Here is a 113,826-nt window from a genome sequence, read left to right as displayed (position 1 = left end):
GAGGGAATGGGGCAGGAGAGAGAGAGAGAGGGAATGGGGCAGGAGAGAGAGAGAGGGAATGGGGCAGGAGAGAGAGAGAGAGAGAGAGTGGGAATGGGGCAGGAGAGAGAGAGAATGTACCAGTCCTGGGAGTGTTTGATGGGGGGACAGTGTAGAGGGAGCTTTACTCTGTATCTAACCCTGTGCTGTACCTGCCCTAGGAGTGTTTGATGGGGGACAGTGCAGAGGGAACTTTGCTCTGGATCTAACCCCGTGCTGTACCTGTCCTGGGAGTGTTTGATGGGGGACAGTGCAGAGGGAGTTTTACTCTGGATCTAACCCCGTGCTGTCCCTGTCCTGGGAGTGTTTGATGGGGGACAGTGCAGAGGGAGTTTTACTCTGGATCTAACCCCGTGCTGTCCCTGTCCTGGGAGTGTTTGATGGGGGACAGTGTAGAGGGAGCTTTACTCTGTATCTAACCCCGTGCTGTACCTGTCCTGGGAGTGTTTGATGGGGGACAGTGCAGAGGGAGTTTTACTCTGGATCTAACCCCGTGCTGTACCTGTCCTGGGAGTGTTTGATGGGGGACAGTGCAGAGGGAGCTTTACTCTGTATCTAACCCCGTGCTGTACCTGTCCTGGGAGTGTTTGATGGGGGGACAGTGTAGAGGGAGCTTTACTCTGTATCTAACCCCGTGCTGTACCTGTCCTGGGAGTGTTTGATTGGGGGACAGTGTAGAGGGAGCTTTACTCTATATCTAACCCCGTGCTGTACCTGTCCTGGGAGTGTTTGATGGGGGGACAGTGTAGAGGGAGCTTTACTCTGTATCTAACCCTGTGCTGTACCTGCCCTGGGAGTGTTTGATGGGGGACAGTGTAGAGGGAGCTTTACTCTGGATCTAACCCCGTGCTGTACCTGTCCTGGGAGTGTTTGATGGGGGACAGTGCAGAGGGAGCTTTACTCTGTATCTAACCCTGTGCTGTACCTGTCCTGGGAGTGTTTGATGGGGGACAGTGTAGAGGGAGCTTTACTCTGTATCTAACCCCGTGCTGTACCTGTCCTGGGAGTGTTTGATGGGGGGGACAGTGTAGAGGGAGCTTTACTCTGTATCTAACCCCGTGCTGTACCTGTCCTGGGAGTGTTTGATGGGGGACAGTGTCATGGGATCTTTGCTCTGTATCGAACCTCTGCATCCTAATACATGTGACAATAATAAATCAAATCAAAAGGTTGTCTCCATGTGCTGTTGGGTGGCGGTTTGATCCGTGTGGCTTTGACAGACCATCCCTTCGTGGTGAGATTGCACTATGGGATCTCCCTGTGCGCCGCAGTCATGACCACCCTTGGTCAAGTACTTCACTGACCGCGGAGTGCCTTGGGACCTCTCCATCCATCTCCCTGTGGTTGGGAAAGGATCCCACCCTTAGCAACATGGGGATTAGGAGCAGAAATGGGCAAATTCAACCCTTCGATCCGCTCCACCATTCAATCAGATCACGGTTCATCTTTTCCTGTTCCCCGCATTTACCCCGCCTCCTGTTCCCCGCGTCCACCCCCCACTCCTGTTCCCCGCGTCCACCCCCCCTCCTGTTCCCCGTGTCCACCCCCCCCCCGTTCCCCGCGTCCACCCCCCCTCCTGTTCCCCGCGTCCACCCCCCCCTCCTGTTCCCCGTGTCCACCCCCCCCTCCTGTTCCCCGCGTCCACCCCCCTCCTGTTCCCCACGTCCACCCCCCCGCACTGTTCCCCACGTCCACCCCCCCCACTGTTCCCCGCGTCCACCCCCCACTCCTGTTCCCCGCGTCCACCCCCCCTCCTGTTCCCCGTGTCCACCCCCGCTCCTGTTCCCCGCATTGACCCCCTCCTGTTCCCCGCGTCCACCCCCCCCTCCTGTTCCCCGCGTCCACCCCCCCCTCCTGTTCCCCGCGTCCACCCCCCCCCCCCCCCCGTTCCCCGCGTCCACCCCCCTCTCCTGTTCCCCGTGTGCCCTTAACAATATTTCCTTAAGTATATCCGACGATGACGTGTAGTGGACAGACCACATCACACGGGGAGCGTTCCCACATCTGGTTAAATATGAATAATTCATTTAAATTTCCAACACTGGTCCTTAAAATCAGATACAAACATAAACCTGAAAACAAGCTTGCGAGAGCCGAGGGGGTAGGGGGGTAGGGTCCTTTAAGTGTGCACAAAAGTCAGTTGGTTGAGATATTGAATTAATCATCCCGAGATGATACAATGCAAAGGTACAGGCCCGAGACGCCAATGGCGACTTCCTTTTTTGCGAGCGCTTATTGGAGAGATTAGAAATGGGATCAGATCTAGGCCCCTGAGTCCAGTTCCACCATTTTCATACGGTGTCCTTCCCACAAGGGCCCCGATATTTGCCAGTGCTGACCCTTTATGTTCAGTCCACAACCTGAGCCCCCCTATTCCCGACGATCGAATTCCTCAGGAATCCCGGCAAAGGAATCGCTCTCCATCTTGGTTGGGGATGGGAGTGGGGAAAGGGAATGTGGGACTCGCTCCCACGGGGAGTGGAGGAGAATGTGGGGCTTGCTCCCACGGGAAGTGGGGGAGAATATGGGAATGTGGGGAAAATGTGGGACTTGCTCCCACGGGAAGTGGGGGAGAATGTGGGGAAAATGTGGGACTCGCTCCCACGGGGAGTGGGGAAAATGTGGGACTCGCTCCCACGGGAAGTGGGGGAGAATGTGGGAATGTGGGGAGAGTGCGGAACTTGCTCCCACGGGGAACGGGAAGAATATGGGATTTTTTTCTTTATTCATTTGTGGGATGTGGGCATCGCTGGCTGGGCCAGCATTTATTGCCCGTCCCTAGTTGCCCCTTTGAGGGGCAGTTGAGAGTCAACCCCATTGCTGTGGCTCTGGGAGTCACATGTAGGCCAGACCGGGGTAAGGACGGCAGATTTCCTTCCCTAAAGGGAACCAGATGGGTTCTTCCGACAATGGGTCATCAGTAGATTCTTAATCCCAGATATTTTTTACTGAATTCAAATTCCACCATCTGCCGAGGCGGGATTCGAACCCCCAGGACGTTAGCTGAGTCTCTGGATTAATAATCTAGCGATATTATCACTGGGTCACATGGAGAGAAACCAGGGACTAAGGAAAGTGGTGGAACCTGCTGAACTGTGCTGACCAAGAGCCAGCAGGGGCTTTGATGGGCTGAAGGGCCTCCTTCTACATTGTAACCTTTCCACTGGGGTTGAATAGTGTTGATACGAGAGAGGTGGTTGGGGGCGGGGGGAGCTGAATGAACAGGCAAGGGAGATGGGGAGATGGAAAGGAGGAGGAGGGACGTCAGCTGATGGGCCGAATGGCCTATCTCTGCACAATAATTGCGTGGTGGATCAGAGCGTGAGCTCTACGCGCTCTGAGCAGTAGTAGAGTTGTGCTAATTCTAACAGTAGAAAAAAAACACGCGCGCACAGTGTCGAGGCAAAACAAGACGGCCAGAGTGTCTGCACTGGCTGGTCGCTGCTAGAGTTTTCCCTTCTGGGAGCGGATGACTTGCTCCCACAAGGCTGGTAGGTGTTAATTGTCCTCCCTGATGTTAAATTCGGGCATGCTTCGAACTCTGCGGGCAGACAGAAGTCCCGACATCCCGCCCTGGTAACTCTCCTCCTGCCAGAAGGGGTAGATCTTCAGCCGTGAACGCAGAGTGAGGACCGAGAGGCTGTTCCCCCGCTTGCCGTCCACCTGTCTCCGGAGGATCTGCCTGGCCTCCTCCTCCTCTTCCTGCTCGATGAAGTCCAGCAGGGTGAGCCGGAATATCCGGGGAACCTCGTGCAGCTCGCACTCAAATTCCCGCAACAGCTTCCGGAACCTGGAACCCAGAAACACAACAGGAATATAATCTCCCTCAATGTCAGCGGAACCAAGGAAATAGTCACCGACTTCACAAAGTGAAGTGAAGGACATCTCCCTGTCTACATCAACAGGGATGAAGTGGAAATTGTCCAGAGTTTCAAATTTCTGGGTGTCCAGACCACCAACAACCTGTCCTGTCCCCTCCATGCCAATCCATCTGACCTGCACGTCTTTAGACAGGAAGTTTTTGCCACGTTGTTAAGGGAGTCCAGAACCAGAGGGCATGGATTTCCTCCGGGTGCTCCGATTTCCTCCCACTGTCCAAAGGCTTGCAGGTTAGGTCGATTGGGCATGCTAAATTGCCCCTTAATGTCAGGGGGATTAGGAGGGTAAATATGTGGTGTTACGGGGATAGGACTGGGGTGGGATTGTTGTCAGTGCAGGCTCGATGGGCCAAATGACCTCTTTCTGCACTGTAGGAATTCTTTGAGAACGTACAGACGCCGGAACTCAACCGCCGCACCCGCCATGGGATCGGAGCGGGCGAGGGGCGGACAACGGAAATATCCTTTGACCTCGGGCAGGAATTTCCGGTCTGGCGAGGCCATGTGATCTCGTCCAGACTGTCAGCCAAGCTGGGAATCGAAGCTTTCAGGGTAGGGGTGAGGAGAATTCTACTTATCTCAGAGGATTGGGCGACTTTGGAACCCTCGGCCTCAGGAAGGCAGGTGGGGGTGGGGTGTGAGGGTCGCTGAATATTTTGTAAGGCACTGGGGCAGATCGCGTCTCAATAGGCAAAGGAATTGAAGGTTATCGAGCGAGGGGAGGCAGGGGTAGTGGGACAATGTAGCTCTCTCTCTGCTTCTCTGTCTCTGTGGTGGGGGGAGTCCAGGACTAGGGGGCCTCAGTTTGAGGATAAGGGGTAAACCTTTTTGGACTGAGCTGAGGGGAAATTTCTTCACCCAGAGAGCGGTGGGATTCACTCTCACAGAAAGTAGTTGAGGCCAAAACGTTGTGTGATTTCAGGAAGGAATTAGATATCGCTCTTGGGGCAAAAGGGATCGAGGGATATGGGGGGGGGTGGTGGTGGGGGAGAATCAGGATATTGAATTGGATGATCAGCCATGATCAAAATGAATGGCAGAGCAGGCTAGAATGGCCGAATGGCCTCCTCCTGCTTCTTGGTTCTATGTTCTTCCAGTAAATGGAATGGTGCACAACACACCAGCTGGGGCCTCACCAACCTTTTGTATTCAATGCTCTGATCGTGAGGGGGAAGGCCGCTCAGCCCATCTATACTTTCCAAAAGTAAAAGTAGCAGGTGTCACAGTAGTTAGCACTGTGCCTCACAGCGCCAGGGACCTGGGTTCGATTCCCGGCTCGGGTCACTGTCTGTGCGGAGTCTGCACATTCTCCTCGTGTCTGCATGGGTTTCCTCCGGGTGCTCTGGTTTTCTCCCACAGTCTAAAGACGTACTGGTTAGGTGGATTGGCCATGCTAAATTCTTCTTCAATGTACCCGAACAGGCACCGGAGTGTGACTATTGTGAAGTTGTGAGTTTGTAAAATTATAAAAGAAGGGATTTTTTTGCTATAATTAGAGCGTTAAAAGAGACACGGGTGCAGAATGCAGTACACAGAGAGCACAGAGTGAAACATTTTATCGGGAGCCGAGGCAGTGGTGTTGCCAAGACAATGGGCCGCTTTTGAATTTTAACCAATCAGTTTAAACCGGGCGTTGGAATAGCAGCAGCCTATCAGATTTGTATTTGATGTCTTGATAATCTGTAAACCAATCCTATTGTGGGGATTTTGGTATGTCATCAGTGGTGTAAGAACTAGCTCCCAGCTCCAGAAAGCCAGACAGCCACTGCCTCTGCCACAGCTTCAGAGAGAGAGTGAGAGAGAGAGAGAGAAAGAGAGATAATCAGTAACTGTCTCTAACAACAACAAAGAACAGTATAACAGCCACATTTATATCTTAAAAGAAAGCCTCATCTTAATAGTGAAAACAGAAGAAATCAGCAAAGATGACCAAAGATTCTGGAAGATAAAATCTGGTTATAAATTAGAGAGAGACTAGTAATTCTATTTTTTTGTTATTAAGTGGGAATTATATTTATCTAAACAGCATTCCATTTGAATTATGTTTTATTGGGTTTGTTAATAGTTTAGTTAGCCTCTTCCACTGTTAATTAGATAAATAAAAGTTACTTGTTGCTTTTCCAGAGAGAGTCTCAGGTGGTAGTTTTGATTTAACCCCTTCTCATACACACTTTAACAGATTATGAGGGGAAGTACTCCTCACTGAGTGTTTACATTTAGTTTTCAGAGAGAGAGGATCAACCTCTGCTTCGTAACAGTGGCGACGAGGGGATTTTCACAGTAACTTCATTGTAGTATTAATGTAAGCCGACCGCTTTTTATTCATTCATGGGACATGGCGCGTCGCTGGCTGGGCCAGCATTTATTGCCCATCCCTGCTGCCTTTGGAGGGGCAGTTGAGAGTCAGCCACATTGCTGTGTCTCTGGAGTCACACACAGGCCAGACCAGGGTAAGGGCGGCAGATTTCCTTCCCTAAAGGGAACCAGGGTTTTTCCGACAATGGGTCATCAGTAGATTATTAATCCCAGTTTTTTTTTATTGATTTCAAGCTCCCCCTTTGCCGTGTTGGGATTTGAACCCGGGTCCCCCAGAACATCAGGAGTTTCTGGATTAATAGTCTAGCAATAACAGCACTGGGCCACCGCCTTCCCTAGGTTGCTATAACTTAGCAACAGAGGGACAAGATTGCGGCTCTCCATGTAGTTGGGGAAGAGAATGGCATTGGCCTCTGAGCACCAGACACACATCGATGGGGGACAGTCACGGTGTCTGGTGAATTTGGCAGAGAGAATGCCACAGGCGTGGTTGTGCCGGCGTGAAGTTAGTGTTTGCAAAATTATAAAAAAGGGTTTTTATTTGCTTTATCTAGAGAGTTAAAAGAGACACAAGTGCATGATGCAGTACACAGAGAGCACAGAATGAAACATTTTATCGCGAGCCGGTGGGAAGTTGTGGTCTTGCCACAGTTGAGGGAGCTCTGAAGGGCAGTGACAGGGCCGTCAAATTCTGCCTGCTTGGTTGTCAGCCAAGACTCGCCCTGTTGAGTCTACTGGGTCCCCGATCGCCTCCCCCCTTGTGACACTGATAAATAACTTTAAACCTAAAGAAAAAACCAAAGTGGGGTGGCCAGGGTGTGAGTGAAGGACGCTTGCGTACCTGAGGATAAGGGGCCCACACTGGGAGGGCTTGATCTTGGAGCACAGCTCTTCCAACTCGAGTTGCTCTCTCTGGGAGATCTGGTAGTCGTGTTTGGGCTGGGCCATCAGCCAGCTGTAGTCCACTCCATGCTTCAGCCGTTTGTCCTCGGCCTGCCGCTCGCGGTGCATCCTCTCGGCCCGCTTCATCTGTGCCGTTAGCTCCAGGGTCAGTGTGTGGGTGACCAGCTCCTCCTCAGTGCGGGGCCGGAGGACCGAGCAGCGGTCGGTCCAGTCAAAAATGGCTGAGAGAAACATGCTGAAGGGAAGGTTGTCCGGGGACTGGGAACAGGAAGAGAAAGAGAGTGTCAGTCACAGACAGGAAGAAGCAAAGTGGGGGGTGCGGGGATGGGGAGGGGGGGGGATGGTGGGGAAGTGAAGAGAGGCCCATAAATTGAGTCTATAGCGCGGCACAGTGGTTAGCACGCCTGCCTCACGGTGTCAGGGACCCAGGTTTGATTCCGCCTTGGGTCGCTATCTGTGTGGACACATTCTCCCCATTTCTGCGTGGGTTTCCTCCGGGTCATCCGGTTTCCTCCCGCAGTCCAAAGATGTGCAGTTAGGTGGATTGGCTGTGCTAAATTGTCCCTTAGTGCTCAAAGATGTGCAGATTAGGTGGATTGGCCATGCTAAATTGCCCCTTAATGTCCAAAGATGTGTAGGTTAGGTGGATTGGCCGTGATAAATACATAGGGTTAATGGGGTTATGAGGGAGGCAGGGGGTAGGTCTGGATAAGGGGCTCTTTTGGAGAATTGGTGCAGACTCAATGGGCCAAGTGACTTCTTTCTGCACTGAAGGGATTCTATGGAACCTGTGGATAAGCTGTCGTGTCCAATACAATTTGTCTGACAGCTTCTGGGGGAAGTGGAGATCAGACCAGTTCTGAATTTTTGACCCAATTTCCCTGAAAAATTCAGATCAACAATTCATTTGGTCTACATTTCAAAATTTATAATATTTAAATTTGATAACTTAGAATATTTTAAAATCTACATTTTTCCTGAGCTACTTGTAAGTGTCTGACTGACAAATTCTAAGGATAGTTTCACTCGTGTCAAAAGAGGCAGGTGCCACTTATAGAGTGTTGTGAGTTGGTGCCAGAGTGTTGGAGTGGTATGGTTGTATTAGCTACAGAGTTGAATTATTTTGTAAATCTTATCATAACCTAACATCAGTTAATTGCTGTGCGATTAATGATGCTTTGAGATTTGGGCCTCCAATTTCACCATCGCTTATAGTAACTCTGCCTATAGTCTGTGGGTATAATGAAAGAAAGGCAAAATCTACATGTATTTATTTTACTCATTCATGGGACACAGGCGTCGCTGGCTGGGCCAGCATTTATTGCCCACCCCTAGTTGCCCTTGGAGGGCAGTTGAAAGTCAACCACATTGCTGTGGCTCTGGAGTCACATGTAGTTCAAACCAGGGTAAGGATGGCAGATTTCCTTTCCTAAAAGGCATTAGTGAATCAGATGGGTTTTTCCGACAACCGGCAATGGTGAACTGGTGCGACCACAATAATCTCGCTCACAATTTCAACAAAACGAAGGAGATTGTCATCGACTTCAGGAAGCGTAGTGGAGACCATGCCCCTATCTACATCAATGGGGATGAAGTAGAAATGGTCAAAAGCCTCAAATTTTTAGGTGTCCAGATCACCAACAATCTATCCTGGTCCCCCCATGCCGACACTATAGTTAAAAAATCCCACCAATGTCTATACTTTCTCAGAAGACTAAGGAAATTTGGCATGTCTGCTACAACTCTCACCAACTTTTACAGATGCACCATAGAAAGCATTCTTTCTGGTTGTATCACAGCTTGGTACGGGCTCCTGCTCTGCCCAAGACTGCTAGAAATTATAAAAGGTTGTGAATGTAGCCCAATCCATCATGCAAACCAGCCTCCCATCCATTCACTCTGTCTACACTCTCCACTGCCTTGGGAAAAGCAACCAGCACAATTAAGGATCCCATGTACCCCAGACATCTCTCTTCCACCTTCTTCCGTGGGGAAAAAGATACAAAAGTCTGAGGTCATGTGCCAACCGGCTTCTTCCCTGCTGCCATCACACTTTTGAATAGACTTACCTTGCATTAAGTTGATCTTTCTCCACACCCTAGCTATGACTGTAACACCTACATTCTGCATTCTCTCGTTTCCTTGTCTATGAACGGTATGCTTTGACTGTATAGAGTGCAAGAAACAATACCTTCATTGTATATGAATACATGACGCAGTAATAAATCAAATCAAATTGGTTTCATGGTCATCAGTAGATTCTTATCTTCAGATTTTTTTATTGAATTGAAGTTCCACCACCTGCCATGGCGGGATTCGAACCCAAGTCCCCAGAACATTAGCTGAGCTTCTGGATTAATAATCGAGTGATGGTAGCACTAGGCAATTGCCTCCCCATTAATACAACACCTTTCACAATGTTCCAAATCACTTTACGGCCAATTAAATACTCCTGAGTTGTAGCCACTGGTATAACATAGGCAATGCTATCAAATGGTACAGCAGGCTCGAGGGCCGAATGGCCTACTCCTAATACATGTTTGTGTATCATTCTGGATGGATGGGATGATCTGGACTCAGATTATCCCGAATTATCTTGTCAACAGAGAGTGACGTCATGGCTGGAGTTCTGTTTGTTTTGTTGCTATTAGAGATTTAGTGTAAGGTGAAATTGCCAGGACAGGATTGTGTGACGGACGTGTAGTGAACCAGTCATCTGTTATACACAGCACATGTTCCTCAAGAGTCACTTCCATTCATTTCAACCGTGTCCTTTTGTCTAACTACCCATTATCTAATTCTACTTTGGTGCTTGTATGCATTTTTGAAGGCATTGAAATATCACAAAGTTATATTGCACAATAGATAATAAAATAAATATTGTAGTGAGGAGCAGCAGTCTTTAGACCTGTGATTAGGAAAATATAGATACGGTTGTGTACCATTCAGTCATTGTCTTCGGACCTCTTAAAAACTATATTGCACAAAGACACCTGAGGGCTCCGCCACTTCTCACTCACAGTGATGACCCATATTGTCCAAGCAGTTCACTTTAACACAGGAATTAGGAGCAGAAGGAAGCAAATTCAAACCTTTGAGCCTGCTCTGCCATTCAATCAGATCAGGGCTGATTTCTCTCTGGTCTTAATCTACCCCCCCACCTGTTCCCCATATCTCCTTATCCTTTTCTTATTAGAAATATATCTACTTCTCAAAACCATTCAATGATTCAGACTCCACCGTGCTATGGGGCAGCGAGTTCCCCACATTCACTCCCCTCTGTGATAAGTAGTTCCCCCTCATCTCAGTTTTAAATCTATTGCCTCTCAACCTATACCCTGTGACCTCTTGTTCTAGATTGCCCCACAAGGGGAATCATTTGGTCTGTGTCTACTCTATCAATCCCTTTTATACCCCGCGATCAGATTCCCCACTCATCCTTCTAAACTCCAGTCAGTATAAGCCCAAAATGTTTATCTCCCCTTGTACGACAACTCAGAGGATAGTCAGTCTGTGGAATTCTGCCTCCTGCCCCCCCCATACCACACCCTCCCCCCGAGAATCCCCTTGACCCCTCTATTTAGTTTAAAATCTATTTACTACTGTCACAAGTCGGCTTACATTAACACTGCAATGAAGTGACTGTGAAAATCCCCTAGTTGCCATGCTCTGGCACCTGTTTGGATACTCTGAGGGAGAATTTAGCACGGCCAATGCACCAGTCTTTCAGACAGTGGAAAGAAACCCACACAGACATGGGGAGAATGTGCAGACTCAGCACAGACAGTGACCCAAGCCAGGAATTGAACCCGGGTCCTGGCGCTGTGAGACAGCAGTGCTAACCGTTTATGAAGCCCAATGTCCCATCTGCTTTGCTAAGTCCTCCCTGAAATGTGTTCCGCCAGCCTTCAGCGATCAATACCTGGAGTTACAATCAGAAGAGAGATCAGAACATTGGCTGATGAGGGAACTCTGGGTCTCCAGCCTTTCATGGGGTTAACACAGAATCTGTACAGTACAGAAGGAGGACATTTGGCCCATCGAGTCTGCACTGACCACAATCTCACCCAGACCCTATAGCAGTACCCCCACGTATTTATCCGGCTAATTCCCCCCCATCTCCTCCCCCGCAAAACTAAATTCAACTAAGTATAGCCAATCAACCTAACCCATACATCTTTGGACACTAAGGAGCAATTTAGCATGGCCAATCTACCTAAACAGCACATCTTTGGACAGTAAGGGGCAATATAGCATGGCCAATCCACCTAACCAGCACATCTTTGGACTCTAAGGGGCAATTTAGCACGGCCAATCCACCTAACCTTCATATCTTTGGACACTAAGGGGCAATTTACCATGGCCAATCCACCTAACCAGCACATCTTTGGACACTAAGGGGCAATTTAGCACGGCCAATCCACCTAACCAGCACATCTTTGGACTCTAAGGGGCAATTTAGCATGGCCAATCCACCTAACCAGCACATCTTTGGACACTAAGGGGCAATTTAGCATGGCCAATCCACCTAACCTGCACATCTTTGGACTCTAAGGGGCAATTTAGCATGGCCAATCCACCTAACCTGCATATCTTTGGACACTAAGGGGCAATTTACCATAGCTAATCCACCTAACCAGCACATCTTTGGACACTAAGGGGCAATTTAGCACGGCCAATCCAACTAACCAGCACATCTTTGGACTCTAAGGGGCAATTTAGCATGACCAATCCACGTAACCAGCACATCTTTGGACTGTGGGACGAAATTGGAGCACCTGGAGGAAACCCATGCAGATACGGGGAGAACATGAAGATTCCACATATACAGGGACTCGAGGCTGGAATTGAACCCGGGTCCCTGGCGCTGTGAGGTGGTAGTGCTAACCACTGAGCCACCGTGCCGCCCAGCTTGGCTGCGACAAATCAAAACGGAACCACACCGTGAGATATGGCCCAGCGCCACCCTCTCCCTCACCCAATCCATATCTTCCCACGCCAAGGGTTCCAACCCAAGGGTTCCAACCCCCATGCTTCACAAAGATGGTAAAGCGGGCCTCACCTTGGCTGTGATGCTGGAACAGAAGGGAGGGAAGTTCTCTCGTCTGTCTCCTGTGTCCTCTGCCTCTGTTTTCACTCTGTCTACCACTATTGCCTCGCTGGCCGGCAGATAATCCGGTATTAAGTTGCTAATCCCAACCTGTGTCAGCATAAAGTGTCTTGTGGGAGCTGTGTGGGATGGACGGGGAGTCAGAGAGGTGGATGTTATGCACCTCGATCTATTGTCAACATGCAGGAGGTCACGTAGTTCACGAATTGTCGCAGAAGGGGGGATCACAGCCCACATTGGTGAGGCCTCTTTAACGTCCCCAGAGCACTCCACATGCACGTTGTAGGCAAAACATGACCCTGGGCCGCGTAACGCAATATTAGGGAACTGACTGATGCTGGGCTGAAGAGGTTTGGTTTTGAGGAATGTCTGAGAGGGAGAGGGGCGGAGAGGTTCAGGAAGGGATTTCTAGACCGTAATCTGCCCCCAACTCCCCCCCCCCACCCCCAAACCCCCCACCACCCCCAAGACTGCCAATGGCAGAATCATAGAATCGTAGAATCACTACAGTGTGAAGGAGGCCCATCGAGTCTGCGCCAACAGTTATCTCACCCAGCCCCTATTCCCATAACCCAACATATTTACCCTGCTAATCGCCCTGATACTAGGGTCAATTTACCATGGACAATCCACCTAACCTGCACATCTTTGGACACTAAGGGGCAATTTAGCATGGCCAGTCCACCTAACCTGCACATCTTTGGACACTAAGGGGCAATTTAGCATGGCCAGTCCACCTAACCTGCACATCTTTGGACACTAAGGGGCAATTTAACATGGCCAATCCACCTAACCTGCACATCTTCAGTCACTAAGGGACAATTTATCATGGCCAATCCCCCTAACTTGCACATCTTTGGACACTAAGGGGCAATTGAGCATGGCCAATCCACCTAATCTGTACGTCTATGGGAGGAAACCAGAGCACCTGGATGAAAACAATGCAGACACGGGGAGAATGTGCAAACTCCACACAGGCAGTGACCCAACCCAGGAATCGAACCTGGGTCCCTGGAGCAGTGAGGCGGCAGTGCTAATCCACTGTGCCGCCCGTGCTGGTTTTGAGTGGAATGTATAGTCCAAAAGGACACCCAGTGTTTTTCCACCAACCATCAATAAGATGTTCCTACATTGTGACTCCCCACACCCCGCCACCGTCTCCCCTCAGAGTTCCTAGACGTGACTGACCTGAGAAAGATGGTTTAACCGCACTGCCGCGTGATGTGTACAGAGCGACTGCAGGTAGAGACAGGATCACCCTATCACAGATCTACCCGCAGTTCCCTTCAATCCGAATGACCTCCCTTCCCCTCACCGACACCTTCTCCGAGAGCATTACTTAACAGCTAAAAATAGTCGAGGTTAATAGGTTCGTAAAAATTAATATTCAGCAGATCTATTCAGACAAGCATGCTCCGCGGACAACAGGATTGTTTGATAAGCAGCTGTACTTCCGGACGTCAGGGGGAAGAGAGAAACAGGGAACAACAAGACTAATCTTTCAGAGCGGTGGTATATATTGGGGGCCAGTTTAGCTCAGTCAGCTGGATGGCTGATTAGCGATGCAGAGCGATGCCAACAGCCCGGGTTTGACTCCCGAAATGACTGAGGTTATTCATGCATCAAAGTGCAGAAAGAGGCCATTCGGCCCATTGAGTCTGTGTCAACTCTCCAATAGAGCATCTTACCCAGACCCACCCATCACATATTTAGCCCGTTAATGCACTTAACGTGCACATCTTTGGACACTAAGGGGCAATTTAGCATGGCCAATCCACCTAACCTACACATCTTTGGACACTAAGGGGCAACTTACCATGGCCAATCTACCTAACATGCACATTTTTGGACACTAAGGGGCAATTTAGCATGGCCAATCCACCTAACCTGCACATCTTTGGACACTAAGGGGCAACTTAACTTAGGTGGACCTGCACATCTTTGAACACTAAGGGACAACTTAACATGGCCAATCCACCTAACCTGCACATCTTGGGCACTAAGGGACAATTTAGCATGGCCAATCCACCTAACCTGCACATCTTTGGACACTAAGGGGCAATTTAGCATGGCCAATCCACCTAACCTGCACATCTTTGAACACTAAGGGGCAATTTAGCATGGCCAATCCACCTAACCTGCACATCTTTGAACACTATGGGGCAATTTAGCATGGTCTGTCCACCTAACCTGCAATCTTTGGACTGTGGGAGGAAACCGGAGCACCTGGAGGAAATGCAGACTCCGGGGAGAACGTGCAGATTCTGCACAGATAGGGACCCAAGCCTGGAATCGATCCTGGGTCCTGGAGCTGTGAGGCGGCAGTGCTAACCCACTGTGCTAGCGTGCCACAGGTGTGATGATCCTCAGGTTAAATCACCACCAGTCAGCTCTTCCCCCACCTCCTCCACCCCCTCAAATGGTCATCTGGGACTATGGTAACTTTGCCTATATTGAGAGAGTACTGGGGACTGGGGCTTTATGGAGAGAGGGATTGAATACAAAACAAGGGAGGTCATGCTGGACCTTTCTAAGCTCTGGTTAAGCCACCATCTTGAACCACCGCAGCCCCATGTGGTGTAGGTACACCCACAGTGCTGTTAGGGAGGGAGTTCCAGGATTGTGATTGGACATCAGTCAGTCCCCATGTGATGTAGGTACACCCACAGCGCTGTTAGGAAGGGCGTTCCAGGATTGTGATTGGACAGAGAGAGAGAGAGGGAGGGACAAAGAGGGAGAGAGAGATAGAGAGAGAAAGACAGAGATAGGGTGAGACAGAGAGAGAGGGACAGAGGGAGGGAGAGAGAGAAAGAGGGAGAAAGAGAGGGACAGAGAAAGAGAGAGAGAAAGATAGGGATAGATAGAGAGAGATAGGGACAGAGAGAGAGAAAGATAGGGGCAGAGAGAGTGAGAGAGAGGGACAGAGAGAGAGGGGGGGGGAAACAGACAGAGCGAGACAGAGAGAGGGACAGACAGAGAGAGAAAGGGACAGAGAGAGAGAGGGACAGAGACAGGGTGAGAGAGGGACAGAGAGAGAGAGAGAGAGGAACGTTCCCTATATCCCTCACTCACCTACACCACATGTAAAATTGCCAGCTCCAATGCACCCCTCCCTGATGAGCTCAATGCATTCTATGCCCGTTTTGAGCAAGAGGTCAGTGAGAACATGCCCTCCACCCTGGGAGCCACCATTGCAGATGTCAGGGCAGCTTTCTCGAAGGTCAGCCCACGGAAAGTGGCTGGCCCGGATGGGGTAGCGGACGAGCACTCAGATCCAGCGCGGATCAGCTGGCGGGAGTATTCGCAGACATCTTCAACCTCTCTTTATAACAATCTGAGGTCCCTATCTGCTTCAAGAAGACGACCATCATCCCAGTACCAAAGAGAAACCAAGCAGCGTGCCTTAACAACTACTGGCCGCTGGCTCTGACATCCATCATTATGTAGTGCTTCGAAAGGTTAGTCATGGCACGAATCAATTCCAGTCTCCTGGACTACCTGGATCCACTGCAATTTGCCTACCACTGCAACAGGTCCACAGCAGATGCCTTTTCCCTGGCCCTGCACTCAACCCTGGAACACCAAGATAACAAGGACACCTAGGCCAGACTTTATTGACTACAGCTCAGCCTTCAACACTATTATTCCCACAAAAATCATCTCCAAATTCCATGGCCTGGGCCTCGGTACCTCCGTCTGTGACTGGATCCTGAACTTTTGATTTGATTTGATTTATTACTGTCACGTGCATTAATATCCAGTGAAAAGTCTTCTTTCTTGGGCACTATACATTCAAAACATACTGTTTATAGAGAAGGAAAAGAGAGAGTGCAGAATGTAGTGTTACAGTCGCAGTGAGGGTGTAGAGAAAGATCAACTTAATGCGAGGTAGGTCCATTCAAAAGTCTGACAGCAGCAGGGAAGAAGCTGTTCTTGAGTCGGTTGGTGTGCGGGCTTGGACTTTTGCATCTTTTTCCTGACGGAAGGTGGAAGAGAGAATGTCAACAAAACGAAGGAGATTGTCATCAACTTCAGGAAGCGTAAAGGAGAACATGCCCCTGTCTACATTTGATGGCACGGTAACACAGTGGTTAGCACTGCTGCTTCACAGCTCCAAGGACCTGGGTTCAATTTCCGGCTCAGGTCGCTGTCTGTGTGGAGTCTGCACGTTCTCCCCATGTCTGCATGGGTTTCCTCTGGGTATTCTGGTTTCCTCCCACAGTCCAAAGATGTGTGGGTTAGATGGATTGACCATGCTAAAAAATTGCCCCTTAGTGTCCTGAGATGTGTAGGTTAGAGGGATTAGTGGGTAAAATATGTCAGGATATGAGGGGTAGGGCCTGGGTGGGATTGTGGTTGGTGCAGACTCTTTCTGCACTGTAGGGTTCTATGATTTTACATCAATGGGGATGAAGTAGAAAGGGTTGAGAGCTTCAAGTTTCCAGGTGTCCAGATCACCAACAACCTGTCCTGGTTCCCCCCCCAGGACACTATAGTTAAGAAAGCCCACAATGCCTCTACTTTCTCAGAAGACTATGGAAATTTGGCATGTCCACTACAACTCTCACCAACGTTTACAGATGCACCACAGAAAGCATCCTTTCTGGTTGTATCACAGCTTGGTATGCGCTCCTGCTCTGCCCAAGACCACAAGGAACTACAAAAGGTTGTGAACGTAGCCCAATCCGTCACGCAAACCAACCTCCCATCCATTGACTCTGTCTATATTCCCTGATGCCTTAGCAAAGCAGCCAGCATAATCAAGGACCCCACACACCCCGGACATTCTCTCTTCCACCTTCCGACTCAAGAACAGCATCTTCCCTGCTGCCATCAGACTTTTGAATGGTCTTACTTTGAGTTAAGTTGATCTTTCTCTAGAGCCTAGCTATGACTGTAACACTACATTCTACAGTCTCTCATTTCCATCTCTATAAACGGGTATACTTTGTCTGTATAACACACAAAAAACAATACTTTTCACTATCACAATACATGTGACATAATAAAATCAAATTCAAAACAAATCATATTCATCACTAATCCACTCCTAATACTCCTCGCTCACCCACTCCCCATATCCCTCGCTCACCCATTCCCCTTATTCCTCACTGACCCGCTCCCCATATCCGTCACTGGCCCACTCTTCATATGCCTGGTTCACCCACTCCCCATATTCCTCACTGATCCCCACCCCAAAAATGGGCCGGATTGTGGGCGGCATATTCGCATTGGCGGCACGGGAGCACAATGGTTAGCACTGTTGCTTCACAGCTTCAGGGACCTGGGTTCGATTCATGGCTTGGGTCACTGTATGTGTGGAGTTTACACATTCTCCTTATGTCTGCGTGGGTTTCCTCTGGGTGTTCCAGTTTCCTCCCACAGTCCAAAGGTCAGGTGGATTGGCCATGCTAAAATTGCCCCTTGGAGTCCTGGGATGCATAGGTTAGAGGGATTAGCAGGTAAGTGCGTGGGGATATAGAATCATAGCAACCCTACAGCACAGAAAGAGGCCATTTGGTCCATTGAGTCTGCACTGACCACAATTCCACTCAGGCCCTACCCCTATATCCCTACATATTTACCCACTAATCCCTCTAATATTCGGGGATAGGGCCTGGGTGGGATTGTGGTCAGTGCAGACTCGGTGGGCCTCTTTCTGCACTGTAGGGTTTCTACGATTTTCCAGCTGCGCTTATCCCGAAACCGGTAAATCCCGCCCAAAGTCAACGGACCATTTCTCGAGCACTTCCCGTGGCCTACTGAACAGGAAATATTGTCTCTATGTGTCCCTTATAGTTGAGATAATTTAAGAATTTGGGTTGAGACTCGCATGGGCCACCCAGTCATCTTGCAATGTAATGTGGTTAAGCTCGACAGAAACTACCCAGCGTTCTTTGGGGCACCAGGAGCAAGGGCTGATGGGAAACGGTGTGTTATTCGCAAACCCGTGGTAAAATTAAAAGTGGATGTTGAGAAGAAGTGTACCTAGCGTGTTCAGAATGCTAACTCACTCTACGGACATATTTGGGTTTGCTGAGTTTTCTTCTTCCAGTAATTTCTGTTGGTTTCCATCCCGGAACTCTCCCGTGGCGTCTCGCTTCTGCTTGCGCCGCTCTACCAACCATGGGATGGTGTTTACCGTGAAGTAATTCGTTTTCCTGTGAAGTCATTTTCTGCGGAAAGTTCGATGGATGAGTTTGAAAGACAGGTCTTCATGACGAAGGCTGCGGGCCCTCAATAGAGGCTCAATTTAATCGCTCACAAGCCAAAGGCCTCAGGCTTCATAGCTGGAGGATGGCCAACATAATGGAGGAACATTGACAACTGAGAGAATCATAGAATCCTACAGTGCAGAAGGAGGCCATTTAGCCCATCGGGTCTGCACAATCCCACCTATACTCTATCCCCATAACCCCACGTATCTACCCTAGCTAGTCCCCCGACACTAAGGGGCAATTTAGCATGGCCATACCATCTAACCCACACATCTTTCAGAATGCGGGAGGAAACTGGAGCACCTAGGGGAAACCCACCCAGACACGATCGGGGGGGGGGGGGGGGGGGGAATGGGGAAACATGCAAACTGCACACAGACAGTGACCCAAGCTGGGAATCAAACCCGGGTTCCTGGCGCTGTGATGCAGCAGTGCTAACCCGCTGTGCTGTCATGCCTCCCTCTGTTGGCCATTTTTTTATTATTCATTTGTAGGACACAGGCGTTGCTGGCTGGGCCAGCATTTATTGCCCATCCCTATTTGCCCCTTGGAGGGCAGTTGAGAGTCAACCACATTGCTGTGGCTTTGGAGTCACATGTAGGCCAGAGAAGGACAGCAGATTTCGTTCCCTAAAGGACATTAGAGAACCAGATGCGTTTTTCCGACAATCAACAGTGGACCATCAGAGGATTCTTAATTCCAGATATTTCTTATTGAATTCAAATTCCACCACCTGCTATGGCGGGATTCGAACTCGGGTCCCCCAAAACATTAGCTGAGTTTCTGGATTAATAAACTAGCGATAATACTGCTACGGGGTACCGTCTCCCCTAGATTACAATCAACCGCAAGTTGGCTATTTACAATGATTTTTTAAAAATATATTCCTTCACAGGATTTGATTTGATTTGATTTATTATTGTCACATGTGTTAACATACAATGAAAAGTATTGTTTCTTGCACACTGTACGGAAAATTGTATAGAGAAGGAAAGGAGAGGGTGTAGAACGCAGTGTTACAGTCATATCTAGGGTGGTGGGAAAGATCAATTTAATGCAAGGTAGGTCCATTCAAAAGTCTGACAGCAGCAGGGAAGAAGCTGTTCTTGAGTTGATTGGTATGTGACCTCAGACTTTTGTATCTTTTTCCTGAAGGAAGAAGGTGGAAGAGAGAATGTTCGGGGTGCGTGGGGTCCTTAATTGTGTTGGCTGCTTTTCCGAGGCAGCTGGAAGCGTAGACAGAGTCAATGGATGGGATACTGGTTTGTATATCATTCACAACCTCTTGCAGTTCCTTGCGGTCTTGGGCAGAGCAGGAGCCCATACCAAGCTGTAATACAACCAGAAAGAATGCTTTCTATGGGGCATCTGTAAAGGTTGGTGATAGTCATAGCTGACATGCCAAATTTCCTTAGTCTTCTGAGAAAGTAGAGACGTTGGTGGGGCTTTCTTAACTATAGTGTCGGCATGGAGGGGGGGGAACCAGGATAGGTTGTTAGTGATCTGGACACCTAAAATTTTGAAGCTCTTGATCCTTTTTACTTCATCTCCGTTATGTAGACAGGGGCATGTTCTCCTTTATGCTTCCTGAAGTCGATGGCAATCTCCTTCGTTCTGTTGACATTGAGGGAGAGATTATTGTTGCCGCACCAGTTCACCAGATTCTCTACCTCATTTCTCTACTCCTTCTCGTCATTATTTGAGATCCAACCCACTTATGGTGGTGTTGTCAGCAAACTTGAAAACCGAATTGGAGAGGAATTTGGCCACACAGTCATAGGTGTATAACGAGTATAGTACAGCCTTGTGGGGCAAGGTGTTGAGGATGATCATGGAGGAGGTGTTGTTGCCTATCCTTACTGATAGTGTTCTGTGAGTAAGGGAGGTTGCAGAGGGAGGTGTCAAGGACCAGTCCACAGAGTTTGGAGATGAGTTTTGTGAGAATAATAGTGTTAAAAGCTGAGCTGTAGTCAATAAATAGGAGTCTGACATAGGTATCCTTGTTATCTGGGTGTTCCAGGGTTGAGTGCAGTGCCAGGGAAATGGCATCTGCTGTGGATCTGTTGCGGTGGTAGGCAAACTGTAGTAGATCCAGGATGTATGGGGCATCATGGGCAACGGCCAACACTTGTTGCTCATCCCTAATTGCCCCCTTCAGCTGCACGGTGGCACAATGGTTAGCACTGCTGCCTCACAACATCAGGGACCTGGGTTCAATGCCTGACTTGGGTTACTGTGTGTGTGGAATTTGCATGTTTTCCCTGTGTCTGCATGGGTTCCTCCAGATGCTCCGGTTTCCTCCCACAGACCAAGAGACATGTTGGATAGGTGCATTGGCCGAGTTAAATTCCCCCTCAGTGTAACTCAAGTCAGACGCCGGAGTATGGCGACAAGGGGATTTTCACAGTAACTTCATTGCGGTGTTAATGTGAGTCTATTTGTGACTGTAAAAAGAAAATAAACTGAGTGTCTCACTCGGCCCATTGCGGGCGTGGGGGCAGCTAAGAGGTGCTGGGAGTGTGTGTCTGGAGTCACATGTAGACCAGTTTAGGTTCGGATGGCAGCTTTTCCTCCCCAAAGGGGGCATTAGTGAACCCAGATGAGATTTTTTTCCTGACAATCGATGATGGTTGTCACGGTCACCGTTACTGAGATTTGCTTTATTATTCCAGATATTATTCATTGCATTTGAGTTGCAGCGATGCGATGGCCTGGTGGTATTATTGTTAGACTACTAATCCAAATCTCAGTTAATGTTCTGGGAGACCTGGGTTCGAATCCTGCCATGGCAGATGGTGGAATTTTGAATTCAAAAATCTAGGATTAGGAATTGAAAATGAAACCATTGTCCATTGTCAGAAAAACCCATCTGGTTCCTTTTAGGGGAGGAAATCTGCTGTCCTTACCCTGATCTGGCCTACATGTAACTCCAGATCCACAGCAAAGTGGTTGACTTGCAAATGTCCTCCAAGGGCAAAAAGGGATGACCAATAAATGCTGGCCCAGCCAGTGGTGCCCATGTCTCACAAATGAATAAAAATAAATTCCTCTAGTTGCTGGGATTTGAATCCATGTCCAGCCCCCTTTGGGGGGTGGGTTTACGTGTGTGTGTGTGTGTGTGCGTGCAGAAATTGAACCCGAGTTCCTGCTGTTAAGTGGCAGCAATGAATCACAGAGGTTTACAGCATGGAAACAGGCCCTTTGGCCCAATTTGTCCAGGCCACCCTTTTTTTAAAACCTCTAAGCTAATCCCAATTGCCCACATTTGGCCCATATCCCTCTATACCCATCGTACCCATGTAACTATCTAAATGCCACCATGTCGTCCCACTGATGTTAACATTAGACATAACTTCTTGTTGCTCCAGGTTTCAAAGCATTGGGAAGATTTTTGGTGGTTTGCGGCGGCACAGTGGTTAGCACTGCTATCTCACAGCTCCAGGGTCCCAGGTTCAATTCCAGCCTCGGGTGACTGTCTGTGTGGATTTGCACATTCTCTCCATGTCTGCATGGGTTCCCTCTGGGTGCCCTGGTTTCCTCCCCCACTCCAAGGATGTGCAGGTTAGGTGGATTGGCCATTGTAAATTACCTCTTAGTGTCCAAAGATGTGCAGGTTAGGTGGATTGGCCATGCTAAATTGCCCCTTAGTGTTCAAAGATGTGTAGGTTAGGTGGATTGGCCATGCTAAATTGTCAAGGGAGGTTAGCAGTGATAAATGTGCAGGGTTATAGGATAGGGCCTGGGTAGGATCATGATTGGTACAGACTCGATGAGCCAAATGGCTTCCTTCTGTACTGTAGGGGCTCTCTACGATTCACCTCACCAGCCAACTCACCCTATCCTCACCTGCTTATCTGAGTAGCACCCACCCCAGAGCTCACTGAGCCCTCGACTCCACCTTTGTCCCCGCCAATCTCAACCCTTCCTGTAATCTTGCCAGATCCCTTCAATCGAGCCCGCCCATCATTCCTTGCGCCAATGAGTGTCAAGCAGCCAATCAGTGAAGGAGGTAATCTGTACTCAGTTTGAGGATCTATTGACTGCAGATGGATGGCTTCAAATTCCAGAAGCCACTAGAAATGTCCAAGTGTCTCTTTATGGCCGTATCAGTATTCAATGAGTGGTCTGCCCACTCCCCTCTCCTACCAACTTGTAGGCACGTAACTGTGATTTATACATTTAACCAAAAGGTACCTGGAACTGGACGGAATACCCCAACTGGATTCCAACTGTATCTCACACAGACACAATACAAATGATTTAGAATGGCCCTCCCACCCTGCAGGATTTCCCAATGATTGTCAGCAACTCCCCACCCCCTGCTGGTGTAACACACTAACACACACACACGCGTTAACATGCCCACTGTTCCCCATATTAAACTGCATCTGTCTCTCCTCACCCCAGTCTGTCCATGCCATCCAGAAGATGGGGCAAACCCACCTTTTAAATGTTGCATTTTTTTGCCCTTTGGAGATTTTACATTTCTGCTTTGATGATCTCAGATTTTATATTTTTTCCCGAAGGAAGAAGGTGGAAGAGAGAATCTCCGCGGTGTGTGGGGTTCTTGATCATTCTGGCTGGTTTTCACGAGGTAGCGGAAAGTGTGGTTCTCCATGGCTTGTCCCACCACACTCCCCCAGCGCCCTCGTCAGGGGCAAATTCAGGCAGATGTTGAGCGGCAGTGACATAGCATGGGGGGAAAGCAGCTTCAGAGGTTTAATTCAGCCTTCAGAGTGAGGGACTGATTTAATACACAGTGTGCACACACTCACATGTACACCAATATATACATTCACATATCCCACCCACTGACACACCCATACACACACTCACACCAATTCACTCACCGTCACACACTCACCCTACAAAGGGTTGTGAATGTAGCCCAGTCCATTACGCAACCCTGACTCCCATCCCATTGACTCTGTCTACACTTCCCACTGCCTCAGGAAAAGCAGCCGGCATAATCAAGGACCCCACACACCCAGACATTCTCTCTTCCACCTTCTTCCTTCAGAAAAAAGATACAAAAGTCTCAGGTGACATACCAACCGACTCAAGAACAGCTTCTTCCCTGCAGCATCAGACTTTTGACTGGACCTACCTCATATTAAAGATCTTTAGATCTATCTCTACACCCTCGCTGTGACTGTAACACTACATTCTGCACCCTCTCCTTTCCTACCTCATATTACCTACCTACCTCATATTACTCTCCTACCTACCTCATATTAAAGATCTTTAGATCTATCTCTACACCCTCGCTGTGACTGTAACACTACATTCTGCACCCTCTCCTTTCCTTCTCTATGAATGGTATGCTTTCTCTGTATAGTGCACAAGAAACAATACTCTTCACGGTCTCCAAAAGATGTGCATGTTAGGTTGGTTTGCTACCAAAATTGCCTCTTAGTGTCAGGGGGATTAACAGGGTAAACATGTGGGGTTACGGGAATAGGGCCTGGTGGTACGGTTGTTGGTGCAGTATTGATGGGCTGAATGGCTTCTTCCTGCACTGCAGGGATTTTTTGATTCTATGATCTCAAAACATATGACGATAATAAATCAAATCAAAACACAGACCCACTCCCACTCCCAAACCCCATCCACACTCACGCACACACTCTGGGGATGGCACAGTGGGTTAGCACTGCTGCCTCTCAGCGCCAGGGATCCGGGTTCGATTCTCGCTTGGGTCGCTGTCTACAGACTCTGCACGTTCTCCCCGTGTCTGCGTGGGTTTCCTCCAAGTGCTTCGGTTTCCCCCCACAGGCTGAAAGACATACTGGTTAAATTCTCCCTCACTGTACATGAACAGGCGCCGGAGTGTGGCAACCAGGGGAATTTCACAGTAACTTCATTGCAGTGTTAACGTAAGCCGACTTGTGACACTAATAAACTAAAAAACGCACACACACACCCAGTCACATTCCTACACACCTACCCACCCACATACTCACACACGCACATCTACCAACAAACTAGCACACTCACCGACCTAAACCCCTGCCCCCTCTATGCTCATTAATGTGACCTGATGTGATGAAGAGGGGAGGGGAGCGGCTGAGAGTTGGAGAGGGAGAGGGAGAGGGAGGGGCTGAGATTTGGAGGTGGAGATGGAGGGGGAGGGGCTGAGATTTGGAAGGCGGGTGGGTTACTGTGGTGCATGTACTCTGATCCCCCCCGTGGGTCTGCAGGAGAAACACCCCCGTGGAGTGGGAAGGGGAGGGAAAGATGCCCGTTGTGGGGGTCCACAGTCTCCCCCCTCCCCACGTTTTGGGATTTGGAAGCCCCCTCTCCCCCCTGCCCAATGCTGCTCAGACAGGGATGGCGCACGGGGCAGTCTGGCTGCCTTCCTGGATGAGGCTGAAGGCGCAGCGGTGCTCCCTGTCCCCGGGTGGACAGCCGGGGCTGGCCTGCCTCTTCGGAGCGCTCCTCCTGCCTTCCTCCGTCTGTTCGGTGAGCCGGGGGTTGTGAAAAGCCCAGAAGATGGCACAGAAGTAGATGAAGAAAGCGCTCAGTACCACGAACATCAGGGCGAAAGACTGCACCGTGGCTTCGGTGACTATAGCTGGCAGAGTCATTGCCCCCGTCTCTCTTCAATCGCTCTAGCTCCTTGCAACACAGAGAGAGGAGAGGGGGCAAATCTTGCTGTGGATTCTCCCTCCGGAATAATGCTGCTGTCCTGGGCTTCCCCCTCCAGTCCTGGGCTCTGCTGTCTCTGTCCTTGATTTCCTCCTCCTCTGTCTCTGTCCTTGGCTATCTCTGTCTCTGCTGTGCATCTGCAGAGCCTCACTGTCTCTGTGGTCACATTGCCTGTGGATGGTACCCATCCCTCCCCTCACTCAGGATCTGGGAGACAAATCACGGCAAACCAGCCTCTGGGATTCACAGCATTGCAAACCCCTCTGCCCCCACAATCTCTCTCTCACACCCCCCCCCCACCTCACCAAGTCCCCCACTCACCCCCCCCCGACACCTCCCCCACTCACACCTCACCCACTCCCCCACTCTCCCTCCACTCCCTCTCCCTCCACTCCCCCACTCCCTCTCCCACTCCCCCTCTCACTCCCCCCATTCACCCACTCCCCTTCCACTCACCCACTCCCCCACTCACCCACCTCCACTCACCTACTCCCTCCCTCACCCACCCACTCCCCCACTCCCTCACCCAGTCTCACTCCACTCACCCCCTCCACTCACCCACTCCCTCCCCTTTCCACTCACCCACTCAGCCCCCCACCCCCACCACTCAGCCACCCCCCACCCCCACCACTCAGCCACCCCCCACCCCCACCACTCAGCCCCCCCACCCCCCACCACCCAGCCCCCCCACCCCCCACCACCCAGCCCCCCCCACCCCCACCACTCAGCCCCCCCCACCCCCACCACTCAGACCCCCCCACCACTCAGCCCCCCCACCCCCCAGCCCCCCCCACCCCCACCCCCACCACTCAGCCCCCTCCCACCCCCCAGCCCCACCCCCACCACTCAGACCCCCCCACCACTCAGCCCCCCCACCCCCACCACTCAGCCCCCCCCCACCCCCACCATGCAGCCCCCCCCCACCCCCACCATGCAGCCCCCCCCCACCCCCACCACTCAGCCCCCTCCCACCCCTCAGCCCCACCCCCACCACTCAGCGCCCCCCACCCCCACCACTCAGCCCCCCCCACCCCCACCACTCAGCCCCCCCCCCCACCCCCACCACTCAGCCCCCCCCCCACCCCCACCCCCCACCACTCAGCCCCCCCGACCCCCCACCACTCAGCCCCCCCCGACCCCCCCACCACTCAGCCCCCCCCGACCCCCCCACCACTCAGCCCCCCCCCGACCCCCCCACCACTCAGCCCCCCCCGACCCCCACCCCCCCACCACTCAGCCCCCCCCGACCCCCACCCCCCCACCACTCAGCCCCCCCCCCCGACCCCCACCCCCCCACCACTCAGCCCCCCCCCCCGACCCCCACCCCCCCACCACTCAGCCCCCCCCCGACCCCCACCCCCCCACCACTCAGCCCCCCCCCGACCCCCACCCCCCCACCACTCAGCCCCCCCCCGACCCCCACCCCCCCACCACTCAGCCCCCCCCGACCCCCACCCCCCCAACCACTCAGCCCCCCCACCCCCACCCCCCTCACCCCCACCCCCCTCACCCCTCAGCCCCCCCACCCCCACCACTCAGCCCCCCCACCCTCATCACTCAGCCCCCCCACCCTCATCACTCAGCCCCCCCCCACCCCCACCACTCAGCTCCCCCCCACCCCTCAGCCCCCCCCGCCCCCCCCACCCCCCCCCACCCCTCAGCCCCCCCACCCCCACCCCCACCCCTCAGCCCCCCCCACCCCCCAGCCCCCCCCACCCCCGCCCCCCCACCCCCACCCCCCCCACCCCCCCCACCCCCGCCCCCCCCCACCCCCCCCACCCCCGCCCCCCCCCACCCCCACCACTCAGCCCCCCCCACCCCCACCCCCACCACTCAGCCCCCCCCACCCCCACCCCCACCACTCAGCCCCCCCCACCCCCACCCCCACCACTCAGCCCCCCCCACCCCCACCACTCAGCCCCCCCCACCCCCACCCCCACCCCCACCCCACCACTCAGCCCCCCCCACCCCCACCACTCAGCCCCCCCACCCCCACCCCCACCACTCAGCCCCCCCACCCCCACCCCCACCACTCAGCCCCCCCCACCCCCACCCCCACCACTCAGCCCCCCCCACCCCCACCCCCACCACCACCACCACCACTCAGCCCCCCCACCCCCACCACCACCACCACTCAGCCCCCCCCACCCCCACCACCCCCACCACTCAGCCCCCCCCACCCCCACCACTCAGCCCCCCCCACCCCCACCACTCAGCCCCCCCCACCAACTCACACATACACACTCACCCACTCCCCCACTCACTCACACACTCACCCACTCACTCACTTCCCCCACTCACTACCCCCCCAAACACACACACACTCATCCACTCCCCCATTCATTCACACACTCACTCACTCCCCCCCTTTTACACAGCAACTCTCCCCTTTAATAGTGACCCCCTCCCCCTTTAATACAGTGAGCCCCTCCCTCTTTAATACAGTCACCCCCTTCCCTGTTTAATAGTGACCCCCTCCCCCTTTAATATAGTGACTCTCCCCTTTAATAGTGACCCTCCTCCCCCTTTAATAGTGACCCCCTCCCTCTTTAATGCAGTGACCCCTCCACCTTTAATAGTGACCCCTCTTTAATAGTGACTCTCCCCTTTAATAGTGACCCTCTCCCACTTTAATACAGTGACCCCCCTCATTAATTCAGCGACCCCCACCCCCTTTAATAGTGACCCCCTCCCCCTTTAATACAGTGACCCTCTCCCACTTTAATAGTGACCCCCCCTTTTAATACAGTGACCCCCCTCCCCCTTTAATAGTGATCCCCTCCCCTTTAATAGTGAACCCCTCCCTATACAGTGGCCCCTCCCCCCCGCCCTCTCCTCCCTTTAACACATTGACCCCTCCTCACGCACACAATGGGGTTGGGTCCGGAGAGGGACGCGCACGTTCGGCACGTACTCCCTCGCCGTGTGCGCCATTGAGGCACCGGGACGCGCACGTGCGTGACGTCGCCCGACAGGGACGTCACGTGGGGTGAAATTGATGCACGGGGGCCGCGCGCGTGAGTGACGTTGACTCATCGAATGCGCCCGTCAGGGGATGGTTGACGCGCACGCGGCCGACGTGAACGCGCACGTGACCGACGTGGTGACGTTTTGGGGCCCGCGGCGGTGGCGGGCGACGATTGTCCGTCAGCGCCAGACAAGGAGGAAGGCTCGAGTGGATTTACCTCAGACCGGCTCCTGAAGGAGGGGGAATAAACCCGTTAAATACCCTCCGGAATAGAGAGATAATTCCTGGAATATACCAACGCCCCGCCCGGGAGAGTGAGAAGGAGCGGGAGATACTCACCGCGCACCCAGAGAGAGAGAGAGGCAAGAGGCCGGGCCCAGCCGCCCGACATGTCGGAGGACGGACGGCATTACAGCGGTGAGAGGGATGGAGCGGGAATATGAGGGAGAGACAAAGAGAGTGAGGGAGGGATAGGCAGACTGAGGGGAGGAGAATGCGGGGGAGGGGCTAAGGGTGTGTGAGGGATTGAGGGAAGGGAAAGTGAGTGAGTGAAAGGGGGGAGGGGAGAGTGACAGAGGGCGGGACGGAGGAGGGAGGGGGCGGGGCCGAGGGTCAGCAGCGGTTTAACGGCCGCGCGAGGCGGAGATTTGAATCCAGGCTCCTCCCACAGAGGAGGATAAACCCCGCCCACACAGCCCCGCCCCCCCACGCGCCACCCCCCCACTACGTCCCTGCCCCACCCCCACGCGCCCCGCCTCCGTCCCTGCACCCCCCACGCGCCCCCTCTCCATCCCTGCCCCCCCCCCGCCGCGCCCCCTCTCCGTCCCTGCCCCCCCCCCCGCCGCGCCCCCTCTCCATCCCTGCCCCCCCCCCCCGCCGCGCCCCCTCTCCATCCCTGCCCCCCCCCGCCGCGCCCCCTCTCCATCCCTGCCCCCCCCCCGCCGCGCCCCCTCTCCGTCCCTGCCCCCCCCCGCCGCGCCCCCTCTCCGTCCCTGCCCCCCCCCGCCGCGCCCCCTCTCCGTCCCTGCCCCCCCCCGCCGCGCCCCCTCTCCGTCCCTGCCCCCCCCCGCCGCGCCCCCTCTCCGTCCCTGCCCCCCCCCGCCGCGCCCCCTCTCCGTCCCTGCCCCCCCCCGCCGCGCCCCCTCTCCGTCCCTGCCCCCCCCCGCCGCGCCCCCTCTCCGTCCCTGCCCCCCCCCGCCGCGCCCCCTCTCCGTCCCTGCCCCCCCCCGCCGCGCCCCCTCTCCGTCCCTGCCCCCCCCCGCCGCGCCCCCTCTCCGTCCCTGCCCCCCCCCGCCGCGCCCCCTCTCCGTCCCGGCCCCCCCCCCCCCGCCGCATTTGCCCCTCTTGGGGGCTATCATGGTGGCATTGTGGTTGGCACTGCTGCCTCACAGCGCTAGGGGACCCTGGTTCAATTCCCGGCTTGGAGGCTGCACTTTCTCCCTCGTGTCTGCGTGGGTTTCCTTCAGGTGCTACGGTTTCCTCCCACGGTCCAAAAGATGTGCGGGTTGGGTGGATTGGCCATGCTAAGTTGACCGTAGTGTCAGGAGGATTAGCAGGATTAAATGTGTGGGATTGCGGGAGTAGGGCCTGGGTGGGATTCTGTTTGGTGCAGACTCGATGGGTTGAATGGCCTCTTTCTGTACTGTATTGATTTTATGGGTGGGATTGAGATTTACAGTCGAATCAGCCATGATTTTATTGTATGGTGGAGTGGGGCCAAGTTGTATGTTTCCTCATTGCTTACTCTGTGTCTGCATGCTAAGTTGGAGTACTCTCTCAGTTCCCCCAGACATCAGCATTTACAAGTTTTGTGCCTTTTTATATTAAAGAAAAATCTTCAGAAGAAAAACCAAAGTCACTTTGGTGCTTCTTCTGAATGATCTCTCATTTTCCTATTCTATCCTCAATCTGTCACCCTGCTGTCAACTCACATAACCTCTCTGCATCTCTGTGTATCTTCCTCACAACTTGCATTCTTGCTTAGCTTTGGGTTGTCAGCAAACCTAGATTTATTATGTTCTGTCTTTTCATCTAAGTCATTGATGTAGAGTATAAATAGCTGGGAACCCAGCACTGGTCCTCTCAACTCTCCACTAATTACAGCCTGCCAACTCAAAAGTGACTTATTTATCCCAGCTCTTTTCTTCCTATCTGTTAATGAATCCCATATCCTCACTTGTACGTGTAACTATCCACAACTCCACGAGTTCTTATCTGATCCTTTGACCTTGAGTGATGCTGTTTCAAATAGGCTTTTGGAAAAATACTATACTGATTCTCTTTACCGATCCTACTAGTTATATCTACTCTGCTGGTTACGTCCTCAAAAAAGCTCAAATACATTGGTCAGATATGATTTTCCTTTTGTATAGCCATGTTGCAGAAATCCAGTGACAGAGGTGCTTGCTGATTGAGCAGACTGTCTTGAATTAAATGGTTTGCTTTTTGAATGTTGGACTTTGACCCGTTGCTAGCTCTGGAGTACTTTTTTTAAGCTGGCCTCTTCCTTATCCCTAATTTCCATTGCTCCACCATTGGCAGCCATGTCGTTTTTTTTATTATTCATCTGTGAGACATGGATGTTGCTGGCTGTCTAGCATTGATTGCCCACCCCTAGTTGTCCCTTGAGAAGGTGGTGGTGAGCTGCCGCCTTGAATCACTGCAGCCCACGTGTTGTGGGTTGACCCACAGTGCCGTTCAGGAGGGAATTACAAGATTTTGACCCAGCGAAGGAATGGCTGATATATTTCCAAGTCAGGGTGGTAAGTGGCTCGGAGGAGAATTTGCAGATGATGGTTTTCCCATGTATTTACTGCTGTTGTCCTTCTGTGTGGAAGTGATCGTGGGTTTGGAAGGTGCTGTCTTAAGGATCTTTGGTGAATTGTTACAGTGCATTTGTAGATAGTACACATTGCTGCTACTGAACCTCAGTGGTGGAGGGAATGAATGTTTGTAGATGTACCAATCAAGTGGCCTGCTTTGTCCTGGAGATGTCGAGCTTCTTAAGTGTTGTTGGCAGCTGCACACATCCAGGCAAGTGGAGAGTATTCCATCACACTCCTGATTTGTATGCTTGTAGATGGAGAGTCAGGAGGTGAGTTGCTCACTGCGGTATTCCTAGCCTCTGATCTGCTCTTGTAGCCACTGTGTTTATGAGGCGAGCTCAGTTGAGTTTCTGGTCAGTGGTTTAAAACCACCGCCGCTGCCACCCCTGTACGCTGACAGTGGGAGATTCAGTGAAGGTAACACCATCAAATGTCAGGAGGTGGTGGTTAGTGAGTGCCTCTTATGGGCGATGACCATTGACTGGCGTGAATGTTGCTTTCTACTTGTCAGTCCAAGCCTGGATGTCGCATTTGTCTTCAGCTCGCTGGAGCAATGGAATTACCTCCCTGAATCTCTTGCTGCCTTGTCCTCTCTCCTCTGAAATGCCACTTATTTTTTAGGCCAGGGTTTGGTTGCCTACTCTGATACCTCATGCAGCTTAGTCTCAGATCTTATTCGATAACACTCCTATGCAATGGCCTGGTGAGGTTTTTATTGTGTGAAAGGTATTCTATACATACCTGTTGTTACTGTCTAGTACTTAAGGTGGGATAGAAAATGATTCCAAGGCTAGTAGGTTAAGTACTTCCTGATGCTAGCTTTGATCGCATATGTTGGTGCAAGATGTGAAGAAACAAACTGAGGATGGAGAGAAAGCGCTTCATTCTAAAATTGGCGGGGATAGCCTGTATTTTTCTGGCTGTGTGGAAGTTAAGAACATAAGAACATAAGAAATAGGAGCAGGAGTAGGCCATCTGGCCCTTCGAGCCTGCCCCGCCATTCAATAAGATCATGGCTGATCTGTCGTGGCTCAGTTCCACTTTCCCGCCCTCTCCCCATAACCCTTAATCCCCTCTCTTATCAAAAACCCATCAACCCGCTTCTTAAAAATATTTAGCGAGGCAGCCTCCACCACTTCAACGGGCAGAGAATTCCAGAGATTCACCACCCTTTGAGTGAAGAAGTTCCTCCTCAACTCCGTTCTGAACCGCCCCCCCTTTATCTTGAGGCTGTGCCCCCTAGTCCTACTGTCTTTTTTGAGCGGGAAGAGTCTTTCCACCTCTATCCTATCCATCCCATTCATCATCTTATACGTCTCAATGAGATCTCCCCTCATTCTTCTAAACTCTAACGAGTACAAGCCTAGTTTATTCAGCCTCTCCTCATAGCTCAACCCCCTCAACTCCGGTATCAGCCTAGTAAACCTCCTCTGCACTCCCTCCAAGGCCAAAATATCCTTGCGCAGGTGCGGCGCCCAAAACTGCACACAGTACTCCAGCTGCGGCCTCACCAATGCCCTATACAGCTGCAGCAAGACCTCCCTACTTTTATATTCAATCCCCCTCGCTATGAAGGCCAGCATCCCATTCGCCTTCCTGACCACCTGCTGCACCTGCAGGCTGGGTTTTTGCGACTCATGCACAAGGACCCCGAGGTCCCTCTGCACCGTCGCCTGCTGCAGTTTTTCGCCCCGTAAGTAATAGTCCTTCCTACCATTCTTCCTACCAAAGTGGACCACCTCACACTTGCCAACATTAAATTCCATTTGCCATTTCCTGGCCCATTCGCCCAGCCTATCTAGATCCTTCTGCAGACTCTCCACACCCTCCGCACAATTTGCCTTTCCCCCAATCTTGGTGTCATCAGCAAATTTCGACACCCTACACTCGGTTCCCTCCTCCAGATCATCTATATAAATGGTAAATAGCTGATTCTATGCAAAGTTCTATGCAATGTGTTAATAATAAGTCATTTTGCCTGAGATGTTCACACTCCAGTAAATGGCCAGTGTTGCCAATACCCTTCCTGTATTAAAAATGTATGGGGCACTGGAAAACTGTTCACTGCACTACAGTGCTTTCTACAGTTGATTTCAACATGAGAGCTTGGCAACGCTTCAGAATTCCTGCGCAGAGTGCAGCACAATCTTCATGTTTTGCGAGCCTGTGCAGGTTCTTGCACCCAGGTTCAGTAGGATTTTATAAGTATTTTGCTACGCTTCAACTCTAAATTTTCACCTTGATTGCTTCCACTACGGAACATTTCGTCTCATCTCTTGCTTTTCCCTCTCTTTTTATATAATAATTCATGGTCCGATCCTTGCACCACAGCATGAGGTGTTGAAGCTTCCTGTTAACTCCAAGGTAAATAATTTATGAAAGCTGCAGGGTATAGTAGCCTAAAGGTTATGTCATCAATTGAATAACCATGAATTGGAGATGCCTGTGTTGGATTGGGTGGGGTAAGCACAGTAAGAAATCTCTCAACACCAGGTTAAAGTCCAACAGGTCTGTTTGGCAGCACTAGCTTTTGGAATGTCAGTCCTTCTTTGGGTGAGTGAAGAGCTGCCGAAAGCTTGTCCTGCAAATAGACCTGTTGGGCTTTAATCTGGTGTTGTGAGACTTCTTACCAGGTGAATAATCTAGAGGCCTGGGTGAATGACCCAGATGTGGGTATGCCGGCGTTGGACTGGCGTAAACACGGTAAAAAGTCTGACAACACCAGGTTTTAGTCCAACCGATTTATTTGATAATAGACTCTCAAGCTTTCGGGGTTAGCCCCTTCGTCAGGTGAATGGAGAGTTCTGGCCTCAGACAGAGCATATAAAGCACAGACAGTTTAGAGATTACTGATTAGAATGCGAATCTTTACACCTAACCTGCTGTTCAAGACCTGAAGTGGCTGACAATGTGAGTGGAAGGAGCACTGATCACAGGTTAGAGATGTGTATTGTCTCCAGACAGTACAGTTAGTGATGTTTTGCAAACCCAGGTAAGTCACGGGGGTTACAGATAGTGCGACTTGCCAACCCAAAACTTTGACCACTGAAAATTCTTAGAAGTTTATGGAACAAAAGGAGTCCATTTAGCTCATAATGCCCATTCCAGCTGAAGAAGACTTATCCCACTTTATAGTATAGTTACAACACTTCAACTGCATATATCCAAGTACTATGTACCGTTCTTTCAGCAACAAGTTGAAGACCTCAAAAAGACACTAGAATTAAGAAAGCCCACTAAAACCTCAGAAGACTGAGGAAATTTGGCATGTCAGCTACAACTCTCTCCAACTTTTACAGAAAGCATTTTGTCTGGTTGTATCACAACTCTGCCCAAGACTGCAAGGAACTACAAAAGGTCGTGAATGTAGCCCAGTCCATCACACAAACCAGCTTCCCATCCATTGACTTTGTCCACACTTCCTGCTGCCTCAGCAAAGCAGCCAGTATAATCAAGGACCCCACGCACCGTGGACATTCTCTTTTCCACCTTCTTCCGTCAGGACTAAGATATAAAAGCCTGAGGTTACGTACCAACCAACTCGAGAACAGCTTCTTCCCTGCTGCTGTCAGACTTTTGAATGGACCTATGTCGCATTAAGTTGATCTTTCTCCACACCCTAGCTGTGACTGTAACACTACATTCTGCACCCTCTTGTTTCCTTCTCTATAAATGGTATGTTTTGTCTGTACAGTGTGCAAGAAACAATGCTTTTCACTATGTTAATACATGTGACAATAATCAATCAAATCAAAAAAAATCCTCAACTCCCCTATAATCCATTTGTCTATTATTTTTATTCTATTACCTTAGTTATTTACCTGTCTTCTGAGAGTGATAAGGCCATCTAATGTACTCTACCCAAGACCCTTAAATTTACATGCCTCAATGAAGTGTTCCCTCAGCCCCCTCTGTTCCAAGAAAACAATCCCAATCTAATATTTCCCTCAGCACCTCTGTTTCAAGAAAACAATCCCAATCTATCTAATATTTCCTCATGGCTAAATGTCTGGCAGTCCTGACAACATTCTCGTCAGTCTCTTCTGTCTCTGTCACTGTCTCTAGCATGAAGATATCCTTCCTGTAATATGATGACCAGAACTGCGCACAGTACTCTAACTATGGTCTACCTAATGTTTTATAAAGCCTGTTCTTGTATTCCAAGCCTTGGCCAATAAAGTTCGGTATCTTGTATGGCTTCATAACCACCTTAATGATCTGTAACCACGTGCATCTGGACCCTCCCGTTCATCTATATATTTCAACACTCTACCTCTTATTGTGTATTCCCTTGTCCTGTTTGCCTTCCCCCAATCTATTACTTTGCACTTGTGCAGAATGAACTCCATTTGTCACTTTTCTGCCCACCTGACCAGTCCAGTTGGTAACTTCCAGCATTCCATCAGCTTTCTTCTTCATTGTCAATCACACGACTAGTTTTTATTTAGTCTTTAAGTTCTTATTCGTGCCCCCTACTTTTAAACCTAAATCACTGATAGCCACAAAAGCAAAGGACCTTGTACCGAGCTCTGTGAAATTCTACTCGAAACAGCCGCCAGTCACAGAAGCACCTTTGCCTCCTGATATTGATCCAATATTGGTTCCAAGCCAATATCCTTTGGATCCCATGGACTTTTAAACTTTATGACCAGCCTGTTGTGTGGGACCTTGTTAATTGCCTTGCCCGAATCCAGGAAGAGTACATCAGACATGTTGTGCTCATCGATTCTCCGTGTTCACCTCAAAGGTTCAAGCCCCTTTGTCAGGCATGACCTTCCTTTAACAAGTCCATGCTGACTGCCCTTGATTAATCAATGCCTTTCCAAGAGACGATTTATATTGTCACTTGGTAATGTTTCCAAAAATATCCCCAGCTTTGAGCTTGGGTTCCCTGACCTGTAGTCATTCATTCTATCCCTTTCTTCCTTGTTAAACAGTACAATGCTGGCAGCACCCTATCTGTAGCCAGAGAAGATTGGGGCATGATGCTTAGAGCTGTTACTCTTTCCTACCTTACTTCTCTTAGCACCCTAGACCCTATTTCATACAGGCCTGGACATTTACCCACTGGTGTGAGAATGCCATTGCCTCCAAGTTCCATGCCATCCTGCCATTCGCATTGGCCTAAAAAGCTGAAATTAGGAATGGGAGCAGGCTCAACGCAAAATACTGCGGATGCTGGAATCTGAAACAAAAACTGACAGATGCTGGTAAATTGCAGCAGGTCTGACAGCATCTGTGGAGAGAGAATAGAGCCAATGTTTCGAGTCTGGCTGACCCTTCAGTCAGAGCTCAAGGAGGAGGCTATTTGGTCCCTCAAGCTTGCTCTGTCATTTAATGAAATCTGCCACCTTACTCCATACCCTTGCCCCTGCTGAGCATCACTGCTCTGATTAACAGTAACCCAGACTTGAAGCGGTAACTCAATTCTCTCTCCACAGATGCTGTCAGACCTGCTGAGATTTTCCAGCTTTTTTGTTTCGATTCCAGCATCCGCAGTAATTTGGTTTTATCCAAACCCCAGCCTCTGCCCCATGCCCTTTGAGACCTTTGAATTAAATCAGTGATTGATAGATTTTTGTTTCTACCTTCCTTTGTATTTGGAACTGTTGTCTAATTTCTTGAAAGGTCTGGCACTAATTTCTCGATTCTGCCCCCTAGACGCCCCAGCCAGCGGAGCTAGCTTTTCTCCATCTCTACCCTATCTCTCCCCCTTAATATCGGGAAAACTTTGACCAACTCATCCCTTAACCTTCTAAATTCCAGGGAATTACCCACCTTAATGTCATTGCCACAAGGACTAGCAGTTTGAGAAAAAGGGTTGCTGTCATTTTGAGGCATATAAGGGAATGGGCAATAAAGGATTCTTATCGGTGTTGGCCATACTCCAACAGCTGATGCTTTTTTAATGAGAAGCTTGAGAATGGTGTCTTGTATATAAGTTAACAGATAATATGAACTGCAGTAATTCCCACATGTCAGTTTGGGGTATAGATTATAAGAGGTGCAAAAAAGGCCCCAAAGGTATCCATTGAGCCTGCATACTGAATTATAATCATGGATTCACTTGGAAAAGGAGAATATTGTACGAGTAGCATTGGGGGGGGTCATGTGAACTTGAAGCAATTGTGGATTTGTGACAGATATGCATGGAATTAAGCTAGTACTTGTAACTTGGAGGAGTATGTCAGGAAAGAGCATTGTATATGTACTCTTTAAAAAAGAAATGTTTTGCTTAGGATCTGCATCTGAGTTCCACGCAGACCGGGGGTGGAATCTGGAACTTTCCCTGACTGCGTGCCTCAGTTTAGCATTAGGTACCAACTTGTGATGTCAGAAATGGACAAAGGGAAATTTGTCGATACAATGGCAAGGTTCAAGAGGCATCTTGATAGATACATGAATAGGCAGAGAACAGAGCGATATGGACTGTGTAGAGGCAAAAGGCCTTTAGTTTAGAAAGGCATCGTGTGTCGGGGCAGGCTTGGTGGGTTGAAGGGCCTGTTCTGTACTGTTCTTTGAAAGTTCCTTTTGTAGAACCCCAGCAAGATGTTGAAGAGTATTTTGAGAAATGTTAGTTGGGCGGTTGCCGGCAGAATCTGCTGACTTTGAGCATGGTTGATCCCTTCGCTGATCTGGTTTCACATGCGGTACGTCATTCCTGAATTTCATGCAAGTTGCTGGGCTGTGAAAACTGCAAATTTCAAAAGATTTGGAAAAGTTACTCTACGTCAAGCTCCATTAGCTTTTCCAAAGAGTAAAAGTGGACCATTGTTTGAGATGTAGTTCTCTTCGTCAGAGATGCTAGTTCGGTTCCCTTCACGTGCACCCCCTTAAGTGCTGGGAAATCTCAGCAGATCCTGCAGCATCTGTGAAGAAAGGAGCAGAGTTAAAATTTTAAGTCAGTATCACTCTTCAAAGCTGGTGTCCCTAGGTTTTGGTGTGAGGCTGGGTCACCTCTTGGGGACGGGGTGTTTAGGTGTGCATGTGGCTGCCACTGAAATCTAGCAAGTTAAATTATAAATAGAGGCTGGTAGTACAAAGCATTGGTCAGCTTCTTCTGTCCTATCAGACAGTATAGAGAAGATGAACAGTTCAGTAATTCACCATCTTAAAGTATCAAGATTCTGTACTGCAGCATCTTGTGAATTGTTTAAGAGATACTGTCAGCCTTGTTTTTTAACTTAATGCTATATTTGTTAAATTGTCAACCCTACTGTATTCAATAGCTGGGTCCCCATATTTGTGTTTTATCTTGGGGGGGGGTGCTTTGCTCCGATTTCTTCAAGTGTTCCGTGTTGCAGTGGAAGATTGGGGGTCGGTTAGCTCAGTGGGCTGGGCAGCTGGTTTGAGATGCAGAGCGACGCCCAACAGCGCAGGTTCAATTCCCATACCGGCTGAGGTTATCCATGAAGGCCCCGCTTTCTCAACCATGCCCCTTGCCCGAGGTATGGCGACCCTCGGGTTAAAATCACCACTTGTCAGCTAGCTCTGTCTCTCTCTCCAAAAATTGTCATGGATAATCAATAGTCTGTAGTTTGATTTAAGGCTACTGATTAGGTGCCTACATGGGATTAATGGCTGTGAAAGTGTCAATAAAACAGCAGCTGCCTTCTGCTGTCCTGCAGAGGAACTTGCTTGCTCAAGGTTGAGGAAATAAAGGTGGGAAGGGGCTGGTCAGGGTGATTATAGTGTGTGTGTGCTGGGCCCATTAACAACAAGACATCGAGATTAAATGTTCCAGCAGTGATAGTGCAAATATTATTAGGCAGCGAGATACTCCCCTATTGATATTTTCACATTCCCAACTTGACTGATTGTATTTGTTTGAAGCAAGATTTTCCACGCTTGATTGAGCAGAGAAAGCTGACAAGGGAAGCTGTTTCTCTTCCTAATTTACAGAGGAAGATATCTCCTGCAGCTTGTTACTAACACTAGGTGATAACATTTGTGGAGAAGTGTTTCATTGCCCAGCACTGACATCCTGCAGTTTATTAAAGAATTATCAAACTTGGGGAATGTGGAACTGAGCCACGACAGATCAGCCATGATCTTATTGAATGGCGGGGCAGGCTCGAAGGGCTGGATGGCCTACTCCTGCTCCTATTTCTTATGTTCGCATTGTGAGAATTGCTTTGCAAGTTGAGAAATTTTGCTTTTATTTCCAAGAATGGCCATTTAATAAATGGATAGTTTTGAATTGTGATTATGGCCATGGGGAAGAATCTTATTAGCACTTTATAAAAAATTGGTTGAGAAGTTTTTACCCTAAATCAAATTTGAGATCAAATTGAAGTATTCGAGATGATAAAAGGTCTGGCTAAAGTAGATGTGGAGCAGATGCTTCCTCTAGTGTGACATTGTACGGTGAGAGGTCTCAAGACAAGGGCCAGCAAATTTAAAACAGAGTTGGAGGGCAAACTACTTTCCCTAAAGGGTTGTGAATCTGTGGAATTTGCTACCCCAAAGTGCGGTGAATGCTGGGACAGTGATTAAGTTTAAGGAGTTAGACAGATTTTTAATTGGTGCTGGGTTCAAAGGTTATGGAGAGAAGGCAGGAAAATGGGGGGAAAACGAGCATATCAACTATGATCGAATGATGAAGCGGACTTGATGGGCTGAATGGCCTAATTTTGCTCCTACATCTTATGAACTTGTGAGCTACCTTGACCTGGTGCGGTGGCACAGTGGTTAGCACTGCTTTATCCCAGTGCCAGGGACCCGGGTTCAATTTTGGTCTGGGGTGGGTGACTGTCTGTGTGGAGTTTGTACATTTTCCCCATCTCCGAGTGCTGTAGTTTCCCCTCTCAGTCCCAAGATGTGCAGGTTAGGTGGATTGACCATGCTAAATTGTCCCTGAGCATCCAAAGATGTGCACGTTAGGTTGATTGGCCGTGCTAAATTCTCCTTCAGTGTAAGGAGGGCTAACAGGATAAATACGTGGGGTTACGGGGATAGGGTCTGGGTGAGATTGTTGTTGTAGTCTTGATGGTCAAATGGTTTCCTGCTGGACAGTAGATTCATTGATCATCAAGGGAACTGTTATGTTTCCACATGTGGAAATCGTACCTCAAGTTGGATTCTATCTTGTCAAAGAGTGGGGTTTGTGGTAATGTATTTGTGCACAGCAGTGGGACTGGAAGGAGCAATGTAATCACTAATAATCCTCCTCATGGCCTGTCAATCTGATGCACTGCACGGTTAAAGGTGGTTATTTCCACACCATTCCCGTTTATCTTAAAATAAATGCGAGGGGTGGGGTTGGGGGGGGCGCAGGCGGAGGGGTGCTGCATTGAAGCCATCCTTTATAAGTAGATTAGAGACCCGTTCAAACCTGAATTATTTGACACTAAATTGCTTCCCTAACTGTGTTCAGCCCTGATGTAGAGGTGCTGGCGTTGGACTGGGGTAAACACAGTAAGAAGTCTCGCAACGCCTGGTTAAAGTCCAACCAATTTATTTGACAGTAATCCCACAAGCTTATGGAAACAGTGTTCCTTCATCAGGTGTGTGGAAGGTTCTGATCAGAGAAGGGCTTATAAAGTCACACGCAGTTTACAGAAAACAGTGTTGTGAGACTTCTTACTCTGTTCAGGGCGCCCCCCCCCCCCCCCCCCCCCCCCGGAGATCAGGGATCATGCATAATGGATTCCAGGGGGAAGGACGAAAGCCAGGAAGATGGAATTTGCGACTAAGAGAAAGAGACTGATGTAGAGATAAGAGGGAGTTTGAGGCAGAACAGCATGGGAAAACAGGTTAGGTGGGGTTGTAAACCCCCTGTACGTTTATGCAGTTTGCCTGCCACCTCCGGCTAATTCTGACTTCATTGCTTTAGGATTGAGCTATGGAGCTGGAGAATTCCTGTGTCTGGCAGGAAGGAGTGATGCAGCTACTTCCTGTGAGCTGGGATAGACGCAAAATAGGTTACACGTCTCTGTCGAACTCCAATCTTCACCTGCCTCTTAACTCTGTTATCCTGGTGCGCCTTCTTCAAAGTCTGTCTAACTGGCTCTCTTCTTGTCTGCGCCAGAAGTCCGTTTTGTTTTGTGTAAGCTTCCTTCGAGAAACTTTGCTTTTATTTTAAAGCAGGCACTTTGCGGCAAGAGCCAAATGGCACGTGACAGAATTTGGCATTCCGATGTGACCAAAACTATCGGTTGCCAGGGAATCCTGCATACTTCTGGGTTCACTCTGAAAATCACTTTGAAACTTGGCCAGGCTCTGCCCTCCATCTTGCTCCTGCTTCCTCTGTTTAGAGCTGTGTTGATGAGCTGTGTCTTCCTGCCCCTCTGGCAAGCACTCCTGGTACCTTGCCAAAGTTGTGTACTTTTGTGTGTACTTTTCCAACCTGCTTCAGCCCAGTGCTACGATTGCTAACTGATGCAGACGGGAGAAAGACTTTTCTGGGTGACATTTCTCTAATTTTTGACCTTAATGTGAAAGGATGAAATTAAATGGTTGGAAGTGGCTTCTTCCAAACCTGGTCTTGGCAAAAGAATTTCCTTCTGTTGCTTGGGTTCTGTTTGACCAGGGTTAGTTTATTATTCCTGCCAGGTTTGTTGGATCCCAACGCCATGATAAGATCTCTAGTCTAAAGGACTAGAGTTCCCTCGGGGTCCTTTAGATATGTTCCTTATGTCCTGCATCTCTTGTAGGTGGGCCCACCTTTCCTTCTAGGATATTAGCTCTCACTCATCCATGCGTGACCGATGTTTAGAAGGATGGAGGAGGGGAATCTCATTGAAACTTACAGAATACTGAAAGGCCCTGGATAGAGTGGACGTGGAGAAGATGTTTCCATTACTGGGAGAGATTGGGATCCGAGAGCACGGCCTCAGAGGAAAAGGACGACCCTTTAGAACTGAGATGAGGAATTTCTTCAGCCAGAGGGTGGGTGAATCTGTGGAATTCGTTGCCACAGAAGAGGCCGGGTCATTGAGTATACTGAAGACACAGATAGATAGCAAAAGAGAAAACGCTGGAAAATCTCAGCAGGTCTGGCAGCATCTGTAAGGAGAGAAAAGAGCTGACGTTTCGAGTCCAGGTGACCCTTTGTCAAAGTTCAGAGGTAGATATGTTCGTGATTGGTGAGAAGATCAAAGGTTACAGGGGAAAAGGCAGGAGAATGGGGTTGAGAAACTTATCAGCCATGGCGGAGCAGACTCAATGGGCCGAACGGTCTAATTCTGCCCCCCCCCCGCCCCATCTTGGTCGTTTTTCCCTATCACCTTTGGATTTGCGAAAACTTCTATCAACTCTTGCATTTTCCATCACCTTAAAAGTTGTGTCTCAGTCCCTGTTCACCAGCATGCACAGTCCACCGCCAGTTTGTTGTCTACTGTTACGCAGCTCCAGCACGTGACAGCAGCACAAACCTCTCCCACACCTTTGACTTGACCCGATGCTAATCTTTCTAAGCGTGACTGTCGTGATGGATTCTCACTTCCACACCTCCATTCTGTTTTTGGAAGTCATCTTATTTGTGAGCGCACACATATTCCCCTGAATCGCCACCTATGTTGCTGTCCATTTACCAGTATGTGTAAGAACCTCTTACGCACACAGCCTTTGTTCCTTTGCTTGGGGGAATGGGGAGCCTCTGTCCCTGTGCTGGGGTGGGTGGGTGGGGAGCCCCTGTTCCTGTGCTGGGGTGCGTGGGTGGGAAGCCTCTGAGTCTGTGCTGGTGAATGCACTGTCTCTGTCCAGGTGGCATTGGGGAGCCTCTGCCTTGGCCCTGGGAGGGTGGGTGGGTGGGAGCCTCTGCCTCTGTCATCAATCTTAATGATGAAAATTCTGGCAGCAGCGATCCAACAGTTGCTGATCCATCATAGAGTATTAAACTAGCTCTCACTGCCATTGGCAGCTTGCAGGAGTCTGTCTTCCCCATGGGCCCAGTTGATGCAGTCAGTGTGCAACCAGGTCATAGACCGCTAAAGCTGTCTGGCTCAATTGTCAGGGCCGAGGTTACAGTGCAACTGCTCTGACTGGTTATAAACTGAGCAAGGAAAGCACTGAACCTGATTCCACGAAGTGATCTCTGCTGGAAAGCTGCATTGCTGGATGCTGTAAGAAGATCAGGACTGGGTTTGAATGTGCTGTAACCAGAGCGCAATGGCATTCGAAACAATAACCTGCATTTATCCAGTGTTTTTCATGTAGTATAGGTAGCACAGAGTTAGCACTGCTGCCTCACAGTGTCAGGGACCTGGCTTCAAATCCCAGCTTGGGTCACTGTCTGCGCAGAGTTCTCATGTTCTCCCCGTGTCTGTGTGGGTTTCCTTCGGGTGCTTCATGCTCCAAAGATGTACGGGTTAGGTGGATTGGCCATGCTAAGTTGTCCCTTAGTGTCCACAGATATGCAGGTTAGGTGGATTGGCCATGCTAAGTTGCCCCTTAGTGTCAGGGGGATTTGCAGGGTAAATACTGACTATAGGGATAGGACCTGGGTGGGATTATTGTCGAGGCAGGCATGATGGGCCAAATGGTCGTCTTCTGCACTGAAGGGATTCTATAGATTCTATGATGTCCCTAGATGGTTCATGAGCAATTATCAAGAGCCAGTGGTGTTCGAGGCAAAGTACTGGCAGGGATAGAAGATTGGCTGACAGACAGAAGACAGAGACTGGGGGATAAGGGGTCCTTTTTCAGGATGGCAGGTGGTGAGCCTCAGGGATCAGTGTTGGGACCACAGCTTTTCACTATATACATTAATGATCTGGAAGATGGAACTGAGGGCATGGTTGCTAAATTTGTGGCTGATGCAAAGATTTGTAGAGGGACAGATAGTATTGAGGAAGTGGGGCGGGGGGGGCAGTGCGGGGGCTGCAGAATGATTTGGACAAGCTACGAGAGTGGGCAAAGTAGTGGCAGATGGAATGCAATGTAGGAAAGTGTGAGGTTATGCACTTTGGTAGGAAGAATGGAGGTATAGACTATTTTCTAAATGGAGAGAGGCTTCGGAAATCTGAAGGGACTTGGGAGTCCTGGTTCAAGACTCTCAAGGTTCAGTTGGCAGTTAGCAAGGCAAATGCAAGATTAGCATTCGTTTCTAGAGGGTTAGAATACAAGAGCAGGGATGTACTGCTGAGGCTGTATAAGGCTCTGGTCAGACCATATTGTAAGCAATTTTGGGCCCCGTACCTAAGAAAGGATGTGCTGGCCTTAGAGGGGGTCCAGAGGAGGTCCACAAGATTGATCCCAGGAATGAAGACTTTGTTGTATGAGGAACGGTTTAGGAGTCTGGGTCTGTACTGGATAGAGTTTAGAAGGATTGGCGGAGGGGGAGGGGGGGTAGTCTAGTTGAAACTTACAGGATACAGAGAGGCCTCAATAGAGTAGACTTGGACAGGATGCTTGCACTAGTGGGAGAGACTCGAACTCGAAGGCACAACCTCAGAGTGAAGGGGCACTCCTTTAAAACTGAGATGAGGAGGAATTTCAGCCAGAGAGTGGTGAATCTGTGGAACTCATTGCCACAGAGGACTGTGGAGGCCAGGTCACTGAGTGTCTTTAAGAATACAGTAAGTAGTCTCACAATGCCATGTTAAAGTCCAACAGGCTTATTTGGTAGCATGAGCTTTTGGAGAGTCGTCTCTTCATCACTCACCTGATGAAAGGGCAATGCTCCAAGAGCTTGTGCTACCAAATAAACCTGTTGGACTTTAACCTGGCGTGTGAGACTACTTTCTGTGCCTACCCCAGTCCAACGCTGGCATCTTCACATCATATTTTTAAGACAGAGATAGATAGGTTCTTGATCAATAAGGGGATCAAGGGTTATGGGGAAAACACAGGAGAATGGAGATGAGATTAATATCAGCCATGATTGAATGGCAGAGCAGACTCAATGGGCCGTGTGGCCTAATTCCGCTCCTATATTTTATGGTCTTATCAAGAATAATTTGACAACCGATCCAGGGAAGATCTTTGGGCAGATGCTCAAAAACCTGGTCAAAGTGGTAGAATGTGATGAGAATTTTAAGGGAAGGACTGGTAGAAAGGCAGAGCGATATGGGGAAGGAATTCCAGAGGTTAGGGCCCCAGGCAGCTGAAGACACAGCTGCCAACGGCTTGGTGATTAACATTAGAGTGTGCAAGAGGCCACAATAGGAGGAGCGCAGAGATCTTGGGTGGATTGTGGGGCTGGAGGAAGGTACAGATCACTGGGAGTGAACAAAGAATCATTGAAATCATAGAAAATCTACAGTGCAGAAGGAGGCCGTTCAGCCCTTTGAGTCTGCACAGACAACAATCCCACCCCAGGCCCTATCACTCACCACACATTTACGCTGCTAATCTCCCTAACCTAAATATCCTGGGGCACTAAGGCACAATTTAGCATGGCCAATCAACCTAACCCACATGTTTTTGGACTATGGGAGCACCTGGAGGAAACCCACACTCCACACAGACAGTCACCCAAGCTGGGAATCGAACCCTGGTCCCTGGAGCTGTGAGGCAGCAGTGCTAACCACTGCCACCATGATGTTGAAGTATGGTCACTTGGGGGAGTGGAAACTGGCTGTGAAACTGTATCCCAACAAAGCAGGAGGGAGAAGAGAATTGGCCAGATTACTAAACCATGCTTAAAGCTCAAACTCTAATCAAACCAGCTGTACATAACCCAGTGTTTTACTATTGGAGGAATATTGTCATATATTTTGGCATGTGGTATTTAAACAAAACCTTAAACAGAATAAACTGCTGGCACAGTAGTTGAAAGATTGTTGCTCTCAAACTGAGGAGCAGGCCTTTTATGTTCAGAGTATTCCAGCTTTCACACTGGGCCAGGCCCAGCTTTAAGGAATGAAATGTTTTTCTTACACTGGTATGTTCACAGACACCCTGGTCCTTTTTATAGGAAACCAGAGTTTGTTTTGCTTCAGTTTTGTCTGTGCTGAGGCATGCTGGAGTGCTTGCTCCTTAAATCCCAGGCAGCCCTTTACTCCATTGTCCACCCTTCCTCTTGAGTCTAGGCAGCAGCTGTTGACAAGTTATTCACCTGTGGGAGGCATCACACAAACATGCCAAACCTTGCCTTGTACCTGTTGACACCCTTCCAATGTGTTTTAGTTTACTTATTGATATCACAAGTGGGCTTACATTCATTAACACTGCAATGAAGCTACTGTGAAAATCCCTTAGTCGCCACACCCTGGCGCCTGTTCGGGTACACTGAGGAAGAATTTAGCACCTAACCAGCATATAGAATATAGAACACTACAGCACAAAAAACCACAAGTTGCACCGATCACATCTATACCTACCAAGCCATAGAACTATCTGTAACTTCCAATGCCATTAGATCCCACATACTCATCCAGAAGCCTTTTAAAAGACCCCAGCGAGTTCGCCTCTACCACTACCGGCAGCCGATTCCACTCACTCACCACCCTCTGAGTGCAAAACTTACTCCTAACATCTCCTCTGTACTTGCTTCCCAGCGCCTTAAACCTGTGTCCTCTCGTAGCGACCATTTCAGCCCTGGGAAATAGCCTCCGAGAATCCACCCTATCTATTCCTCTCAACATTTTATAAACCTCTATCAGGTCGCCTCTCAACCTTCGTCTCTCCAGGGAGAAGAGACCTAGCTCCCTCAACCTGTCTTCATAAGGCATGCCTCCCAATCTAGGCAACATCCTTGTAAATCTCCTCTGCACCCTCTCAGTAGCTTCCACATCCTTCCTGTAGTGAGGCGACCAGAACTGCGCACGGTACTCCAAGTGAGGTCCGACAAGGGTCCTATAAAGTTGCAGCATTACCTCCCGACTCCTAAACTCAATCCCTCGATTAATGAAGGCTAGTATACCATACGCCTTCTTGACCACATCCTCCACCTGCGAGGCCGATTTAAGAGTCCTATGGACCCGGACCCCAAGATCCTTCTGCTCTTCAACCCAGCTAAGACTCCTACCCTTGATATTGTACTCCTGCATCCCGTTGGTCCTGCCAAAATGGACCACTACACATTTATCTACGTTGAAGTCCATCTGCCACTTCTCCGCCCAGTCTTGCATCCTATCTATATCACACTGCAACTTCTGACATCCCTCCAGACTATCCACAACACCACCAACCTTCATATCGTCGGCGAACTTACTAACCCATCCCTCCACTTCCTCATCTAGGTCATTTATGAAAATGACAAACAGCAAGGGTCCTAGAACAGATCCTTGGGGCGCTCCACTGGTGACTGACCTCCATGCAGAAAAAGACCCATCCACAACCACTCTCTGCCTTCTGCAGGCAAGCCAGTTCTGGATCCACAAGGCCAAAGCCCCTTGGATCCCATGCCCTCTCACCTTCTCAAGAAGTCTTGCATGGGGGACCTTATCAAACTCCTTGCTGAAGTCCATGTAAACCACGTCCACCGCTTTTCCTTCGTCAATGTGTTCAGTCACATTTTCAAAGAACTCAACTAGGCTCGTGAGGCATGACCTGCCCTTGACAAAGCCATGCTGACTATTCCTGATCATTCTAAACTTCTCTAAATGCTCATAAATCTTGTCCCTCAGAATCCTCTCCATCAACTTACCAACCACTGACGTCAGACTCATCGGTTGATAATTTTCTGGGCTACCCCTGTTCCCTTTCTTGAAAATAGGAACCACATCCGCAATCCTGCAATCCTCCGGAACCTCTCCCGCCTCCATCGACGACGCAAAGATCATCGCCAGGGGCTCTGCAATCACTTCCCTCACCTCCCACAATAACCTGGGGTACACCCCATCCGGTCCCAGCGACTTATCTATCTTGATAGAATTTAAAAGTTCCAACACATCCTCTCTCTTAATATCCACATATTCAATCTTTTCAGACTGCCGCAAACCTGTAGTACAACCTCCCAGATCACTTTCCACCGTGAATACCGTGGCAAAGTAATCATTAAGCACCTCTGCCGTGTCTGTGTGGAACTGGAAGACTTTTCCCCCTTCACCTTTTATAGGTCCTATCCCTTCTTTTCTCATCCTTTTACTCTTCACATATTTGTAGAACGCCTTGGGATTCTCTGTAATTTTACCTGCCAAGGCCTTCTCATGTCCCCTTCTGGCTCTCCTAATTTCCTTTTTAAGCTCCTTTCTACAAGCCTTATACTCCTCTAGATCCTTAACATCTCTTAGCTCTCTGAACCTTTTATACACCTTTCTTTTCTTCCTGACCAGGTTCACCACAACCTTCGTGCACCACAGCTCCCGTGACCTACCAAAACCTCCTTGTCTTATTGGAACGTTGTCGTGCAGAGCTCCAGTCAAACGTTCCTTGAAAATCCGCCACCTTCCTTCAGTACTTTTCCCCAAGAACACCTCCTTCCAGTTTATTTGTCCAATAATGTCATCATATTTCCCCTTACTCCAGACAAACACCTTCCTAGCCTGCCTGATCCTTTCTAACGCTATCGTGAAAGAGATAGAATTATGATCTCCATCCCCGAGATGCTCTCCCACCGAGAGATCTGTCACCTGTCCTGGTTCATTGGCCAGCACCAGGTCAAGTACAGCCTCTCCTCTCGTAGGCTTATCCATGTGCTGTGTCAGGAAACCCTCCTGAACACACCTAACAAATTCCTCCCCATCCAAACTCCTTACCCTCCTCAAACTGGGAGGAAACCGGAGCACCCGGAGGAAACCCACACAGGCGTTGGCGGGGGGAGTGCAGAGCATGCAGACTCCACATAGACAGTGACTCGAGGCTGGAATTGGACCCGGGTCCCTGGCAGAGTGAGACAGCAGTGCTGACTGCTGTGCCACCCCAGTGTGGTCCTTTAGATGGTAGTGAGGATTGCTGGCCGTTGTGTTCACTTTCTCTGCGTGAAGTTAATGGTTAGTAAGTGTGGCATTATATAGCTGGTAGAATGTTTTCTATGCGGTTGACTGGATAGCAGTGCCTTCCTACGTTGTCCAGCGCTGTTTCTGTTGCAATTCTTCCCCCTCTTTCTTCATTCTTAAGGGGTTGAGGCAACTGTTTTGCAAATTGTAGTTACTTCTCATTGGCCCAATTGATGCAGGCATTGTGTAACTGGGTCACGAGTGCAAAAGTTCCCTGACTGACTTATCAGTCATGTTTACCTGTCTGGGCCAACAAATGATGGTTAGCAGTGAGGAAACTAACTGCTCCTGATTTGGGGCGACACAGTGATACAGTGGGTTAGCACTGCTGCCTCACAGCACCAGGGACATGGGTTTGATCCAGCCTTGGGTCACTGTCTGTGCGGAGTTTGCACATTCTTCCCCCGTGTCTGCTTGGGTTTCCTCAGGGTGCTCCTGTTTCCTCCCACACTCAAAGACGTGCACGTCAGGTGGATTAGCCATGCTATATTGCCCTTAAACGTCGGGGGACTAGTGGGTAAATGTGTGGGATTACGGACTTAGGGCCTGGGTGGGATTGGTGTTGGTTCAGGTTCGATGGACTGAATGGCCTCCTTCTGCAAAGTAGAAATTCTATGATTTCACCTTGCAATCTCTGCTGGAAAGCTGCATTTCTGGATGTTGTGTGAGATCAGGATTGTGTCCACAGCTCAACAGCGGGTATTCGCAGCAGCAACTTGCAGTCGATGAGTTATAAGTTTAATGTAGCAAAACACCAGACCTGAGAAACTTATGCATCAAAGATTCTTCAGTAAAGAAGTTTATGCTTGGTATGGCTCTTTTTATGCCCTCTGTTCGTACCTAGACACTTGCACTTCATGACACATTTTTGAAATGCTGCTACAATTGCATTGTAGGAGAATGCATCAGTCAGTTTGTACACCATAAACTACAATGAGTTGATATGTCAGTGATGTTGTGGAGGGAGGAATATTGACCAGAACGCTAATAGCTAGTGTTATGGGTCTTCTATGCCAACCTGGCAAAGGTAGGACGTGGCTTTGGTCTAACATCTGGCTTGAAGAGCGGCATATTCAGCAGTGCAGCACCCCCTGGGTACCGCCCAGATCATGTGTTTTGGGCCCTCATCCCACAACATTGTGGAATAGACGGATAGCGTGCTCTGACTGACCACATGAAAGGTCGTCTGGCTAGCTAATCTTGTGAATGTGAATCTGAAAGGAGCAAGATGCGTGGTTTTAATTTTGAGGATTGACTTTAATAGAGATAATCGATTGGGGGGGGTAACTCCAAAGTCTACAATTTATACCAATTGAAAAATTTTTCACAACCATCAGTTCAAGCAGCTTTTTTTTTTGCCCCTTTTATTGTGACATCAGGTAGTGGGTGGCACAGTGACTACTGGGTTCGATTCCCGGCTTGGGTCACTGTCTTTGTGGAGTCTGCACGTTCTCACTGTGTCTGCATGAGTTTCCTCCGAGTGCTCCGGTTTCCTCCTGCACTCCAAAGGTGTGTAGGTTAGGTGGATTGGCCATCCTAAATTACCCCTTAGTGTCCAAAAAACGTGCTGGTTAGATGCATTGGCTGTGCTAAATTCTCCCTCAGTGTAACCCGAACAAGTGTGGCGATGAGGGGATTTTCACAGTAATTTCATTCCAGTGTTAATATAAGTCTACTTGTGACACCAATAAATAAACTTTAAAGTTTAATGACATCTTTTGATATCTGAATTGTTAGTTCCCATAAATATCTGGAATTAAGAATCTACCAATGAAACCATTGTCGAAAAACTCATCTGGTTCGCTAATGTCCTTAAATCTGCTGTCCTTACCTGGTCTGACCTCTGTGTGACTCCAGAGCCATAGCAATGTGGTTGACTCTCTGAAACGGCCAAGTGTGACACTCAATCACTACAGCAGCGTTTTCAAGAAGGAATCACCATCACCTTCTCAAGGGCAATTAAGGGTGGGCAATAAATACTGGCCAGCCAGGAACGCCCATGAATAAAAAATAAGTATAAAATACTCACTCTAAATATAAGCTTTTCTTCTTGAAATGTTCCCACATCTTTCTTCTGGCTGAAAGATTCAGGAGACCTTGTGTAGCTGTGTTTATATAATATTTATGAGAACAATGCTAGTGTTTTTGTCAGACTCTTTCCAGCTGCTAGCCTTAACCCCTGAAATGTTTTTCTGTTAAGTCGCGGTCTTCTGCATCAGATCAAGGTGCTGATGTTGCTGATAGTATTTTGGTTCTTTGCTTAGCGTGAAAGCAGTTTTGAACTAGTTGCTGGAATGCATGCAAAGTCCTTGGAGACACTGGCCCCTGCTGGGCCTTTCTGCAAAACTGACCGTGAACCTTAGCTTATGTCTCCCTTCCCCCTCACTGAGATCATTGCAGCTGAGCTCCGCCCTGTTCTCTCCTGATGGCGACGCAACATTTATTTTCCAGCATCCGGATAACAGGCCAAGAGCAGTGACCAGCCTGATTTTATTTTCCATCCCTCAACCCAGCACAATTTCCAGTTGTAGAACCTACAACACTGCCCCACAGCTGAGATTGGCTCTTGAGTAAATTGCTCATCTGGGGAGCCAGCATGGACATGATGGGCTGAATGACCACCTTCTATGCTGTAGTCATTCTGTGATTCTGAGCACAGGTAGAAACCCAGGCCCTGACTTTTGGGACTGTCTGGCCCTAGCCCAATGGGCCATTGTGGGAATTGCAAGTAAACAGATTTTTCATAGAAACCCTAAGGTGCTGTTTGTCTAGCAGGCCTGCACTTGACAACAATCCCACTGAGGCCCTATCCCCATAATCCCACTTATTTACCCTGCAAATTCCACTGACAATAAGGGGCAATTTAGCATGGCCAATCCACCTAAACAGCACATCTTTTGGAGTGTGGAGGAAACTGGAGCACCTGGAAGAAACCTACGCAGACATGGGGAGAACATGCAGCCTCCACACTGGCAATGACTCAAGCCAGGTATCGAACCCAGGTCCCTGGCGCTGTGAAGCAGCAGTGCTAAGCACTGTGCTACTGTGCTGCCCTTAACTGGATTTTAATCAACTATGTTTGAGGGTGTTGAAATTCTGACATTTTCAAGCATTTTAGAAGTTCTATTGATTTTTCAAACATTAAGGTAGCTGCTCCTAAAGTGACTTTAATTTAAAATCAACTTAACCCTTCCTGTGAATAATACTTTTTCATGATCCTCCAGTCTGAGTTGTAATTGTATTTAAAAAAAAAATCGAACTTTTTTTCTTCCAGAGCATGATGACCGAGTTGGGGGTGGTTTTCCCGTTCGGAAAAAGAAAGGGCGCGGCCCTTTCCGGGGGAAAATGTACAGCGAGGCAACTCACAAATCACGTATTCGATGTGGCGGAGGGTCCAATCTGCGTGCACGTTTCGAGGATGAGGATGGCGACGTGACCATGAACGATCACGACTCGCCGAGATCACGATTGTGAGTAGCTGCCTGCAAAGCTGTTAGTGCCACGTAGAGTAAGAGGAACTTTCCCCATTAAGTACGAACACCGGAAATGTTTCGGTTTTCAGAATTAAGATGCACAGAATTTAACGTGCATTCTTTACTGTTTCTCCCCGCATGCAGACTGTGAAGCTGTGTTTTGTTTCTGGTGATTTATCTTTGCAGTCTGATAGAGATATAAAGCTTTACAGCACAGAGAGAGAGGCCCTTTGGCCCATGTTATCAATTTGCTATGAGATTTGCATAACCATTCACAACTTCTAACAAAGCAAAATGGAAGCTAAAATTCCAATTCTGAAAAGAAAATCGATCTGTTATAAATGAATGATGCACTGCTGTTAATCCTGCACTCCCCTCGTTCATTTACTCCGCTGCTCTGCTACCATCATTCTGCGCATGTGTATTACAATTCCATTTACTCCTTTTCCTCAGTTGTCTTCCCGTCTTTCCTGACCATTGGGTGTCACTCTTGCTCGGATATGCAGCACAAGTCGTAGACCATACTAACATAGGAGCAGAATTAGGCCACTCGGCCCATCAGGTCTGCTCCGCTATTCAGTCATGGCTGATATTTTTCTCACCCCCACTCTCTCCTGCCTTTTCCCCATAACCACTGATCCCCTTATTAATCAAGAACCTGTCTATCTCTGTCTTAAAGACACTCAATGACCCGGCCTCCACAGCCTTCTATGGCAAAGAATTCCACAGATTCACTATTCTCTGGCTGAAGAAATACTTCCTCATCTGTTTTAAAGGATCATCCCTTTAGCCTGAGGTTATGCCCTCTGGTTCTAGTTTTTCCTACTAGTGAAAACATCCCCTCTACGTCCACTCTATCCAGGCCTCGCAGTATTCTGTAAGTTTCAATAAGATCCCCCCCCTCATCCTTCTAAACTCCAATGAGTACAGACCCAGAGTCCTCAATCATTCCTCATACAACATGCTCTTCATTCCAGAGATCATTCTTGTGGACCTCCTCTGGGCCCCTCCCAAGGCCAGCACATCCTTCCTTAGATACAGGGCCCAAAACTCTCATAATACTCCAAATGGGTCTGACCAGAGCCTTATACAGCCTCAGAAGTACATCCCTGCTCTTGTATTCTAGCCCTCTCGGCATGAATGCTAACATTGTATTTGCCTTCCTAACTGCCGACTGAACCTACACGTTAACCTGAAGAGAATCTTGAACAAGGACTCCCAAATCCCTTTATGTTTCTAATTTCCTAAGCACTTTCCCATTTAGAAAATAGTCTATGCTGCCATTCTTGGCGGTTCTCCCCTTTCTCACCTAAGATGCTGGGTGGGGGTGTCAAGTCAAGCCCAGCCCAAACCTGTCCTCACCTCTACCTTACCCAGGGCCTCTATCCCACCCTATCCCCGTAACCCCACACATTTGCCATGGCTATTCCATCTTGGGACACTCGGCCTACTGGCTGTTTTCAAAGAGGCACACTGCAGACATCCATACTGATATTGTTCCTTCCGTAGGGATGCGTGTGAATATCCTCTTACTCTTATGTACCTTGGCAGAATCTGGGGAGTAAACTCTGGGACCACCTTTCATTTCAAAATTAAGACCATAAAAAATAGGTACAAGAGCAGACCGCTCAGTCCTTAGCATGAGTTCAGTGGAAATGGGGAGCATTCTTTCACCCGTGAGAATCTGGAACTCCTAAGGGCACTGGGACAATTGAAATTTCCACAATAGTAATAGCAAAATGTATCCTGACATCCAGAGCAACAGCAGCTAAATTAATAGGGGCAGCTCCAGTGACCTGGGTTTGATTCCTGGTTTGGGTCACTGTCTGTATGGAGTCTGCAGGTTCTCTCCCCATGTCTGTGTGTGTTTCCTCCCACACTCCAAAAATGTGCCGATTAGGTTGATTAGGCCGTGCTAATGGCCTTAGTGTCCCGGGATACATCGGTTAGAGGGATTAGCGGGGTAAATATGTGGGGTTACAGGGATAGGGCCTGGTGGCATTGTGCAGACTCGGTGGGCTGAATGACCTCCTTCTGCTCTGTGGTAAATGGAGCCAGTAAGGGGCAACATTCCTGAGGGGCTGCGTGGTGTACTCCTGTTCCTGATCTGTCTGCTTCTGTTCAAACCTTGGGCAGCAGTGCTGTCAGAGCAGTGTCTGTAGGATCGATTTACTCTGGTGGATCTTTGATCAGATGGCGAGAGCTGCCCTGTTTATTTTGCTTACTGTGCTTACCCTGGTCCAACGCCAGCATCACTACATCATATCTAGCTGCCACCAAATGCAGGCTGCTGTTGATGCCAGCTCTTTAATTATTTGACAGCTTTGCCCACATTGCATCTGTAATGGAAGCGCGCACACTGGTATGCAAGGGCAAAGCCATTTCAAAACCTTCCAGACTGTTGTGTTACTAATAATTTGGAATGACGGTTGATTCTGATAGTGTGAGATTGTTGGTAAGGAGGTGCTAATGTGAGCAGATAGCATCTTGGATAAGCTGATAAAGGGAACAATGGAAGATTAGGTGAGTAAGGAGAGAATCACGAGTGACTCATCAGTGCAGCACAACTTTGGAGATTGCTGACTTGGCAGAAAACGTGAACAATTTAACAGCAGCCATAATTCGAAGGATTTTGCCAAATCAGCGACTCCGTTCTGAGATGCTCATGCACAAATGCTGAGGGTTGGCCTCAATTACTGTGCAGCTTCCTCACTAGAAACCTTGTTTTGAGATCATTTAGGAGGAAGTTGGTGAACAGATTGACCTGAGCACTTTCATTTGCCAAAACCCAGATGGGGACACGAGTAGGGAGTTTGTTTTCTTTGTGCCTCTATTAGTTAGAGATTGTCTGAAAATTGTTGAACATTTATAGCTCAAAAAGGAGACCTTTCGGCCCATTTTCTCTGTGCTGACAGGAAAACGGCTATTCTGACAGAATCCCACTTTTCAGTTCGTGAACCATAGCCTGTAGGTCGTACCAGTTCCCTAGTGCAACATCCCAGGGGTTTTTTAATGTGGTGGGGGTTTAATTTGATTTATTGTCACATTTGAAAAATATTGTTTCTTGTGCACTATACAGACAAAACATACCATTTATGGAGTACATAAGGGAGAAGGAATGGAGAGGGTGCAGAATGTAGTGCCACAATCATAGCTAGGGTGTAGAGAAAGATCAGCTTAATATTTGATTTGTTATTGTCACATGTACTGTGATACAGTGAAAAGTACGGTTTCCTGCACACTATGAAGACAAAGCAGCAAGGTTGTGCAGTGGTCAGCAACGCTGCTTCACAACGCGAGGGACCTGGGTTCGATTCCTGGCTCCGGTCACTGTCTGCACGTTTTCCTTGTGTCTGTGTAGGTTTCCTTCGGGTGCTCTGGTTTCCATCCACAGTCTGAAAGACATGCTGGTTAGGGTGCATTTACCTGAACAGTGTGATGACTCAGGGAATTTCACAGTAACTTCATTGTAGTGTTACTGTAAGCCTTGTGACTAATAAATAAACTTTACAAAGCATACATTCAATATCAGGGAGAAGGAAAGGAGAGAGTGCAGAATATAGTGTTACAGTCACAGCTAGGGTGTAGAGAAAGATCAACTTGATATTTAATTTGATTTATTATTGTCATATGTATTGGGATACAGTGAAAAGTATTGTTTCTTATGCACGATACAGACAAAGCATGCTGTTCATAGAGTACGTAGGGGAGAAGGAAAGGAGAGGGAGCAGAATATAGTGTTACTGTCACAGCTAGGGTGTAGAGAAAAATCAAAGTATTATTAGAGAGGTAGAATATAGTTTTAAGAGGATAGAGTTAGAGGAAATGCTACGGAGAGCTCACAAGAGGTTGCCTCTCTCTGGCATAACCTTGAATATTTTGTTTCTGTCTTCGCTACTGTAAGAAACAAATGGGAGAGAAAAGTCAGTCTGACTGCTCAAACTACAGGGTCATAGAATCGCAGAGATTTACAGCATGGAAACAGACCCTTTGACCCAACTTGTCTATGACACCCTTTTTTCTAAACCTCTAAGCTAGTCTGCGTTTGGCCCATATCCCTTATACCCATCTTACCCATGTAACTGACTAAATGCTTTTTAAAAGACAGAATTGTACCCGCCTCTACTACTGCCTCTGGCAGCTTGTTCCAAACACTCACCACCCTCTGTGTGAAAAAATTGCCCCTCTGGATCCTTTTGTATCTCTTCCCTCTCACCTTAAACCTATGCCCTTTAATTTTAGACTCCCCTACCTTTGGGAAAAGATATTGACTATCTTGCTGACCTGTGCCCCTCATTATTTTATAGACCTCTATAAGATCAACCCTCAGCCTCCTACGCTCCAGAGAAAAAAGTCCCAGTCTATCCAGCCTCTCATAACTCAATCCACCAAGTCCTGGTAACATCCTAGTAAATCTTTACTGCACTCTTTCTAGTTTAAGAATATCCTTTCTATAATAGGGTGACCAGAATTGTACATAGTATTCCAAATGTAGCCTTACCAATGTCTTGTACAACTTCAAGACATCCCAACTCCTGTATTCAATGTTCTGACCGATGAAACCAAGCATGCCGAATGCCGCCTTCACCACTCTGTCCACCTGTGTCTCCACTTTCAAGAAACTATGAGCATATACCCCTAGATCTCTTTGTTCTGTAACTCTCACCAACGCCCTACTATTAACTAAGTAAGCCCTACCCTGGTTCAATCTACCAAAATGCATCACCTCACATTTGTTTAAATTAAACTCCATCTGTCATTTGTCAGCCTGCTGGCTCGATTGATCAAGATCCCGTTGCAATCGGAGATAACCTTCATTGTCCACTGTGCCACCAATCTTGGTGTCATCTGCAAACTTACTAACCACCATGCCTCCTATATTGTCATCCAAATCATTAATATAAATGACAAATAACAGTGGACCCAGCACTGATCCTTGAGGCACACTGCTGGTCATAGGTCTCCAGTTTGAAAAACAACTGTCTACAACCACGGAAGCCATTTTTGTCTATTTAGATACCTCACCCTAGATCCCGTGAGAGGAATCCCCTTAGATAAAAGCAAAATACTGTGGATGATGGAATCTGAGACAAAAACAGAAAATGCTGGAAAATCTCAGCAGGTCTGATAGCATCTGTGGGGGACAGAATAGAGCCAACATTGCGAGTCTGGATGACTCCTCGTCAGAGCAGAGGAATCACCTTAATCTGCACTCCAGATAAATCCTTGGCCACGGTGCTTCCATGTCCCAGTACTAGCTGAAGGCAGTGCAGATTCCCTGAAAGCCAATCCAGATTCCAAGCCATCAGGGAGACTAGAGACGTGCTGCAAGTGGCAGTGTGGAGAACAAAGGGATCTGAGTCCCACCTTTGTGCATCAAAGGTGTTTAATTACAGCCAGTCAGATGGGCTTTGAAGATGCTACCTTGCTTGGTTCATCATCATTCTTTGTCATCTACACAAAAGCTAGAAAGGTGAGCTCAAGCAGTCTGGTTTCCTCTCGCACAGATTCCCGACCTCCATTGGCAGTGTGTGTTCTGGTACTAAACCTTCTCCATGTACTCTTCCGTTTGGTACTTCAGAAGGCAAAGGTATATATGTAAGCTCCCAAACAGATGGTAGTCTCCTCAACCCGTGATTACCAGTACATGCTACAGAAAGGCTTATCAAGGAGCTTCTGCCTGCTGACTATTGCATCCATGAAGAAGCAAACAGGGTTTTGATCTGGTAGTGGCTCAATTCCTAAAGTCAGTGCTGAGAACGTGGTGCAAAAAACAGAAAATGCTGGAAAATCTCAGCTGGTCTGACAGCACCCGTGGAGAGAGAGTAGAGCCAACATTGCGAGTCTGGATGACCCTTCATCAGTTCAGACAAAGAGTCATCCAGATTTGCAATGTTGGCTGTATTCACTATCCACAGATACTGTCAAACCTGCTGATTTTCCAGTATATTGTTTCACATCCCATATCCACAGTATTTCAGCTTCAGCCGAGAGCTTGGCTGGACAGGAAGAGCTTGTCAATGAACATGATGGTTTGAGCGTCAAGATGCGACACTTGTAAGATTGTGGCTATCCACAGAACAATGATGGGATTTAGACCGTAGAGATTACCTCCCACGTGCCTCCTGCTCAGTGTTTAAGGAGCTTAAGGAAACTGGACTGAATGAGGAAGACTGTTTTACAATCTGTATTGTGACAGTCTGCTCACAAATTTTAATTCACAGCAAGTTTGTTAACTTGTGCCACCTTATCTACAATGTCCCAGTGACTGGACTCTGTGTGAAGTGTTTTAGGAGACTCTCTACATTCCAGTTGCTTTGCTGGTGTTTAGCATGGTGTGTTATCACGCTTTCAGTGATGTTTGGGTTACTGACATTGTGGGAGCATCTGCTGGATTCAGTGAGGCTCATGCTAGTTTCCAGTCTGTGTGTCATCTGCTTGCTGCACACTGAAGCTGCTCATGTCCAGAGCTACCAAATCATTCGGATGGACGTAGCTGGCTAATGGGAACTGTCATTTTTAGCTTCAAGGGAAAGTAATTGTCTAGAGTGCTGTGGACTGTGATGTTTACCACAAGCCTTTTGTCTATAATTGAACTTAAGATCTCCTCGGTTATAAACATGCAGCTCTTCACTTTACTGATATCACCCAGGTTGAACCCTCACATCCAGGCAGGAGCCCTCACCACATATAAGGAGTGTTTAGATGATTGCTGGAACTGCCACAGCACGCAAGGCTACGGACCGAGTGCTGGAACGTGAGATTAGAATAACAGGTGCTTGATGGTGGGCACAGACACGATGGGCTGAAGGGCCTCTTTTTGTGCTGTAAAACTCTGACTGAGTTGAAGCAAGCCTGGAGTGTGGACGCCTGAAAATATTGTTAGGAGTCTGACTACTCGAGAAATCTTTGGTCTGCTTTTCTCAATATCTAGCCCCCGCACCCGTGTTCCTCAGAAACTACATCTCCCAGTGAGAGACTACAATTCAAAGAGTCCTGACACACGGTCATCCTGAATCGAGACATTAGCTCTGTTCTCTCTCCACAGATGCTGTGGGACCTGCTGAGGTCTACCAGCACTTTGGTACGATTTGTTTCCTGTGCCTAAACTCCATGCAATCTACACTGTCCCTTGCTAACGCTGCTGTTTGCTAGCCCTGCTGACTCACAGTTGGTCTGTTGAACATTAAAGTGGAATTGAGGGGGGGGGTGGTTTTTTGTGTCTGGACTAGCTACTTGATAGATAAATGCAATGAACCATACATGGGGCCAGAATTCCTGATAACTATGCTCTTATGTACTTTGACAGTAAAGTCATCCATCGGTTGTGTGAATGAACTGCTAAGACACATTAAGTAAGTGTGGTTAACTCAGCACTGATTTAGAATCATTGTCACAAACTAAAGAATGTATGGTGACCATGGATTACTGCAGGGTGCATGTAAACACTTAACTGTGTTTGTTTAACTCTTTGTGCTAGCCAGATGTCTGATGTTATTTGGTCTATTTTCTAACCTTTCGCTTTCAAGGCTTGCAGGCAGTGCTCAGAAAATAACTTTAATTTGCCTCATATTTCAATTGCCACATGATTGAACCTGCCTCCCCAATCACCAGGAATTTTATTGAAGTGTTAAAATAATTCCCACTTCATTGTTCGCTTGCCACTCGAGCGAATCATCACTGGGTCATGGCTTTTGTGCATGGTATGATTCCGAGATGTTCTGTGATCCCTCCTGATGTCTTGGCCACCGTATCTCCCTCAACCAGGATCTCATGGGATGGCAGGTCTGTCACTGGAATGGCGGAGGTTGAGGGGCGACCTGATAGAAGTCTACAAGATTATGAGGGGCATGGACAGAGTAGATAGTCAGAAGCTTTTTCCCCAGGGTGGAAGAGTCAATTACTAAGGGGCAATGGTTTAAGGTACGAGGGGCAAGGTTTAAAGGAAATGTATCTTGATCAATTGGGCCAGTGGGCTGATGAATGGCAGATGGAGTTTAATTTAGATAAATGCAAGGTGATGCATTTTGATTGAACCAGGGCAGGACTTACTCAGCTAATGGTAGGGCATTGGGGAGAGTTACAGAACAAAGAGATCTAGGGGTACATGTTCATAGCTCCTTGAAAGTGGAGTCACAGGTGGACAGAGTGGCGAAGAAGGCATTCGGCATGCTTGGTTTCATCAGGCAGAACATTGAATATAGGAGTTGGGATGTCTTGTTGAAGTTGTACAAGATATTGGTAAGGCCACGCTTGGAATACTGTGTACAGTTCTGGTCACCCGATTATAGAAAGGATATTCTTAAACTAGAAAGAGTGCAGAAAAGATTTACTAGGATGCTACCGAGACTTGATGGATTGAGTTATAAGGAGAGGCTGGATAGACTGGGACATTTTTCTCTGGAGTGTAGGAAGCTGAGGGGTGACCTTTTGGATGTTTATAAAATAGAGGAGCACAGATCAGCTCGATAGTCAATATCTTTTCCCAAAGGTAGGGGAGTCTAAAACTAGACGGCATAGGTTTAAGGTGAGAGGGGAGAGATACAAAAATGTCCAGAGAGACAATTTTTTTCACACAGAGGGTGGTGAGTGTCTGGAACAAGCTGTCAAAGGTGGTAGTAGAGGCGGGTACAATTTTTATCTTTTAAAAAGCTTTTGGATAGTTACATGGTATGATGGGTATAGAGGGATATGGCCAAATGTGGGCAATTGGGATTAGCCTAGGAGTTTAAAAAAAGGGGTGGCATGGACAAGTTGAGCTGAAGGGCCTGTTTCCATGTTGTAAACCTCTATGGCAAGTTTTTTTTGGAGAGGGTGGTGGGTGCCTGGAACTCTGTGGGGGAAGTAGTGGAAGCGAATACGATAGTGATTTTAAGGGGCATCTTGATAAGTACATGAATAGGATGGGAATAGAGGGATATGGTTCCCAGAAGGGTAGGGGAGTTTTAGTTCAAACAGACAGCATGGTTGGTGCAAGCTTGGAGGGCCAAAGGCCTTTGTATGTGAGATGAGACTGAGTTGGTTAGGATTATATTCACTGGAGTTTAGAAGAGTGAGAGGAGACCTCATAGAATCTTATAAAATTCTAACAGGGCTAGACAGAGTAGATTCAGAAAGAACGTTCCCCATGGTAGGGGGAGCCCAGAACTAGGTGGTCATAGTTTGAGGATAAGGGTTAAACTTTTTAGGACTGGGGTGAGGAGCAATTTCTTCAACCAGGGTGATGGAATTCACTCCCACAAAGTAATCGAAGCCAATATCGTTCTTGGGGCTAAAGGGATCGTGGGATATGGGGGGGAAGGGGGGATCAGGATATTGAATTGATGATCAGTCATGATCAAAATGTCACAGCAAGTTCGAAGGGCCGAATGGACAACTGCTCCTTCTAGTTTCTGTGTAACTACAGGAATGTTTAACTCGTCGTTCATCCCATTTGTGTTTTTGGAGTCATTCTGAGCAGGATAGATGGTGATTTCTTGCGTAACAGTAATTGCTCTTCAGATATAGCCATTTGTGTTTGGTGTTTTACTATGGGTTTTTCAAATTGATTTGTTCTTGGAATCTGGCCTTTACTGGGGAAACTGTGAGGGAGTGGGACTAACTGACCTGCCTTTGCAAAGAGCTGGCATGGACTCGAATGGCCTCCTTGCTGTACTGTCACCACTCTCTGAAAGATTTGAAGGAGAGAGGTACAGTATTTGAAGGCTGATGATGACACCATGGGAAACAGGAGGCTTGGACATTCAGCAGTTTAGCGCAGAAGAAGAATAAGGTGGAGGAGGTGGGTCTTATTGTTGAGGGGAGATGGGAGGGAAGCTAGAAAGATACGATTCTGAATGCTGGAAGCATATTACTGTCTTTGAGAAGGTGCTGTTGCCACTGCTGGTGTAACTGTCGCTTTTCTTTGTCATCTGTCTTAAACAGCGGACAAAACAGATCAGGAAACAGACAGATCAGCCAATGATTAAAGTCCAAAATTCTTGTAAAGGGGATTTTTATCAAACTTAGTTTGCATACAAAATATAGCCAAATGCAGAACTGATCACTGATATTGGAAAGCCTTTGTGGCATGTTGTTCAGACTTGAGCTATTTGGCTCATAAACCGCACCCTGTACCTCATGAGTTATCTGATGTAAAGCCACAGTGCTTCTCCTTCAAATAGTTCCTCTTTTCTTCAAACACTTCCATTTCTTCGGCTTGCAGTAGAAAATTAATTCCGGATTGTAATCAGTCTTTGGGTGACAGTATTTTACTCTGTTCTTTCCATGATACCATCAGTTTGTGTTCTCCTTGCTATCTTGTCGAACATTAGATTGAACCTGTTATTTATCCGGTAAGCCTCCATGTTCTCTTTACAACCTCTGGCCTCCCCCCCCCGCCTGCCCGCCCCCCCCCCCCCCCTAACCTTTACAATGCCAGAGAGAAAAGCCCCCATTGCTCAAGCTGAGCATCTTTTAAATTATTTTAGTGACCGCACGGTGGTTAGTACTGCTGCCTCACAGCACCAGGGACCCTCGTTCAATTCCAGCCTGGGGTCACTGTCTGTGCAGAGTCTGCACGTTCTCCCCTTGTCTGCGTGGGTTTCCTCCCACAGTCCAAAGATGTGCAGGTTAGGTGGATTGGCCATGCTAAATTGCCCCTTAGTGTCAGGATTATTAACAGGGTAAATAAGTAGGGTCACGTGGATAGGATCTGGGTGGGATTGTTGTTGGTGCAGGCTCAATGGACCGAATGGCCTCCTGCACTGTAGTAATTCTTGTATTCTATTCTGGGTATACTCTGCATTTTGGCCATTTGATGCTCCGCATTTAACAAATAACTGATCTCAAAATACACTCCCTACTACCACCACCACCACACCCCACCCCCACCCCAGCACATGCACGCACGCTATACATATCTATCTATCCTGGTACTTACTCAGAATCTTAACAGCACAGGAGGCCCTCCAGCCCATCAAAGCTGTACCAGCCCTTGAAAGAGCTACCCACCTAGTCCAAATAGACCATCAAATACTCCCCTCAGGAATACTCCCTAGTCGTAATCTGTTTTAAAAAGCAGCTGCCAGACAATTGTCAAAAGCTTTAAATTTGATGATTTTTATTGAGAAAGGAGAGGCAGAGACTTGACATCTTTTACAAACTGAAGAAGTTGATATGTTCTTTGAACAGGAACTGCTGAGTGCCCAGCATTGAGGGGACAGAAAACAAACAACATTAGGGTCGTGTAGAGGAAGCTGCATTAAACAGTAACTAGGTCTTGCTGTTCAAAAATAGCCTTTCCCATTCCTGACGCAGTGCAGTCCACCAGATCTGCTAACAGTGGCAGCAGTGACTGCCAACACTGGATACAGAGCAGCAGATTGTTGCCTGTGAGAACATTCGTTGGTCCATTGTGAAGACAAGTTGATGTATTGCAGAGAACAGAGACGTATTGTCCAAGCTCTTCATCTCTCACTCACTGGGCCAAACACAAGTACCAAACCTCAACAGACGTTTAACAATTGATGCTGCAGGAGAAAAGACTCGGCTCTGGCTGAGGTGTTGCCGTGTGAGGAGCGACAGGGTCCCAGGTATCCCAAAAAGAGGCACAAAAGATGTCTTTTGTTTGCAAAGAACGGGTCCCTGTGTATGAATTGTCCTGATGTGGAGATGCCGGCGTTGGACTGGGGTGGGCACAATAAGAAGTCTCACAACACCAAGTTAAAGTCCAACAAGATTATTTGGTATCATGAGCTTTTGGAGCACTACCCCTTCATCAGGTGAGTCTGTGCTTCATCACTCGCCTGATGAAGGAGCAGCATTCTGAAAGCTTGTGGTACCAAATAAACCTGTTGGACTTTAACCTGATGTTGGGAGACTTCTTGCTGTCCAAACATGTGCAGGTTAAGTGGCTTGGCCATACTAAATTGCCCCTTGGTGTCCAAAGATGTGGAGATGCCTGCATTGGACTGGGGTAGGCAAAATAAAAAGTCGCACAACACCAGGTTAAAATCCAACAGGCTTATTTGGTTGCTCAAGCTTTTGGAGCACTGCCCCTTCAAGTGAGTCCATGCTTCATCGCTCACCTGATGAAGGGGCAGCACTCTGAAAGCTCGAGCTACCAAATAAAGCTGTTGGACTTTAACCTGATGTTGTGTGACTTCATATTAAATGGAGGATTTACAGTAAGGAGTCCAGGGCTGTACATAGTGTTCTAGGTGTAGTCTCACCTAAGCCCTGCACAATTGTAACTAGATTTCTTTATCCTTGTACACTGGTTTGTTTTATTTATTGTTAGTGTCACACTTAATGTTAACAGGCTTGCATTCGCATGGCAATGAAGTCACTGCGAAAATCCCCCAGTCGCCACACTCCAGCACATCTTTCGGACTGTGGGAGGAAACCGGAGCACCCGGAGGAAACCCATGCAGACACGGGGAGAATGTGCAGACTCCACACAGACAGTGACTGAAGTTGAGAATTGAACCCAGGTCCCTGGCACTGAGGCAGCAGTGCTAATCCACTGTGCTGCCCTGTCATCATCTGGCAATAAAAGCAAACATGCTTTCCTAACTGCTTACTGTACCCACCTGCTGACTTTGTGTTCCTTTTACAAGTGCACACAAGTCCCTCTGAACATCAGCATTTGCAAGTTTCATGCCTTTTAAAAAGTATTCGGCTGAAACTGTTAAACCAGAACCCCATCTGTCCTCTCGAGGGCGACATAAAAATCCCATCGGACTGTTGGGAGATGGCCAGGGGAGTCTCTCCCGGGACAAGCCCTCAATCAACACCATACACATTATCACATCGCTGTTTGTTGGAGCTTATTGTGCAAGCTGACTGGCACCTTTCCTGAATACACATCAGAAATATTTAATTAGCTCTCAAACACTCAGGAGCATATAGTGAAAGGCACTATATAGACTTAGATCAATCTTTTTCTTCAACCAATGCCACCACAGACAGTTTGCCTGGTCATTCATATCAATTGAGATAAAAGCAAAATACTACGTATGCTGGAATCTGAAACAAAAACAGAAAATGCTGGAAAATCTCAGCAGGTCTGACAGTATCTGTGGAGAGAGAATTGACAGTAAGAAGTCTCACAACACCAGGTTAAAGTCCAACAGGTTTATTTGGTAGCAAATGCCACTAGCCTTTGGAGCACTCTGAAAGCTAGTGGCGTTTGCTACCAGATAAACCTGTTGGACTTTAACCTGGTGTTGTGAGACTTCTTACTGTATTTACCCCAGTCCAACGCTGGCATCTCCACATCAGAGAGAATAGAGCCAATGTTTTGAGTCTAGGTGACCCTTCGTCAGAGCTTTGTTAGCCAGACTTGAAACGTTGGCTCTATTCTCTGTCCTAAAGGTGCTGTCGGTCCTGCTGCGGTTTTAAGCATATATATCTCCCTCTTGCTGTGCTCGAACCGATTGTCGACTTTGCCACGACAGGTGACAATACTTCAGAAACAGCAATTCACGCCTTCTGAGCTACGTTGGACTGTCTGAGCAATTATAATTGTCCTCTGCTGCCAGCCTGCTATAAACAGGCGAATCCAACTCATTGTAGCTATTTTAAACAGTGGCTGTACGAGCACAGGTCAAGTTAGCAGCTAAGCATAGCTACATGGGGTTAGTCATAATCCAGACCCACTCACTGGTCCACAAGTTTACAGGTAGAAGAGTTGCGTGCAGGTACGCAGCTTTTGAGGAATGTTTTTTCGTTGGCAAGCAGGGAGTATTATATATGCAGTGTCCTCGCTGCTGAACCTGCCCTGCCAGCTATGATCATTGCAAGGACAAAGAGCTAAGGCCCCAGCAAACAATACACCAAGTCCCCTCAGCAATGTAGGAATAAATCCCAACCTTTTTACAAAAGTGTTGTTAGAGGGGAAAACCTGACCCAAAAGGGGAAGTGACTGACTAAAAGCTAGGTTTTAAGAGTCACTACAGATTTACAAGGATGTTACCAGGACTGGGAGGTTTGAATTTTAAGGAAAAACTGGGACTTTCCCCCTGGAGTGTAGGAGGATGAGGGGGTGACCTTACAGTAGTTTATAAAATCAAAAGAGGCATAGATAAGCTGAATAGCCAAGGTCTTTTCCCCAGAATAGGGGAGTCCAAAACTAGAGGGCATAGGTTTAAGGTGAGAGGAGAATGATTTAAAAGGGGCCAAGGGACAACTTTTTCACAGAGGCTGGTGCGTAAATGGAATGAGCTGTCAGAGGAGGTGGTGGAGACGGGTACAGTGACAACATTCAAAAAGCATTTGGAGAAGTACGTGGATGGGAAAAGTTTAGAGGGATTTGGGCCAAACGCAGGCAAATGGGACTAGTTCAGCTTAGAAAATCTGATTGATGTGGAATGTTGGGCCACAGGGCCTGTTTCCATGCTGTATGTCTCTACGACTCTAAAAGGAGGTAGGTGGTTAAGAGCCAGGGAGGAAGTTTGAGTTTAGGGGTATGCCATCAGCAGTGGGACCAAGAGAGTGAGAGATGTACAAGAAGCCAGAGGCTTGCCAGTGGTGGGAAACACCGAATTGTAGACCCTGGGAGCCAGTGTACGTCAAAAGAGCTGGATTTGGCATTTGGGTGAGGGCAATGGGCAGCAGAATTTAGCATGAGTTGAAATCTTTGCAGATTGGAGAATGGAAAGCCTGCCAAAAGTACATTGACAAAGCAGTGATGAGGGTTTTAGCATGACCTTTGACCCAATAAACCGTATAAAATCTGACATTGAGCCATTAGGAGAAATGGAAACAGACTAGTCAACAAAGTTTGTTTCAACAAGCTTCTTGATAGAGGGGTGAGAGGTAGAGAGGGGATGAGGTTTAGGGAATGACTTTCTCGGCTTAGGGCAGCATGGTGGCACAATATTTAGCACTGCAGCACCAGGGACTGGGTTTGATTCCCGGCTTGGATCACTGCTTGTGCGCCGACCGCCACAATGTCTGCTTGGGTGTCCTTTTCAGGTGCTATAGTTTCCTCCCACAGTCTGAAAGACGTGCTGGTTAGGTGTATTAGTCATGCTAAAAATTCTCCCTCAATGTACCTGAACAGGAGCTGGAGTGTGGCGACTTGAGGATTGTCACAGTAACTTCATTGCAATGTTGATGTAAGCCTACTTGTGACACTAATAAATAAACTAAGCTGGTTGGCTGAAGTATGGCCATCAATGGTAGAGCAGTTAAAATTGGGAGTGTGCGAAAGGCCAGCATGGGAAGAGTGCAGAGGGACCGAGACTGGAGGAGATCACAGATAGAGAGGGGAAAGGCTATGGATGGATTTGAGAATGAGGATAAGAATTTCAAAATGGAGGGTTTGTTTGACTGGGGACCCAAGGGAGATCAGTGAACAGAGTGGGTGGATATGCTTTGGTGCGAGTTAGGATGTAAACAATGGGTTTTTGAATAATTTCAAATTTAGGGAGGGTAGAATGTGGGAGGCTGTCCAGGAGCATGTTGAAGTAGAATAAAGGAAAGTACTGCACAGGAACAGGCTCTTCGGCCCTCCAATCCTGTCCTAATCATGATACCCAAACTAAAGTTTAAAAAAAACCCCTTCTGCCCTCACTCAGTCCGTATCCCTCTATTCCCTCCCTATTCATGTACCCATCCAGATGCCTCTTAAATGTTGCTAATGTGCCTGTTTCCACCACCTCCTCTGGCAGAGTGTTCCAGGCACCTACCACACTTTGCAGAGCACTGAGGGAGCTCTGCATTGTCTTTTGACTGAGAAGTTAAAACTGGATTCAAAGGCAATTTACATTGCCCAGGAGTTATACACTGAAACTGTACCAGCAGCACTGTTGCTGCAACATTAATCCAAACTGTTTACAGACATCCGTACCAACTGCAGATTTCATTCGCTCATGGGATGTGAACGTCACTGGTAAGGGCAACATCCATTGCCCATTCTGAGTTGGTGTTAGTAAGCCATATTCTTCAACTGCTCTTTTTCATATGCTAAGCCCACAGCACTGTTAAGAAGGGAGATCCAGGATTTTGATCCATTGATAGTGAAGGAACAGCCAATGTAGTTCCAAGTCAGGGTAGTGTGAAACTTGGAGGTTGCTAGCTTAGAAGGTAGTCTTGAAAGAGCCTTGGTGAGTCACCGCCATGCATCTTATAGATGGTGTACACTGCTGCCACTGTGTGTTGGTGATGGAGGGAGTGAATATTGAAGATTGTGGAAGTGGGTGCTGATCAAGGTGACTCCTTATCTTTGATGATGATGAGCTTCTTGTTGGAGCCACGCACGTCTAAACAAATGGGGAATATTCCATCACACTCCTGACTTGACTTGCTGATGGTGGCCAGGCTTTGTGGAGTCAGGGGGTGAGTTGCTTGCTGCAGAATTCCGAACCTGTGACCTGATCTTGTAGCCAAAGTACTTAAATGGCAATTCTAACTCTATTTGTCAATGAGCTGCATTGCCATCACATTAGCATGGAAAGAATGTCATTGATGAAGCAGCATGACGGTTGGGCTGAGGATACTGCTCTGAGAAACTCTGCAGCGATTCCCTGGGACTGAGATGACCAGGTTCCAACAAGTGTAACCATCTTCCTATGTACGAGGTATAACACCAACCAGTGGAGTCTTTTTCCTCAGACTGCCATTGATTGTTTTGCGAGGGCTCCTTGATGCCGCACTCGGTCAAATGCTGCCTTGATGTCAAGGGCAGTCACTCTCGCCTCACCCTCAGGGATCCAGAATTGCTTTGACAGACAGGAAACAGAGTGTGGCAATAAATGGGTCTTTTTCCAAGTGGCAGACTGTGACTGGTGGGGTGCCGCAGGGATCAGTGCTTGGACCTGGATGAGGGAACCAAAGTGTAATGTTACCAAGTTTGCTGACAACACATAACTGGGCAGAATTGTGAGCTGTCAGGATGATGCAAGGAGCTTCAAGTTAATTTTAGATAAGTTGAGTGAATGGCAGATGAAGTACAGCATGGCTAAGTGTTGATGTACAGAGGGATCTGGGTGTCCTTGTACACCAGTCAGTGAAAGCTGAGAGGCGGGTGCAGTTAGGAAGGCAAACGGGCTGTTGGCCTTCTTTGCAAGAGGATTTGAGTTCAGAAGTAGGGATGTCTTTCTGCAGTTATGCAGGGCCTTGTTGAGACCACAGCTGGATTAGTGCGTGCAGTTTTAACCTCCCTACCTAAAAAGGATAGACTTGCCACTGAGTGAGTACAGCGAACGTTTACTCGGCTGATACTGGGGTTGGGGCACTATCCTGTGAGGAGAGATTAGTTCGACTGGGCCTGTACTCACTGGAGTTTAGAAAGATGAGAGAATCTCTGATTGGAATGTATAGAATTCTAACTGAGCTGGACAGATTAGATGTGGAGAGGATGTTTTTTCCCTGGTCGGGGAATTTCAAACCAGGAGACACAGTCTCGGGATATGGGGGAGATCATTCAGGACCGAGATGAGGAGAAATTTCTTCAGTCAGTGTTTAACCTGTGCAATTCTCTACCACAGAAGGCTTTGAGACCAAGTCGCTGAATGTATTCATAGAATCCCAACAGTGCAGGCCCATCAGAATTGCACCTGACACTTCAACACAGCATCCCAGCCAGGCTTTAGCCCCGTAACATGACATATTTACCCCAATAATCCTCCTAACCCACACATCTTCAGACGCTTAAGGGGAAATTTAGCATGTCCGATCCACCTCACCACATCTTTGGACTGGGAAAGGAAACCCACGCAGACACAGGGAGAACATGCAAACTCCACAGCGACAAGACACCCAAGGCCGGAATTGAACCCAGCTCCCTGGCGCTGTGAGGCAGCAGTGCTAACCCACTGTGCTGTTCGAGAGAGAATTTTTTTAGATTTCAGTGGTGTTGAGGGATATGGAGAGAGCGGGGAATATGGCGATGATCATATTGAAGGGTGAGGCAGGCTCAAAGGACTGAATGGCCTGTTTCTAGTTTGACTTGGGAGGAGACCCCATTAACTGTATTGCTGATATAAAAATAATAAGAACATGAACTAGGAGCAGGCCATAAGGTATATAAAAAATATACCATTTGAGTGTGCAGTTTCAGCAGCTGCCTCTAGTGTTCTGATCCTTACCTGTGTAATTGAAATTTAATCCAAGCAGCTCAGAGCTCTGCTCAAATGTCCCCGTCTTCTGAAGCATTCTGTATTCGTGTCACGGCAGTGTGATACAGTTAGCAATCTCCTGCTAAGTTTATTTGTAATGTTTAATCCTGCTTGTTGTGATTTTTTTTCTCTCTTAAATCCCTCTTCTAATCTTCAGCACACCCTATGGTCCAAGACCACGTCGTCCAGACAGCTGGCACGATCGCGATGGAGGACCTTCGAACATTCAAGTTACTGTCAAACAGAATTCGGAGAGAAATGCGAACACCAACCCACGGCGCTCCTGGTTTAAGATCACAGTAGGTCCTTGTTTTGGAAGTATCCTCTCTTTGTCTGTTGTGCATGTTTGATCATTGACTGCTACGCGTATATGTGAACTAAGGCAGGGTAATAACTTTCATTGTACCTTCCTCTAGCCACCATGCTGCAATAGTTTGCTTCAGACAGCAGCCCGGTCTTCTCTCCCTGCTAGCCCGGTCTTCTCTCCCTGCTGGCCCGTCCTGACAAAGATGGATCCCCCTTCCCCTCCGCCACACTGCCAGCCTCCTTTCTCATGTCGTGTGGTCAGGAAATGGTGCGATTAACTCAGCTCAGGCCAGCAAGGATCAGTCCTTCCCTGAAGGACATGTATTGAGAATTCAGCAATACTGGTGGCACAGTGGTTAGCGCTGCTGTCTCACAGTGCCAGAGACCCAGCTTCAATTCTGGCCTTGGGTACCTATCTGTTAGAGTTTGTACGTTCTGCCGGTGTCTTCATGGGTTTCCTCCAGTGCTCCAGTTTCCACCACGCCAAAGATATGCACATTAGGTGGATTGGCCGTGCTAAATTGCTCCTTAGTGTCCAGACGTGTGTAGGATAGTTGGATTAGCGATGGTAAATGTGCGGGTTATCAGGAGAGCCATTGCAGACTCAATGGGCCTAAGGCCCTTCTTCTGCACTGTAGGGATACTGTGGTTCTATTGACCTACCGAACTGCTTCAAAATTTACCTGAACTGCGTCCCTTCCTTTCCTAAAGGACTTGCTTTTGGGGTGGGGGTTATTGGCAGTGTTGTGATTTTTGATACTGTGGTGTAGTTGTCCAGAGGGCAGCACTAATAATCCAGAGAGCACGAGTCCAAATCCCATCTGGCAGTTTACGAATTTGAATTAGCTTTTTAAAAATCTGGAAGGTATAAAGCTGACGTCAATAAAACTGACCATAAAGCTGTCAGATTTTTCCACCCTGATGCCAATGTTCCCTCACACCAGCGTGGTTCACTGTTGGCTGCTGTTAGATGTGGCTGAGTGTGTTATTTGAGTGGTTGAAACATTCAGGCTAGTGTGGCAATAAATAGTGGTCTTGTCCGTGATGCCCAGATGGTGGTTGTAATAATATGCAAGCCCGGGCAGTCACTGGCTTGATTTGAGCCTGGTCCTGCCCTGGCTTCACACGCGAGCAGTTTGAAATATTTAAAGTTTATTTATTAGTGTCACAAGTCGGCTTGTATTAACACTGCAGTGAAGTTACTGTGAAATTCCCCTAGTCGCCACACTCCAGCGTTTTGTTCGGGTACACTGAGGGACAATTTAGCATGGCCAATGCACCTAGCCAGCACATCTTTGGACACTAAAGGGGCAATTTAGCATGGCCAGTGCATATAATGAGCACGTCTTTTGGACTGTGGGAGGAAACTGGAGAACCTGGAGGAAACCCACACGGACACGGGGAGAACATGCAAACTCCGCACAGACAGTGACCCAAGCTGGGAATTGAACCTGAGCCCCTTTTGCCGTGAGAGAGCAGTGCTCACCACCGTGCCACCCCAGCTGCTGCCTCACTCGCTGATGATCAGGAATGAGGGATCCCACCTCATGTCCCCTCCTCCCACCCCCAAAAGCTTGTGATCCATAGTGCACCCTGTGCTGCATCCAACTATCGCAGCACAGACCAGGACTGAAACTGGGTACCTTTGTGCAAATCATTACGGTGATGCTTGTACCCCACCCTGGCAGCAGAAAACTGCCTCATTGCCTTAATGTATTAATTCTACATTTAATTACAGGAATCGGACCCCATGTCCAGGAAGCTTGGCACCGGGCATGTGTCCGATGTGGGGTTTATCTAGATTTTAGGTCCTGTCCATCTCTGTTCTTATCAGTGAGCTGTGTTTTATTGAGTACTGTTTAAGTAATTTAACATGCTAACTCCCTCTCTCTCATGTTTTCCAAATGTACTAAAATACAAGGCAAGTTATTGTACACATTTTCTAATAGCGGTCGATTTCCAGTGCTGCAGTCTGTGTTTGGATCTTTAGTATGCAGGAGAAGGGGGTCCAACAGCTGTAATTGATGCCTGAAGTAAAGTTTAAACTTTGACATCATTTAACAGTCTGACTTTTTTGTCATTTTACAGTTGTACTCCTGGGAGTAAATGTTGGTATAATGAGATCTTGAAATTGGATATTTTAAAGTGAAGTGCTGGATGTGACTAACGGCAAAGTATTTTTCTCTCTCTCTCTCTCTCTCTCTCTCTCTCTCCAGATTCCCTTTGGGAAGAAATATGATAAGTCTTGGCTTTTCTCAAGCTTACACAACATTTGCAGCGTTCCCTTTACACCTGTTCAGGTAGGTCCAGTGGCATCTGTAAATGTGCAAGTCTAGCTGGAGTCCTGACAAAATACTGCCAGCGGAATTAGATGTTTCTCTCATCAATTTGACATGTTTTAAAAAGTGAATTAAAACTGGGAGGTGTGCACTTTTTGCCCCCAATCACAATGCTCAGGGATTGCAGCTGGATGGCTTGGAATGTGGGACAAAGCACAGCTTGAATAAAGTTTAAAGTTGATTTATTAACTTCACAAGTAAGGCTTGCATTAACAGGGCAGTTAAGTTGCTGTGACAATCCCCTAGTTGCCACGCTCCGGTGCCTGTTCGGATTACAATGAGGGAGAAATTAGCACGGCCAATGCAGCTAACCAGCATGTCTTTTGGACCATGGGAGGAAACTGGAGCACCCAGTATGCGTGGATTTCCTCAAGTCCAGAGATATGCCGGTTAGTTTGACCGTGCTAAATTGCCCCTTAGTGTCGGGGGAACTAGCTAGGGCAAATGCATGGTGTTGTGGGGATAGGACCTGGGTGGGATTGTATTTGGTGCAGACTCAATGGGCTGACTGGCCTCCTCCTGCACGGTGTCGGGGGTGGGGAGGCAGTGACAATCAGTATAGCCTTGAAAAGAGAAATGCAGGGTTTTGGGGTAAGAGCTAGGAGGGAGAGCAGGAGGTGGCACAGTGGGCCAAATGGACTCATTCAATGCTGTATTTACTTTTTATTTCCTCCCTCACTTAAGGAATCAAGCCATAATGGCATTTGTTGATCATTAGCGGATTGTGATGAATCTTTTCTTTCCACAGTTCCACCATGACGGTAATAAGGCCGTTTTCTATGTTGAAGATTCTCAGACTGCAAATGCTTTAAAGCAGCTATCGAAACGAATTATCGATAAAGATTTGTACCGGGTATTTGGCTTTACAATTTTCTTAATGTCAGAAATATATTGTGTGTCGTTACACCTCTGTCCTCAAGGCAATCCCTTCTGACCAAACGTGAACAAGCTTTGCCCTGTTGTCTGAACTGAGCTTCAGAGCTTGACAGATCCCAATCCTTGGTTTGGCACTCAGTTAAGCAGAGTCCCCTCTCGAAGACTATAAGATGTAGGAGCAGAATTACGTCATTTCGCCCATCGAGTCTGCTCAGACATGACTGACCAGTTTCTCAACCCCATTCTCCCGCCTTTTCCCCGTAACCTTTGATCCCCTCACCACTCGAGCACCTAGCTATCTCTGTCTTCAATACACTCAATGACCCGGCCTCCTCTGAGGCAACAAATTCCACAGATTCACCAAACCCTCTGGCTGAAGAAGTTCCTCCTCATCCCCCGAAGTCAGATCATCTCCACAGGGATGTGGCTTCACTTTACCCAGTTCAGACAGTTGCTCCACGGTGGAGACCTCCACAGCCATGTCCCATCCTGCCCTTGAAACCATATCGCTGGATGGCTTCCTCCTCACAACTGGGGGACTTGGTAGGGTGGGGCACCAAGTGATTGTTCCCTGCCGGGTCGGGGAATCTAAAACACTGGGGATGGGGGAGGAGGGGGGAGCAATTATTTAGGACTGAGATGAGGAGAACTGTCTTCACTCAAAGGGTTTGTAAATCTGTAAAACTTCAGAGAGTTATGAATAGATTAAAGGCTGAGAGAGAGATACATTTTTGACATCTCAGGAAATGAAGGCACAGGCGGAAAAATGGAGTTAAAACCTGAGATCAGCTATGATCGTATTGAATGATGGAGCAGGCTCGAATAGTCTTCCTCCTGCTCCTATTTCTTGTGTTGTGTTGAAGACATTTGCAGCCTCTTGCCTGCTGCTGAAATGAACTTACCTAGCACCCTTTCTGGAGATTTAAACTGGCTCTTCCCTGTCTGTCCCAGTGCTGCGTTAAACCACTTGTTTCTTTATCCATGAAGCCATTTGGAGAACTCCTTTACTTTCCATTTACTTTGCCATTTGAGCCTAGCACTGTAGGAGCAGGAGTTGGCAATTCAGCCCCTCGAGCCTACTCCGCCGTTCAATGAGATCGTGGCTGTTCCCACATCACCCTCGACTCCATTTTCCTGCCCTGTCTCCATCGCCCCTCAACGCCTTACTAATTAAAATTCGGTCCATCTCCTCAAATTTACTCAATGGCACAGAACCCTTACAGTACAGAAGGAGGCCATTCAGCCCACCGAGCCGTGTCCTGGCATCCACCCTACTCCTGAGGTAGTGAATTCCACAGATTCGTAACTCTGAGAGAATTTCTCCTCAGCTCTGCTGCTCCTTCTCCTGCTATCCTTAGAAGCCTGCACAGCTCTGAATCTCCTAAAACTAACTGACAAGAGGAATATTTCCTTTCCCTGCAGGTGACAATCAACGTAAACTCCTCGATGCCGCCATCTTCTGGCTCAAATGAGCTCAAGTTAGAGGAAATTGAACAGATAAAGGTAAGGGAATGCTGCGGGGAGGGAACCCATACAGAAATTTGCAGTGTATCATCATGTGACGTTACCCCAAAAAAGATGAGGAAATGCCTAATCGACTAAACTGAGAGAGATCACTGGTGAGGCCTCCACCGGAGTGTTCTGACAAATCTTGGGCGCTGCTATAACTGGAGGGCATAGGTTTAAGGTGAGAGGGGAGAGATACAAAAGGATCCCAGAGGGGCAATTTTTTCACAGAGGGTTGTGAGTGTCTGGAACAAGCTGCCAAAGGTAGCAGTATAGGTGAGTACAGTTTTATCTTTTAAAAAGCATTTAGACAGTTACATGGTTACGATGGGTATAGAGGAATATGGGCCAAACACGGGCAATTGGGACTAGCTTAGGGGGTTGGGAAAGGAAAAAAGGGCTGCATGGACAAGATGGGCCAAAGGACTTAGTTCCATGCTGTAAACCTCGATTCTATGACTTTAGGCAGGGTCTCGCGGCCCTTGGAGAAGGATGCAGTGGCGGTTTGCTGGAATGGTACCAGGAATGTGGGGGAGATGAGTCACAGGGAGATGGGAGGGGATGCAGTTGTTTCCTTAGAACAGTGGAATTTAAGGGGGAAGTGGTGGGTGGGGGAGAGGCTGCAATCGAGATATTCAAAATCATGAGGGGTTTTGATAATTAGAGAAAAACTGTTTCTATTTGCAATGGGGTTGGTAACCAGAGGTGACACATTGAGAATCATAGAATAGAATTCCTTCAGTACACAAGGAGACTGTTCGGCCTTCCGAGTCTACACTGACTCCCTCTGACAGAGCATCTTACACCGGCCTTCTCTCCATACACATTTACCATGGCTAATCCGTCTAATTTACACACGTTAGGACACTAAGGAGCAATTTAACATGGTTAATCCACCTAACCACTGTGCCACTATGCTGCCCAGCGAATCCCTACAATGCGGTAGGATGCCATTCGGCCCATCGAGCCTATACTGACAATCCCACCATGGCTCTATTCCCATAACCCCACATGCTTACCCTGTTAATCCTTCTTACCTACACATTTTTGGACACTAAAGGGCAATTTAGCATGGCCAATCCACCTAACCTGCACATCTTTGGAGTGTGGGTGAAAACCGGAGTACCCGGAGGAAACCCACACGGACACAGGAAGAACGTGCAAACTCCACAAAAACAGCTGGAATTGAACCTGGGTCCCTGGCGCTGCGAGGCAGCAGTGCTAGCTACTGTGCCATCGTGTCGCCCGCTGTACAATTTAAGTTAATTTGCAAAAAAAAAGATGGCAGTGATCTATGAAACATTTGCAAGAAGTCATTGAAAGGTGAAATTCTCTGTCCAAAAATACACTTCAGCTCTTGCCAGGAACTGGTTAGGTTCTTGCTGATCAATACAAATTCAGAAAAACACAACACTTCTCCTGGAAGCATTGCTTTTGTTATAACCTTTCAGAACTTTTATTTTAAGTCCTTTGAGAGGGCGCAGACCTGATGGGCACAGTCGTAACAGTGACACAGCTGTGATAGGTGAAACCAGAAAGAGCTGTAATCGCATCTTGGGGGGCATCGTAGTGAGCAACGACAACTCGCAGCACCATGGACCTGGGTTCGATTCCAGCCTTGGGTCTGTGTGGAGCTTGCATGTTCTCCCCATGTCTGCATGGGTTTCCACCAACAGACCAAAGATGTGCAGGTTAGGGCGATTGGCCATGCTAAATTGCCCCTTAGTGTCCAAAGATGTGCAGATTAGGTGGATTGGCCATGCTAAATTGCCCCTTAGTGTCCAAAGATGTGCAGATTAGGTGGATTGGCCATGCTAAATTACCCCTTAGTATCAGGGGGGCTAGCATGGTAAATACATAGGGTTATGGGGATGGGCCTGGGTGGGATTGTTGTCAGTGTAGGCTGGATGAGCCGAATGGCTGCCTCCTGCACTGTTGGGATTGCATGATTCTGCTGTAGCAGAAAGGATTGCAGATAAAGATGTTGGAGTAGCATCTTCTGCAATTGTCATAAGCGATGCTTAATTTTTGATGCTTTCTGGACAATCTTGGCAGCTAATTTGTACATAAACAACAGTGGCGGAGATTTTTACTGTCTGGACAGGCAGGACAAATTAGTGGTTGAGGAATGCGCAATGGCAAGACTCTACCCTTCCTGCTTTCAAACTATCTGCCAATATCCTTGAGAAGGAAGGTGGGGGAGGGGTGTGTGGTTGGTTGGTAGCGCCTCATCCAGCAGACAACGCTTCACCCCACCATGCTGTAACCTGTGAGGGTGTGGACCAAGTGCTGAAAAATGGGATTGAAATGAGCCACGAGTTTCTTTGCTCCCTATTTCGGCCAGCACAGACGCAGCTGGCTGAATGGCCTCTTTGTGCTGTAACTTCTCTGCGGCTCTCCCACCGCGTTGGAGTGTCACCTTGGATTATAAATTCAGTTGTAACTGTGACTCAGGAGCCCATTCTGATTCCCAGACAGGCAGAGTGTCGCTTAGCCAAGAATGACAGCTTGAAGGGAAGGAAAAACCTGTTGTGTTACTCCCTGACTCAGCCAGGGCTGGGAAGCAGCACCGAGCTAACATGCAGATGCTTCCTGGTGTTACTTCAAACAGGCAAGATTTGAACCAAGAACAAAGCTATCATTGACATTCCTGACAGTTTCTTCATTTCACTTGAACTACCTCTCTTTGTTTTGCAGCAATGTATGAGTAAGCGTTACGATGGATCACAGCAGGCCCTTGACTTAAACAGCATACGCAGTGACCCAGGTATGGATTTACACTTTGTTCTATTTCAGGTTTGGCAGCTTCACACTATCTTGGATCATGATTGATTTATTATTGTCACGTATCGGGATGCAGTGAAAAGTATTGTTTCTTGCACGCTACAGAGACAAAGCATAAGAGATGGGGAGATCCTAAATAAATATTTTTCATCAGTATTCACTGTTGAGAAAAGCACAGATGTTAGGGAACTTGGGGAAATAAATAGTGATGTCTTGAGGAGTGTATAGATTACAGAGAAGGTGGTGCTGGAAGTCTTAAAGTGCATCAAGGTATGTAAATCCCCAGGACCTGATGAAGTGTATCCCAGGACATTGTGGGAAGTTAGGGAGGAAATTGTAGGTCACCTAGCAGAGATATTTGAATCATCGATGGTCACAGGTGAGGTGCCTGAATGTTGGAGGGTGACGAAACGTTATGCCTTTGTTTAAAAAGGGCTGCAGGGAAAAGCCTGGGAAACACAGGCCAGTGAACCTCAAATCTGTGGTGGGTAAGTTGTTGGAAAGTATTTTCAGAGACAGGGCCTACAGGCATTTAGAGATGCAAGGTCTGATTAGGGATAGTCAACATGGCTTTGTGAGTGGAAAATCATGTTTCACGAATTTGATTAACTTTTTTGAAGGGGTAACCAAGAAGGTTGATGAGGGCACTGCAGTTGATGTTGTCTACGTGGACTTTAGCAAGGCCTTTGACAAGGTAATGGATGGTAGGTTGTTGCATAAGGTTAAATCTCAGGGGATCCAGGGTGGGGTATCTAAATGGATACAAAATTGGCTTGATGACAGAAACCAGAGGGTGGTTGTAGAGGATTCAAACTGAAGGCCTGTGACCAGCGGTGTGCCTCAGGGATCAGTGCTGGGCTCACTGTTATTTGTCATTAATTTATTAATTTAGATGAGAATAAAGGAGGCATGGTTAGCAAATGTGCAGATGACACCAAGATTGGTGGCATAGTGGACAGTGAAGAAGGTTATCTTGGATTGCAATGGTATCTTGATCAATTGGACCAGTGAGCTGACGAATGGCAGATGGAGTTTAATTTAGATAAATGCGAAGTGATGCATTTTGGTAAATTGAACCGGGGTGGGACTTAGTTAATGGTAGGGCAGTGTGGGGAGTTACAGAACAAAGAGATCTAGGGGTACAGGTTCATAGCTTCTTGAAAGTGGAGTCACAGGTGGACAGAGTGGTGAAGAAGGCATTTGGCATGCTTGGTTTCATCAGTCAGAACATTGAATACAGGAGTTGGGATGCCTTGTTGAAGTTGTATAAGACATTGGTAAGGCCACACTTGGAATACTGTGTGCAGTTCTGGTCACCCTATTATAGAAAGAATATTATTAAGCTAGAAAGAGTGCAGAAAAGATTTACTAGGATGCTACGGGGACTTGATGGATTGAGTTATAAGGAGAGGCTGGATAGGCTGGGACTTTTTTCTCTGGAGCATAGGAGGCTGAGGGTTGATCTTAGAGGTTTGTAAAATAATAATGAGGGGCACAGATCAGTACACAGTCAAGATCTTTTCCCAAAGGTAGGGGAGTCTAAGACTAGAGGGCGTAGGTTTAAGGTGAAAGGGGAGAAATACAGAAGTGTCCAGAGGGGCAATTTTTTTCACACACAAGGTGGTGAATGTCTGGAAGAAGCAGAGGTACAATTTTGTCTTTTACGAAACATTTAGACAGTTACATGGATAAAGAGGGATGTGGGCAATTGGGACTAGCTTCAGGGTATAAAAAAAAGGCATGGACAAGTTGGGCCGAAGGGCCTGTTTCCATGCTGTAAACTGCTATGACGCTGACTCATACCATTCAGAGAGTATGTAGGGGAGAAGGAAACGAGAGGGTGCAGAATATAGTGTTGCAGTCATAGCTTGCGTGTAGAGAAAGGTCAGCTTAATATAAGGTAGGTCTATTCACAAGTCTGATGGCAGCAGGGAAGAAGCTGTTCTTTTATTTTCATTCGTGGGACATGTGCGTCGCTGGCTGGGCCAGCATTTATTGCCCATCCCTAGTTGCCCTTGGAGGGGAGTTGAGAGTCAACCACGTTGCTATGTCTCTGGAGTCACACATAGGCCAGACCGGGGTAAGGGCGGCAGATTTCCTTCCCTAAAGGGAACCAGATGGGTTTTTTCGACAATGGGTCATCAGTAGATTCTTAATTCCAGATTTTTTATATATAGAATTCAAATTCCACCATCTGCCGTGGTGGGATTCGAATCCGGGTCCCCCAGAACATTAGCTGAGTTTCTGCATTAACAGTCTAGCAATAATACCCTAGACCACCGCCTCCCACAATAAGCAATAAATTTATGTAAATTCCTAAGCATTTTTTCCAGATGTATCACAGCTACATTTACAAAGGGTTGTGAATGTAGCCCAGTCCTATCACACAAACCAGTCCCTCAGTATCCAAAGGGAACTTGAGAGCTTTTCATTGAGTCGCTGTTGCTGTGGTGACTGAGATTGGTTAACGCAGCACAGATCAGGAATTGGGTAGCATTGTATGAGTTTAAGTTTTAAGTTTATTAGTGCCACAAGTAGACTTACATTAATACTGCAGTGAAGCTACTGTGAGAATCCCCTAGTCGCCACACTCTGGTGCCTGTTTGGGTACACAGAGAGAATTTAGCGTGGCCCGTCCACCTAACCAGCACATCTCTCAGACTGTGGGAGAAAACCGGAGCATCTGGAGGCAACCCACGCAGACACAGGGTGAGGGTGGGGAGAACTGCAAACTCCACACAGATAATGACCCAAGGCGGGAATCGAACCTGGGTCCCTAACGCTGTGAGGCCGCAGTGCTACTGTGCCACCATACTGCTCCAGGATGCTGCACGCATTATTCTCCCTGTTAAACAGGAGGCTCGATCTGCTTTATCACACATTGACAGTTGATTAGTGATAATTACTGCTTCTGATTCTAAGCAATCATTCTGGTTTATTCAGACCTGGTCTCCCAGAACATTGAAGTGATGTTAAACAGAAGGACATCCATGAACACCGTCGTCAAAATAATAGAAGAAAACATTCCAGAGGTATGTAAGCCTGCAGAGGTGTGCATTGTGAGATTAGGAGACTCTTTCTCATAGCCAGGTCTGTCATTTACAAATAGGAGCTTAGAAGGGTGGGCGAAGGGGATCTTATTGAAACTTATAGAATACTGCGAGGCCTGGATAGAGTGGGTGTGGAGAAGATGTTTCCATTCATAGGAAAAACTAGAACCAGAGGGCACAACCTCAGGCTAAAGGACGATCCTTTAAAACCGAGATGAGGAGGAATTTCTTCAGCCAGAGAGTGGGGAATCTGTGGAACTCTTTGCCGCAGAGGAGGCCAGGTCTTTAAGACACTCTTGATTAATATGGGGATCAGGGGTATTGGGGAAAACACAGAAGAATGGGGATGAGAAAAATATCAGCCATGGATGAATGGCAAGCAGATTTGATGGGCTGAGTGACCTAATTGAGTTCCTATGTTTTATGGCCTAATGGAGCTCTTTGCAGACTTGTGTGCCTTGGAGGCATAGCAGTCTTCGTAACGTTTTAACAAAGAGGTTTAACTTTTTTGCAGTGTCTTCTGCAGAACCAATAGGCCGCCCGCTGCTGGTTGCTGTCTTAAGGCAGTGTCCTGTGCCAGTGATGCAGGGGCCCGTCAGCCCTCTGGATCATAGTGCCCTTAGCATTCTCACTGCTCGGGCGACTGTCAGAGTTGATGTTATAACTGGTGTTGTGCTTTACAGTTGCTGTCTCTGAACCTGGGCAATAACCGTTTGTACCGGCTGGATGACCTGGCAGACCTGGTTACCAAAGCTCCTGGCTTGAAAATTTTGAATCTTTCCAGAAATGAGGTGAGTGCCAGTTTGCGGTTATGGCCAAGATCTGGGTTGCGTCTCTTATTGTGGGTGATGCCAGTTGTTGTTTGCAGACTACCCAGAGCAGAGGTCCCATTGACCTGTTACATCTCCCCATGCTCCCAACGCCTTTTCATCTTTCATGCTCCTTCCCTCTTTCAAGGAACAAAGTTCAAGTTTATTTATTAGTCTCGAGTAGGCTTACGTTAACACTGCAATGAAGTTACAGTGAAAGTCCCCCCAGTCACTACACTCCGGTGCCTGTTTGGGTAACACTGAGGGAGAATTTAGCACCTAACCAGCACATCTTTCAGACTCTGGAAGGAAATCAGAGCACCTGGAGGAAACCCACGCAGACATGGGGAGGATGTACAGATAGTGACCCAAGCTGGGAATTGAACCTGGGGCAGTAGTGCTAACCACTTCAGGCTGGGATAAGAGGAAAGCTGATGAGCCCACCCAGCATCATGTGCCTCCTCCTAAGACTGTGAGCAGCCCTCAGCCCAACCATCACCAGCTTGTGGCCATTACTGGGCACGCCAAATCAGATTTTAGTTGGTCCTCTGCACGCTACTCAAATCCATAGCAGTAGGACAATAGCGTTAAGCTGTAAAGGAAGTCTTTATAATGTGGTATACCAGCAAATTAAAACAGAAGAACTGGGATGTACTTAAAAGGCCTGGGTTTTTGAACTGATGTATTCAACACTGAATCTTTATGCTGATATTACAGTCATTGTTCTAAAGCCCAGGTATACATTCAGCTTAAAACTTTGAGCTTTTCTCTTATCCCAGCCTCCTAGCACCTCCTCTCCCCACTCCCTGAAGTGGGTAGCCAACCCGGTTTGGACTGGTGAGGTGCATGTAGTGGCTTCACAGACTGCAGTGAAACATGCAGCATAACGCAGTTTGCAACCGACCCACACTGACAACAGAATAGCAGCTTTGTTCTCCTGTCAGTCAATCCCAGCAGTCTCTGGCAGCAGTGGAGACTCTTGCACTTCACCTTACTGCTCCTTGCGATGTGGCATAATCTAATTGTTCTCGATTGATTCAGGCTGGAATGTGCGTGCCTGTGGCTGGCTGGCTGTAATGACTCTTAATTAAAGTCAGTGCTATTCACAGGAGTGGCCACTTAGGCTATGCCAGCTTGATGGGAGCAATGGGTGGGAAGGAGTAAGTGCCGTGTCCAGAGTAGTTTGCCAGCATGATAAACTCATAAACTTAATTGAAGTGAACGCATATATTTTATTTATTAGTCCCAAGCTTACACTAAAGTTTAAGTTTAAAGTTTTATAGAGCATAGAATCCCTACAGTACAAAAGGAGCCATTTCTGCGCTGTAATGTTCTATGTTCTATATATTCGCCCCATTGATTCTGCATCGGCCATAATCCCATCCAGGCCCTACCCCATAACACATTTACCCTAGCTAGTCCCCATGACAGTAAGCGACAATTTAGCATTGTCAATCCTCCTAACCTGTATACCTTTGGGCTTTGAGAGGAAACTGGAGCACCCGGAGGAAAGCGATGCAGAGACAGGGAGGAGCATGCAGACTTCACGCAGACAGTGACCCAAGCAAGGAATTGAACCTGGGTCCCTGGCGCTGTGAGACAGCAGTGCTAACTCACTGTGCCACCGTGCCGTTTATTTACTAGTGTCACAAATCAGCTTACATAAACATCACAATGAAGTAACTGTGAAAATCCCCTCGTTGCGACATTCCAGTGCCTGTTCGGGTACACTGAGGGAGAATTTAGCAGGGCCAGTGCACCCTAACCAGCATGTCTTTCAGACTGTGGGAGGAAACCGGAGCACCCGGAGGAAGCCTTGGACTTGTGCTGCAAAGTTACACTCAATCAGTCTCCCACATCTCAACTTTACCGTCTAAATTCCTGATTCTCAAACATACCCTGGTAGTTTTGTAGTTTGGTGGTTATTGCTGGTATTAAGCATTGCCTTTTATTTGCAATTATTTTAATGACTCAAGTAGCTAAAACTGCAGAGACTGATTTAAAACAAAAAGACAGTGGAACTTTATCTAAATGTGCTCTACAAGACGTACTTACTCCTGGAGCCAGCTGTGCAGCTATCGCAGCATTTACAGGAGCATTTGTCGATGTAACTTATGTCTTTGCTGTCGCTGTGCATTGTGGAATAACGGAGTTGTGTACTTGGAGAAAGGACTTTTGATTATCCGTCCCTTTGGTAGAGCCAGCTCGTTTACCCTCAAAGTCCTGGCGAGATGGCAAGCACGTAGGCAGGACCGGGCATTTGAGTGCTGCGTTTAGGAGGGTAGATAGTGTTTTCTTGTTGGTATAGATTAAATTGTTGTGGTCACCATAAACAACAATGCCAAATAAATCTCTATTTAGCTCAAAGCCGAAAGGGATCTGGACAAAATAAAAGGCTTCAAGCTGGAAGAGCTGTGGTTGGATGGGAATCCCCTTTGCGACAGCTTCCGGGATCAAGCTACATATGTCAGGTCAGTGGTTGCTCTGGCTTCATTCCAGAGGGCCTCACAAATGACGAGCAATATATTTATTCACCCCCAAGTGCATTCTTGAATTTCTATTTTAAAAGTAATTTAGTTTTCTCTCTAACTTCTTTCCATGGGATTTCAGGGAGATTTCAGCACACATGACTGTTGTTAATTTAGCCGTGGCATCGGTGTTTTGTGTGCGAGTGCATGATTTAAGAGGTTACATGCCCCCAAGTGAACATTTTTCCAAGTAGATCTGTATGTTAAAGCTGTTTAAGAATGTCTTTTCCTTTCAGAAATGTTCTTTCCATTTTTCGTAACCTCTCTGTAATCCTGTACCTCAAAAGATTGTGGATTAATCTCAAACAGTTCTCCTTTTGCTGCTCAGAATGCGGGACTGTTGTCCAAAGTCACATAAGAACATAAGAACATAAGAAATAGGAGCAGGAGTAGGCCATCTAGCCCTTCGAGCCTGCCCCGCCATTCAATAAGATCATGGCTGATCTGTCGTGGCTCAGTTCCACTTTCCCGCCCTCTCCCCATAACCCTTAATCCCCTCTCTTATCAAGAACCCATCAACCCGCTTCTTAAAAATATTTAGCGAGGCAGCCTCCACCACTTCAACGGGCAGAGAATTCCAGAGATTCACCACCCTTTGAGTGAAGAAGTTCCTCCTCAACTCCGTTCTAAACCGCCTCCCCTTTATCTTGAGGCTGTGCCCCCTAGTCCTACTGTCTTTTTTGAGCAGGAAGAGTCTCTCCACCTCTATCCTATCCATCCCATTCATCATCTTATACGTCTCAATGAGATCTCCCCTCATTCTTCTAAACTCTAACGAGTACAAGCCTAGTTTATTCAGCCTCTCCTCATAGCTCAATCCCCTCAACTCCGGTATCAGCCTAGTAAACCTCCTCTGCACTCCTTCCAGGGCCAAAATATCCTTGCGCAGGTGCGGCGCCCAAAACTGCACACAGTACTCCAGCTGCGGCCTCACCAATGCCCTATACAGCTGCAGCAAGACCTCCCTACTTTTATATTCAATCCCCCTCGCTATGAAGGCCAGCATCCCATTCGCCTTCCTGACCACCTGCTGCACCTGCAAGCTGGGTTTTTGCGACTCATGCACAAGGACCCCGAGGTCCCTCTGCACCGTTGCCTGCTGCAGTTTTTCGCCACGTAAGTAATAGTCCTTCCTACCATTCTTCCTACCAAAGTGGACCACCTCACACTTGCCAACATTAAATTCCATTTGCCATTTCCTGGCCCATTCGCCCAGCCTATCTAGATCCTTCTGCAGACTCTCCACACCCTCCGCACAATTTGCCTTTCCCCCAATCTTGGTGTCATCAGCAAATTTCGACACCCTGCACTCGGTTCCCTCCTCCAGATCATCTATATAAATGGTAAAAAGCTGAGGCCCCAGCACCGACCCCTGGGGCACCCCACTAGTCACCAACCGCCAATCCGAATAGCACCCATTGACCCCCACTCTCTGCCTCCTATTTGACAACCAACGTGTATTATTTTTCCTGTTCAAATTTGGCAAGGATAAATTAAAGTTTTTTTTTTAAAATGTCATAGATACAGGAGGTTGCGAAATGCAGTGTCACTTGAGAAACTGTTTCCTACCCTAAGGTTCCTCAGCGAATGTTTTGCATTCTCACAAAGCCTCAAATGAGCTCAAAAGCCAGAGATCACGCACCCACGCCAACTCTTCCCTAACTTTGGATAAACGCAATTTACTGCGGATGCTGGAATCTGAAACCAAAGAGAAAATTCTGGAAAATCTCAGCAGGAGGTCTGGCAACATCTGTAAGGAGAGAAAAGAGCTGACGTTTCGAGTCCAGATGACCCTTTGTCGAAGCTGCCAGACCTGCTGGGATTTTCCAGCATTTTCTCTTTTGTTTTCTGCAACTTTGCCTCAAAGAGTGAGTTGCAAGCTGTTGCACGTGGACCAATCTGAAGCAAAAAAGGACTTAAACCATTTCCTGTGTCAGTCCTTGTGTCTGTGAAGTGGGTCCACAATTTTTTCTCTCCCCTCCCTCTTCCTGATCTGTTGGCCAGTGATGAAGTCTGGCTAGCCGGTGACGGGTAAGATTCCTCAGAAGAGGGCCAACCTAAGATGGGCACAGCCAGCCATTAATTGGCTGGCCGCTTAGAATTGTGGTCCAACGCCAAATTGTGGCGTTTTCAATGGCAGATTCCTGGCTTTTCATCGAACCCTACACAGTGCGGAAGGAGGCCATTCGGCCCATCGAGTCTACATCGAGTACAATCCCTCGCAGGCCCTGTTCCTGTGACCGCACATGTTTACCCTACTCATCCCCCTGATAGTATGGGGCAATTTAGCATGGCCAATCCACCTAACCTGCACATCTTTGGAAACCGGAGCACCCAGAGGAAACCCACGCAGACACAAGGAGAACATACAGACTCCACACAGGCAGTGAGCCAAGCTGGGAGCCGAACCTGGCTCCGTGGCGCAGTGAGGCAGCAGTGCTCACCATCGTGCCACCATGCCGCCCTTTGCAAGTATTTGGGAAGCAGGTTGACGGGTTATATCTGGCAACACAACTTGATGGGAGGAAAATTTGTACAGCTTGTACATTGCTTTGAACCTCAGCTTCTTGACAAAGCAGAGTGCCAAGTTTGTGGGCAGGCTTAAACATAGTCTTTTGGAGACAATTTGAAAACAAATCTGCCTCAGGGGATTAAGAAGGGCTCATTGAGACTTGGCACAAATAACTTGGTACAAAACATCAGTTGCTTATCTAATGAAACATTCTTAATACAATTTAACATGCCCAATGTCAAAATGGGTATTGATTTAACTAAATGTCCTTTGAACAACAGTCCTTTTTTCTACCCTCACCCGCTTCAGTATCTTTTCCTCCTCTCAATCTGTCTCTGTTCTTGGCCTTTCATCTGTTTCCCCGTTCTGTGACTCTGTTCTTTATTGAAGCTTTTTTGCCGTGGGTCTTTTTAAAAAAAAAATCTGAAGTCAGAAACCAGGTATTAATTTTTAATTGTTCACTCCTGATGTGCGGTAATAATTTGGGTGAAGTTGGTAACTAATACCTCTGTGATATCACATTGGTGTAACCCTTCTCCCCCTCCCACCCAATCCCAACTAACCAGAGTGTTGGTATCTCTTTCCCCAACATTGATCCTGTTAAATGTCGTAGCCCCCTCCCCATGCAGGTGAGTGATAGCCCGGTAAGTAAACAGAAACCAAATATGCGTGACTTTGAGGGGCAGTCTTGCTTTTAGTTGGCCTAATAAGGCTGTATTTTAACCTTGGTTAAAAAAAAATTAAAAGAAAAATGCCTCCAAAACTTGATTATCATTTACCCCAGGGCCAATCACTCCGGAGATGCGTTTGACCTGCTGTTGTTTCGCGGGTGAATGAATCTCAGGCCCTTCGTTCGTTGCGGCTACTGGAGTGGGGTTTGTGACTGCAGGTGGAATTGCTTCGAGCCGGCGTGAATTTAAAATTGGCTGCTCAATCTGATTTATTCCTTGCAAGTTGTTCATTTATATTTTAAAAGACAAACAGGGAATCTGTTACACTGCATGTCCAGAGCCAAATGAAAATGGTGGGATTCAATGTAGCGGGCAATGCGTTGTGCAGTGAAATGGAAGGTAAATTCCCTGTTCAAGTGTGTGTGTGTGCGCGTGTGTGTAGAGACTTCCCTGCTCCCAGGAGTAGTAAGTGTCAACCAATGCCTAGTGAATTCGTACTTACGGCCTCGTACGACCAACAAAAAGCTTGCTGCTACATTGTGCACTGACTGCTTTTATAGCAATGTTTTCACTACTCCTGATTTTTATGGGTGATGCCTTGCAAGAAAATCCCATATAAATTTACAATGGGCGTCCCAGCCCAAAGCAGCGGCATCATTTCCTAAGTAACACCCCCCGCCCCCAGACCCTGTTGGCTGACTCCTTCCCTGAAGCACAGACCCTGAGCTCCACCGTGTGCCGCGGGAAAATCAGCATCCTGTTTGGGCAGCTTGTGGGAACATGCGGTTTTGTGCATATCCCACGGGTTGCCTATTCCCAAAGGGGAGTTGCACTTTTGCTCCAAAACTTGTTATGGAAAAAACTCCAAAGTGATATTAACAACAAAAGAGAGAGTCCGCCAACTAAACATTGCCTGAGAAAAAACGTACCCCGTCAAATGTGAGCGGATAAGTTAAAAGGGCTGTCTTGGATCTGCTGTTTGGAAGACTCGACAGCCTTGCGATCAAACAGTTAATGGGCGTACAACAAGATGCTGAGGGAGGATAAAGCCTATATACGAAGAAAGGTGGAAACTATTTTGGCTTTTAAATCACAAGAGACTCCCTACAGTTAAAATGACCTTTGATTTACACCTGATGAAGGGGCAGTGCTCCAAAAGCTTGTGATTCCAAATAAACCTGTTGGACTTTAACCTGGTGTTGTGGGACTTCTTCCTGTGCCCACCCCAGTCCAACGCTGGCAACTCCACATCTTAACTGTAATGGGGAACTTCCTGAAAATCAGGTGCCCCTTTCAGCTTTTTTTTAAGGCAAAATTTTTAAACCGTTGGCAGGTCTGCTTCATTCTTTTCTCAACACTTGAATGAGCGCCCGGCATTATCTGGACAGGTGAAGTTAAATTAGTTTGATGCTAGGGGATCTTCTCCAAGTGTTCCCTCCCCACTTTCCTATTTCATATCAGACATAATCAGTGTGACTTGTGAAAAGTCACTATAGCTTCTGTTTGTATTTGAGGAGTTCCCCTCTGCTTGTGGAACTGGTTGAAGAGAAAGCTCTCTCGGCTGTGGAAAGGGACTTTTGTGGTCTGGTAGTTCAGTTCAGCAGGGGTTTGAGTACTGTGCCAGCTTTGTTTCAGTCAGCTATTTGAGCATAATGCGGGGTCGGAGGGGGAGGCGAATTGTTCGACTGGTGGTGGGGGGGGGGGAAGGGCGGGTACACTTATCGGTCACGTGTCGGTCGAAGTTTTCTCACGCTGTTACCTTTTTTGTTTGTTTCACCTCTCCCTCTCCCTCTTTGCAATGTTTGACAGTGCTGTCAGGGAAAAATTTCCAAAGTTACTCAGACTGGTAAGTACATCACTCGAGGGTTACTCAAGACTTGGGCAAGGTTGAAAGCGTTCCTGAGAATTGGGTGCAAGTTAGACTGAAAAGCGAGTGGGCTGATGGGGTGTGTGGGGGAAGGGGGGGTGGTTGTGGTTGTTTGGGGGGAGTTGTGGATGGTGGGTAGCTGGCAAGTCATTCCCTGAAGGATTTCACTATAATATAATGGGCTGATGTTTGCGGCCAAGTTAAGCTTTTAATCTAAATATTTATACTTCGGCCGCGTGCACTGTTGGTTCCAATTTACCAGTGTTGGATTGTAATTATATTCACTGATCACAGATTGTAGAGAGGCCAGTGTATAAAGTTAATTTGTTTTGTTTTGCTTTGGGTGGGTTGGCAATGAAGGGTATTGGCAGTGCAAGCTCCCGGGTTGTGCTGCTGCTGTCGACATTCCCTGACTCTTGCCTGGTTTTCTCCACACAGGACGGCCATGAGCTGCCACCTCCAATTTCCTTTGACGTTGAGACGCCAACCACTCTTCCCTTGTGCAAGGTACAGCTATGAATCGATTGCTTTGATTGAGACACATGGCGCATGTTGCTGGTCATTTTAGAATAGAATAGAATCCCTACATTGCGGACCATTCGGCCCCGTGAGCCTGCACCAACAACAATCCCACCCAGGCCTAAACCCCTTAACCTCACATGTTTACCCCAGCTGTTCCCCTGACACTAAGTGGCAATTTAGCGTGGACAATCTACCTAATCTAAACACCTTTGGACACTAAGGGACAATTAACACAGCCAACCCACCTAACCTGCACATCTCTGGACACTAAGGGGCAATTTAGCATGGCCAACCCACCTAACTTGTACATCTTTGGACACTGAGAGACCATATACCATGGATGATGCACTTAACCTGCTCATTTTTGGACACCAAGGGGCAATTAGCACTGCCAATCCATCTTAACCTGCACATTTTGGAGTGTGGGAGGAAAACGGAGGAAACCCACACAGATATGGGGAGAGCATGCAGACTTGCACAGACAGTCACTCTCCACACAATCACCCAAGCTGGGAATCGAACCCAGGTCCCTGGGTGCTGTGAGGCAGCAGCGCTAACCACTGTGCCGCTGTGGAAGTAGCAGATCGTGTGATACAAATTTGCAGCATTAGCAGAATCATCTCTGTTAGATAATGCCAGATGATAACAGATTTCTATCATGGATAGAGCGCGTAAGGGGCAGTGCCGAGCCTATTTAATAAGGCCTCAGTTATAGTAATGTTCACAGTTCTACATTCCACAATTCGGGAACAATGTTCAATTGTTTGAAAGGGTACTGTGCTGACTCATTAAGATGCTGCTGAGTCTGAGGAAACACAGATATGGATAAAGACTTAAATTGGGGCCTCGTTGGAATAATAAAGATTACACAGCCTTCAAAATTCACAAAGTAATGTCGCAGGGAAGGTAAGACCAGGTTGCTTCTAGCAGTTAAGAGATCATAGCTCACAGAATGGTCACAGCACAATGACAGACATTTGGCCCATTATGCCCATGCTAGTTCTCTGCGAGGGTGCCTTAACTTGTTTTTAATCATTTCTTGGGATGTGTGTGTTGCCCATCCCTAATTGCCCATGAACTGGCTGATTGACTCGCGCGGCAACTTAAGAGGTAATTTAAGAGTCAGCCACATTGAGTCGCATACAAGCCAGAGCAGGTAGGATTTCCTTCCTTAAAGGACACTAGTGAGCAAGAAGGGGTTTTTAACAACAATTAACAATGGTTTCATTGTCAGACTTTTAATCCAGACATTTTTTTATTGAATTCAAATTTCACCATCTGTTTAAATTTATTTATTAGTGTCGCAAGTAGGCTTACATTAACACTGCAACGAAGTTACTGTGGAAATCATCTAATCACCGCACTCCAGCACTTGTTACACCGAGGAAGAATTTAGCACGCCTTTCAGACTGTGGGAGGAAACCGGAGCACCCAGTGGAAACCCACGCAGACATGTAGAAACGAGAAGCAGCTGGAGGCCATTTGGCCCTTCCAGCCTGCTCCGCTGTTCATTTTGATCATGGTTGATCATCAAATTCAATATCCTGATTTCTCCCCCTCCTCCCATATCCCACGATCCCTATAACCCCAAGAGCGATATCTAATTTCTTGGTGAAATCAGACATGGAGAAGAATGTGCTGACTCCACCTTCCTGCCTAAATTTAGCTTTGTCAGCATTTCCCTTTGAGTAAGCAGGTTGCGTGTTTGCGTTCTGATCCAAACTGACACTGCCAGGACAGTACTCAAGCATTGCACCATTTGGGATAGCACTGAGGGACAGCTGCTGGATCAGCAGCCTTTTCAGATAAAAGTTTTCCAAGCGGTCTGGTCAACATTCTTCTCTGAAACAATGCCAGCAGCAGCAAATTCATTGATCATTTGTTTATTGTCTGTGGGATCATACTGTATGCCAGTTGGCAACCCTCATTTGCCTAGACAACTGTGCCCTTCGGGTGTAATTCATGGGTTGTGAAGCATTTCGGAGCATGCTGCAGATAGGAGGTGATATGTTGACGCCGGGTTCTTTCCTCTTGAGCAAGAGTTATTGTAAGAGTGACTATTAATGCTAGACAGAGAGTAAATGTGATCTCTCAGCCGCTGTTTATTCCTCTTTAACAGGCTAGTTACTTTGGTACAGACGAAATCAAGGTGCTGGTATCGCGATTCATTCAACAGTAAGTACCCGTGGACTCAGGTACGCATTTAACAAACGAGAGCCTTTATCGAAACTTCCTGTGTGCCAGATAAGTTTCCAGTTCTAAAACCATAGCAGGAGATGCTGAAAAAGCTCCTCAGGTCTGGCAGCATCTGTGGAGAGAGAAACTGAGTGGACGTCTCAAGCCCACGTGACTATTCTTCTGAGCTGTTTAGAGTTCCATTCTTAGCAGTTTCAGGTTTTAAGCAGTGATCCTCAGATTTGAAGTGGTTGGGTTTGTACATTAAAGGTTGGATTGAAAGGTGTTACACTTTGTTCTGAGGATCAGACTTAAACACAAGCAAGGAACAGTTCTGATTTTTAGATCTGAAATTTAAAGCTACCCAATTAACAAACTGCTTACCCCTGTCTGTACTTTGCAATCCCATATTTTTATCTCTGGTGAAGAGGAATGTTCAAAGAAAGTTAAACACCGTCTCTTTGTAATGCCTCCCGATGATTTTTCTCCAGGTTTGCACACGGCAGTGTCCTGGGAGACTGAGCTTCAATTCCTGGAGACTGCTGTCCAATCCTGGGGAGCTGACAGCCATGCCTTTGTTCCCTGGGCTGTAACCTGCGAATCCCCTCCCCAGAACTCCCAGCCGCCTGACGAAGGGACAGGTTGTCCTGAAAGCTTGAGGCTACAAATAAACCTGCTTGGACTTTAAACTGGTGCTGTGGGATTTCTTTGTGTTTTACCCCAGTCCAATGCCGGCATCTCCACATCAAATCCCCTCCCCACCCAGAGTCATAGTAGTTTACAGCATGGAAACAGGCCTAACTTGTCCATGCTGCCCAGTTTTTGCCACTGAGCTAGTCCCAATTGCCTGTGTTTGGCCCATATCCGTCTATACTCATCTTACCCATGTAACTGTCTAAATGTTTTTTAAAAGACAAAACTGTACCCGCCTCTACTACTGCCTCTGGCAGCTCATTCCAGACACTCACCACCCTAGGTGTGAAAAAATTGCCCGTCTGGACACTTTTATATCTCTCCCCTCTCACCTTAAATCTATGCCCTCTAGTTTCAGACTCTCTGACCTTTGGGAAAAGATATTGACTATCTGGCTGATCGTTATCTTATAGACCTCTATAAGATCACCCCTCAGCCTCCTACACTCTAGAGAAAAAGACTCCCAGTCTATTCAGCCTCTCCTTATAACTCAATCCATCAAGTCCTGGTAGCACCCTAGTCAATCTTTTCTGCACTCTTTCTAGTTTAATAATATCCTGTCAACCTCGCACCTTTCGTTCCTCCTTTAGGAGACTCCTTCAGACTTCCTTCTTTGTCCAAGCCTTTGATCACCTGATCTTAATAGCTCCCCACATGACTCAGTGTCAAATTCTGGTCCCCAGTATGCCTGAGGGATGCTTTGCCAACATCAAAGGCACTGTAAACTGATAAGTTTGTTTTCCAAAACGTGAGGAGTGACGATCCTTTTATTCTTTTAAGAAAAACAAGACGCCATAAATAGTGGTTAAAAAAACAAGGTTTGCAGACTAGAGAGTTACTGAGCAATCATTAAGAACATAAGAAAGCCAAAAAATATGTTCGAAACAGATATCTCCATGATGGAAAAGCATGGTGCCTAGTCCTCCTCTCTCGCGGGAATAAATGTATTGAAGGAGATTAAATGTTCCCAGGAGGAAGGAAGGTTTCTTTTGAACTTAGTTTGTGCATTTCTTTACCTTTCTGATTGATAAAGATGGCTTGGAGTCTACCAGAGATGTTCCCACGCTTCAAGGCTTATTGTGGTTGATTAGCCTTTGTCAATTTAAAAATTGCCTCACTGGGCTCCTGCTGTCTGCAGACAAGACCACCTCAAGTTCCGCATTCACTTAGCACCTCATTTTAGACCAAGCAACGGGGGAGGCAGCAAAATAGTGTGAGCACTTCGCTGTTGCTTCAGGGTAACAGTCGAGGCCCCATAGCCCCATTCCTAACTCAAAAACCTTCAGCCTTCCCAACCCGAGTTGACTGACCAAGGGAAAGATCTCCTGTGCTTCCTGTCCCTAATTTTGTCTTTTCCCCTCTTGCCTTCACAGGTACTATTTAGTTTACGATTCGACAGACAGGCAAGGGTTACTGGATGCCTACCACGATACGGCCTGCTGCTCGTTGAGTATTCCATTTTCTTCACAGAACCCTGCCAGGTTTGTTACCTCCACCCAGTTCCCAATCTCAGTTACACAATCCCAGCCAAGGGTGCAAGCATAGGCCAAAGCACCTCCTGACATGAAGTGAGGTGGTGAAGGAATGATGGAGAGGGAGACCCTACACATTATCATGTTGTGTGTGTGTGTTATTGGTTCTTATCAGAAAGGAGAAGGGGGTCGTTAAACTCCCGGGGGCAGGGTGGGGGGGGAGGCGGGGCATGGGGGAGAGATGGGATTCCGCTGCACATGCTGATCTATTTCCAGTTATGAGACTTGTAATCGCTCTTCCACAACTTCACAAACAAGAGACAAAGGCCTCATCAGGCTCCGTCCTCTGAATCCCTCACATGGGTGAAATGTATGATGTTGGGTGTTCGGGAAGGAGGCTGTTGCTGTTTGCTAAGTTGACAGTCGCTGTCAACTGATGAACCTATCTGGGATCATACATCAGGCCATGAAACCTAAACACATCCTGTAACAACAGTGGGAGCTGCTGTTTCTCTGTCACCCAGGAGCATTGTTGGAACCCTGAATTCATTCTATCACTGAAGGTAGATCAGTAAGCCAGCCTCTCCCAGCCCAGTCCTTTTGCCAGGATGGATGCTTAAAGATGCCCCCGCTCACCCTGCCGCCCCCGGATCCTTCACTCAGTTAGTAAATATTCACAAAATGAGGCAAGCACTACCACAATAAATGGAGCTCAACGGGGAAATGTAGAGAATGAAAGAGTGGCTGTGTTTTTAAGTTAGTGGTCTTTTACCACACATTTCCACGCTGGTGTCATGAAGGCAAGAACAATTGTCTGATCTTGCATGGACTGTGTTTGAGTCTCCTCAAAAAGAATGTATTGTGTCCAAACAGGAGCAGTCTGGGGGAGTATTTCAAGGAGAGCCGAAATGTTCGGAGACTGAAGGACCCAAGTAAGTGAAATGCTTTTTTCCTTTGTGCCCCAAATACACAAATACAAATTCTACCCCGGCTACTGAGAGAGGAGACACCAATCATAGAATCCCTAATGTGTAGAAGAGGCCATTCAGCCTATCAAATACACACTGACTGACTTTCTGACAGAGTATCTTACCTAGACGCTCTCTCCCTCCCTATCTCTGTAACCCCAAATATTTCCCAAGGCCAATCCACCTAACCTGCACATCTTTGAAGTGGGTGGAAACCAGGAGGAAACCCATGCAGACACGGGGAGAACTTGCAAACTCCAGACAGTCAGCCAAGGCTGGAATTGGATTTGGGCCCCGAGAGCTGAGAGGCAGCAGTGCTAACCGCTGTACCGCCGTGCTGCCCTTCCTGTCCATTACTGTCCAAAGGATTTCTCCACTTTGAATCCATTTCAGTTGGATGATTTTAAGTAGTGGAAAGTTCCTCAGCCACAAATATTGTGAGACTATGGAGTTTTTTAAAAAATTTGATTTATTATTGTCACATGTATTGGAATACAGTGAAAAGTATTATTTCTTGCGTGCTATACAGCCTAAGTATACTGTTCTAGAGTACATAGGGGGTACAGAATGTAGTGTTACAGTCACAGCTAGAGTCTAGAGAAAGATCAGCTTAATGCGAGGTAGGTCCATTCAAAAGTCTGACAGCAGCAGGGAAGAAGCTGTTCTTGAGTCGGTCGGTACATGACCTCAGACTTTTGTATCTTTATCCTGACGGAAGAAGGTGGAAGAGAATGTCCGGGGTGTGTGGGGGCCCTTGATTATGCTGGCTGCTTTTCCCCGAGGCACGGGAAGTGTAGACAGAGTCAGAGAGGCTGGTTTGCGTGATGGATTGGGCTACATTCTCAACCTTTTGTAGTTCCTTGTAGTCTTGGGCAGAGCAGAAGCCCGTACCAAGCTGTGATATAACCAGAAAGGATGCTTTCTATGGTGTATCTGTAAAAGCTGGTGAGGGTCGTAAACTTATTTTTTGAATTTGCTTTAGACCGATCATGTGGCCAGTGGATAGAAAATAAATAAGTTAGAAAAAGGGTCAGCTTTGCATCATACCTTCTTCTAGTGTTTGATTTCTTCTCTTGATGAGTCACTCAGCTTCAAAGCACCTAGATTATCAGGGGTAGCAGGTGATAAAGTCTAACACAAGGATGCAAATTACCATTGTATAGCATATCCGTCCACTTGTAGTGTCTGGGTTTCATATTAACTGCTGTATCTCACACCACTTTCCAAGTCCGGTTTCTGCGTATTTTTGAAACATTGCATTGTTTTTGCTGGAATCTCTGCCTTACAGGATATATTTGTACTCCATTAACAGCAATCTTATCTGCCTTTTCTACCCATGATAGAATAATCTACCCTCTGATAAGGGAAAAGTTGAAAAAGTCTCAGGGATTTTATTCCCTCTTTGCTCTGTCTCCCCGGAAAGTGCTGACTCGGACTGCTTCCAACAAACTGGACTCTGGCTGGGGTGCCAGGCTCTCCACGTGTGAATGTTCTCCCACAATTAGGATATCTCGATCCCTTTCCTTATCTAGGATCCACTCTGCACTCAGGGTCTCTGACCATGATGAGGAACAAGCGTGCCAGCGACTTGTTTTCTCTGTCTCCGTATTGTGGAGTCGATGGTCTAGTGGTGTAACGGAGAACTCCTCAAATAGAGGAGGTGATGACCCAGCTAATGCTCTGGGGGACTCGGGTTCTAATCCCGCCATGGCAGATGGTGGAATTTGAATTCAATAAAAAATACCTGGAATTAAGAATCTACTGGTGACCCATTGTCGGAAAAACCCATCCGTTTCCCTTTAGGAAACGAAATCTGCCATCCTTACCCCGGTCTGGCCTACTGGGTCTTAGGCTGAGAAACAGGAGCAGGCTGGGTAGGAAAGTAACAGGACCTGATGGAAGGTGCTGGCCGCAGGGTCTGGGAGCGAGGGATTACTGTGCTGATTGGTGGGGGTGGCGGGGGCTTACTGTGCTAGCAGCAGGGCGCCATGGTGGGGGAAGGGGTTACTGTGCTGGCGGCAGGGCCTGGGAGAGCGGGATCACTGCTGGCAGCAGGGTGTGAGGGGGGGGAGGGGTTACTGCTAGCAGGAGGGCCTGGGAGGGGGCTGGGGCTGGGGGGGGGTGGTGTGGTTACTGGGCTTGCAGCAGGGCCAGGAGACCAGTTGCAGTTTCACTCATCAGTCTCAGCTTCCTCCCACACTCCAGAAGATGTGCTGGCTAGGTGCGTTGGCCATATTAAATTCTCCCTCAGTGTACCCGAACAGGCGCTGGAGTGTGGCAACTGGGGGATTTTCACAGTAACTTCATTGCAGTGTTAATGTAAGCCGACTTGTGATGCTAATAACAAAAAAAAGTTTTTTGATATACCATAGACCAAATGAAGCTTGAATAACTCTTAAGGATTTAGTGTATGTTGTTCTGTCACTCTTAATACAATCCCTCCTTTCTGGGTTCAACTGATTGAGCTTTCACCTAATTTTCTTTCCCTTGCTCCTAGCACTTCGGGCAAAGTTACTAAAGCACACCAGATTAAACGTTGTAGCCTTCCTCAATGAGCTCCCAAAGACGCAACACGACATAGCCTCCTTTGTGGTGGACGTAAGCACGCAGACGGTAAGTGAAGAACTGCTTGCTGTGCGTGGTATCCTGTCAGTTCAGTTCCCTGTGCGACCTTCCTTTGCCCTCCTTCCCAGAGGTGTCCAGTCCTCCTCCGATGCGATTACACAGTGGTGGCTTTCTGTAAGTGAGTGGCCGTTCTTTATAGAGTATTCTAATGAGGTAGTAATTAGCTGGATTGAGTTTGTTGTGTTTTTTGTGAGGACATGCCTGGGCATGTTTCCATGGCAGGCTAATGCCAGCGTTGTGGCTGTACTGGAATAGCTAAGGGCATGACTAGGTCTGGAGCAGGAGTCTGGTGTCGTCAGGATCCAGTGCCTTCAGCCATTTCTTGATATTATGTGGCATGAAAGGAATGGGCTGAAGGCACTGGGTCTTGACGACACCCTGGCGATATTAGTGAAGACTCCTGCTCCAGACCTGGTCATGCCCTTGGCTATTCCAGTACGCTGGTGTCAGCCTGCCATAGAAACATGGAAGGCAGTAGCTCCTGTCACGGGAAGCAGGTAGGTAGTTGACAGCAAGTTTGAGTAGGCTTTTCCTCTTGGTTGGTTCTCTCACCGCCTCTCAAATCTAGTCTGTCAGATGCATCCTTCAGGACTCAGTCACCTTCTTCAGTAATGACGCTCCCAAGCCATTCTTGAGCTGGACGTGGAAGTCCCTCAGTTAGAGTGCATTCTGTACCCTTGATGCCAGGTGTGGTGAGGGGTTTCTGTGAGATTTCCCCCTCTCTCTCTCTCTCCCTCTCTGTACCCTTCACAGCTGTATGTAATATAATGACCTGTTTCCATTTCAGAATACACTTCTCTGTTTTACTGTACATGGAGTTTTCAAAGAAGGTGCGTAAATTTGGGGTTTAAATTTTTCAAAGTGAACTTTTTTTGCTCTGGTTCTTGGAGAGTAACGAGCCTTTATTTTCCCTCAGTCGATAGTAAATCCAGGGAATCGGTGAGAGCCTTCTCAAGAGTGTTTATTGCTGTACCCGCTGGGAATGCAGGGTAAGGTGATTTTCCATTCCACTGTGGTGTCCTCTGGGCTAGCATGCGTTTATGTGATTCTAAGCTCGCAAGAGCTCAAAAGGGCAGGCGTGATACAGGAATACAACCGGCAGTCACTGGAAGGCAGACATGGAAAGATTTCTGGATACGCGTGACATAATGGGGATTTGGGAATAGCGCAGGAAAGTGCCGTCGAGCTGGATGATCAGCCATAATCGGATGGCGGAGTAGGCTTGGTGGGCTGAAATAGCCTTCTACCAGGGCAGCACGCAGAGCCAGGGACCCAGGTTCAATTCCAGCCATGGGTCACTGTGGGGAGTCTACACATTCTCCCCGTGTCTGCAAGAGTTTCCTCCGGATTCTCCGGTTTCTTCTCAGTGTGTAGATTAGATGGATTGGCCATGCTAAATTGCCCTTTAGCGTCCAAAGATGTGCAGGTTAGGTGGATTACTTGTCTAGATATGTGGGGGTATGTGGATAGGGTGTGGGTACAATGCTATATCAGAGAGAGTCAGTGCAGATTCGATGGCCCAAATGGCCTGCATCTGCAATGAGAGATTCTATGATGTTGCTGTAATTCCTAAGGAAGTACATAGCAGTCTGTGTTTCCGCCCCTGGGGCGGGTATCAGGTTTGGGAGAAGCGGTTTCTCCAGCCACAGGACGATCGTCTCCGGTCCTTGCTGCCTGTGTTGGGATTTCCGCTGTTTCCAATGCTGATGCTTTTTAAATCCGGGAGCAGATGTTGAGTGACCGCTCGCTTTCTTGTCCTGATGCTACACTGGGCTGTTCCCCCTCCCTCCCTCCTGTGTCCTTTTTACACAGGCTGTGCATCGTGAATGACCAGCTGTTCATCAGGAACGCCACCACCGAGGAGATCCGCAAGGCCTTTGTGACCCCGGCACCCACGCCATCAAGCAGCCCGGTGCCCACCCTCACTGCGCCACAACAGGAAATGCTGCAGGCCTTCTCTCAACAGTCGGGCATGAACATAGAGTGGTCACAAAAGTGAGTATTACAGATCGCAAGGGAACTCCAGGCTCTAACGTCTACTTTGTTCAACTTCTCACTTCATGTTTTAAAAAGTACATGTATATGATCTGTCCCTTGTGTTCACCAAGAATCGCGATAAACTAGCTGTGTTGACTCCTCTCTTACGGTTAAACCTCAGCTGCAATGTAGTCTGTGGAAAGAGGATAAAGCCAACATTTTGAGTTGGGATTACCCTTCGCCAGATGAAGCTTCATCCAGACTCCAAACATCGGCTCTATTCTGATCTAATTTGGTTTATTATTGTCACGTGTCGGAATACAGTGAAAAGTAATGTTTCTTGCACGTTATACAGACAAAGCATACCGTTCATAGAGAAGGAAAGGAGAGAGTGCAGAATGTACTGTACAGTCACAGCTAGGGTGTAGAGAAAGATCAGCTAAATATATGATAGGTCTGTTTGAAAGTCTGATACAGTAAAAAGTCTGACAACACCAGGTTTTAGTCTGATGGCAGCAGGGAAGAAGCCGTTCTTGAATATGTTGGTACATAACCTTAGACTTTTGCACCTTTTTTCCGATGGAAGAAGGTGGAAGAGCGAACATCTGGGTTACGTGGGGTCCTTTATTGTGCCGGCTGCTTTTTCCGAGGCAGCGGGAAGTGTAGATGGAATCAGTGGATGGAAGGCTGGTTTGCATGAGGGACTGGGCTGCGTTCATGACCTTTTGTAGTTTCTTGCGGTCTTGGTCAGAGCAGGAGCCATACCAAGCTGTGATACATCTGGAAAGGATGCTTTCCGTGGTGCATCTGGAGAACCTGGTGAGTGTTGTAGTGAGGATGCCAAATTTCCTTCGCCTCCTGAGAAAGTAGAGGCATTGGTGGGCTTTCTTAGCTAAAGCAGTAGGTTGAAGCGATCAGGGCAGATTTTTGGTGATCTGGACACCTAGAAACCTGAAGCTCTCGATCATTTCTAGTTCGTCCCCGTTGATGTAGACAGGGGCGTGTACTCCACCATGTTCCTTGAAGTCACTGACAATCTCCTTTGTTTTCCTGACATTGAGGGAGAGGTTATTGTCGTCGCACCAGTTCACCAGATTCTCTATCTCATTCCAGTACTCTGTCTCGTCATTGTTTGTGATCCAACCCACTATGGTGGAATTTGGCTGTACAGCCATTGGTGTATAAGGAGTATAGTAGGAGGCTGAGAACACAGCCTTGTGGGGCACCGGTGTTGAGGATAATCATGGAGGAGGTGTTGTTGCCTATCCTTACTGATTGTGGTCTGTAGATTAGGAAGTCTGGGATCTAGTCACAGAGGGAGGAGCTGAACATTAGGCCACAGAGTCTGGATTCAATAACCGTGGCTGGAAGTTTTAAAAATCAAATTGTTTTAGGGCTCAAAATCTATTTGTATTCAAAGAAAATTACAACGCAGGAACAGGCCCTTCAGCCCTCCCAGCCTGCATTGACCATGCTTAACTAAAACCCCCTTGATTTAACTAAAACCCCCTGAGCCTCCCCAACAAGCACGCACGCACACAATGATCAACTCTCCGGCAAGTATTGAGATAACAATCGAGTGTAGTAACTCTCTTACAGATCCTCCCCGCCAACAACTATTTAACTTGACACAGAGTAGGCTGGGAGCTCAGAAAAAAAGGATTATATTGAGTGAAATTATAACTCCTCCTCTCAGGAGATGCACTTGCTGAGTATTTTCTGTTTTTATTTCCAGCTTTAGTGCTTGATGACTTCTGCCACAATGACAGAGTTAAATTGGGTCTCTAGTTATCATCCTCTGCACTGCTGTCATTTGCACGTCCTGTTTCTGTAGCAGACAGGGACAATCCCTTGGAGTTGCTGCTTTGCAGAGGCGTCAATTGCAGCATTGAGGACAAACTGCACCTTCAGTCACCAGTACACTTAACTGATCCAGGAGGCTGAAATCCTGGATTAATCTTGAGTCTGGAGTCAAGAGCGGCTAGCGCAGGGGTTGCAATGAAGCGGTGCTTTTGTACTGTCCCACGTTGTTCTTTTCAGTCAGACGGGAGGAAAGGGAAGTGTCTTTTAAATGGAAGTATTTCAGCACTCCCTGCCTTTCTGGTTCCCTACCACAGGAGGTTTCTTGCTGCGAACAGCAGAAATAATGCTCATTTGCTCCGATTTAACACCATTGGGTGACATGGTGGTTAGCACTCCTACCTCACAGCGCCGGGGACCCAGTTTCAATTCCTGGCTTGTGTGGAGTCTGCATGGGTTTCCTCTGGGTGCTCCGGCTTCCTCCCACAGTCTGAAAGACGTGCTGGTTAGGCGCTAAATTCTCCCTCAGTGTAACCCGAACAGGCGCCAGAGTGTGGCGACAAGGGGATTTTCACAGTAACTCCATTGCAGTGTTAATGTAAGCCGACTTGTAACTAAAAAACTTCAGTTAACAAATGATGAGGTAACAGTGCTGAACATAAGAACATAAGAAATAGGAGCAGGAGTAGGCCATCTAGCCCTTCGAGCCTGCCCCGCCATTCAATAAGATCATGGCTGATCTGTTGTGGCTCAGTTCCACTTTCCCGCCCTCTCCCCATAACCCTTAATCCCCTCTCTTATCAAGAACCCATCAACCCGCTTCTTAAAAATATTTAGCGAGGCAGCCTCCACCACTTCAACGGGCAGAGAATTCCAGAGATTCACCACCCTTTGAGTGAAGAAGTTCCTCCTCAACTCCGTTCTAAACCGCCTCCCCTTTATCTTGAGGCTGTGCCCCCTAGTCCTACTGTCTTTTTTGAGCAGGAAGAGTCTCTCCACCTCTATCCTATCCATCCCATTCATCATCTTATACGTCTCAATGAGATCTCCCCTCATTCTTCTAAACTCTAACGAGTACAAGCCTAGTTTATTCAGCCTCTCCTCATAGCTCAATCCCCTCAACTCCGGTATCAGCCTAGTAAACCTCCTCTGCACTCCCTCCAGGGCCAAAATATCCTTGCGCAGGTGCGGCGCCCAAAACTGCACACAGTACTCCAGCTGCGGCCTCACCAATGCCCTATACAGCTGCAGCAAGACCTCCCTACTTTTATATTCAATCCCCCTCGCTATGAAGGCCAGCATCCCATTCGCCTTCCTGACCACCTGCTGCACCTGCAAGCTGAACCTCCAGTCCCTTTATAAATTCAAGTGAAGCTAGCCAGTGAGAAAGAAATCCCAGCACCACTGGATGGCCTGAGCTTCACAGTCAGTGCCAGTGAGCTGGGAATTACCCCTTGACCCTAAATTTTCCTTGGCAGTAGATATAAAATCCTCCAGTGCAACAGGAGGCCATTCAGCCCATCAAGTCTGCACCGAGTACAATCCTATCCCCATAACCCCATGTATTTACCCTAGCTAGTCTCCCTGGCATTAAAGCACAAGATCTTTGGACACTAGGGGTCAATTTATCACGGCCAATCCAACTAACCCGCACATCTTTGGAGTGTGGGAAGAAACTGGAGCACCCGGAGGAAACCCATGCAGACACGGGAGAGAAGGTGCAGACTGCACATAGTGTCCCAAGCTGGGAGTTGAACCCGTGTTCCTGGCGCTGTGAGGTAGCAGTGCTAACCCACCATGCTGCCCTAGAAGTAGAGAAAGTGCCCATGTGTGAGTTTAGTGATTGTGCAGATTGGAAGCTGGTTACTTCAGCTCTGGTTTGCTGTGAACAGAGAAAAATGTCCTGCAACCCAACCCTACCCGGCCTGGCGTGGGCCAGTCAACCCCAGAAAGCGAGAAGAAGAAAGAGGCCAATCCTAAACCCTTCTCAGGCGAATTAACTTGTGCTTATCTGGAGCCAGATCCATCAATAGAGATTAAACTGAAACATATGAGACTGAGTGTACCTAATGATTTACAGGCCCTAACATTAGCCTCCGTTTCTCGCTTTGAAGTCTTTGGAGTTCGAGTTCGGAATCGGCACCTCTGTGAATGAAAGCTGGCTCAGTGGTATCTCTGCAGCAGATAGATATGGAGTTTCATGCTTGCTGCTGCGTACTTAAGCTTATCATCCGTGTGATTCTCGTAAGCTTTTGTTTGACAAAGGGAGGGAGCTATTTGAGTGGATCCCCACGCTTGGAGATCGTCAACCCCAACTGACTGAGGTCAGCTAAATGTTGGTACAGACGACTGACTGTCCGGCAGCTAAGCCCTGTTGTAGGTGCAGGGTGGAACTCTGGACTATGGTGTCATGGATTTCGGGCCTGAATATGGCAGAATGGTGTTAAGTAGGATTGAGAGGCTGGAGCAGAGTGGGTGGGGAGGGAGCCCCAGCATACACAAAGTGGCAGGAGGCTTGGGTACTGAGCTAGACAGCTCTACAGGGGCAGCTGAGACTTGAAGGTAGAAATGTCAATTACTAGGGGATGTAGGTTTATGCTAAGTTTAAAGGAGATGAGAGAGGCAAGTGTTTCACACAGAGGTAAGTGCCTGGAATGGGCTGCCAGAGGAGGTGGTAAAAGCAGATACAGCAGCAATGTTTAAGAGGCAGCCTGACAGATACATGAGCAGGCAGGGAATAGAGGGATACGGACTGCACAGAGGCAAAAGATCTTCTGCTTAGAAAGGTGTCGGTGCAGGCTTGGAGGGCCGAAGGGCCTGATGGTGTCGGTGCAGGCTTGGAGGGCCGAAGGGCCTGATCCTGTGCTGTACTGCTCTTTGTCAGAGAAGAGTAGCTGTATTACTATTACTGAAGGAAGGTAGATCCAGCAACCAGTAAAGAGAAGACTGAGAAGGTTGGGTCCAGTAGGGCAGTTTTAAAGAAGGTGTCTGCACTTATGAGGGAGTCTAAAGCCAGAGACCAAAAATGAAAGCCAGCACAAATGAACCCAGCAGAAACTCCTTCACCCAGAGAGGGTGAGAATGTGGAACCCGCTACCACAGGGAGATGGTAATGGTGCAGTTAGAGGGAAGCTGGATAAACACAAGGAAGAGAAGAATAGAAAAACAGACTGATAGCAGAAAGAAGGTTCATGCGGTGCGTTAACACTGGCACAGATCAGTTGGGCCGAATGGCCTGCTCCTGCGCTCTGAAATTGCAGACGGTCCTGCTCTTCTTCCACAGGGTGAAGAAGCAGGAGAGCAACAGGTAAAAGCTCAGTGCTTTGAATGGTGAACAGGGCGGGCTAATGGAACTGCCGGCAGAACAGTTCAAAACCTGGCGTTTGAGGTGTCTGCTCCAATGGCACTGTGGGTTTTGCAGTAGAATTGAAGACCAGTTATTGAGTGAGCTGGGAAATGATTGGGCAGTGGAGATCAGAATAAAGTAATGGTTATATATTCCAGTTGGCAGAATGTGACCAGTGGTGTCCCACACTGATCTGTACTGGGACCTCAACTGTGCACCGTGTGTTAATGACTTGGATAACGCAATTTTACCGGTGACACAAGAGTACATGAAACCTTACAAAGAGTGAATGAAAAACCACCGTGGCATCTGGGTTTTTAGCCTGGGTTAGTGCGTGCTTAAGTCCTAGACTGTGGAAAGCAGAAAGTTTTTGCCACGCTGTAGAGGGAGTCCAAAACTAGAGGGCATGGGTTTAAGGTGAGAGGGGAAAGATTTAAAAGGGACCCAAGGGGCAACCTTTTCATACAAAGGGTGGTGCGTGTATGAAATGAGCTGCCAGAGGGGATGGTAGAGGCGGGTACAATTACAACACTTAAAAGACTTTTGGACAGGTACTTGGATGGGAAAGGTTTAGAAGGGTATGGGGCAAACGCAGGCAAATGGGACTAGCTCAGTTTCGGAAACCTGGTGGGCATGGAGGAGTTGGGCCGAAGGGGGGCCTGTTTCAGTGCTGTATACCTATCTCTATGCCTGTGTACAATTCCAGACAGTGCAGCACCGATTTTTCCCCAGAATGTTCCCAGAGCTCCAAGGGTTACGTTACTAGGAGAGATTATATAGCAGAGATTGTGGAACGCAGGAGGTTAAATGGGGGGTCTAGTTTGTGGTTTCCGAGCCTTTGAAAGGAATGACTAGGGCAGATAGAGGAGCGTGTTCAGCTGGCCTAGAACACAAGGGCGTGACTGAAACTGTTAATATCAGGGACCAGGCCAGTCAGGCAGAGGCTAGTGGAACTGTGGAGCATTCTTTCACAAATAGCAGCAAGTGCTCAATAATTTAAAATCTGAGCTTGATATTTTATCCACGAGTATTAGGGGATATGGAATCAAGGTGGCTGGATGGAGCTGTGACCTTGCTTAATGGCATCTTCCTACTCCCGCAGCCAATTGTCCAGTACGCTTTACCAATACCTGTGTCTTGGAAGTGTTTTCTCCACTACTGCCTCCTCATCTTTTCCCTCACTAGACTCCCAAATCTCTCTCTCTCTCTCTCTCTCTGCCTCCAGGTGTCTGCAAGACAACGACTGGGACTTCAATAAAGCTGCCCAAATCTTCACACAGCTCAAGGTGAGTTTATTCAAATCTTTCAGTGCACAGAATTGGGAGAGACAAATAAAAAAGATTCTCCTGAGCACACCCATGTCCAGTGGGATAATCCTTTGGGGCATCCTGAGGGTAAAATCCAGAGGGCCGGTTTAAAACCCCCGCCCCCGTGATTAAATTTCCTCCTGCGTACAATCATAGAATAGAATCCCTACAGTGCAGGAGGAGGCCATTCAGCCCATCCAGCCTGCACCAACAGCAGTCCCACCCAGGGACTGCTTATCCCTGTAACCCCATGCATTTACCCTGCCATTCCCCCTGACACCAAAGGGCAATTTAACATGGCCAATCCTCCTAACCTGCACATCTTTGGACTGTGGGAGGAAACCCACGCAGATACGGGGAGAGAAGGTGCAGACTCCACACAGACAGTAACGCGAGGCTGGAATTGAAGCCGGGTTTCTGGAACTGAGAGGCAGCAGTGCTAATCCACTGTGCTGCCCTGAAAAACTTGGTTTCGGGGACTGAAAAAAAGCATAATCTTATTCGACAGGTATTTATACAATGTGTGGTAGTCAGTGGGACAGAGGAATACTCACCATAAGACATAAGAGCAGATTCTGCCCATCGAATCTGTTCCACCATTCAACGAGATCGTGACTGATCGAGTGTGATAATGCTCAACTCCCTCTTCCCTGCCGTATCCCCTCGATTCTCTGATTAAAAATCTGTTTGTCTCGGCCTTAAACATACATAGTGACGCAGCCTCTGCAGTAAAGAATCCCACAGATTCACTTCCCTCTGAGAGAAGAAATTCCTCCCTCATCTCTGTCTTCAGTGGGCGGCCCCCTTACTCTGAGAGTGTACGTCTCGGGTCCCAGACTCTCCCACGAGAGAGAGAGAAACAACTTCTCAGCATCTGCTGTGTCAAACCCTCCTTGAGAATCCGATATGTCTCAATAAGGTCACCCCTCCTTCTAAACTTCCAATGAGTGCAGCCCGACTCATCCTCCCCTCAAATCTGAGGGTAAAGAAGGCTTTGGTTTTATCAGTGTCACAAGTAGGCTTACTGCAGTCAAGTTACTGTGAAAATCCCCTAGTTGCCGCACTCTGGGTACACTGAGGGAGAATTTAGCACGGCCAGTCGTCCTAGGGGTGCACAAGAGAGCCATGGTGGGGAGAGGGCTGGGGATGAGATGGTTTTTTTAAGGTGCTGTATGATTTTGACTGTTTCTGAGCTGTGATACCATCAGCAGAACCTCCTCGATTTATTACATTCTCTCCTCTTGTGGTTTTAACTGTGTTTTCTTCCAGGGGGAGGGAAAAATTCCTGAAATAGCGTTTGTGAAGCAGCTATGAAGAAAGGAAGCGTTATACTTTAACCCCCTTCAGACCTGAGGCTTCAAACCCCTTCGGAGCCCGGTCTCTGGATATGTTTTTTTAAGAGAGCGATAGAGCTAAATACCGGTATAAATGATATACGTTAAGTATAATGTGAACTTTTCTTGCTGCCGAGACTCATGATTTTTTTTAAAACTAGTGCACTGCAGTTAGTGTTTCTTAAAGTCAGTCTAGAGATGTTGTTATCAAAATCCACCATAGCTTTTTGATTTGTGTGTACAGTCTGTGTTGTGAAATGGATTTTTTTAATGGGGCGAGGTGGGGGGGCGGGGTGGGGTAAGGGGAGGGGATGGGGTGAGGTGGGGGGGGGAGGGAATGGGGTGAGTGGGTGGGGGGGAGGGCATGGGATGGGGTGAGCAGGGGATGGGGAGGGATGGGGTGAGCGGATGGAGGGAGGGGATGGGGTGAGATGGGGGGGGGAAATGGGGTAAGGTTGGGGGGGGGGGGGAGCGGGAGGAAGGACAAAATGGGGTTAGATTTGTTAAACTTTGTGAATAAAATGGAAAGGATTAATCATCTCTTTCCGCCCGGCTGATAATCGGGCTATAATCGGGCTTTCCCCGAGGTCGGATCGTTCCGTCGTCCCTTTCCCGAGCTCCCAACCTAAAATGGAGCTGTCCCCGCCTCCCCGTCCTGTCCGAGACGACTTTTTTGCACGAAAAGAAAAACGCGATAGAGGCTGGGAGGAAGCGCGCCCGGTTTCCCAGTGTGAAAATGAAGGGGAGGTGAGGGAGGGATACTACGCTGCCTGGCTCCACACTAAACTCCAGCATTGTTTTTAAGAGGCTGAGCTGTTCTCTGGTCAGTTTGAACTGGTGAAAGTGAAAGCAGCCACTTCTGGGGGAGGAATGTAGCCCTCCACGATGTTAAACTAACCAAAGTCTCCTGCCAAATTTCGCAGACGCTTTATGCGTATCTTTAGCCGCCTCAGAACAGCGGTTGATAACCTGCCCGTTTGGCTTTTTTAATTTCATTTAATGAGGTTATTTTCTAAGCTTTCAATCCAGGCTCCTCATCTTCAGTCCTGACCTCCCTTTCCTTCACTGATCGGGATAGCCCTCTATCTTTCTTATTTTAAAACTCCCTTCATTCGCAATGATGTGGAGGTTTTCAGACACGGGCTCCCCTTTGCAAACTAGGTGCTTGTCTCCTCACCTGGCGAGAACTGGTTCAGATCTCCAGCCGTGACCCTTCACTGTTGAGGTGGTGGGGTGACACAGCACCCTGGCCAATGTGAGAGTCCATTAAAACTGCAACTGCAAACAAATACATGCACTTAAGTTGCTGAAAATTGAGTTTTTTTTTCCCTGACTTCTCCTCTTCTCCATTATTTTTCTTGTCCTGGGCCACCCTTGCTTGTCTGAGCTATTCCGAGGTGATACCTGACAGTGTCTTACAACACCAAGTAGTTATGTCTCTCCAGTGCACATTCTTGCACCCAGAGATGCATTGTTCTCCCCCGCCCCCTTGTTCACTGATTTGGTGAATTTTTTTATAAAGTTCTAAGAAGTGTGTCGAGTCCAGAGTGAGAGTGGTGAAATTAGTGGAATATGTGCCAACCAGGCTGGTGTGGGTTTGCAGATCTGCCTACTGCAGTGAACCTTATGGGGGTCGGGTGTCATTTTGTCCAGCGTTGGAGGCCAACAAGATTTCCAAGCCCTTGGATTTGGGCTGAATTCCTGCCCTATCGAGCAGAGCCATGGGCTTCTCCTGCTATGGGAATCTGCTAATGTGTTACTGCTTTCCCCCTGTAGCCTCAGTGCTAGAAACAGCTCCTGATGTCGTGCAGACCAGGAGGATGTGTCCCCGGGTATCCGCGGAGCTTGGCTCATCTCAGCCAGGAGGAGGGTGCCGTCAATTGGCCTGGCTGGGGCAAGTTAGAATCAGCCGGGGCGGCCCTCCTGACCACTTGCCGCTATTCACTGTGGGCATCAGGTGAGGGCAGGATCAGACCTGGCAGCTGCAGTGCCCCTACCCTCTCCCAGTGACTGAATAAACTGCTGACATTCACTGGCCAGGGTTTGCAGGCATTTGTGGCGCAGGGCTGTCCATATCTGTGGCATTGAACCCAACTCGGGGTGGGGGTGGTGGTGGTAGGGGAGGGGGGAGGGTGGTTTGCCGAGAACCCACACAAAAGTAATGGAATAAAAGATAATCAAATCTCAGTGAACCTCACCTTGAGTAGAAGTTAGCAATCCTTCAATACAAGGGTGCAACTGATGCATCATCCAGCTATATTGTAGCTAGATGATCATCAGGCATCCCACAGCTGTTGGTTCACAAAGGGGAGTGCCGGGTTTTGTTGGGGGGGGGGGCGGCGGTGGTGCTGGGGAGGGATAAGTTCTCGCTATTTCTATTGCGTGACTGGGATTGTAGAATTTTTTAAAAATTAGCTGTGTGTCCCTGTTGTGTGATGTGTGTGTGTGTGTGTGTGTGTGTGTGTGAGAGAGAAAGGTAGAGTGTCAGCCCCAGTTAACAGACTATGGTGCTACTGACGAGCATGGTGGGACTGCTTCCCTTGTAACGACCTACCCGTGCTTGAGAAGGAAATGTGGAGTGCAGTTCCTCCCGGGGTGCAGTGCGCTGCGTATCTGCATTCCTTCCCAAGCTCTGCCTAAAGTTACTGGGTCAGTGTAAGTGTCTCCCTCTCAAACGATTGGGTTTTTGTTTGGAGTTTTCTTGGTGAACCTTAAAGACTTCGACACCCGTCTCCCAAGCGGGTATGCTTTCACGTTACTACATAAGTTGCTTGCGGAGCAAGGTGTCATTCCGAAAGGCACGCTTGCTGGACTAACTCCCAATACTCTCTGCCCCAAGAGGGAAAAAGAAAGGGACTGCTTTACGAGTTGTAACACATCTCTGCTGGGTTACCTGTCTTCGGGAGAACCAGAAAATGAGACCACGCCCAGGCACTGCGATGGCTTTCCTGTATGGGCACAGACACTAATGACTTGTATCCAGCCCCTTCTTCGATCTCCTCCGACACTGTGACCAACCATCTCTGGGAAGTGGGAACTGCCTGCTGCTGCCTGCTCCGATCTCAACCCCGCAGTGAAGATGTGTTTTATTTTAAATCAACGCATGGCGATCCCCTGGGTGGATTATCGAGCTGAAGAAATGGGAAGACGGGAACCATAGACTGTACCCTGCCGCTCGGCTGCGGGACTCGGTTCTTTCAACTGCGCAGAATGTACCTCCCTGAGGTTTGCTGCGTTGCATGCGAGGTGCAGAGCTTGGCTCTGGTGATCGGCCCGGTTTCCGCCGCGTTCCTACGCAAGTGGTTGATGCTCTGTGAGTAATGTGTAATACCAAAAAACAAAGGTCAAAGTCTCTCCGTGCCTGAGTCCCTCCTTTGATGAAGTGAACATTCAGGAAGGCTCAGACTGTAACATTTCCAATTTTTTTGTGTGTGTATTGTGTGAACGGTGAATAATTGGAGGCATTGATCTGTGAATACTTGTGTGCCTCTCCCTCCTGTTGGCTCAACAGTTATTGTCTAGACAATTGGCAGGCGAGAGGTGGCCCATACTCGGAACTGCCTACCCACCCCTCCTCCTTTGGCCATGTAGATATTAGCCCCCAGGCAGCTGAGCGATCTGGCACACTCCTCATTGTGAAAAACTTTACAATGTTATAAAAATCTATAAATTTATAAAACATTGGCTTTCTTACCCATTGGTTCAGGCCTTTGGCCAACTAATTCAACCCTCCTTCTCCTCATGCCTTGGCTCTCTTGTCTGATGGGAGGAACTAGCTGCCACTCTCTGTCTTCAGAAGGTTGCCAGTGACTGTGGTTCAGTGGCTGGAGGGTGGCGTTGACCTCAATTCTGTACCTGTGCCTCAGGAACATCAAGATGGCTGTGTTCGCCCTCGATTTGAAACGGGAGGGAGAAAGAAAAGCTAGGCTGCAGCACAGCCATTGTTCAGAGAATCCTCTTTCAGATGGAGCACTCAGCGCTATGATTTAATACCCAGAGCTGATGGGAAAGCCTAGGAAATGGCCTGGGAGATTCTCTCGGTCAGAGCCAGCGTCCTCCAGCTCAACATGCCAGGAAGTGGCACCCTATCCTCAGCGGTCACTATTATTATTGTCTGCTGCGTGGAGTCCCTCTGACTGGACTGGCGCGTTGTACATGGGAGCTTTCCTCCCTGCCCCAGCCCCCACCCCCATGGCAGGCTGCCCTTTTAGCCATTGCGTCCTCACTGTGGCTGGCAGGCGTTAGACGCTCCCATCACCGGGTTGGCCCTGGTGCCCCCTGCTCAGTGGCGTGTTGGGGACCGGCGTTTCCAATTCGGCCATCACCAGGCAACCCAGAGCAGTGGGAGAGTGGTGGCGCTCCCCCCCCCCCCCCCCAACCCCCCGTCCCCCAAATCCCTGCGCCCTGCCCCCATACAGAGGCAGCTTGTCAGGATTCCTGGGAGCAGGTTTCTTGTCACTGAGCCAGGAGGTGTGCGCAGGACAGAGTAACCCTGGAAAAATGGAGATTTAAATGGGGTGGTGGAATTGCCATTTTTGGTGGCTTTACTAGCCAACAGAACGGACTGGTTCATCACTGTTATTGTCAAGGTGACATACATTGGACTGTCGAGTGATTTATTTACCTTCCGAGTGGGGTGGGGAGGGAGGGGTGGGGATTCGATTTCCCCTTCCCCACCCTCCCTCTCTCCCTCCCCTACTCGGTGCTTTTTTTTCTCTCTACCCCCTCTGACTGTGACACCGTGCAGTTTGGAGGATTGGCACCAAGCTGCTGCTATCTGTGCCGCCCTGAGGCACCGACTGCTTGAAGCTGCTGAGGATCGATCCAGCCGTGGATCGCCACCTCTTGCCTCCCCTCACCCCCTGTGCTGGGAGACACTGTGGCCTCTGCTTTGGTGCCTCGCTGTGCGGGGGAGCTGGTCGTGGGGAGATGAATAGAGGATGGCTTAAGCATGCAGACCCCACTGCCCCCCCACTTTCTGCTGTGTCCCCCCCCACTCCCTTGCATAATTCCCCTGGTGGGTCGTTTAATCGATTACCAAGAGTTCTTCACTTGGCTCGAGTGAGCAATGGCTTGAAATCCACCAGCTGGTGTTTGTTTGATGCAATGGAGGAAGGTCGCTGCGGAGATTTGTAACACATTCGGGCGTTGCTTCACACTTTGACTCCTTCCCCCACCCCGGCTTGTTCAGGGCTTTCCTCCGCGCCCATTCCCATCCACCCCAACCCCCTGAATAACCCAGTGAAAAAATCCATTGTGTTCTCTTCATCCTGGAAGGTGGAAGTCGCAGGAAGCAAAGGCTGGGATCACATTTCTGTCGGAGCGTGAAAGGTGCTCACCGTCTCCTGCAGCTGGAGCCTTGTGCACGTTTACCACCCCTCCCCTCCTCCTCCTCCCTCCCCTCCTTAACTCGGGAAGTGACCGGATCCAACAACCTTCGGATTGTGTGAATCCTGTTCGGTGCCTTACAAGGTGAAGATTTGAGTGATGTGTCAACTGTTGGGGCAACTTTGCGATTGGATCTTTCATCATTCCTCCCCAAGTCGCAGGCTCCTTTTTGTTAAAAGTTGTTTCCGTCCGAGTCACTTTTGAAGCTGCCCTTCCTCCCTGCTTCCCCTCCTCCCCCCGACAAGGTCCTGGCGGCGTGGGAATTTTGAGTTGCCTTTTTGAATAGTGCTTCCTGATGGTGACTCGACCACGCCTCCCGTTTTGATGTCCTCCTGAGCTGTGATGCCCAGCTTGAGATTCCTGCTGCCCCCCCTCCTTCCGTCTCCGTCCCACCTGCTGCCGTCCCTGCAGCTCCTGTCACACAACCCTGAGCCAGCTTTCGAACAATTGTGGCGAAATATCGCAGGCCCCCCCCACCTCCGACTGTAAATGTAGCTCCTCAATGTCACAGTCCAGTGTGTGTGCCTCTGTTTTCCTTTATTGAGAGTTGGTGTTTGAGTTTCAGCATTTTGCGGTGAAATGTTAACAGTTCAGTTCTTGCGTCGGTGACCCAATTCACAAAAAAACCTCCCTTGTTACTACATTGTAAATTCCTCCTGAATAC

The 113,826-nt window shown here is 48.1% G+C and overlaps 2 protein-coding genes across 3 annotated transcripts; one reads left to right on the top strand and one right to left on the bottom strand.

Annotated features, from left to right (window-relative positions):
• Positions 1-2,042: 2,042 nt before the first annotated feature.
• On the bottom strand, positions 2,043-12,652 carry LOC145339602 (protein RD3-like). The gene is made up of 3 exons (XM_080184104.1): positions 12,199-12,652; positions 7,075-7,394; positions 2,043-3,829 (listed from the first exon to the last, which is right to left on the bottom strand). Exons 1-3 carry the CDS (start codon positions 12,481-12,483, stop codon positions 3,538-3,540), a joined length of 897 nt encoding a protein of 298 aa, XP_080040230.1. The 5' UTR covers positions 12,484-12,652; the 3' UTR covers positions 2,043-3,537.
• A 15,498-nt stretch (positions 12,653-28,150) lies between these two features.
• nxf1b (nuclear RNA export factor 1b) lies at positions 28,151-108,053 on the top strand. Of its 2 annotated transcripts, XM_080184103.1 has the most exons (21): positions 28,151-28,497; positions 52,005-52,200; positions 70,465-70,606; positions 72,830-72,913; positions 73,701-73,805; positions 75,251-75,331; positions 78,032-78,101; positions 81,062-81,150; positions 81,852-81,959; positions 84,339-84,448; positions 89,498-89,534; positions 89,994-90,062; positions 92,197-92,252; positions 94,319-94,426; positions 95,291-95,349; positions 97,883-97,998; positions 98,798-98,840; positions 98,927-98,999; positions 99,823-100,005; positions 106,359-106,419; positions 107,710-108,053. In XM_080184103.1, exons 1-21 carry the CDS (start codon positions 28,470-28,472, stop codon positions 107,752-107,754), a joined length of 1,863 nt encoding a protein of 620 aa, XP_080040229.1. In that variant the 5' UTR covers positions 28,151-28,469; the 3' UTR covers positions 107,755-108,053. The 2 variants fall into 2 exon arrangements, with proteins under 2 accessions (XP_080040229.1, XP_080040228.1); XM_080184102.1 differs by having other exon boundaries at positions 106,359-108,053.
• Positions 108,054-113,826: the final 5,773 nt, after the last annotated feature.

Source organism: Carcharhinus amblyrhynchos, unplaced genomic scaffold (genome assembly GCF_965287045.1).
Source record: "Carcharhinus amblyrhynchos unplaced genomic scaffold, sCarAmb.v2.hapA scaffold_566, whole genome shotgun sequence".
Taxonomy (NCBI): domain Eukaryota; kingdom Metazoa; phylum Chordata; class Chondrichthyes; order Carcharhiniformes; family Carcharhinidae; genus Carcharhinus; species Carcharhinus amblyrhynchos.
The sequence above is the reverse complement of the archived record's forward strand: the minus strand, read 5'-3'. Positions and strand labels throughout refer to the sequence as shown.

Excerpts from the sequence above, each read along its gene's own strand:
- LOC145339602 (XM_080184104.1), bottom strand. The coding sequence starts at position 12,483 with ATGTGGGCTGTGATCCCCCCTTCTGCGACAATTCGTGAACTACGTGAC. Across the intron at positions 7,395-12,198 it reads GTTCCAGCATCACAGCCAAG|TCCCCGGACAACCTTCCCTT; the intron begins GTGAGGCCCGCT and ends TCCTGTTCCCAG. Across the intron at positions 3,830-7,074 it reads TGTGGGCCCCTTATCCTCAG|GTTCCGGAAGCTGTTGCGGG; the intron begins GTACGCAAGCGT and ends TCTGGGTTCCAG.
- nxf1b (XM_080184102.1), top strand. The coding sequence starts at position 28,470 with ATGTCGGAGGACGGACGGCATTACAGCG. Across the intron at positions 90,063-92,196 it reads CCACTCTTCCCTTGTGCAAG|GCTAGTTACTTTGGTACAGA; the intron begins GTACAGCTATGA and ends CCTCTTTAACAG. Across the intron at positions 94,427-95,290 it reads TCTTCACAGAACCCTGCCAG|GAGCAGTCTGGGGGAGTATT; the intron begins GTTTGTTACCTC and ends GTGTCCAAACAG.